Source organism: Chiloscyllium plagiosum, unplaced genomic scaffold (genome assembly GCF_037043375.1).
Source record: "Chiloscyllium plagiosum isolate Xiang-an unplaced genomic scaffold, Cpla_swu_hap1 HiC_scaffold_6, whole genome shotgun sequence".
In the NCBI taxonomy this organism is placed as follows: domain Eukaryota; kingdom Metazoa; phylum Chordata; class Chondrichthyes; order Orectolobiformes; family Hemiscylliidae; genus Chiloscyllium; species Chiloscyllium plagiosum.
In genome coordinates, this window is record NW_028270144.1 from 129,952,267 (window position 1) to 130,096,445 (window position 144,179).

The 144,179-nt window shown below is 46.9% G+C and overlaps 2 protein-coding genes across 12 annotated transcripts in view; one reads left to right on the forward strand and one right to left on the reverse strand.

Annotated features, from left to right (window-relative positions):
* Positions 1–5,706: 5,706 nt before the first annotated feature.
* On the reverse strand, positions 5,707–90,508 carry nup98 (nucleoporin 98 and 96 precursor). Of its 3 annotated transcripts, none has more exons than XM_043692564.2 (34): positions 90,384–90,508; positions 83,634–83,737; positions 81,775–81,879; positions 79,727–79,903; positions 77,872–78,014; positions 77,401–77,508; positions 74,368–74,551; positions 71,912–71,977; positions 69,554–69,723; positions 61,521–61,658; positions 60,543–60,678; positions 55,964–56,056; positions 54,542–54,682; positions 52,385–52,518; positions 50,068–50,258; positions 47,256–47,375; positions 44,227–44,510; positions 42,147–42,260; positions 41,299–41,437; positions 37,740–37,917; positions 36,762–36,914; positions 35,798–35,974; positions 34,035–34,182; positions 33,174–33,600; positions 30,361–30,590; positions 29,680–29,949; positions 24,555–24,712; positions 23,784–23,924; positions 20,933–21,084; positions 20,396–20,617; positions 16,535–16,776; positions 15,632–15,786; positions 13,815–13,926; positions 5,707–9,087 (listed from the first exon to the last, which is right to left on the reverse strand). In XM_043692564.2, exons 2-34 carry the CDS (start codon positions 83,707–83,709, stop codon positions 8,873–8,875), a joined length of 5,499 nt encoding a protein of 1,832 aa, XP_043548499.2. In that variant the 5' UTR covers positions 83,710–83,737; positions 90,384–90,508; the 3' UTR covers positions 5,707–8,872. The 3 variants fall into 3 exon arrangements, with proteins under 3 accessions (XP_043548499.2, XP_043548498.2, XP_087844605.1); XM_043692563.2 differs by having other exon boundaries at positions 90,365–90,482; XM_087988479.1 differs by lacking the exon at positions 71,912–71,977.
* Positions 90,509–101,972: 11,464 nt separating this feature from the next.
* Positions 101,973–144,179, forward strand: part of pgap2 (post-GPI attachment to proteins 2) — a 78,267-nt gene continuing 36,060 nt past the window's right edge. For 4 of the 9 annotated variants that reach the window (XR_015757507.1, XM_087988486.1, XM_087988482.1 and 1 more), the window contains exons 1-4: positions 101,988–102,149; positions 114,473–114,638; positions 134,056–134,308; positions 134,492–134,598. Coding sequence is in view for 7 of the 9 variants with exons in the window: in XM_087988486.1 (XP_087844612.1) it covers positions 102,139–102,149; positions 114,473–114,638; positions 134,056–134,308; positions 134,492–134,598 (537 nt within the window). In the remaining 2 variants the exon portion in view is untranslated. Of the gene's footprint in view, positions 102,150–114,472; positions 114,639–134,055; positions 134,309–134,491; positions 134,599–144,179 lie in introns of all 9 variants that reach the window. The other 5 variants (XR_015757508.1, XM_087988484.1, XM_087988485.1 and 2 more) reach the window with 4 other exon arrangements.

Here is a 144,179-nt window from a genome sequence, read left to right on the forward strand (position 1 = left end):
CTACCAGTTACTCTTCCAGCCAACGCTCTACTGCCGGTAAACTGGGATATGTGCCGTATAGGCCTCCTGCTGGTTTCCCACTGCATTATGGGTGGAGATATCTATGGAGCCTCTTCTCCCATCAGTGTTCGTTGTTAATTGTCCACAACTGGATGTGGCAGGGATGGGAGTGCCGCTGGCTAAGCTGGCATTTATTGCCCATCCTTAATTGCCCCAGAAGGCAGTTAAGAGTCAACTACATTGCTGTGGGTCTGGAGTCACGTGTAGGCCAGACCAGGTAAGGTGGCAGCTCCCTTCCCTAAAGGACATTATTGAACCAGGTGGGTTTTGCCAACAATGGACACCTGATCATCATCATTAGACTCAATTCCTGATTGTTATTGGATTCAAATTCCCACCGTTTGAAGCCAGGTGCCCAGAACATTGTTTGGGTCTCTGCGTGAACAGTCCAGTGATAGATCCCAGAGGTCATTACTACTGCATTCACACCTCAGAGCTTTGACCTGATCCAGTGATCACAGAATCACTTAGCTGTCATTTGCTGCTTGACTCACAGGTTACCCAGGTTGGTGTCGTCCACTAGGTTGACACCTCACCTTCGGGTACACCAGATGCTGCTCCTAGCAAGCCCTCCTGTACTCTCCACTGAACCAGGGTTGAACCCTTGGCTTGATGGTAATGGTTGAGTGGAGGATATGCCTGGCCATGAGATTACAGATTATGCTGGAGTACAGTTCTGCTGCTGGTGATGGTGCACAACGCCTCATGAATGCCCAGTATTCAGTTGCCAGACCTATTTGAAGTCTGTCCCCCCATTTAGCATACAGTTACCAATACAGTCACAGTGAGCAGGAGGTCTCCTTGCGAGACTGCACCAGGTCTCGAGTCAACATTCAGCACCCCAGGGCAACTCTCTCTGGACTGTACCTCATTGCATTGCCACAGCTGCGAGGGCCGCAGAGGATGGGTGAAAGCAGTGCTTCTGAGAGTCTGACCGTCGCCTTGTGAATCAGAAAATAGGAGGTGGTGGCCATTCGCCCCTTTGAGCCAGCTTTGCCATTCCTGGTGATTACAGCTGCTCATGGAAACACACACAGTCAGAGAAGGTAGCTCTTTTGACTGTGGATGCTGTGCTCTTCCCAAAGCGAGAGACTACATTGTCCCAAACCTTACCCTGAGAAGCTGCTGCAAATGCTGAGCAGTTCTGACAACAAGCAACATCTTTCAGGTCAATATTATTTAGTCACTGGGGCTGGATAATGCAGCTCAAAGTTTGGGAGAAGGTTTGTAGCTCGGGTGCTCGTTGTTGTGGTTCTGTTTGTTGGAACTGACAACCGGAAGCGGCAGATTCAAACCACTACAAATGCCGGAGGAAACATCACAGAAGCGCTTCACAGGAGGCTCCCACGCACTGAGGATGTCACCTAGACAGGGGACGAAACGTCTGCAACACAAATTCCCAGCTCGGATAATGCAGCATTAAGTGACAGCTGTTCTTACCTTCGGGCAATTCAACCTTAATCAGGTCAGGGCTGTTACCAAGGCAACATGGCAACAGTTGTCCATCAGGAGGCTAATCAATAAAATTACAGCACTGCATTGAGAATTGGGGAATAGGCAGTGTTGGAACAGATCATTCTCAGGACTGCAGGCTGGTATTAGCAGCAAACACATAGACCAGTGCTACACTGTGCACAAGCCATATCGAGATGGGGTGGGTGGGTAAGTATTGAACACTTCCATGTTTGAAGACACCAAACTGGCTACACAAAGACTTGGTCAGGCTGAGTGAACCCTGGAATGTAGTGTGAATAAATAAAGAGTTGTTTCGTTTGGCAGGAGAAAACAGAATTCTTAACTGGAGAGGGGTTGGAAAAGGTGAGTGATCAAAGGGACCTGGGTGTCTGTGTCTACAAATGACTAAAAGCAAGCATTCAGTACAGTATACTGATGGTTACTGAATGGTCTGGAGCATGGGGCTGGGGGGAGGATGTCTTACTGCAGATACAGAGAACATTGGAGGGATCTCACCTGGAGTATTGAGGAGTCTGATCTAAAGAGGGATATCCGAGGGGGGGGGCAGGGGGCTGGGTAATGGAGGTTCATCAGATTAACTGATGGCTGGGATAGCACAGGACTGGGTTATCAGGGGAGATTGGGTCCATATTCCTTACAGAGAATGACAGCTTAAAGTCTTACAGGATGGATGTAACTGGGATGCTTCAGGATAATGGATAGGCCATTCAACACGGGGGTGCGGGGGAGTAAATGAGGAGCAACACCTTCACTCAGATGCTGATGAATCACTGCAATTCTCCCACCTGGAGAGCTGTCACAGCTCAATCATTGAGCAGCTTCAGGACAGCGAGATCCTGAGATTTTTGGAGAAAGTACAGGAAAGTCCTTTTGAGGTAATGGATCAGACTTGATCCAATTGAATTGGAGTGATGGGCTGAATGGTCTACTTTTCCAAATCCCTCAAGTTGGAGAGATTTAATAGCACTAAACAAAAAAGCACTTTGGCCCATTGTTCTTGACTGGGGCAAACTCAGTGACCTAACCGAAACCAGAGCCACTGGGTTCCCAATCTCACAAAGCCAGTGCTGAGAGAGAATTGCACATCCGGGGTCAGACATGAAAACATAATCCCAACCCAACATGCTCGGGAGAGATTTCCGATAGGGTCATGTCCTTATGGGAAGCAGCAAGGTAATATCTGGGAAAAACCCTCTGAACCAAACATCTGGGATAGACAGGGCAGCATAACTGCACCTCAGCACATGTCCCAATTCTCCAGGCAGCTGCCTGCACAGCCAATCACAGAGGGATCTTGTGATGATGATCATTAAGGAGGAACTCCCCAACTACAGGAAGTCACCAACAAACCCCATCTGTCAAATAGAGTTAGAGATATCAGCACAGAAACAGACCCTTCAGTCCAACTTGTCCACGCTAACCGGATATCCTAAACTAATCCAGTCCCATTTGCCAGCACTTGGCCCATATCCCTCTAAACCCTTCCTATTTGTATACTTGTCCAAATGCCTCTTAAATGTTGCAATTGTACCAGCCTCCACCACTTCCTCTGGCAGCTCATTCTATACACGTACCACCCTCTGTGTGAAAAAATTGCCCCTTAGGTCCCTTTTGTATCTTTCCCCTCTCACCCTAAACCTATACCCTCTAGTTCTGGATTCCCCCATCCCAGAAAAAAGACTGCCTATTTACCCTATCCATGCCCTTCATCATTTTATAAACCTCTATAAGGTCACCCCTCAGCCTCCGATGCTCCAGGGAAAACAGCCCCAGCCTGTTCAGCCTCTCCCTGTCGCTCAATCCTCCAACCTGGCAACATCCTTGTAAATCTTTTCTGAATCCTTTCAAGTTTCACAACATCTTTCCGATAGGAAGGAGACCAGAATTGCACGCAATATTCCAACAGTGGCCTAACCAATGTCCTGTACAGTCACAACATGACCTCCCAACTCCTGTACTCAACACTCTGACCAATAAAGGAAAGCATACCAAATGCCTTCTTCACTATCCTATCTACCTGTGACTCCACTTTCAAGGAGCTATGAACCTAAACTCCAAGGTCTCTTTGTTCAGCAACACCCCCCAGGACCTTACCATTAAGTGTATACGTCCTGCTAAGATTTGCTTTCCCAAAATGCAGCACCTCGCATTTATCTAAATTAAACTCCATCTGCTGCTACTCACCCCACTGGTCTATCTGATCAAGATCCTGTTGTAATCTGAGGTAACCTTCTTCGCTGTCCACTACACCCCCCGATTTTGGAGTCACCTGCAAACTTACTAATTATACCTCATGTTCTCATCCAAATCGTTTATGTAAATGACAAAAAGTAGAGGGCCCAGCACCGATCCTTGTGGCACTCCACTGGTCACAGGCCTCCAGTCTGAAAAACAACCCTCCACCACCACCCTCTGTCTTCCATCTTTGAGCCAGTTCTGTATCCAAATGGCTAGTTCTCCCTGTATTCCATGAGATCTAACCTTGCTAATCAGTCTCCTATGGGGAACCTTGTTGAATGCCTTACTGAAGTCCGTATAGATCACATCCACAGCTCTGCCCTCATCAATCCTCTTTGTTACTTTAAAAAAAAAACTTTAAAAAGTTAGCGAGATATGATTTCCCACGCACAAAGCCATGGTGACAATCCCTAATCAGTCCTTCATGAGGGGTCTTTGTTGAACAGTGTCCTGGACAATCCAGCCCTTCTGTAGTCTATTCCACCTCCGGGGCTCAGTATAAACCTGGTATTTACTTGTGGACAGAGACAGACAATGCAGCTCATTCTTGAAAGGTGTCCTGTCTAAAGACAGAGACTAATCACAAACTCAGCAAATGGCCAGTCCCCGGCTTGATTTTGGGATGTGTATTTATTAAATAATGCACTCAACTCTTCCTCAAAACCACTGGACTCCATTATCAAACATCGATCAATGCTCTCTGTGTGAAAGTTTACAATTGCAGCCCAATTTACCACGCTTTCAAAGACTAAGGGCCCATTATAAAAACCAATCTTTATTTCACTCAATAGGTATTAACCTGGGTCAAACCAGGTCAATCAGGATAGCAGAGGTTACGTTTCCTGACTGACAAAGGGACAGCTCAGTTAAATTACAAGCTCGAATTCCTTTCACCTTGAAGATTAAAAGGGTGATAATACACAGGCTTTTTTTTTTAAAAGGACTTGCTGGAGACAGAAAGCCATGGGAGGACCAAGGGGCAACACCTTTGAAACACAGTCAGGCCAATCACTATGTGAACTAGAGAGAGATTTTGTAGATTGTTAATCAAAGGCAAAGAATTGTGGGCAAATGAATAATTTGACAGCAGAAGGGAGAAGCATTGGTACCATGGTAATGCCATGAGCCTAGCCCAGTACCACAGCCTAATGTTTGGATAAACATTTCCCCTTGTGGAGGCATGATGGCCTTAGTGGCATTATTCCCGAGTAGCTCTATTCCTGATGAAAGGCTTTTGCCTGAAACGTCGATACTCCTGCTCCTCAGATGCTGCCTGACCTACAGTGCTTTTCCAGCACCACTCTAATCTAGACTCTTAGTGGCATTATCACTGGACTGTTAACCCAAAGACACAAATAACACTGAGGACCCAGATCGAATCCTGCTACAGCAGATGGTGGAATTTGAATTCAATAAATATCTGAAATTAAGAATGTAATGATAAACATGAATCCATTGCTGATTGGTGAAAAACCCACCTGGGTCACAGATGCCCTTTAGGGAAGCCTACATGTGACTCCAGCAATGTGCTCAATTCTTAACTGCCCTCTGGGCAATTAGGGATGGGCAGTAAATGCTGCTGAACCAGTGACACCCACATCCCATGAATGAATGAAGAAAATGGGTTCAATGGTAGATGCTGAATTTGACAATAAAAAGGGTCTAAGAGCGTCAATGTAACAACTGTAGACAGAAGCCCATCTGGTTTGCTAATGCCCTTTAATGAAGGGTTTACCTGATCTGCCCTACCCGGGACTCCAAACCCACAGCAACGTGGGTAACACCTCACTGCCCTCTCTCAGTAATAAATGCTGACCTGCTCAGTGACAGCCAAATCCCAATCATATTGTTCAGTTTTTGGCAGATGAATGCTGATCACACCAGCAATGCTGGCCATACTCCATACAAAGAAACAGGGACACAATTCCAACCTTCACTCAAATTTGCACATTTATTAAAAAATACTGCGTTTCCCCCACTCCTACAGAAAATGTTTAAAAAGAATACTCAATCTATGAGAATTTACTTTATTTTCAATTTGTTTTAATATTAAAAAAATTTCAATGCAAATTATATCACATGACACACACACACACTCCCACCAACAGACCAAAACCGAAAACAGATGCAGCAAGAGCGATGACCCCCCTTTTAGAATAGGATAACAAAAGGCTGAGCCCAGAAATCGCTGTAATGAGAGAAACTACCTGGGGACACTGTGATTTCTTGCACTCTGCCAGCTGAAGAATATACATTCACACATACACACAGACCTCACGTGAGATCAAAGGAAACAACATTCGATTGCTTACACACTGCCGCTGTATCACCAGTCTGAAGCTGCCCTTGCCTCAAGTATAGTTATATCTGTGGTGTAAAATATCCCAACAGTTACACTAGAGATTACTGGAGACCTGATCTCTTACTCTCACTCCCTTTCCCTCTTCCTCAAACCAAGTTGGTCTTGGGGAGCCGGACAGTAATAGGGGAATAGGGGTAGTGGAAAAACCCTTTGGGTTATCAGCAACCACCCCCCCCCCGCCCAGTGTCACACCGGCCAAATCTCAACAAGGAGAAACCTCAGTTCACAGCGCGGGGTGGGGAAGAATGTTTCTGAAGGATATCAGGAGTAAATAACATTGCAACCCCCCCCAATGATAATCTTCTCAAATAAAGTCAAGTAGTAAACTTCCACGATTTTGCCTATTTATCCCATGGCTTTGCCAGTTAATGCAGTGCTGCTGTTACTGAGCCCATGCTGTCTCTCTCAGATTCATTTATGGAGTCATTCTGTTTTCAGGTGACATCTTCCTCGAAAACACAAAAGCACACGTCCCTGGAAGTCAGTGTCACTGTTGGTCTGGGTGGGGCTGGTTGCGTTGGTGTTTACAATCAGGTCTCAGGACTTAGGAACAGGAAGAAAAGCAGAGAAATTCATTCCCGCTGGAAACCTTCCGAAGTTCCTCAAGGCTCGCTCGACACATGTTTGAGGGGAATGTTCCAACAATTGTTGCAGCAACCAGAGTATCAGGAATACTGCAAAGCACAGCTGAAATCAATCCAGGCTTTTCCAAGGAATGGGGAAAACAACGTGGGGGAAAGTGTGTTGAAAGCTGTAACTCAAAACAAGCAAATCCAAGCTGTTTCTCGGATGCTTTGCCACTAAACAGAATCTCAAAAGCACCAGTTTCCCAGCCCATTGGGGACCAGCTACCACTAGAGGGGTACAGTTACTGAACTGCTGGACAGCTCAGAGACTCACCTAGGGTCGAGATGCTACGAACCACAGAGGGACCACCCTCCAACATATGCCTGATATCCTTCTAACTTTTAGATTTGTATTTAATACACTTTCTTCATTTAATATCGAGATGTTTGGGCAATGTTGATGGTTATAGTATGTAATGAGCAGACTGCTACCCCCACGCCACTACTCCATCCCAGGCCCACGTGAGCTGAACTTGCCCAGTGAAGAGGAAGGCACAGTGGGGACCTAACTGAACTCACCAGGCAGCATCAGGTGCTGAAACTCAGCTGTTTCCCAACTCCACATCCCTGCTCAGGGTTACTAGGGGCCCACTCCATTGTCACCGTTGTGCTTTATGATAGTGACCCCCCGGGCTGCAACGTCATTAGAACGTAGCAGGAGAGAGATAAATGGGTACAGGAAAAAAAACACTGGACTCTCCTCGGTGACTCTTTAGTTACCTACAATTCCACTTGTATAAAAGATTTAATTAGTTGCAGTTGTAAACAGAGTCCATGGTTATACTTTGACAGTCTCACTGTGGTTATGGACAGCTGTGGGTTCGAGAGAGAGAGAGCCTCTCGTTCTGACCTGTTACACCGATATCACAGGTGATTTCGCAAACATTATTCAAGTTTGATGTATTTAACACACTAAACAACAGGATCATTCAAACCCAAAGACCTTCCTCAGAAAACGGTGTGTGCTTTAGCTGGGCCAAGCCCTCCAACTCTGTATGAACGTTCCTACCACCTGAGGTTTTATGATGGACCAATGGGGGCAGGGGGTTGAACACCTACAGCTCAGACTGGATCTGGGATAAAGCTGAGCTCCAACCTGCATTCTACCCCTGCAGGGGAGCGCGCAGAGGAACATAAACACCGATCCCTTACAGACTCGCTTCGACACTAACTAGATGATTAATTTCTCTCTCTGGATGGTGGGCAAGGTGGGACGATGATCAGAAAATCAGAGCCCAAAGACATAACAGAAATTTAAAGCCCACAGACCTTCGTATCCCACTGCAGAGAGACTCGTTGCAGCAACCAGAGTATGAGGGATACCACAAAGCAATCAGGCCTTTCTGAGGGATGAGGAAAACAATGTGGGGGAAAGAGTGTTGAAAGTTGTAACTCAAAATAAGCAAATCCAAGCAGTTTCTCGGATGCTTTGCCTCTAAACAGAATCTCAAAAGCACCAGTTTCCCGGTCCATTGGGGACCAGCTACCACTAGAGGGGTACAGTTACTGAACTGCTGGACAGCTCAGAGACTCACCTAGGGTCGAGATGCTACGTACCACAGAGGGACCACCCTCCAACATATGCCCAATATCATTCTAACTTTTAGATTGTGCAGCAGGGCAAAATGCAACTCACAAAGAACAATGGTTATTGTGTTCGATCCCTCAAAACGGCTGCATATTTAACTAGATGGCTTTAAGCAAAATCAGTGCCCAATATCGACAAGTGTTTCTGTTATTGGGGTGGGGTGGGGTGGGGCGGGGGAGAGAGAGAGAAAGGGAGTCACTGCTGATCTTTTATCAACATTGCATGTCCACTTAATTACTTAACAGAGAAGTATCAAAATAGAAAGAAAAGCCATAACATCCCACCAACATGCGAGTCTCGTGGCCCCTTGTAACTTTGTTATATGGGACACAATCCATGTTTGGGAAACTGCCTCTCCAGGTTTTCGCAAAGGTCTTGAAACGATTCCTCTGTATAACAGTGGCTAGTGAAGAATCCGGGTCTCACGGCAGCATTTGTCGGAGGAACTTGAGCTCAAAGGGACAGGTGCACTGGCGCCAAACGCATTGAACGGTTCCCTCACCCTGTCTACAGGGTAGGAGGTTAAGGGCCAATAACCAGCTCCCGCAGGTAGCTCTGAGTCAGGCTGCGCAGTTCCTCCAGGGCATAGTCTTCAGGCATAGGCAGCTTGCGGATGTAAGGAGCGAGCAGGCGGAGGGGAACGTGCTGGAGACTCGGGGCTCTGTCCCCAGGTGACTCTGCACTGTGCTGGAGCCCAAGCACAGTGCGCAGCATGTTAGCTATCTGTTTAGCCATGTCTGGGAGAGATTGGGGAGGGGGAAAAAAAAAAGAGAGAAATCAGTCAGAAACAACTTTTAAAAGCAGCTTCACCCCATTCAAAACGACCTCCTCCCTCAGCCTCACTCGGGCCAGGCAATTCTCATTTTAATTTGAAAATTGATATTCAGAAAAGATGTAACAGGCTGGAATTCTTACCCCAGAGAAAGCAGAGGGAGTGGGGCAGACTGAAATCCTTAAGCTAATACAAAGCTTTATGAGAGTAGACAATAGAAGAGATGTCTCCATTTGAGAGGTGGTGACAGAACACAATGAAGGACATATGATATAAGCGAATCAGAAATAAATCCAATTCAGGAGAAATCTCTTCACTCAGTGATCTGAACCTGAAACTGGTGGGAGGGTGAGCTGTGAGGAGGATGCAGAGATGTTGCAGCATGGTTTGGATTAGTTCAGTGAGTGGCAGATGAAGTATAATGTGGATAAATGCGAAGTTTGGGAACAAAAATAGGAAGGCTGATTATTTGAATGGCAACAGATTGTGAAAAGGGGAAGGTGTAATGAGATGTGCGTCTTTGTACATTAGTTGCTGAGGGTAAGTGTGCAGGTACAGCAGACTGTGAATGATGCAAAAAGGTATGCTGTCTATCATAGTCAGAGCTGAAAATGTGTTGCTGGAAAAGCGCAGCAGGTCAGGCAGCATCCAAGGAACAGGAGAATCGACGTTTCGGGCATAAGCCCTTCTTCAGGAATTAGCGCTTAATTACGTAGCGAGGCCGGGCTCCCAGCGAGGCCAATCACTGCTTGTCTTCACTCCCTATCCCATTTACTCCAGTCAAAGTGTCTCACTCGTACATCAGGAAAAATACTTGATAAACTAGATGATTCGGCAGGTTAATCAGATACATTAAGATGTCACGGCTGCACAGACCTGGTTTGTGCTTCCTCAGGTAAAGGTGGAAAAGCGCAGCAGGTCAGGCAGCATCCAGGGAACAGGAGAATCGACGTTTCGGGCATAAGCCCTTCTTCAGGAATCCTGAAGGGCTTATGCCCGAAACGTCGATTCTCCTGTTCCCTGGATGCTGCCTGACCTGCTGCGCTTTTCCAGCAACACATTTCCAACTCTGATCTCCAGCATCTGCAGACCTCACTTTCTCCTTCCTCAGGTAAAGACAGAGGAAGGGGACTCCTGTGCGAGAGGCTCAAATTGTTTATTGGTTAAGTAGAGAGACTGTTTCCTCTGGAGCTGGGAGTAGGGTGTGCTCAGGATGATGTCAGGAAGCGTTTCACATAGGGAATGGATATTTGGAAAATTTTCACACTGACATCAAAAAAGGCTGTGGACTCTGGATTAATTAATACACACATGTAGATTAATTTAACGTATAAATGACTAGACAAACAAACTAAATGTAGACTTTCACAGGATAAGGCATTACTGTGACGTGGTTTGTTTAGACTTTGACAAAGGTTTACAAGAGGAGAAAGTGAGGTCTGCAGATGCTGGAGATCAGAGATGGAAATGTGTTGCTGGAAAAGCGCAGGTCAGGCAGCATCTATTAGATTAGATTAGATTACTTTACAGTGTGGAAACAGGCCCTTCGGCCCAACAAGTCCACACCGACCCTCCGAAGCGCACCCACCCAGACCCATTCCCTACATTTACCCCTGCACCGAACACTACAGGCAATTTAGCATGGCCAATTCACCTAACCTACACATCTTTGGACTGTGGGAGGAAACCGGAGCACCCGGAGGAAACCCACGCAGACACGGGGAGAACGTGCAAACTCCACACAGTCAGTCGCCTGAGTCGGGAATTGAACCCGGGTCTCAGGCGCTGTGAGGCAGCAGTGCTAACCACTGTGCCACCGTGCCGCCCACTCATCTAGGGAACAGGAGATTCGAATGAAGGGCCTGTGAAATGAGGAGCAGTTGAGGACGCTGGGTCTGTCCTCGATGGAGTTCAGAGGGAGGAGAGGCGAGGCGATCTAATTGAAACTTACAGAATACAGACAGCCCTGGATAAACTGGACGTGGAGAAGGTGCTTCCATTAGGAGGAGACTAGGACCAGAAGGGGCAGCCTCAGACTGAAGGACAACCTTTTAGAACTGAAATGAGGAGGAATTTCTTCAGCCAAAGGGTGGGGAAAAACTGGAAATAATTGCCACAAGAGCGCTGTGGGGGCCAAGCCATTGAGTGTATTTAAGACAGAGATAGAGAGGTTCCTGATTAGTAAATGGATCAAGGGTTTCAGGAACAAGATAGGAGAATATGGTGGAGAAACATATCAGCCATGATTGAATGACAGAGCAGACTCAATGGGCTGAATGGCCTAATTCTGCTCTTGTATTTTATTGTCTTATGATCCACATAAGAGACTGATGTGTCAAAGTGAAGTGCAAGGAGTTGTGGTGGGGCTAGAGTATTCAGATGGATAGAAGACTGGTTGTCAGACAGGAAGCAAAGGATAGGAATAAACAGGTTTTTCTCTGAATGGCAGGCAGTGACTAGAGGGGCTCTACCTCAGCTAGTCTCAAAATGTTAGTGATTTAGAGGAGGGAATTAAATGTAATGTCTCAAAATCTGTAGATAACACTAACAAGGGTGAGCTATGAGGAGGATGCAGAGATGTTGCAATGTGATCTGGACAGCCTTACTGAATGGGCAAATACATGGCAGATGCAGCACGTGGATATAATTGAGGTTATTCATTTTGGTAACAAAACAGGAAGGCAGATGATCTAAGTGGCTACAAATGAAGGTGGGAGGGGGATGGGCAGTGAGCAGAGTGCCCTTGCACACCAGCTGCTGAAGGTAAGTGCACACGTGTAGCAGGCAGTAAGCTGTATGTTGGCTCTCACAGGGAGAGGATCAGAGTACAGGAGCAGGGATGGCTTACAAGGGCCTTGATGAGACCCTACCTGGAATACTGTGCGCAATGTTGGTCTCCCTATTGGAGGGTGGATGTTCTTGCTAAACATGTGCAGAACTGGTTTACCAAATTGATTCCTGGGATGGCAGGACTGATGTATGAGGAGAGAGAGTTGGTTAGGATTTTATTCACTGGAGTTTAGAGGGATGGGGGCAAGGGGAGGGTGGAGGAATCTCACAGTAACCTATCAAATTGTAATAGGACTCAGCAGGGTAAGTGCAGGAAGGGTGTTCCTGAAGGTGGAGGAGTCCAGAAGCAGGGGTCATAAAGATAAGGGCAATCCTTTTAGGACTGAGGGGAAGAGAGTAGAATTCACTAGCACCAAGTGGCTGAAGACAAAAAGTTGTATTTTCAGGGTGGCCACAGATACAAGTCTTCTGGCTAAAGGAACCAAGGGACATGGGGGCAGAGTAGGATTAGAGTCGTGAATTTGATAACCAGCCATGACCATAATGAATGGGGCAGCAGGCATGACTGGTCGAATGGCCTGCTCCTCTCTATGTTTGTATATTTAAATTCCCATCATTTAACTGAATTTGACCATTCCAGATTATGGGAGTCAAGAGTACAAGGGGTCATTACTGAACTTCTGGGAGTAGGCTGCAGAGTGGATTAACATTCTCCCTTGTTAGACAGCGAGGAGTATAACTGACACCTCCGTGCACTACTGAAGCAGTGCCACCTTGCTGCAGATGCTGCTTTCAAATGAGGCACTGACTACATGCCCTTTGAGTACACTCCACCATTCAATGCATTTGTGGCTTATCTCAGGTTTCAACAGCACTGTGATACCTGCTCCCCCCCCATTCAGGGGCCAAGGCTCTGACTGACCCAGCATCAAATCTATTCGATGATTGAGCAGCCACAGCCCTCTGCGTTAAGGAAGGCAAAAGATTCACAAGCCTCTGAATGGAATCATTCTCTTCATCGCAGTCTGGAAATGATCAGCCTCATAGTCCAAGACCCAGCCAATGCTCTAGATACCAGACCAGTGTCTAACCAATCAAGCTCCTTCAGAAGCACCAAGTTCACCTCTCATTCTGTGACACAACAGATATTAGACCCATTTCACCCAGCGTCTCACTGACAGTAGACCGGTGTCCCTGCACATCAATGTAAAAGATCCTATGGCACTATTGAGGAAGAGCAGGACAAATCCCCATGGCACCCTGAGCCAATGTGAATCCTTAACCATACAGCCAAACAGAACAGAAACAGACCCTTCCGCCCAACCAGTCCATGCCGACCATAATCCCAAACTAACTGAGTCCAACCTGCCTGCTCCTGGCCCATATTCCTCCAGACCTTTCCTATTCCTGTATCCGCCCAAATGTCTTTTAGACATTGTAATTGTACCCACACCCCCACTTCCTGAGGCAGTTCATTCCCCACACATTTAAGATATGGGGAGGGGGGGGGCAGTTTATTCACATTTTCTCTGCCTCACCCTAATATGCCCGTTATCTTGAACTCCCCCACCCTAGGAAAAACACACCTGTTATTCGCCTCATCTATACCCCTCGTGATTTTATAAACCTCTAAGGTCACCTCTCAACCTCTTACCCTCTAGTGAAAAACGTCCCAGCCTATCCCGCTTCTCTTTATAACTCAATTCAATAATTCATTATTGTATAAAAATATTCACTATTTGCAGCAGCTTACTGTGCACCTTGCATTAAAACAGTGATTACAGTCCAAAAGAGTTTAACTGGTTATAAGTTTGGGAGAGCTCAAGATTGTGAAAAGCAACACGTTATTGCAGGTCTTTCTGATCACCAAGAATGGAAATGATAAAGCTGTTGATGTTATACCAGACTGAGCCAGTCGATCTTTGGCTGAGAAACATTCGATCAGTTCTATCCGGCTGCACAGGGACATCACCTCGTTGTGAATTTTCTCCAGCTCGTAAGTTGGATTCTCCACCTGCAAAACACAGGCATTTAGCTGTCTGACAGAGCTTTTGTGCTGTGGGTTAGAAACAGCAGCGACACATTCCTCCCAGGCACCACCAAACGACGCGCGATCAAACCGGGAAACGTAGTGGAGCATCAATGAAAATCTGATCAGGTTCGGCTGTACAGTGGAGAAGGTAGCAGAGTTGGAAACCAGACAACACTGACCCACAATCTGAGTGACTGCTTCAGTGAAGCAGTGACTTGTCTCCCCCACTCTCCTGTGCCCTTCTCTGACAAACTTTCAGCCCCTCTATGTACACAGTAAGACCATCTTGCTTTTATATCAGAAGGGGACTAGACAGAGGAGATAGGAAGGGAGCCCTCATTGGTAAAGGACTGAGAAGGAGAGGAGATGGCATGGGCGGTTAAGGTGTGGAATGCACTGCCTGAGAGAGAGTGCAGGCGAGACACTCAGGGTCAGGAGAGGCATTGAATTAGGAGACGTTTGTCTGAAAATGATGAATGAGAGAAGGCAGGAGTGTAACAAGGTAAATTGCTCGTTTGGAAAGCCAGCAGATACTTCACAGGTTAAAAACCCTCTGTGTCATAACCATTCTGTGATGTGGTAGCGATCATAAGGCTGGAGTTATGGCCAACGTGAGGAAGACTGCTGTTCTTGAGACAATGTGATCTTTGAAAACGCTGCTGTGTCACATCTAATGCTGGAGTGAACTCCAGTTTTTATAGCTGTTTTTATAAGTCATTCACAGGCCACTCCAGCATTGTACTGTTAGACTGGATGATATTTCTCATATTAAAAGCAGACTATTCAGCAACAAGTAACATCAAAAGCAAGCCTCACCCTGCCCTGCTGCAATTTGAGGTGCAGATCATTTGTGCATCACTAGACAGTAACCAGGTCATAAGACGTGGAGATGCTGGTGTTGGACTGGGATGAACAAGGTCAGAAGTCAGATGACACCAAGTTAGAGTCCAATAGGTTTATTTGAAATCACAAGCTTTTGAAGTGCTGCTCCTTTATCAGGTGAACGACGAAGGGGCAGCGCTTCAAAAGCTTGAGATTTTGGACTATAACCTGACTTCATCTGACTCCTTCACCATTCCTGATGAAGGGCTTATGGGCGAAACATCGATTCTCCTGCTCCTTGGATGCTGCCTGACCTGTTGGGCTATTCCAGTACCACCCTCTACTCTGATCCCTGGCATCTGCAGGCCTCACTAACTGACTTCAGACCAAGTCAGAAAAGTCACAGCATGGAAACAGACCCTTCAGTCCAATGAATCCACACTGATCACATTCCCAAATTAAACTAGTCCCCATTTATCAGCGTTTGGCCCATATTCCTCCAGTAAACCAACTCCATTGTACTTACTTTCTTAAATAAGATGACCAAAGTGATAGACAATATTCAAGATGCTCCCACAAGAACACCCTGTATAACTGATGCATAACATCCTTAATATTCAATTCCTCTCTAATATGGGATGGCATTGAATGAGTGTTCTTGGTTACAAGGTGTACCTGCACACTGAGCTTTTGAGACTCCTGCAATAGAACACTCAAATCCTTCTGCAACTTGGAACTCTGCAGTCGCTATCTCTTTAAGGAGCACTCTGCTCCTCCATTCTCCCTGCCTTTTATATGCACTACACTGTTCACACAGAAGGTATCCAACCACAGTGCACCACCCCATTTCACAGCTGGGCAATACCTCGCCAATTCCTCGCACTGTTTCCATGATGCAGATGTAGTCGTAGAAGACAGCTCCGGCAGTCTCCCAGTCCTGGATCTGTAAGCTGCACTCTGGTATGGCCAGCCTCTCCAGGAAATATTTCAGGTAGCTGTAGTTTTCATTAATAATGGCATCTGGGGAGGAGGGGTTTAAAAATTCAATACAGTATGGATTCGTACTAATGCATCAAAACATACAGAAAAGATGGACTGTCAGATCTGTAGACAAAGTTCGATTTCTTTGTTTCGCTCCTTCTCAGGATGTGACCACCCCACGCTCCTTGGCCACAGCTTAAACCAAGTGGCATGGGACTGTGGTCTCACACAGATTGCAGACTGCATCCCTCTCAGTAAAGGAAGGTGCCAGTCTCACATAGCACAGGTACAGATCTGCAAGCTCCCCTCTGAGCCACTCATTGCCCTCAATTGGAAATGTTCATTATGTCCCTAAGCATCCTCACAACGAGCACGGTGGGTGTGGAGACATCACAAGGGCTGGAGCAGTTCAGGGATGGAGCTCACTAGCACCTTTTCAAGGGCAGCTTGGGCTGGGCAAGAAACAGGCCCAGGCCAACAATGCTACATCCTGTGAATGAATTACAAATAACAACCTGCTGGATTACAGGCCGCCATACCGCAGCAGTGACGGAGTGCACTGGCTACAAGATACACTTCAGCTACCTGGGGCCCGAAGCTTTGGAAAAATCCTCTTGAAACCCCTCTGCCTCTCTCCCCACCAGCTCTGCAAACCCAGTTATTTGACCAAATGTTGGTCACGGGTCCCTAAAATGTTGATAATACCTCCTGTGAAGTCCCTTGGAATGCTTTCCTCAGGGTGCTTTCTGAATGGGGCTTTGAGACCTGGGCGCCAGGCGCCGTTTACCTGATGCAAGGTACCGGACCACCAGCTGGTGACACTTGTTCCATTGGCCTGCTTCGATCAGGTGCAGTGCCTCCTTGTGGATGTCACCGTCTCTGTGAGCCCTCAGGCTTTTGGCACTGTGGATCCACTCTGCTGGGATACCGAGCTTCTCCTGCAGAAACAACTCTTTCACCTTCTGCTCCTGTGTCTCATCCAAAGAGCAATGTCGGTTTAGCTGCTCCTGCACTGCATTCCCTCGCTGCCTGACAGAAGAAAGCAGTTCATTCAAAATACCCCAGTGCCATCGGGCAAAACTTGCCATATTCCCCATCCCATTCTGGCTTATACATTAAACTATAGGGTGTGATGTGCAATATGGAAACACTGACATTCCTATCCCACACACTGATATTAAAGACCTTCTCAGTGAGCTTCTGCGGTGCCGGAGCTTTTAAAGTGGGTTTGTTATTCCACTTCATAAATGGGGGGAAAACAAAAGGGTAGTTAACATCCTAAAATGGAGCTGTGCACTCAGCACTTTCAGCAGGTTATTACAGGACTGCAATTCCACAGCAGCACAAATGTTTGCAGCAAAGAACTTCGAGCTTATTTCAGCTTGTTAACTCTGCGAGACATTCTTTGCAAATACTAATCCCATGGTCCCCCTCTCTCCCCATAGCCCTGTATTAATCCCACGGTCCCCCTCTCTCCCCATAGCCCCGTATCAATCCTATGGTCCCCCTCTCTCCCCATAGCCCCGTATCAATCCCACGGTCCCCCTCTCTCCCCATAGCCCCGTATCAATCCCACGGTCCCCCTCTCTCCCCATAGCCCCGTATCAATCCCACGGTTCCCCCCCCTCTCCCCATAACCCCGTATCAATCCCACGGTCACCCCCCTCTACCCAAAGCCCCGTATCAACCCCATGGTCACCCCCCCCCCCCCTCCCCATAGCCCCGTATCAATCTCACGGTCCCCCTCTCTCCCCATAGCCCCGTATCAATCCCACGGTCCCCCTCTCCCCCCGTATCAATCCCACGGTCCCCCTCTCCCCCCATAGCCCCGTATCAATCCCATGGTCACCCCCCCCCGTCCCATAGCCCGTATCAATCCCACAGTCACCCCCCCCACCCAAAGCCCCGTATCTACCCCACGTTCCCCCCCTCCTCCCCATAGCCCGGTATCAATCCCACGGTCCCCCTCTCCCCCCAAAGCCCCGTACCAACCCCACGGTCCCCCCTCTCTCCCATAGCCCTGTATCAGTCCCACGGTCCCCCTCGCTCCCGATGGCTCTGTGTGGAGGTGATGGCTGAGTGGTATTATTGCTGGACTGTTAATCCAGAGACGCAGGTGACAATCTGGGGATAGAACATAGAACATAGAACATAGAAGAATACAGCGCAGTACAGGCCCTTGGGCCCTCGATGTTGCGCCGATCCAAGCCCACCTAACCTATACTAACCCACTATCCTCCATATACCTATCCAATGCCCTCTTAAATGCCCATAAAGAGGGAGAGTCCACCACTGTTACTGGCAGGGCATTCCATGAACTAACGACTCGCTGAGTGAAGAACCTACCCCTAACATCAGTCCTATATCTACCCCCCCTTAATTTAAAGCTATGCCCCCTTGTAATACCCGACTCAATACGCGGGAAAAGGTTCATACTGTCGACCCTATCTAACCCCCTAATCATCTTGTACACCTCAATCAAGTCACCCCTAAACCTTCTTTTCTCTAGTGAAAACAGCCCCAAGTGCCTCAGTCTTTCCTCATACGATTTTCCTTCCATACCAGGCAACATCCTGGTAAACCTCCTCTGCACCCGTTCCAATGCCTCCACATCCTTCCTATAGTATGGCGACCAAAACTGCACACAATATTCCAGATGCGGCCGTACCAGAGTCTTATACAACTGCATCATGACCTCAGGACTCCGGAACTCAATTCCTCTACCAATAAAAGCCAGTACGCCATATGCCTTCCTCACCGCACTATTTACCTGGGTGGCAACTTTCAGAGATCTGTGTACATGGACACCAAGATCCCTCTGCTCATCCACACTACCAAGTATCCGACCATTAGCCCAGTACCCCATCTTTTTGTTATTCTTCCCAAACTGAATCACCTCGCACTTAGCTACATTAAATTCCATCTGCCACCTTTCTGCCCAGCTCTGCAGCTTCTCTATATCCTGCTGTAACCTGCCACATGCTTCCTCACTGTCAACAACTCCTCCGACTTTCGTATCATCCGCAAACTTGCTCACCCAACCTTCTAACCCCTCTTCCAGGTCATTTATAAAAATGACAAACAGCAATGGTCCCAAAACAGATCCTTGCGGAACACCGCTAGTGACGGCACTCCATGAAGAAACTTTGCCATCAACTACTACCCTCTGTCTTCTTCCATCCAGCCAATTCCTAATCCAAACCTCCAACTCACCCTCAATGCCATATCTCCGTATTTTCTGCAGTAGCCTACCATGGGGATGCCAGTTAAAATCTTGCAATGGCAGATGGTGAAATGTGAATTCAATAAAAATCTGGAATTAAGAGTTTAAAGATGACCATGAATCCACTGTCAATTGTCAGGACAAACCCACCTGGGTCACTAACGTCCTTTAGGGAAGGAAACTGCCATCCTAAACTGGTCTGGCCTACAGATGGATCCAGACCCACAGCAATGTGGTTGACTCTTATGGGTAATAAATGCAGCCTAGCCAGCAAAGCCATTATTAGATTTTTAGATTAGATTACTTTAGATTAGATTACTTTACAGTGTGGAAACAGGCCCTTTGGCCCAACAAGTCCACACCGACCCGCCGAAGCGCAACCCACCCATACCCCTACATTTACCACTTACCTAACACTACGGGCAATTTCCCATGGCCAATTCACCTGACCTGCACATCTTTGGACTGTGGGAGGAAACCAGAGCACCCGGAGGAAACCCACGCAGACACGGGGAGAACGTGCAAACTCCACACAGTCTGAGGCGGGAATTGAACCCGGGTCTCTGGCGCTGTGAGGCAGCAGTGCTAACCACTGTGCCACCGTGCCGATTATCTCGTGAATAAATTAAAAACAAACTAGTCCTGCTCTCCCCCTATAGCCCCCTCATCAATCCCCAAACAATCCCTACCGGCCCATTCTATTCCATATTGCATTGTCTTTATTTTAGATATCTAATGAAGATTAGATTGGTTAGATTCCCTACAGTGCGGAAACAGGCCCTTTGGCCCAACAAGTCCACACCGACCCTCTGAAGAGTAACCCACCCAGACCCATTCCCCTACTCCCTACTGATGCACCTATCACTCTGGGAAATTGCCCAAAGGCCAATTCACCTAACCTGTATATCTTTGGACTGTGGGAGGAAACCAGAGCACCCAAAGCAAACACACAGACATGGGGAGAATGTTCAAACTCCACACAAAGTCACCTGAGTCTGGAATCGAACCTGGGACCCTGGCACTGGGAGGCAGTGGCGCTAACCACTGAGCCACCGTGCCACTCCTCGATCTTTTCCTAAAATGGTTCTTTTTCAAACACTTGATGAAAATCCCCATACTCCAGCAGCTTGCATTTTCTACAACAATCCAGCGTCACCAACTTCCATAACTTGTCGAAGTTTGATCTACCCCCCACTCCCCCGCCCACCCATCTTCCTGCTGGAATCACCTCAAGTCTCTCCTCATAACTACAGAACTCCCATCCAAGTACAGTTTTTCTGAGTGGCTGCTGTAGATTAATGTCAGAACCAAACCATAGCCACATTTCCAAATGTGAACACAGTTCTTTAATATGTGGCTAAGATTCTGCACACAGAATGACTCAAGGAATTAGGGCTGGATCCCAAAGCCAAAGGGTGAACTTACTGAGCATCGGGAATGTGCAGGAGTACAAAGATAGCCCATTCCCAGAGGCCGACTGCCTCGAGCTGAGCAGCGAAGCTGGTGTGCACCATGGTCTGATGTTTCTCCGATAGGTGAGTGTAGTTCATTGCCTGCAGCACCATCCATAGGTGCCAGCTCAATCTGTAATCCAAGTAGTCAGCTGTCACAGTCCTGGGATTGAGCAGTGGGTGCAGCTCATAGTGCCTGGGAGGAGGAAACAAGGATACAGGCTAGTAAAAATGTGAACTAGGAATCAAAATCAGTACACAGTCTAGAGACTGGGCACATCAGTCAAAATCTGCAGGAGCGGCAGCAGCTCAGGGGCTGACAGCAGCAAAACGGAGTACTGCCGCTCTGTGCGTGGAGGGAGGATCCTAATTAAATTGTCACCAAATGAATAATATACCCAATACTGAGTTGGTGACAAATCCAAGGCTGTAGCCAGAGAAAAATAAGACTTCACTTGCTGAAGGAGCTCTGTTTAGAACCAAATATTCTTGACTCTGGAGGGCCACCTACCTGTCGCTGTACAACTTCAGTAAATGGTAACAGATGTCCTGATGGGGGGCTTCGTCCTCTTCGTTCTCAGAAGCTTCTAGGAGGTCAATGTTTGTATCTTCCAGGTAGGGAGGCAGTGGATACTGTGCATACTTCTGGACGGCCTCACTGCCCTGTCAACAGAGAGAGACTGCTTTAGTCCACGAAAAGCACTCATTGCACTTCTCCCCTTCCCTGAAGGTCTCAGGGAGGGAAATTGGTCAGTAACCTGGCAGATCTTCACCCCCTCAGCCAACATGAACGTTTTTGTGCCCTGATAAATGCTCACAAGCCTGCAGCTTGAAAGGAGGCTTAAATCCTGCTGGAGGCCAGACTGCATCACTCCAATAGACACTGCACTGCTCACTAGGGAATGTTGCCTTTCAGTTAAGAACTGGATCGACATATCGTTTTTGAAAATGTTGATTGTGGACAAGATTAACTACCCTTCCCTCCCAGCGCTTAGGGGCGTGACCTGATGGAGGTGTATAAAACAATGAGGAGCATGGAGAGGGTGGATAGAAAACAGCTGCTACCCTTAGTTGAAGGGTTAATAATAAAGCAGCCCAGTTTTAAAGTGAAAGGTTTAAAGGGGATTCGAGGAAAATAATTTCCACCTGGGGGGCTGGTGGGAATCTGGAACACAGTGCCTGGGGGGCTGGTGGGAATCTGGAACACAGTGCCTGGGGGGCTGGTGGGAATCTGGAACACAGTGCCTGGGGGGCTGGTGGGAATCTGGAACACAGTGCCTGGGGGGCTGGTGGGAATCTGGAACACAGTGCCTGGGGGGCTGGTGGGAATCTGGAACACAGTGCCTGGGGGGCTGGTGGGAATCTGGAACACAGTGCCTGGGGGGCTGGTGGGAATCTGGAACACAGTGCCTGGGGGGCTGGTGGGAATCTGGAACACAGTGCCTGGGGGGCTGGTGGGAATCTGGAATACAGTGCCTGAGGGAGTAGTAGAGGCAGGAAATGGCAACCTTTAAAAAGTACTTGGATGGGAAATCGGAATGTTTTGGCATTCAAGGCTATGGACTGGAAAGTGCAGAGAGATTGCTGCAGACGTGATGAGCTGAAGGACCTCCCTCTGTGCTATATGACTACGTGGTGCTCTCTGGTACATGGGTTGGAATCCTGCCATGGTAGACAGTGAAAATCTGAATTCATTAGAATGTGCAATTAAAATCTGACCATAAAGCCACAGTCAATGGCATAAGAACCCCCCCTGGCTCACTCACACCTGCCACCCTTTGGTCTGGCTGGAAAAGTACTCCTGACACACAGTTGTTATTTAACTGCCCTCGGAGCAATAGTGCTGGCCCAGTTGGTGACAGCCAAATCCCATGAACAATTTAAAACAAAAATCATGTGCAGTCTGAAGTTTTGTGCAGCTACAACACTTCCATCCTGTTGTATTCCATTCCCCTTGCAATAGATACCCAAACTACATTTGCCTTCTGTTTATTACCATCCCTATTAACTAACCTTCTGAAACATGGACCAGGACAGCTTCGCAAGCTGCTGGAGCTGCACTAACATCCTGAGCTTGGGATGTGGCAGCTCATTCAATGGTGTTTGAGATCCAACTACACCACATTGACACCCACTTCCTCACCCGGTTTGTTACTCCCTCAAAGAACTCATGTAGCTTGTCAAATAGGACTTTCATTTGAAATCCATGTTGAGTATTACCTCCTTAATCGAGGTAGATGGATTTCCCCAATGACAGACGTAGGTTAGATTAACTGGTTTATATAAGCACAATTGTTACAGTGCAGGAGACCATTCGGCCCATCTTGTGTGTACTGCCAATCTCCTGCCTTTTTCCATTACTTGCACACCATTCCCATCAAAATAATCACCCCATGGCCCTATTGAATGCTGTAATTGAAGTTGCCCCCAGGTAGTGTATTCCAGACCTGAACTACTTGCTGTGTGAAAAGATTTGTCCCTCATACCACCCTGGCTTCATTTGCATTATCATTTTAAATCACTGCCCTCTTGTTCTTACGAGTGGAAACAACCTCTGTCTCTAGCTACTCCCTCTCTCTATCCTCTCAAAATCACCTCTCCAGGAGGACAGTCCTCACCTTAAGTTATTCTCAAAACAGAAATTCACAATCCTGGGTTCATTCTTAAATTGCTTTGAATCATTGAATTATGTTGGAAATACATTAAAACAATTGGTTAGGCCACAATGAGAGCATTGTGTGCATTTTGGAATCCACATTAAAGGAGGGACATGTGTGCACGAGAGAAGCTGCAGAGGAGATTTACCAGGATGTTGCCTGGGCTGGAGAGTTTCAGTTATGAAAAGAGATTGAACAGACAGAGGCTGTTCTCCTTAGAGCAGTGGAGACTGACAGAGAACTTGATTGAAATGTACAAAATTGAGGGGCATAGAGAGGGTAGACAGGAGGGTACGTTTCTCAGTGAGGGATCAATGACCGGGGGTGTTGATTTATGGAGGGACGGGGTGGGAAATGTAACGGAATCATTTTTCACTTAGACAGTGGCTAGAATCTGAGACTCTCTGCCTGCAGATTGGGACAGGCAGAAACCCTACTCACATTCAAGTATTTAGATGTACATTGTGATGCCAAGGCAGACAAAGCTAAGGGCCAAGTGCTGAAAAATGGAGTTAGACTAGTCTGGTGCAGACTGGATGGGCTGAAGAGCCTTTTTCCACACTATAGTCCTCTATGGCTCCACTGTCTCCTTAATTTCCTCTATTCACTGCTTGTTTTTTTCAAAATTAAGCACTGGCACCGGAACCCAATTAAACCCCACCCAATTCTGCTTTCGCACTCATCACACAGTGATAACACTGATACCTGAAAGGCTTCACTATACACATTGAGAGCATCAGCAATGGAGGATCTGGGAGGCAGCATATACCAAAGGTGGACAGCCAGACAGCGTTTCCAATCCAACTGCGAGCAGACGTTAATGTAACCCTCTGAAGATACCCACACCTAAACAGAAAACAGAGTGATAATAATCATGCTGGTCACACACGCTGGTGAAACATCCCCATGGGTTCTCAGAGGCCTGTTTGTATCCGGGCTGCAGGAAGGCTACTCTGGAATAAGGCATGGCACTCAAGCTCCATTTTAACTTACCCACATCCAAGGGTTTGCTCTGCATTGGCAAACCCCACCCAATCCTGCTTCACAACTCCACCTCTCCCACCAAGCCCCTGCAGTGCCCATCGAGCCACCCCGCCCATTATCCCTCCTATTTTATCCTGATTCTCCCCCCACCCAGGATGTCATCTGTATCCTTCCTATTCCACTCCGAAATCGCTCCCAACCGACTGTACACTGTTGGAGTCCGACGTTGACCCCCACAAAACACACTCACCACATTTCAGCTCCGATTCTACAATCAGATTTCCCTTTGTGTGAGGAAGCTCCATGGCCCACCATTTCCTGCTTTATCTTGCATTTCCCATTCTTACCCACCCCACAAGAACTGATCTGCAAAGAACTGCCAGCCAGTTTCTGCCACTTTCCTTCAGAATTGGACAGAACCGTTTCGGAAAGCCACAAGCTGACCCAACAGCTCCCACCGAGCCTAGTTTTCCTGACCGAGTGAACACTTACTGCTTGCCCAGCCAGAAGAGCAAAGATCTTCAGCCTCTCCTCCTGGATGAAGGGATCAGCCTTCATCTGGTTCCAGTCAGCAAGTTGCAGGTTGAGCAGCTCTCTGACCTGCTGGCCACCAGCAGCCTGAGCGAGCAGCAGGGCTAGCCTGTGATCCCCTGAAATACACAAACTCTAGGTCAGCTCCCACTAAACATCACACTGCACCCACAAACAATTCTTTACTCATGGGATGGGAGGATGACTGGCCGGGCCAACACTTGTTGTCCATCCATAGGGGCCCTGGGAGAAGGTGCTGGTAAGCTGCCTTCCTGAACCACTGCAGATAGACCCACAATGCCCTTATGGAGAGAATTCCAGGATTCGACCCAACGACACTGAAGGAACAGTGATATATTTCCAAGTCAGGATGGGGAGTGGGTGGGAGGGGAACTTGCAGAGGATGGTGTTCCCATATATCTGCTGCCCTTGTCCTTCTACATGTAAGTGGCCGTGGGTTTGGAAGGTGCTGTCTGAGGGTCTTTGGTGAAGTTCTGCAGTGCATGTTGTAGACAGTACACACTGCAGCTACTACTGAGTGTCAGTGGGGGAGGGAGTGGCTGTTTGAGGATACGGTACCGAACAAGTGGGCTACTTTGCCCTCAGTGTTGTTGGAGCTGCCCCCATCCAGGCAAGTGGGGAGTATTCCATCACACTCCTGACCTGTGCCTTGTAGATGGTGGACAGGCTTTGAGGAGTCAGGAGGTGACTGCAGGACTCCTAGCCTGTGACTTGCTCTTAAAGCTGCAGTACTTAGTAGTTTTGGATTCTGAAATAGTTGTTTCTGATTAATGGTAATTCTCAGGGTGCTGATTTTGGGAGATTCAATGATGACACTGCCACTGAGCTTGAAGAGATGACGGTTGGATTTTTCTTGTTGGAGATGGTCATTCAATACCATGCTCCACCATTTAATAGCTGACCTTCTACCTCAACCATACTTTTCCCACACTAACCCAAAACCCTTCATATCATTAAAATCCAGAAACCAATTGATCAGTGTTGAGTTTGCTAAATGAGCTTCCATAGTTCTGCTGTAGAGAATTTCAAAGATTCACCACATTATGAATGAAGATTCCCTTCATCCCAATCCCTTCAACTCTATAACCAAACCCCCCAAGCTCTCTGCTGCTCCCATCCATTGCTACACAGGTCAGCAGGGAGTTGGGCAAGAAGTGAGGTGGGAGACCCCAAATTATTGGAGCTATCTTGGCCATCTGGTCCATTGGGTTTGTTCTGCCATTCAATCATGGCTAATAGGTTTCTCAACCCCACTGACTGGCCTTCTCCTCATAACCCTTGATACCTTTACTAAAGAACCACCTATCTCGGTCTTAAAGACACAATGTTGCAGAAGGCTTTGGAGGCAAGCCAATGAATTTCTATCCAGGTCTCTCAGTAACTCGAAGTTTCAATGAGACACCCCTCATCCTTCTAAACTCCATAGCCAATGTCCTCAACCACTCCTATGACAAGCTTTTCATCCTCAAAATCATTCTTTTAATCTCCTCTGAACCCCTCCAACACATCTTTGCTTAAATAGGGGGTCCAAAACTGCTCATAGTATTCCAATGCAGTCTGACTAGAAGCTTATACAGCCTCAGCTCTTGTATTTTAGTCCTCTTGAAATGAATGCTAACGTTGCATTTGCCTTTCTAACTGCCACCTGAATCGGCATGTTAATCTTGAGAATCCTGAACTAAGACACTGAAGTCTTTTGGTGTTTCAAGTTTCTGAAGTCTTTCCCCTTTAAGATAAATAGTCTATGCCTCTAACCTTCCTTCCAAAGTGTTTGACCTCACACGTTCCCACACTGTATTCCATATCATTTCTTTGCCCGCTTTCAAAGTCTGTCCAAGTCCCTTTGCAGCCTTCCCGCTTCCTCAACACTATCTGTCCCTGTACCTATCCAAGTCATCACAAATTTAGCAAAAATGCCCACAGTTCCTCTGTCCAGATCATTAATGTATAACGTGAATAGCTGTGGTCCCAAGAGACACCCCTGTGGAACTCCACTGGTCACTGGCTGCCATCCTGAAAGAGATCCTTTATCCCCATTCTCTGCTTTTTGCCAGTCAGCCAATCCACTATCCACGCCTTGTACCTTACCCCTAACACCATCCTATCTTATCTTAGCAGCCTCCTGTGCAGCACCTTGTCAAAGGCCTTCTGGAAATCCAAACAGACCATGTTCACTGGCTGTTGGTCAAACGTGCTCATTACCTCTTCAAAGAATTCTAAGATTAGTCAGTAGTGGACAGCGAAGAGGGTTACCTCAGATTACAACAGGATCTGGACCAGATAGGCCAATGGGCTGAGAAGTGGCAGATGGAGTTTAATTCAGATAAATGCGAGGTGCTGCATTTTGGGAAAGCAAATCTTAGCAGGACTTATACACTTAATGGTAAGGTCCTAGGGAGTGTTGCTGAACAAAGAGACCTTGGAGTGCAGGTTCATAGCTCCTTGAAAGTGGAGTCGCAGGTAGATAGGACAGTGAAGGCGGCATTTGGTATGCTTTCCTTTATTGGTCAGAGTGTTGAGTACAGGAGTTGGGAGGTCATGTTGCGGCTGTACAGGACATTGGTTAAGCCACTGTTGGAATATTGCGTGCAATTCTGGTCTCCTTCCTATCGGAAAGATGTTGTGAAACTTGAAAGGGTTCAGAAAAGATTGACAAGGATGTTGCCAGGGTTGGAGGATTTGAGCTACAGGGAGAGGCTGAACAGGCTGGGGCTGTTTTCCCTGGAGCGGAGATTGAGGTTTACAAAATTATGAGGGACATGGATAGGATAAATCTTTGCCCTGGGGTTGGAGAGTCCAGAGCTAGAGGGCATAGGTTTAGGGTGAGAGGGGAAAGATATAAAAGGAGACCTAAGGGGCAACTTTTTCATGCAGAGGGTGGTACATGTATGGAATGAGCTGCCAGAGGAAGTGGTGGAGGCTGGTATAATTACAACTTTAAGAGGCATTTGGATGGGTATATGAATAAGAAGAGTTTGGAGGGATATGGGCCAGGTGCTGGCAGGTGGGACTAGGTTGGGTTGGTATATCTGGTCGGCATGGACCGGTTGGACTAAAGGGTCCGTTTCCGTGCTGTACATCTCTGACTCTATGACCTCCTTGACCATAGATGAGGTATCAAGGCCTCTTTTAGAGTGAGGCTCTGGTTCAGTTTCCTAATTCATTTCAGAGCCACCTCTTGCATGGATGCTTTTACATCATTCCTGTATCTCCCTTGTGGAGCTCAGTATACAGGCCCAGTCTCCTCATGGGACAATCCAACATCTCAGCGATCAGTCTGCTGAATGTTTACTGTAGTCCCTCAATGATAAAAGGGTCCTCCCTGATGCAAGGAGACCAGAACTGTTCACAACATCCCAAGTACACTCTTCCCATAACTCTACACAATTGTAACAAGACGTTTTCAAACTCAATAAGAGGTTAACAACTACGCCGGATATACTGAAACAGGCTAAGAGACTTTACAATGCAAAAAACAGGTTTCAGCTCACCAGCTCCTTCTAGTCTCCCTCCCTCATATGGTTATTGACCTTTATAAAAGGTTTCCATGTTTTTCACCTCAACCACTCCATTTTCACCACTTGATTGCCAGCAAACTCCACGTGTGCAAATATTATAAAATGCCCAGGAAGGCAAATGCAGTGTTGGTGCAAAAGGAAGAAGTAGAGAAGGTACACTGACCCTTGGTGAGACCACACCTCGAGTACTGCTCACAGTTTTGACCCCCTTATTTGACAGAAGAGATTATTGTGTTACAATGTTCCCTTAATTTTTTTCCTTTGCCAATCATAACATCTGATTTTTTTCATCTTTCATTTGCATGCAAGGGTTTAAGAAGGGGCAGAGTTAAACTTCAAATTCTTTAAGTTGTAATTCACATGTTTATTTGCCAATGATTAAAATTGATTTCTTGATAATAAACAAAAACCAGGAGTTGCTAAGAAACGCTGGTTTGGCAGCATCTGTGGAGAGAAAGCAGGAGTTAACTTTGACCCCTTTTGCTTTCTCTCCACAGATCCTTCCAGACATGGAGTTCCTCAAGTAATTTCTGTTTCAGATTTCTAGCAACTGTAGTGCTGTGCTGTTATTAGAACAGCCTTTTTGTGTTAAGTTCAGAAACGTGGTCAGTGTTTTCCGTTAACCGGACTGCATCAGACAGCAGAATTAGGGACCTGGCATAATCCCAAGAGCAACGGAGCTGAAATATCACTGCTTTCCCAAATGGATGGTGACAATAACGGAGGCCCAGGCACCAATGATTCTTGCAGTCACAGTCTGCCAATCTGAGAATAAGCTAATTATTCTTACTATTTTCTGTCCAATAACCAATCCATGCCTGCATATTACCCCCTGTACAATGATGTCAAGTTTTATTTACTAATCACATTTGTGGGATATTATCCACAGCTTTCTGGAGTTCCAAATACACCACTTCCACTGGGTTTCCCTTATCTCTTCTGTTTGCTCCAATACACCTTCAAACAGGAACTCCAGCAGCTTGTCAAACATGACTGAGGCACAGTGAGAGAATTAGGGCCAGGCTGTAAAGGAGAGGGTGGGAGGGGTTCGGACCCCTCTTCCACAAACGGCCATGCATCAGTTAATGTCAAATCGGCTTAACAAAAAATCTCTCTCAAAGTTATTAACGGACATGAGCCATAGACAGGTAAATAGAGTTTGGTCACAGATCAGCCATCGTCTTATTGAACAGTGGAACAGTCTTAAGGAGCCTGCTCCTGCCACCCTACCATTATTTTCTATGCACATTTATCCTATCATTGATAAAGATTCCTGCACCTTCCCGATGACTGATATCAGATTATCACCTCCGTAAATGTAACCAAACTTCTGAAGGGATCTGGGGAAAACGGGGTTGTATATGTGGAGTTAGACTGCAGAAACAGGCTTGTGGGAGCGGAATTGCCTCTCCTCCTGTTCTGACAAATTGTGACTTTCTGCTCCTCCTTGGAGCTGGAAATCAGCTAGCCAGGGCTCAAAAACCCAGAGCCTGTTAATGTCACCACACCAAGTGAAACCAGCCAGTCAATACTAGAGGTGCTGTTACCTGACTGCTGTGCAAGTTTGCACGCCTCACTGATTCTCTTCCCAGTTAGATAGCTGAAGACAGCATCCACATGACTCATGTGATGAGACACAGCCACCTCCTCCTCGATCCTCTCCTCTGCAGTCCGAGAGAGCCAATGGGAGAACGCTTTCCTGCGCTCCAGCTGCTGGATGTATGGACTCGGCTCGGAAAAGGCAGCTTCCAGCTCCTTCAGGTTACCCCAGAGAGCCTCACACAGTGTCCATGCTAACGACCAGCCTCTCACAATACCTGCAACACAGTGTCTCATTTCATTTAACACATTCAACAGGGGTGTGCAGACCATCCACCAACAGAATTAAACATCACTACCAGGAGGGAAGTTCTTCTATCAAAACTTCCCCAGGGAGCTTTAACGAAGGATTAGGCTCAGCTTCACCCCCAAGTACCTCCTTGCCTTCCATTTCCTGATTTTCAGCTATTTCAGGGATGTTGGTTACATCCTCTATAGTGGAGACATCTAATGAATAACTAAAACTGGGATATGTATCAGATCGGAATCAGAGAAATCAGAGACCTCAGAGTTGGGGGAAAGCGAGAAGGTGGGGGAGCGGCCCTGAATAAATTTACAACTAAAGAGCTAAGCTGAAAAATGGGGTGAGATTCGATGGTGGTTGCAAAGAGCTGCACCCCCTCATTTACCTTCTGTGTATTCACTCTTGTCTTCAGCCTCCTGGATCCAAGCTGCATACTCGTGCAGAGCATCCACCCCCTGCTGGGGTTCAACAAACGGGCAGCTGCCCTCCGTGCCCACATGGCTGTAGCGCAGAGCAATCTCCAGCTGCTCTGTGTACAATGACAAATCCTGTCTCGCTCGCTCTTCCTTCAACATCACCTTCTCCACATGCACCTTGAAAGGAAGCTCTGAAACACTGTCAAATCAAAACACAGTCACAATTCACATCTTGGCTGGAAGGCTTCCTCACTATAATGCTACAAGGCATTTACTACAACACTGCAGTGTTGGAGAACACAGGGCTCAAGCCACATCTGACAGCAGCTTCTGAGCTGATGCAAGTTACTTTACAACAAGCTGATTATCTAATCGACATAAACAAAGGAGGGGAGGGGAATGCCAGCTGACAGCAGAGGTCTGCTCCCATGCTGCAAATTCTACCCAATATGGAATGTGGATGTTAAGTGATTCATCAGGCACAGCTCTGCCAGGTACAAGACAGTACAGTAACGACTCAATCAAATTGCAATTAATTGCCTTATGGCATTTCAGTTTGTATGTGCAGCCAACTGCAAACACATTGGAGGAAGTGTTAAGAGATCATGAAAAGGTTTCCCCCTCAACTCAACTCATTCTGTTCTTAGGATTTGGGTGATGTTGCTACACAGTGACTTGTAATCTCTCTGAAGACATCAAGGGTCGGTCACGCTGTGGGACTGACGTCACCTGCTGGTCAAACTGGGTAGAACTGCAACTTCAAATTCCCTGACTGGGGAATCAACTTCCCAGAGTTTTCAACCTCAAACACTGGTGATGTCAACTGCTAGTGACCAGATTCAATGAAATTCCATAATTTAAGATAATGGGATTTGAACTGTTTCCTTGTAGCTAGTTCATGTTTTTTGGGGAAAAAACAACACTGTGGAAGAACAAAGATGTTCTTGGCAGTAACAGAGGGGGAATGAGTTTGATAATTTACAAAGAACAGAGACAGAAGGTTGGGCTGGGGAGGGGGAGAAGAGAGCATGGAGGGGAGAGAAACAAAGACAGAATGCACGAGAAGTCGTTCAGGAGGGGAAGGCAGGGTCTTTATCAAGCCTCCTGCCTGTGCTCCCTCTGTGTGGTGTGGGCATGTTGGCCCGGATGCTGTGCAAGAGTTTGTGATGAGGCCCTGTAGCCTTCTGCTTCAGCTAGTGACAGTAAGATTAAACAAGCCAGAGCTAACAGCAGGCAGGGCCAGACTCTCTCAACAGTGTCTCGTACTCCAGCGACAGGAACCAAGTTCAGATTGTCTTTGGCGCGATAAGGCAGCCTATACACTACCTTCTCAAATGACCAATTGGTGGCCCACGTGGAGAGATATTATGTGCTTTCCAACTTTTGAGGCTGTGTTAAAGTACCCAATATCACCGCGCACAGTTCGTGCTCAACATAAGTAACCATAAACAAAAATGACCTGGACAGGGTACAGAGGCAGCAAATGGCCGCAGTGATACAGGGGATGGGGAGCCTTATTATTTGGACCGACTGGGTAATGTGGAGTTGTGCCCCAAGCATGAACAAAGATTGAACCTTGGTTAAACTGGGCAGGGCACTTGTCAGACCACAGTTGAAATGTTGATGAAGAGCTCATGTTCGAAATGTCGATTCTCCTGCCCCTCTGATGCTGCCTGACCTGCTGTGCTTTTCCAGCACACTTTTTGACACTGATTTCCAGCATCTGCAGTCTTTACCTTCTCCCAGTTGAAATGATGTTTAGGTTCCTTACATAAGGAAAGATAAGGCATTGGGGCAGTCCAGAGAAGATTCACTCAGCTGATACCAGGTAGGGGGGGGGGGGGGGGGGGGGGGGGAGCGGTAAAGGCTAAAACCTGTACAACATTGAAGCAGTATTTAGATGGTCACTTTTGATGCTGTTATACAAGGCGATGATTAGGAGATGCCGGTGTTGGACTGGGGTGAACAAGGTTAAAAATCACCCAACACCAGGTTATAATCCAACAGGTTTATTTGGAAGCACTAGCTTTTGGAGTGACGCTCCTTCATCAGGTGGTTGCAGCTGTGGCAGGAACCAGCACACCCAGATGAAGGAGGAACAGTGCTCCGAAACCTAGAGCTTCCAAATAAACCTGTTGGATTATAACCTGGTGCTGGGTGATTTTTGACTCTGAACAAGGCTATGAGCAAGTGTTGGAAAATGGAATTCGAACAGTTCGGTGCTTGTTTTTGACCAGTGTGACTGGCCTTCTATACAACAGACCCTGACAACTCTTGACTTAGCAAGTGTTGGAAAGGTTCATCTTGACTTTTACCTGATCCTGCCTCCTATGCAAAAGGTCACACCAAGTTTTGCCTTTCCTCCTCTGCTTCCACCTCCATTGTAGACCCATGATAAATCTGACCAGATAGCACAAAAGCTATAACATCCCAAACACAGTAATAGCCAGCTATCAGCGCAAGGTGTTCCGCTTGAAAAGGAGGTGGGGGGGGGGGGGGGGGGGGGGAAGAGAGGATGACAACGACAAGGATAACATTAAAAAGAGAGAAAATTCCAGAGTCCAAAACCTAGGAAACTGAAAGCACAGGTGCATTTGGCAAAACAAAAATATTTAGTGGGCAGACAAGCAAAAAAGACAGAATTGAACAAATGCAAAGCTGTAGGAGGGTTTTCGGTAAGGGGTCACTGCTGATTATACTGCTGGCTAGCACAGTTCAAACAAATATTGACACTTCACACATTGAGAATCGCACCCCAATCTCAGCAATGTACATTACTCACTGTTTGATCTTTGCTGGCTTTGGAAAGAAGTTATACTCCACACTGCATGGGTCAGTGTCGTATTCTGTCACATGACTCAGTAGCTGGCCACTGTGACAGAGTGTGCAGTTGGGTGCCCAGCCCACCCGGAACGAGCGTCCTGCAAACAGGGCCATGTCCATCAGAAGCTTCCCTTTGCCGTTAGTAACTGACTGCTCCATTGGCACCAGCCTCTGGTGTTGTCTAATCCCCACTGTCTTCAGCTGCAACTCTGGCAGCTGGCTGGGCACACTGAATGTGGAGGGCAGCTGGCCTGCCACTGGCCAGGGGTGAAGGGGCGGTGAGCGAAGGATCTCCACAGCAGTCGGAGAGTGCTGCTGTCTCTGCTCCTGGTGGACAGTGAAAGGCAGGAACTTCTTTGGAAAGGAGCAATAAAACATGCCTCCACCTGGAACAAAGTCAACGAAAGAATGAGAGTAATATTCCGCCTCGGTTATCTTCTGGAGAGAATGATACATTACAACAGGGCAATAATTACAGGGTGGTCCTAACAATCTCAAAGATACAACTTAATTATAATTAGACATGAAATTCAATCACAACATGAAGTGTGCGGATTGTAATGAAACACTAACTGCTTTACTGTTTTCTATCATTGCCATAGTTACAGCCTGGGTTCAGATACAAAGTAAAGCTCTTTCTACAAAAGTAAAGCTCTTTCTACAAAAGTAAAGCTCTTTCTCCACTGCCCCATCATTGAAAGAACATTTCTGGTGAACCGTACCACAACATCAGGCACCCCGATCAGCAGTGGGGAAGTCTGTGCTGTTAGCTTTGCGTCATTGTTAGTTATACCAATTCCATCAAGAGTGCAGCACTTACCCAGACCTTTTGATCTTTCCCCTTGCTTTAGCAAGATCTGCCGTGGTAACATCCGCTGGCAATGGTCATCAGCTGTCAAATGTGCAAAGTGCTGATTTTGCATTTTATCTACATCCTCATCCTCACTCAACAGCGAGGCCTTCATTACCTGGAGACACACAGAAGGAAATCAAAGAATCCATCGTGTCGACACAGGCCATTCAGCCCATTGAGTCCACACCAACCCTCTGAAGAGCATCCCCCACCCACACCCACCCCCTACGCTATCCTTGTAACTCTGCATTTCCCTTGGTTAACCCACCTAGCCTGCAAACTATAGACAATTTAGCATGGCCAATTCACCCAAACCTGCACGTCTTTAGACTGTGGGAGGAAACTCATGCAGGCACAAGGAGAACATGCAAACTCCACAGAGAGTCACCCGAGGCTGGAATCGAACCCAGGTCCCTGGCGCTGAGAGGCAGCAGTGCTAACCACTGAGCCACCGCACCGCCCCAGCTTGGGTTTCTGATTGTGATCACCAGTTGAAAACCTTCAGAAGTTCCCATTATTAGTGGCACATTGGACTTGTAATCAGGGGAATGGGTCTTCAAAGTCTAGCTGGGCAGCCTGTCAATTTATTTATTTTAAAAAAAGTTGATCAAAAAGTTGGATCATTAAAAGTGACAATGAAAGAAAAGGTATTTTGGGGAGGGGAGGGGTGTTTCTTTTGAGAGATGGACAACTGGGTGACTGGCATCGAGTTATTGCCATGTGGCAGAAATACCAAAGCCAGATCCTGATTCAACCATGACATGGAATTTGAAAAAGTGTCAGGTCTACAGTATAGAAATATGCCCTTCAGCCCATCAAGCCTATTCCAGTCAAATACAAGGACTTTACCATTTGAAGCCAGTATTAGGTTCATAAGGCTTGAATGCTTTAGCTCTGCAAGTGCACATCTAAATTCTTCTTCAATGTTGGAGGGTTTCTGCTTCTCCCACCCTTACAGACACTGACCTCCAGATTCCCATCACCCTCTGGTAAAGGAAACTTTTTCACCTCTCCTGTAAACCTCTTGACCCTAACCTTAAATCTATGCCCTTTCCAAAGGGAAAAGTTTCTTCCTGTCTACATACCCAACTTTATACATCACAAATGTGACCCTTTTGTCTCCTCTGCACCCTGTCACTGCTATCACACCCCTCGTAGAAATGCGGCTTCCAAAACCACACAATGCTCAAGCTGTGGCCTAACCAACATTTTATACAATTTGAGCATAACCTCCTGGCTTTTACAACTCCATGCATTAGCTAAAGGTATAGTGCCTGCCTTCTTGTCCTCCTGTCCTGAGACCTGAAGGAATCGGTGTACATACACACCAAGGTCTCTGTGATCTCGGAGCGCTTCCCATTCATCACTATTCCCCTGCTTCTTCTCCAAGCAATATTATTAGAATCGGAGGAGGAACAAGCTCCTTCTGACCCCCCTCATTTCCACAAGGATTTCAGAAGGTCAGGAAGTATCATCCTGCAATCCTGTCTCAGTAGACAAATTAGTAATAGAGCAGGAAACCAGTCAGGTCAGGTACCAACCCATTCTACCTTGATGCAGCGTTCTGCTACGTGGTCAATGAGTGGGATTTGTGGTTCAGCTGTTATCTGCTTCTGCCTGCATAGCTGCACTCTCTAGGCATATAGCAGCACCTTACCTCACTCCCCAGGGTCACCACAGTGAAGAATGCCGGCTCCAGCACTATGTGCCATTCACAGAGCTCTCATTACCTGAAGAGAGTGGGGGTTGATGCCCAAGCTGGATGCAATGTTGCTGGAAGCGGACACAAGCTCCTGGTCCTCACTGATGTCCTCATCCAGTAAACTGTCCGGCATGGGCTCCTGGGTGATGTCAGCCATATCGCTGTCAAACTCGGTCACACGCCCCAGCTGCTGCATCAGTGGGCTCTATGGGAAAGTGGAGCGCTGTTAGATCACAGAGCAGTACTGGTTCACAGTGCAGGCCCAAATGAGCAGATATATAAACAGCGCAAAGATGCATGCTATTCTATATTCAAAAATTGAGGAAGCTAACAACTCTAGGTTTCATCATCTTTAAAATAAAGAGAAAAGCATTTCCGGTAACTTGCTGGCCACTCCATGTTTGGATGAGGTCCCTTCACAGCCTTTCAAAGTGCTTAGGTATCAAAATGCTTGCGAATGTGACCAAAAAATGAAAGATTCCCACACTGCGAAATGTGAAAGTGATTAACTGCTTTGTCAAGAACACTGGTTATTGGATAAACACGGGTCCCACACATTAGGGAGGGTTCCCCAGGTCTCATACACTCTACGACACGTACAGGAAGATGCAATACGCAAATAAAGCTTTCGCCTGAACTCCCTCAAGCAGTGCATTGCACTGAAAGGTCAGCGCTGCAGGCTAAAGTCTCGACAGTGGGATTTGACCCCATAGCCATACGACTTGACAGGCCAGTGCACTAACCACCAAGCAATGGTTGCTGGTTGAACCACTGTTTTTCATTGATTGGACTGTATTGTTGAAGTCACATCCCTCAGGTTGCTGCAAGTCTTTTTGGTTGGGGTATCCCTGGACATGGAACAAAGGCAGGTCTGTGTAGTTGAGAAAATGATCAGGTATGGGCTAGTTGAATGGGACAGCCTGGCAGACCAACAATGCCATGCTGGGAAGGAGATGCATTACGACAGGCAGAGGGGCTTGGTGGGAAGTTACCTCCAGCTGCAGGTTCTTGACAGGCTTGCAGATTTGGGCTGCCTGCTGATCAGGAAGAGCTGCTGTCTTCATCTTCTTGGTTTCAGCTTTTGAAGTCTGTTCACTATCCTCCTCATCCGAATCCTGAAGCCCATACTTGGAAAAATGTGTTACCTGGAATAGGAAAATGCAGGGATCAAACAGTGAGCTCCAAGGGGTATAACCCCAAGATCGCCTTGGTCATTATAGAGCAGCAGTCATTGGGAGATTCCAATGACCAAAGCACGATAATTCCCAAAGCACACTTCACAGCCAGAGCACTTCTGACAAACCAATCACTTTTTCTAAGTGCAGTCACCATTCCAATGTAGGAGATAGTGCAGCACTGGAGGCCCTTTACCAGAGGGTCAGTTGTGTAAACATCCAATTGCAGAGATGAAACACTTCCCCTTACACCGTGGATGCTGGGTAGAGTGCTCTGCATTCGGCCAAGCCCAATGCTGCCTCAAACAATTGGGGATGTTTGAGAGGAGGCAATGCAAAGTGGGCTGTGTCAGTGAAGTGTCAGCGATCTAAACCATGTGAAATTCCAGATTAAACAGCAGCACAACAGGCTATGTCCATACTGAGTTATAAAAACTGCATTGGTGCACTGAAGACTGCTGTTAATCAGAGAATGCCTACAGTTTCAGAGTACCACTTGTACATTTTACCTTCCAGCTACTTGGGTGTCTCTGCCATGTTTGTGCCACAAACCATCCTACTCCACAACGGCAAGTGAGGCAAGAGAAAGGGACCAAGGGCAATAGCAAAAGGAAAGCTGGCCCAGGGGTGAGGAATAGTCAGTCAGCTGAAATCTAAAATACTCACAGTTTATGGCCTTAGTGAGATTCAAACCTGCTCCTGATTCAGTGCACCCTGTGAACATGCTGGCATGAGACTCCCTGGTAGAGACAGGGGAAGGGACTGAAGATGAAATGCAACAAGGTCAACACTTGCCTCGAAGACCCAGGAGCCAGTCTCAGACCTGTACTCCAGGAAGCGAGCGCCCTGCTTCCGCGATGAGCTCTCCAGTCTCTCCTCAAAACCCATCTCCATCAGGCGCTCAGGCGACTTGATCAGGCAGCGAGTGGTCTTGTCAGTTGGCCAGACTCCATCCAACGTTACCTCAGCTCGTCTTTGCAGAGATGAAGGCAGTTAAAGAGAGAGGATGGAAGAAAAAGCGAGAATTTATGGGTGTTATTATAGTGTTTTCAAGAAGCTCCTTTAGAACCAATACAGTACATTTAAAGTGTAATATTCTAAGATGAAACAGTTCAAATAGAAAGAATGGCTTTTGGCTAATGGAACCCATACAACTGCACCCCAACAGAAGGCATCATTTGTAGAGAAACTTTACTAAAGTGGTACTGAGGATATTTGGAAAAATGGAAAGAACTGGGGTTGTTCTCCTTACAGCAGGAGTGGGTGGGACAGCTTTAATAGGTGTGCAGAATTAAGAAGGATTGCTCCCTTGCTATCGATTTTGCTGGGATATTGGGTGGCAACCAGATGACAATTTAAGATAGAGATAAAACAGCCAAGGAAAATAACTTACTTTAAAAATAAGTTTTAGGATCTGGAGCACACTGCCCGAGAGCAGATTCAACAAGAATTTCAAAAAGGGACCTGGAGAATTAACCATCATGGGTTTTTCAGGATATTTGGAACAGGCTTCGGAATAGGAATATTTGGAAAGCTCTTTCAAAGAGTCAGCACAGGTACCATGGGCCAAGTGGCCTCTTTCTGTTGTGTCACTGAATTTTCACGTGAGGGCAGAAAATTTATCAAACAAGGAAAGAAATCGAAGGTTCAGGTGGTGGGGTTGGATAAAGTGAACATATTGCAGAAAACACGAACACAAAACGGTGAACACAATTTATACACAAGGGCATTGATAATAAAAAGGGAAGTAAATGTTAAGGTCAGGTCACAGCGAGAGCATCACATGCCACAGGCCATCCCATAGTGGAAAGAGGACTAAAAGACACAAAGGTAACAGAGATCATTCAACAGCATCAGACCAGCAAGAATGGATTAGGATTACAAAGAAAGGTTCAATGAATAAGAAAGAAAAGTCAAAGATTAGCAGAGAGGTTACTCTCACTGCATGGCAAGTCAGTAACTAGGGTCATATTGAAACAATATTTCTATTTATACAATGCCTTTAACATATAACATTAAACTACATTACGAGGTCAGATAATCAACAATTTGGTTAAAGTGTTCAGATTTAAGGAGTACCTTAAAAAGACATAAAGGCCAAAGTGGGAGGGAAGAAGCTGAAGATATTGTTGCTAATCGTAGAGTGATTAAGATTGTGAATTTACAGAACACTGGAATTACAACAGCACAGATTTCATGGAGAAGTGTATGGCTGAAAGAGATATAGCATGGGTTGGGTCATGAAGAACTTTGAAAACAAGGTTGACAATTGAACGAAGATGGTGTTAAAATGCTGTTTCTGCAGCATTCTGGTCTCGTTCCAAATTTCCAACATACATATGTATATAGAGGGGGCGGGAGAGCCCACAGTTACTGCTTTTACTGTTGAATTCATGAATTACTGGGACATCAGAGTGTGCCTGGGAAAATTAACAAACAGATCCTGACTGGGAGAGGTCACAGCACAGAAACAGATAAGTGAATAAATTTAAGTATAGTCTTGCTGTTAATCTACGATAGTGAATAGAGTGGGTTCTTTCTTGATTATATGTTTTATTGAGATAAGTTTCTCGATTAAACTTAAAAATACTTCAATGCAAGAGGCTTAACAGGGAAGGTAGATGAACTCGGAGCATGGTTAGGAACATGGGACTGGGATATCGTAGCAATTACAGAAACATGGCTCAGGGATGGGCAAGACTGGCAGCTTAATGTTCCAGGATACAAATGCTACAGGAAGGATAGAAAGGGAGGCAAGAGAGAAGGGGGGGGGGGGGGGGGAGTGGCATTTTTGATAAGGGATAGCATTACAGCTGTGCTGAGGGAGGATATTCCCAGAAATACATCCAGGGAAGTTATTTGGGTGGAACTGAGAAATAAGAAAGGGATGATCACCTTATTGGGATTATATTGTAGACCCCTAATCGTCAGCAGGAAATTGAGAAACAAATTTGAAAGGAAATCTTAGCTATCTGTAAGAATAATAGAGTGGTTATAGTAGGGGATTTTAACTTCCCAAATATAGACTGGGACTGCCATAGTGTTAAGGGTTTAAATGGAGAGGAATTTGATAAGTGTGTACAAGAAAATTTTCTGATTCACTATGTGAATGTACAACGTGCCAAACTTGACCTACTCTTGGGAAATAAGGCAGGGCAGGTGACTGAGGTGTCAGTGGGGGAGCACTTTGGGGCCAGCGACCATAATTCTATTAGTTTTAAAGTAGTGATAGAAAAGGATAGACCAGATCTAAAAGGTGAAGTTCTAAATTGGAGAAAGGCCAATTTTGACGGTATTAGGCAAGAACTTTCAAAAACTGATTGGAGGCAGATGTTCGCAGATAAAGGGACAGCTAGAAAATGGGAAGCCTTCAGAAATGAGCTAACAAGATTCCAGAGAAAGTATATTCCTGTCAGGGTGAAAGGGAAGGCTGGTAGGTATAGGGAATGCTGGATGACTAAAGAAATTGAGGTTCTGTGGGAGACTGGTCAGCAAGGTTAGATTTCATGGAATACAGGGAGAAAAAGTCATTTGGATACAGAACTGGCTCAAATGGTAAGTGAATATAATCCCCATTCACCTGGACAAGTGCTGCGATTTCGGAAAAGGATTGAGTGATCCCTGTGTCAAAAGATGCCGAGGAGTTTGGAAGTACAATAAAGGAACATTGATCTTTGTCACACTCAAAAGAGCTGCTTTGGTAGCTAACTTAAAAAATGTATTCACGTGTACAGGGCACCACTGGTTTTATTAGCCATCCCTAATTGCCACAGAGGGCAGTGAAGAGTCAACCACATTGCTGAGAGTTGGGAGTCACTTGGGGTCAGACTAAGTAAGGGTGAGTTTCCTTCCCTAAAGGACATGAGTGAAACAGAAGGGGTTTTCCAACAATCAGCAAAGGTTCTTATTTACATACACCTATTGAATTCAAATTACACCACCCACTGTGGCAGGATATGAACTTGGGTACCCAGAACACTACCTGGATCTCTGGATTAACAGTCCATTGATTATATCATTAGAAAGTTACATCTTCACTAACAGTGAGGTGGTAACCTGATTACAAGGAATTCAAATATGTGAGTTCTGGGAAGGGGGATCAGACAGTGGAATGCTTTGGGTGAACCTATGCCATGGTTCACTCCGAGGCCAATCCATCCTGGGAGCACTGTGCAACTGCAATGCAGACAGTGGAGTCTGATATTGCTGCTGGGATCTCATTTAAGCTTCAGGCAATTTCTGTTCTTGTGAATTCCAAACACCTACATGGCCCAAGATTTGGATAACCTTAAAATGCCATGTGTATTTCACAGGCCCATCCCGATGCCATAGCATCGCTCAATCTGATTGTTACCTGTTCAGGCCCTCACCCACCGGGGGCTTTTTCTCATCGTCGAGATAAACAATCACCTCCTTCCTGCGGACATGCACAATCTCATCCAAGTTCATGTTGGTTAAGTTCACAACGCCAGGGAAATATATAGACCCGTAACCTGGGTTTTAAAATAAGCAGGTTAACAGCAAATACCTGGGCAGTCACCAGCCTCAGACCATGCTCCCCTACTCCCCCAGCAGATAACCCCCTCTCACCCTGCCCTAATCCTGGGCCTTGCCTTCCTCTTTAACCTCTCTCACCTCCCAGTCAGATTACATTTTTAAACTCCTAACGAACAAGCTTGGGCAGATTTCTCAGACTGGAAAAGAAAGTGAACCAGTTTGCAAGGAAAGGGAAAGTGACTGAACAATAGCTCGTTACAATCAGATTTGTATTTTGGAGCGTGTCACTAGCAAAACACGCATTTACTGTTCATCTCTAGCTGCCCTTGACAGGAGTTGGTGAGTCATCAGCACCATAAGATCCAGAATTAGGCCATTCAGCCCCATCATGTCTGTCCTAAAATTCAACTGTTGCTGATGTTTCTCAACTGCATTCTCCTGTCTTTCCCGATAACTTGTGATTCCCTTACTAATCAAAAACCTCTCCCAAATACAGCGACTTAGCCTCCATAGCTACCTGCAGTAGTGAGTTCCACAGGTTAACCACCCTCTGGATGAAGAAAGTCCCCCATTCTAAAAGAGTGTCCCTTCACTGACGTTGAGCCCTTGGGTCCTCATGCATCCCTACTAGTGGAAACACCGTCCCCATACACACTCTATCCAGGCTTCTCGGCATTCTGGAAGTTTCGCTTGTTAAGCACTCACCTTTGCGGCCAATGGTGAAGTTCTCCACGATACATTCTCCATTCTCGTTCAGTTGTTGGGCCAGTTCATCCATGGAGGGGATGGTATAGTAACCGACTCGAGTCAGCACTATGCCTAAAATAGATTGCACACCATCAGTACCATTTGGATAAACGACAAAAAGGCAAGTATGGTATCACATCATGACTAGAGGGAAAAAATCTCCTGGACTAGCTTTAGTCACAAGCAGGTTCACAGTTTCCCAATTGAGGTGTGATTCGTGTGGCCATGGAGACCGTATTCCATGTTTATTTAGGTTCTGTGAGCCCATGTCTTACTAGTTGAAGGGCTGTACTTTGTTCTATTTCTGCCCCATGCTGAACTTTGGCCATGTCAGGGAAGGGAGGACTGCAGATGCTAGAGATCAGAGTCGAACAGTGTGGGTGCTGCCAAAGCACAGCGGTCAGGCCGCATCCAAGGAGCGGGAGAGTTGACATTTCAAGCATAAGCCCTTCATCAGGAAGGGTCATGATTTGGAGGTGTCTGTGTTGGACTGGGGTGTACTAAGTTAAAAATCACATTTCACCAGGCTGTAGTCCAACAGGTTTAATTGGAAGCACTAGCTTACGGAGCACCATTCCATCAGGTGGTGACAGTATATTAGCGGTCTTCCTCATTATGCTGCTGCTGGCCCTGCCTAAGGCTGTATCATTAAAACATCCAGGCAGCAGGCTGTTCAGATGGTTACATTAACCAACTCCTTGCCCCTTTTCTGTGGTTATGAAACCATAGAAATGGCCCAATCAGTTCACTCACTGTCTCTTCTCCAGCTGAGTAAACAAGCCACCCATTCTCATCCCATCTTGCAGCACATGGGCCGTACCTTGCAAGTTAAAATCCTTCAGGTGTGAGCGAGCTGAAAGCTTCTGCTTCAACCTCCAAACTCAGCAATGGCTTCCAGGGTTTTCTCAAGTCACCTTTAATCCTTCTATCAACCAGCATAAACTGGTGCCCCTGGCTCCTGGTCTCTCTGTCAGAACTAACTCAGCTTTGCTGGGCATCCATCCAAGCTCCTCATTATTTTACCAAGTCATCTCTCAGCTTCTTCCATACTAAGGAAAGGAAAGCAAACCAATCCGATCTTTCTTCACAGCCGCCATCTCTCAGGCCTGGTCATATTGTGAAAAGCCTCCCCCTGCCCCATGCAGTGGTTACTGGTGGGCTTGAGCTCTGAAACATCCAGTGGGTGTCCCAGGCCTGGAGCACATCAGCAGGCCCCAAACCAACGGTCGTTTAATTTTGATAAATGTCCTTTTAGTTTTGTTTTGTTACGGTACCCCTTAAGGAGTTAATAATTTGATGATTGCTGCAACCAGTACAAAGCCCCTTATTGAAGCAGTACCTGTTTTCCAATTCCAATACAATCCTTCACCAGGCAACTTGTTGGAGATGGACTGGAGTTAGCAGCCAGTTCACAGCTCGGTTAAACATCAGCCAATACTGCACACCGGGCAGATCGAGCAAGAACAAGAGGATTCCATCCAAAACATAATTAATGAGTCAGTTTGTTTTTATTGCAATGGTCTAATACTCCCATTACTAATGCCAGATCTCTCTCATTATATGAACTCCATTTACAAACTGCCATGTTGGAATTTCAAATTCCACCTTTCAATTATTAGACCATGGCTCTGTAATACTAGTTTAGTAACAACCACTGCTCTAGCTATCCCAACACCACCTGTTTTTGGGCAGGGGAGGGGGGTCTGGGTGGAATGCTATGATAGTTGTTGCGCACACAATGCTGTAGGGATTCTATGATTCTTCTATAGAAAACTCACTACCTTTAGAAGAAATAAGAACAAAGAGCAGCTTGAGATAGCTTCCTCATCTCTCTTAACAGGGCAACTCCTTACCATGAGATTACGCCTCTGATCTCAGGCTCCCTCCAGAAGTAGTGACTCATCTACATTTACCCTGCCACGCTCCTTAAGAATCTTACATACTTAATACCAATTGTCACAAGTGAATGCCCAGTTCCAATTGTAAACACCAGGTAAGAAATCTACAATGGATAACTCTAACCTACGGTGGGGCTCACCTGCTGGATGAGGTGGTAAACTGTCATCTATCTCAGACTCCCTCTCCACACTCAGGGACCCATCGATGTAGCATGGATCTTCACTGCTGCCTTCCAATATGCCATTTCGCAGCTTGTTCCTCAAGTTCATCTCAGTGATGGTATCGTCCATAGCGGAGTTCTGGTGTCTGTTGCTGTTTACACCCTCGGGTGTCTGTGGGATCGGTTTGACTATGGTGTTGGTGTAGCATTTATTCACCTCCTGCTGGTCATTATCCTCTCTCTCCAACCGACATTCTTGCTCACTGTGAGGAGGAACCAAGACGGTAAATCATTGCAGCATTCATTTGTGACAAAGGTGGAGATTGCAGGCAGCACCAAAGGGTTCTTGCTATCAGGAATGGCTCCAGACTATTTTCTGAATGAAATTTGAGATTTAGACTGAAAAATCAACACCAACAAAATTTCTCAACTTACTGGATGTCTCTATTCCAATTACCCAGCACAGGTACGATGGGTCACAAAGCCTCCTTCTGGGCTACGTAATTCCATGGTGAAGCTAGCATGGGGAATTTTGCTCTCCATGTAAGGTTCAATTCCCAAAGTACAAGCTAGGCGTCAGAAGATGGGATGGTGGAAGGTAGGGCGCAGGGCTGGGGAAAGAGGGAGGGAAGGAGGGAAGGAGGGAAGGAGGGAAGGAGGGGAAGGGGGGGGAAGGGGGGGGGGGAAGGGGGGGGGAGGGGGGGGGAAGGGGGGGGGGAAGGGGGGGGAAGGGGGGGGGGGAAGGGGGGGGAAGGGGGGGAAGGGGGGGGGAAGGGGGGGGGAAGGGGGGGAGAAGGGGGGGGGGGAAGGGGGGGGGGGAAGGGGGGGGGAAGGGGGGGAAGGGGGGGAAGGGAAAGGAAAGGGAAAGGGAAAGGGAAAGGGAAAGGGAAAGGGAAAGGGAAAGGGAAAGGGAAAGGGAAAGGGAAAGGGAAAGGGAAAGGGAAAGGGAAAGGGAAAGGGAAAGGGAAAGGAAAGGAAGGAAGATACAAACAAACATTCACAAGAGCAACTGAGAAAGGGAGTGAAAGGGAATGCTTGAGAAATGAAAAATTTGCAGGGTTATGGGGAGGGAGCAGCAAAGTGGCACTGACTGGAGAAGTATTTCTAAACATCTGGAAAAGCATGATCACTATTCTGCCCTTCTCATTAGGCAAATATAAATTGAAACCTACTTTGCAGGACCAGTTAGTAGCTTGGACAATTTTAACCTTCACATAGATTGAGAAAATCAAATTGAAGGATAGCCATGAGGAGAAATCCAGAGTATATTTTTTGCTCCTTATTTATAGGAAGTGCATGTTGTTGGCTGGGTCGGAATTTGTTCCTGTCCCTAATTGCCCAAGAAGGTGGTGGTGGTGGTAAGCTGCTTTCTTGAACCATTACAATCCATTTGCTATATCTAGACCCACAATACTGTAATGGAAGGTGCTCCAGGATTTTCTAGGACTGCTTACCTAATGGAAGACAAAAATCGAGATAAGGGAAGAATTTTCAAAACTGCAACCTGTAACGCGTGGAGTACCACAGGGACCAGTGTTAGGGTCACAATTATTTACAATATATATTCAGGTCGTGGATGAGGGATGTAAGTGTATTATAGCTACGTTTGCAGATGAAATAAACAAAAAAGTGAGGAGGAAGTCAAATGGAGCCTTCAAAGGGACAGAGACAGATTAAGTGACAGGGGCAATAATTGGCAGATGAAATATAAAGTGGGAAAATGTGAGATCATGTACTCTAGCAGGAAGAATGGAAGAGCCAGTGCTATTTTAAACCAAGACAGACTGTAGAAAGCTACATCATAGATGGTTTGAGGGCCTATTGTATAAACGACAAAATACTAATATCCAAGTGCAGCAGATGAGAGGGAAGCCAAATGGAAGACTGGCCTTGATTTCAAAAGGAATACAGGATAAAACTAGGCAAATCTTGCTACAACTATAAAGACAGGAGTTAGATCACACTGAGATTGCGGTGTCTAGTTTCGGTCTCCTGATCTAGGAGAAGATACACTGGCATTGGGAGCAGTCCAGAGATGATTCACTAGAGGGATACCTGGCACAAAAGCACTGCCTTACAAGGAGAGGTTACACACCCATGAACAGAGAAGAGTAGGCCACTCAGCCCTTTGAGTCGGCTCTGCCATTCTACATCATCATGGCAGACCTGATCTTTACCCCAACCCTACATTCTTGCACACTCCTGATAATCTTTCATTCCTTTGGTAATTCCTTTGTGGGCGGGACGGTGGCTAGTACTGCTGCCTCACAGCACCAGAGACCCGGGTTCAATTCCCGCCTCAGGCGACTGACTGTGTGGAGTTTGCACGTTCTCCCCGTGTCTGCGTGGGTTTCCTCCGGGTGCTCCGGTTTCCTCCCACAGTCCAAAGATGTGCAGGTCAGGTGAATTGGCCATAGTGTTAGGTAAGGGGTAAATGTAGGGGTCTGGGTGGGTTGCGCTTCAGCGGGGCGGTGCGAACTTGTTGGGCCTAAGGGCCTGTTTCCACACTGTAAGTAATCTAATCTAAAGAATCTATTAAAAATATTTAAAAACTCTGCATTCATTACCTTTCGAGGAGGGGATTTCTGAAGAGTGTCAATCCTCAGAAAGAGAGATTGAAAAGGTTGAATCTGTACTTGGAATTTAGAAGAAGTGACCTTATAAAAACATACAAGATATTTAGGGGCCTGACAGAGTAGATAGAGAAAGACAGACACTATCCCACAAGGGGGAACTCGGGCCAGAGGGCAGCATCTCAGAACAGAAACCTTGTCTCAGAGGGTAGCGTATCTGTGGAATTCTTTACTGCAGAGGGCTGTCAAGGCTGGGTCATTAAGCATGGTCAAGGCTGATGCAGAGATTTTTAATCAGGAAGGGAATAGAGGGTTATGGGGAAAAGGCAGGAAAGTGGAGTTGAGATTATCTGATTTTTCATGACCTCATTAATAGTAAAGCAGACTGGATGGGCTGAATGGCCTACTTCTGCTTCTATGTCTTATTGTACTCACTTCTCTCCATTCTCTGGATAGTCTGATGGTGAGGCCAAATCATTTGGTTCCTTGCAGAGTACAGGCGAGCACAGAGTAGAGTTATTCATGCTCTTCAGTACCAGCTTCTTGATGCTCTTCCTGCACAATGGAAAGTTTGCTCAAATAGTTAGTAGGTATGGCAATATAGTTAAATTATTAATAATGCAGAGACAACCGTTCAAATCCCTAATTTAAATGCAACTAAAATCTCGTCTCAATTATTCCAAAACTAATCCCATTGCCCCAACATGTTCCCCCCATAGCCCTGCACCAATCCCAATTCATCCCTCTGCCCTGGACTGTCTGGAAATCTCCGCCTTCTAATGATTATTTATTCAAATTTGCTTGATATTTCAGACCTCTACTTCATACATCCACACAAAACATTATGCCAAGATATATCCCCATATTTTGCAAGGATTTAAAATAGATCAACCTGATTACCCACTAACCAAATACAGAAAAATCCTTCAAACTCCTGCAGTTTTAAACTTTGTTCAGCCTTTACTGCTCCAGAGGCAATTGTGCCAGTAGCTCAACGCGCTCGACCTAGAACTGGAAATTCCCTTCAAACTATCATGACAAACCTCAGTTATTTGCACTTTGCAATTTTAGTGTACATTCTACACCAGGGTGGTCAAAAACTGCACAGTCTGGTCTATCTGGTTTTTCATATATTACCATTTGTTAATGTTCTCATATCTTCATTTATAAAACTGACAAGGTTCTTGGTTTTCTTTTAAAAAAAACTTCACCCAATTACACCTCTTTAGGTAAACCCCATTTCTTGCACATCCTTCAGTATCTTCCCACCAAGTCTATATGGATAGCTTTCTCTTCCTGAATTCCATGGGCCCACCTCAAGCATACCCATATTCAACTGTCGGCACCACCTTTGTTAACTTGTCTGGTTTTTGGAAGCATTTAAACTTTCATAAAAAGAAAATACCTTAAATATTTTTGGGAACATAAATATACTTTGGATTATGAAAACTGAAAATTAGCACTATGCCAGGATTGTAAAGGATTTACAATGAGACTTTATGGAATAAGTCTGCTGTCTGCACTTGAAGAAAATGTTCAAAAGAGAGATAAAAATTGTTTTATAATCTTAATTCCCAGACAAACAGACTGTTTCAGAAAGGGCCGAGTGATGAAGACAGCCTAGCAACAGCCTCTGGACTTTTGGTTTATTTTGCCACAGACTGGAGAGTTGTTCAGTTTTGGATGTAGGCTTGCTCACTGAACTGGAAGGTACATTTCCAGATGTTTCGTTACCCTACTAGGTAACATCTTCAGTGGGCCTCAGGTGAAACAATACTGAAAATTCCTGCTTTCTATTTATATGTATGGGTTTCTTTGGGTTGGTGATGTCATTTCCTGTGGTAAAGTCACTTCCTGTTCCTTTTCTCAGCGGGTAGTAAATGGTGTCTAACTTGATGTGTTTGTTGATAGAAACCCAAACATATAAAGTAGGAATTTTCAGCATTGCTTCACCTGAGGCCCACTGAAGAGGTTACCTAGTAGGGTAACAAAACGTCAGGAAATGAAACTTGCAGCTCAGCGAGCAAACGTACATCCAAAACCTCAACCTGAGCTACAAATCTTAAACCTTGCTAAGTTGTTCAGTCATAACTGGCTTGCAAGAAAGTAGTGCTTACTGAAAACTGAAAGAACTGCAGATACTATAAATCAGAAACAAAAAACAGAAGTTACTGGATTAGCTCATTAGTTCCAGCATTGTTCTGAAGAGAAAGCAGAGTTATCGTTTTGGGTTGAGTGACCCTTCCTCAGACCTGAAACGTTAACTCTGATTTCTCTTCACAGATGCTGCCACATCTGCTTTTCTATTAACTTCTGTTTTTGAAGCACTGCTCTGAGTAACAATGTACATTTAAAACCCCCAAAGAGATATTTCCTGAGAATCATAGAAAGTTCTAGAAATCAGTAATTCTGATCTCCTCAAACTGAATATTGAACTACTGACTTGATTGTTAAGTCATTTCTAACTGACATGTTACCCAAACCAAGGGTCTGTTGTTGATCTGTGACAGACAGCAATGCGATCCCATTGACAAGAAACTAAAGGAATTGACAAAGTCACCTCATTTCACCTTCTTAGCTTGGAATTCTAATCAACAGGGTTTACTCTATTTTCCAAACAATTGCTCTGTCTCATCCTGTCTGTGTATTAGTGTGTACGTTAGAGGGATATGGTTTAATCCTGATTAATGCTTTAGCTGGTAACCAGTTTAGCCACATGTTTAAAGTAAACATTTACTTCTAGTAAACAAGGTTACTGAAAAGTGTACTGAAGAAACTTGATAGAAGTCTCTTATTTAAATTAACAGTAATAAACACCTTGACCATTTTAGTGATTAAATAAGACTTTTATACTGCCTCATGATAACCATTCGTTAGTTCATTTCTCAGAGCAATGTCCTGACCAAGCAGAGTCATTTAGTTTAAAATTTAAACAAAGCTTGGCAGTTAAGGGTTAAATCAGCATTAATGGATGCATTCTCCATTGTAATGCCTCTACTACAGTCCACTTGTCAAGTAATGTTGTGGAGTTTAAAGCTGGCTTTCCCCTTAAATTTGTATAATTACCAAATGCCCTGGGCAAGGGGAAGTCAAAACACTTTAGTATTGCTAAAGAAAAGACACATTCTGCTAAGTGATAAGATTTGTTATGAAAAGTTAAGAGATCGATAGCGGCGGTGGAGGGGGCAGGGAAGGGAAGAGAGTGCGAGAGAGAGCACGAGATGTCACAAGGGTTAAAAGCGTTTACCTGGGCAGGAAGGTGCCATTCGATAGAGATGTAGGTTCATCATCATCCAGTCCATCAAAGAGCTGGGACTTGGAGGAGCCAGTGGCCTGCAGGGCTTTTGGCCGTACTCTGGTGGCAGGGCGGGGAGTCAGCTTATAGTGGGTGGGGGTAGTCAGTGCCTTCTGGGCTGCTGGATTTGTGGGTTTCAATCGCTGCAAAAAGGAAAGCAATTCATGTTAAAACACTGGAGCAGGTGGTTTCCATTTGGCCCCTCTGGCTTCTTCTGCCTTGCAGTTTGCTCAGGCCAAAGCAGTGCCTCAGCATCTTTTAGTTGTCATGATTACACATCCACTGATTTCTTCATAAGAAATCAATCTCAGCCTTTACTGTTCTCTGTTTGGTAATGCTGAATTGTTATGCCTCGCAGGGATGGGGCGCTAGAAATCAAGCCCTGCTCTCCGTTGCAAAAATTTAATTTTTTTTTAATGCAGAATTTCTCAATTTACCCAATTTTCAGACTGTTTTTGTACTGAAGCAGATTATTACCAGTAAACATGCTCAAACTACAGAAACAACTGAACCATTTCAAATTCTAAAATCCTTATAAACCCTATTCAGACAGACACCACATACACGGATTTCCTGAAGAAGGGCTCATGCCCAAAACATCGACTCTCCTGCTCCTTGGATGCTGCCTGACCTGCTGCGCTTTTCCAGCAACACATTTTCAGCTCTGATCTCCAGCGTCTGCAGTCCTCACTTTCTCCCAGACACCCACACACAGGTAAGGAAAAAAATACAGGTGTTGAGGGCAGGGGGAAGATCTGGATAGGAGTTCAGTTGACCTTGTTCAAAGGATCTGCTGAACTGGTTCTTGTGCTGATCAGAACATTGCTTCTCCATCTTCCTTTTCAAAATGCTTTCTCCTGGGGGCATAGCGCGATGTAAACAGTCTCTGATTTATTAAGGATTAGTGGTGCTGGAAGAGCACAGCAATTCAGGCAGCATCCGAGGACAGGCAAAAATCGACGTTTCGGGCAAAAGCCGATTTTACCTCGTTTTTACCTCTGATTTATTAAGTCAGAGCTTACTGGTTAAATTGGTTTCTTCTGGCTTAAAGTGCATTTTGTAGCAGAGAACCTCGAGCTGGTGGTGTTTTGGATGCTGCCTGACCTGCTGTGCTTTTCAGCACCACTATAATCTAGACTTTTGAGGCTTCTGTATCTTGTTCACAGCCTCAGCCTCTTCAGCTACCTGCTGTCACAGTGGTTGATAAGCACAAGACCTTTGATATGAATAACTAATCACTAAGTCCACAGACCAATCAGCTACTTATTGCTGGCTGAATGTCCATTTGCACACAGTCCCCCCTTGGCTCCAACTCACCCAGAAACCAACCAGTTCGAAAACAGATCTTTTCTCATTTCAGTCCACAATTAAAAACACAAGAGAAATAAAAATACACTGCCTTTCTAATCCAATGACCCACAGTAATGTGGTATAATCTTCACTCACTCTTAAAAGGCCCAAAGAGCCTCTCCACTGAATCAAAACATTTTTACAACAAACTGGGACTGACCTGGACTGCAGCGGCTCGTTCTCAGGTCAAACTGGGACTGACCTGGACTGCAGCAGCTCGTTCTCACATCAAACTGGGACTGACCTGGACTGCAGCGGCTCGTTCTCACATCAAACTGGGACTGACCTGGACTGCAGCGGCTCGTTCTCACATCAAACTGGGACTGACCTGGACTGCAGCGGCTCGTTCTCACATCAAACTGGAACTGACCTGGACTGCAGCGGCTCGTTCTCACATCAAATGCACATTTCCAAGACTTAATACACATTTTTTTTCTCTCATTTTAAAAACTGAAAGATCTACCAAGTTCAAAGCATTTTTGCAGTGTTCCATGAGCAAAATGAATGCTGTATTTCTCAATGGAACAATCAACATTTAGAAATGAATTATGAAAAGCCTAATAAGTATCATGCTTTGAACGGGAAATAGAGTCATCTTTGTATCCTAACTTCGGTACCTCGGTTGATGAAGATAGGCAAGCATTCTTGATAATAAAAACGTACAAAGAAACTGAAAGGACAAACCAATTCTATACAATTTTGAGAAGCAGCCTTTTTTGAACAAAAGCAATGTATTGAGGCTACATCAATGTTACACATTACTGAGACATCAATGCAATCCCCTAGCACAACTATAACTGCACTGAATGGCTGGGGATTTGCCCAGTATCTCAGTGAAACACTATGAATTGATCCAGATTAAGGATCAAAGGCCTGGATCATGGACACACGCATGAGCAACAGCAGACTAGGACCGTACCTCCTCTTTCTTCTTTGGATCAACCATGGGATTTCTGAAGAGTGGAGAATCTCCGAAAGGGGTGTAGGCCAGAGCATTGAGCTGCTGCTGTAAAACAGCCTGCTGCGTGGCTGAGGCATTCGGGTCAGTCAGGCCTGTAACAGAGATTTGGACAGGTAAACAAGCTGAGAATACTTTTATTTTATTCCTCCTTGGGTTGTAGGTGAGACTATTTCCAATTAATAAACCGAATACATTTGGATTTTCAAAAGGCTTTCCCTCAACATCCTTATAAAAGGCTGTTCACAAGATACCAGCTGAAGGTCTTTGGGGTGATATTGGAGCATGGAGAGAGGATTGTCTAGTCAGGAGGAATGGGTAAAGGTGGGATAAATGGGTTATTTTCTGGATATTAAACTAAGTAGCGTCATAGGGAGTACTGCTGGGACCTCAACCATTCATGATCAATATGTTTGACTTGGATGAAAGGATTGAATGCAGTATAGCCAAATTTGTTGTTGATACATAAAAGAAAAGCTGTGAAGAGGATACAAACAGCCTGAAATGGGATAACAATGGGTAAAGTGAGGGGACAATAACTGGGCAGATGTACTATGTGGAAAAATGGAGGAAAGTTAACAGGGTCTGATTGGACAGAGTCTGCACATGTTACAGCTCAGAGGGAACTCTGTCCTCATGAGTCCCAAGTAGTCAAACTACAGGTTAAGCAAGTCCTACCAAAGATAAATGCCGTAAAGACCAACATTCCAATGTGGATGTTCATAAAACATTTCTTTACATTGGTATAGACCACACCCAAAGCATGAGAGTCACTCTGGTCACATTAGAGGAAATTATACTTTACGAGATTATTTTGGACAGGGCGTGTCCTTTGAGGAAAGGCTGATCCAACTGGCCGGAAATGAGTACATTCTCATCGAATGGCAGAGCAGACTCGACGGGCTGAATGGTCTACGTCTGCGTATGTCTTACAATGATTACAAAAACGAGGCGTAATCTTGGTGAAACACAAGATCCTGAGGGGGCTGTGACAGGTAGATGTGGAGAAGGAATTTAGAACTAGGGGAAAAGGTTCAAAATAAGGGGTTACCCCATTTAACACAGAAGCAGGATTTTCTTTTAAAAGGGTCATAGTCTTTGGCATTCTTGTCCAGAGGCACCAGTAGAGTCTGGATCATCGAATGCATTCAAGAGTTAGATAGAGTTTTGATTGATAAGTGAGTCAAGGGTTACAAGGACAGGAAGAAAGTTAATGTCACTATTAGATAGCCCGAGTGAATCAAATGGAGGAGCCTGTTGAATGGCCTCATCCTGTTCATAATCTCTTTCCACTGAGCACGGAGGTGGGATTTGAGCTCTGACCGGCCATTACCTAAAAATGGCCCTCAAATCACTGACCTCCACTTGGAAAGGAATGTGACGCTGGCATGACGGACCAAATAGCAACCTTCTCTCCCAAAGTACGCACTGCTGCCCAGTCACAGGGAGCATTAACTGACTTATTTAACAATGCCCACTCTCCAGCAATAAAGGATGGGGTGACAGGGGATACTGGCACTGTGCTCAAGATGAACTGCACTACCCCATTCACTCCTGAAAATGGACACTCGCATATAGGGCTTCCCAGTCAGGACGACTGAGTCACACAGCAGGAAGGTCATGCCTCACTGAACCAGATCCCAATCTCCCTTTTAGATTCAGATTGGAGACCACTTTAACGCCACATCAATGGACAAAGTCACCATCTTGAAAGCAATTCAGGCAGATTTACACTTAACAGGTCCACAGTTAACTCACTCATCAATAACAAAAAAAAATGACTGAATGCTAGGCGAAAGAGATAAATTTAAAGATGGGCCTTAAGGAAGCTTAAAGCCCAGGCAGCTGGACACACATTCACCAACAGTGATTACAGTCAGGGTGTTAGAGACTAGAGATCTCAGAGCTGAGAGACTGCAGTCTAGTAGCAATAGGGAGGGACAACGACACGGAATAATTTGAAATAGTCAAATTTGCTTTTACATGAAGCAAGGGGCTGCTTAACAAGCCAACACTGGTCAGTGAGCAGAGGGAGAGTGAGAGAGTTGGGATGGGGACAGTAAGAGTTTCAGGTGAGGAGACAGAGGGTCACACATGCCTGCTCTGATGGTTACTTACAGACAGGGGCCTGAGGTGTTCCAAATCCCACTCCGGCATTGGGTGCATTGAAGGCTCCTGTTCCAAATGTTCCGGCTCCCAGAGTGGTGCCCAACTTGGGCTGAGTGCTTCCAAACAAGGAGGTCTGCCCAGCACCCAGAGCTAGGAAGAGAAAACAAAGGCATTGCCAATCAGGAGTTGCAATTCTCAGTGGATGTGGGGCAACAGTGCAGATCTTTCACCCTTTTCTGTTGGTAATTGGACAGGAGACTGTGTGAACAGGTCTGTCTAAACATGACTTCCTCATTATGATGATGTGCAGATATCTTGGTTCTAAACAGCAGCTGGGATAAACCACCTTTCTGCTGTTTGGTGTTAAATAAATGCCCTTTGGTCCAGAGAGGCAAAGACACGTGTGTCCTTGTTCACCCCATCTCTCTTTCAATTCTCACGAGGAAACCGGTACATGGGTTTTAGGGTAGATTCAGGTCCAGCGGTCTGTGTTCAGACTCTGTACAAGACTACTCCCAGCGTAGCTTTCAAGCCCTGCTATCTTAACCAATACCACGCAGCTTCAGCAGTCTACATGGAAGTGAACTCCACATTTAACTGGGCCCCACTTTCTGATCAGACCACAGCACAGCCCCAGCCTATTTACTCTAACAAAGTAGCACACATCATGCAGGTTCTCACCCTACACATATAGCAAAGGTCATCGAATAATAATCCAGACAAAAAGTTCTGGCTAATTACAGTGCCTCAGGAAGTGCTTCATCCTCCCCTATCACCCAGACCATCTCCTGAACAAGGATACTGGCAGAAGGTTACGTAAACCTGGCTTGGACTTGAAAAGGGGGGGGGGGGTGATCTAATCAAGGGACTTAACATGATAAATAATTCGATAGGCTGAAGTGGTTTCCTTTTCGGGGTGGAGAGGGAGAGGAGATGTCATCTAGACAAAGGAACTCGATCTTAAAATTCGAGCCAGGCCATTTAGGGGTGATGTCAGGAGACACTTCACACACAGGACTGGAAGTCAGGATCTCTCTCCAGCACAACACCTGGAACCCTGGTTAAAGTTCCGCGGATAGACTAATAGGTTGGACGGGCTGAATGGCCTCTTTCTGCTCCTACGGAGCCCCTCCAGTAGCTCAGTAGCTTCCAAACAAGGAGGTCTGCCCAGCACCTAGAGCTAGGAAGAGAAAACAAAGGCATTGCCAATCAGGAGTTGCAATTCTCAGTGGATGTGGAGCAACAGTGCAGATCTTTCACCCTTTTCTGTTGGTAATTGGATCAGTAATGGTCAGCTCAGAGCTGCTAACCCTGAGGCTGACTGCACTGCACTGCCCAGCCATTTCCTCTGTTTGGGGTGAATTCCAGACATCTGCCTCCACGATCTTAATCCTGTATATTTCCACTCCCCAACCAGGTGGAACAGCTCACCTGATCCAAATCCACCTCCTAGCGTTGTTCCGAGTGCTCCAGTTGCAGGTTTATTCCCAAACAGACCACCGGTTGCTGCGGTTGCGCCAAATCCTAAAGAAGCAGATTGAGAGCAGCCAGTGATTTAGTTTTCTATTAACTCGCTGCATCAGATTCTGATGTGCCATCACCCTGAACCTACAAAACCCATGGCACCAAGGCACATCACTGCATTCTCAGTATCATAGCAATAAGAATACTTGTAACAGCACAAACACATACTGATGGGATCAAAGATATAAAGTATGCAACTGACTCCCCAGACTCTACAGTGAGCATTACAGTGACCCAAGCAGGCAGGATGCCTGAATGCTCCACAAAATAATGGTTTTGGGGTGGATAACCTGGTAGGGTAACAGTGGAATGCTTTCAGATTGCAGAAAGATTCTCTCTCTCTGTAGAGAAGTAACCAAAGCCTGAAAGATAGCTAGATATTCTCCCATAGGTTACTGTAAACTGTTGCCAGAAACCAGTGGAAGACTGAACGAGTGTATGCTATCTCTGCGGGACTAATTACATCTTTAACTTGCATGATGGACCCAGAAGTACTGGGGCTGGAACAAACGCAGTTTTCCAAGTGGTCATAAGGGAAGACAGAGCCAAACTTGGGGCCTCGGCTGCCAATGGTGGTTGACCAATAGAACTAGAGGGGGATACAGATATAGGAAGTCACAAGGCCGTGGAGGGGTTTAAAACTAGGTTGACCATTTTAAAATCATGATATAATTAAATGGAAGTCAGTGTGGATCCACAGCATGGGGTGATAGGGGAACAGGAATGGTGCAAGACACATTACAGATACTTTTGATCAAGCTCTTCATGCAGGTTACAATCCAATCCTGGAATGTTTGGCCCAAAGATAGGGGCATGACCATTATGTTGCAACAATTATGCTGTGACAGCAATAAGGTCACATATTGAGGCACCTTATGGGTTGTCTCTCCTCCATCAGAAAGGTGAAGGGTGTTCAGATCCAGGTGTTAAGAAAAAAACACAACTTCCAATTGTGCTTCTCACTACATTCTCCAACCAAACCACCGAGGAACTGGATCAGCTCTCACTACCATCTCCCATTAGATCAATGAACTGATTAACCACACACCCAGAGACAAATCAACTGTGGGAGACTATCAGCATCATGGCCTTAGCAGTGACATTCCCCTAGAAGGAGTTCTCCCTGCCTGGATTTACCTTACACCACTTGACCACCAAGTGCATCTCAGGGGCAGTGTAACTCTACATCACCAAAACGAAACTTAACCCTTTGGCATGTTATCCTCCTTAAATCTTTTCACCATTTATGGCTGTAAACTTCCATTAAGAGTCCACCCAAGTGCAGAGTCTGGATGCTTTCCTTTCTCATCCTCGGCCACAGCAATATTAAAATCCTAACAATCCCCATCTGCAACCACAGGCCCTTTCCACTCCCAAGTAATTCCAATGAGGTCCAGTTAGTAAGTTTGCAAATGAGACCAAAATTGGAGGTGTAGTGGACAGCAAAGACCAGTTGGGCCAATGGGCTGAGAAGTGGCAGATGGAGTTTAATTCAGATAAATGCGAGGTTCTGCATTTTGGGAAGCAAATCTTAGCAGGATTTATACACCTTAATGGTAAGGTCCTTGGGAATGTTGCTGAACAAAGAGACCTTGGAGTGCAGGTTCATAGCTCCTTGAAAGTGGAGTCGCAGGTAGATACGATAGTGAAGGAGGCATTTGGTATGCTTTCCTTTATTGGTCAGAGTATTGAGTTCAGGAGTTGGGAGGTCATGTTGCGGCTGAACAGGACATTGGTTAGGCCACTGTTGGAATATTGCGTGCAATTCTGGTCTCCTTCCTATTGGAAGGATGTTGTGAAACTTGAAAGGGTTCAGAAAAGATTTACAAGGATGTTGCCAGGGTTGGAGGATCTGAGCTACAGGGAGAGGCTGAACAGGCTGGGGCTGTTTTCCCTAGAGCATCAGAGGCTGAGGGGTGACCTTATTGAGGTTAACAAAATTATGAGGGGCATGGATAGGATAAATAGACAAAGTCTTTTCCCTGGGGTTGGGGAGTCCAGAACCAGACGGCATAGGTTTAGGGTGAGAGGGGAAAGATATAAAAGAGACCTAAGGGGCAACCTTTTCACACAGAGGGTGATACGTGTATGGAATGAGCTGCCAGAGAAAGTGGTGGAGGCTGTACAATTGCAACATTTAAGAGGCATTTGGACGGGTATATGAATAGGAAGGGTTTGGAGGGATATGGGCTGGGTGCTGGCAGGTGGGACTAGATTGGGTTGGGATATCTGGTCAGCATGGACGTGTTGGACCGAAAGGTCTGTTTCCATGCAGTACATCTCTATGACTCCCGTGGCTTTCCTTGAAAACTATCACCAAGTGGAATTTTAATTCAAGTAATATACCTGAAAGTTCAAAGTTTGGGAGAAGATTTGTAGCTCGGATGCTCGTTGTTGTGGTTCTGTTCGCCGAGCTGGGAATTTGTGTTGCAGATGTTTTGTCCCCTGTCTAGGTGACATCCTCAGTGCTTGGGAGCCTCCTGTGAAGCGCTTCTGTGTTGCTTCCTCCGACGGTTGTCAGTTCCAGCTGTCCGCTGCAGTGGCCGGTATATTGGGTCCAGGTCGATGTGCTTATTGATTGAATCTGTGGATGAGTGCCATGCCTCTAGGAATTCCCTGGCTGTTCTTTGTTTGGCTTGTCCTATAATAGTAGTGTTGTCCCAGTCAAACTCATGTTGCTTGTCATCCGCGTGTGGGGCTACTAAGGATAGCTGGTCATGTCGTTTCGTGGCTAGTTGGTGTTCATGGATATGGATCGTTAGCTGTCTTCCTGTTTGTCCAATATACCGGTCACTGCAGCGGACAGCTGGAACTGACAACCGGAAGCAGCAGATTCAAACCACTATAAATGCCAGAGGAAAGATCACAGAAGCGCTTCACAGGAGGCTCCCACGCACTGAGGATGTCACCTAGACAGGGGATGAAACGTCTGCAACACAAATTCCCAGCTCGGCGAACAGAACCAGAAAGTAAAATAGTTAATCCTAATAATGCATCCTGTGAAACAAATCAGTTGTCATAAAACTTAAACAAGAATACAAGTTGCTGGAAAAGCTCAGCAGGTCTGGCAGCATCAATGGAGAGAAATCAGAGTTAATGTTTCAGGTCCTGTGACCCTTCTCCGGTTCTGAGGCAGGGTCACAGGACCTGAAACATTAGCTCAATTTCTCTCCATAGATGCTGCCTGACCTGCTGAGCTTTTCCTGAAAATTCTGTTTTTACAACATCCTCATTTCTTTTGGTTTTTATTTAGTTATAAAACAGCTCTGGCTTATTGGCAGGCCTGAGGGAAAGAAATCTGCCATCTTTAGCTCTGCTGGCCGACAGGGGACTTCAGACCCACAGCAATGGGGTTGACTCAGCGGCCCCTGAAATAATTGAGTAAGCCACTCAGTTCAAGGCAATTAGCGATGGGTAATGAATGCTGCCTAGCCAACGACAGTCATCTCCCTTGAATGAACTGGAAAAAAAATCCTATCAGCTGCTCCTGCCATTTCCTTTTGTCCACTGGACTAAACCACACCCAAGGTTCTATAAACAAACAAAAATGTGGATGCTGGAGATTTGAAACAAAAACTCAGGTCTGGCAGTGGGGAGAAAGTAGAATTAACATTGAGTCCACCGACTTTTCAAATCTGCCAGTTTCACTAGCAAATTCGGTTTGTCTCTCTTCCAAGGTTCCCCCATCTTAACCTTAAATCTCTCTCACCTGTCTTGCTTCAAGTCTTTTGGATAAGATGGGCTCAGAACACAAAAGACCCTCCTCCTGCACCCTCAAACTGATTCCAACTTCCCACCTGGCCCCCATTAAACTGTTCTCTCTCCAGGAATTATTCTCTCTCATTCGAATCTATCACCACCTCACTCCTCCTTCCTCTCCACAATCACCAGCGATCACCAACCTCTGTCAGTTCACTCAAGGAAACAAAACAAACCTGATTTACAAATCCATCCACAGCTTTCCTCTTTCCTATCTCCATAACCTTCCCCTCTCCCACAAATCTCCCAAGAACTTTGCACTTCCCCAAATTTGATGTCGATCATCTTGGGAGTTTTGTTACGTCACCATTTTTAGTTGTGAAATTATTTGTCCGAGCCTGAAGACTGCCACCTCGACCACGCTCCCTGGAAGTGGAGATTGCAGGCTGCTTCACTAGAAACCATGTGTTGGAAACAGATAACCTACCTCAACTTGAGCCAATTAACTTGATAATCAGCAGAGGGAACAGACTTAGACAGGTTTATGATCAAGAGTCTAGTAATTGTGGGGTTCAGGCAGAAAAGGGGAATGGAGGTCATATCAAATGAGCAGTGATCTTACAAACTGGCAGAGAACTCAAAAGGACTACTCATGCTACATTTTTGTATTCCGTCTTTTCCTCATCCTGAAAAGCCTTTAAGATGATGAAAGTGAGCTGCTGCAGCCCTTGTGGTGTAGGGATGCCCATGATGCCATTAGAGAGGGAGTGGCAACATTCTCACATACCAAAGTTGGACGTATTGGCGTTGGCTCCAATAGTCAGGTTCGGCTTGTTACCAAACAGGCCAGCACCAGCTGTGCCGAAGGCAGAAGCACTCGTTGTAGCAGTTCCAAATCCAGCAGGTTTGTTAGCAAACAGGGTCTGTGGAAGATAAGAGAGTGGGAAAATATGGTCAGTTCTTCTCCCAGCCTGGAACACCACTCCATTTTAACGCGGGAAATGCACATTAATTTCAGCTCCACCACACATGAACCCCTAGGTTCCAGATACAGCAACACTCGCTCATCTCCATTCCTGCAGATGGGATTGATGCCACTTCATAATCCTCCAACCCGTGCCCAACCGGTATATCAGTGTTTATCAAACCCTCAAAGCCCTGCCCCACATTTATCTAACTTAACCACTCCCTCTAGTGACGGTGCTGCATTCCCATCACCCTGATGATGTTTCTCTCATACTCCCTATTGGATTTATTGCAAACACCTTACATTGATGGCCCTGGGTTCAGGTCTCCATGATAATTGGAAATATCTCTACATCTATACAACTGAAGCCCTCACATAATTTCAAAGAGCTATATCAGTTTTCTTCCCTAAAATCAACATCTTGTTTCTGAAATAACAATAAAGGAACCACAACCTGTTCAATTATTTAATAGTTTAACCTCAGTTCTGATATTATCCATATGAATCCTGAACTCACCTTCATCAGCGACTCTTTATTAAGATACAAACATTGTCTGGTATTCCAAGTATGCTTGGCCCATGCTTCATATAATTTAACATAACATTGTTGCTTTTCAGTTCGATACTTTATGGTCTTTTGACTTTAATGTTTGTGAATTTTAATGATCCCTGTGGGACTCAAGGAAGACTGAACCCATCACTCCTTCCTCTTGGACAGCCATGAGTCAAACTCAGCTGCCGAACATCACAAAAGGTCTGTGGTCCACAACATCCTGGCACTTGGAACTTAGAACTTACATTGTTGACGTTGGTGAAAGCAGCATTGGTATTGCCAAAGAGACCACCCCCTGCGCCAAACGCATTCCCGGTGCTGGTGTTGGTGCTGGTTCCAAAAATCCCTCCTGACTGCGAGACCGGGGCAGTCCCGAATAAACTCTGTGGTGAGCAGAGGGTCAGGTTAGAGTTCAGAAAGAACTTGCACGTGCACAAAGCTTTTCATCAATCTACACTTGCCGAATGCACTTTACAGAATGGTTATGGCACATGAGGAGATCATTTAGCCTGCTGTATCTGTCCCAGCAGCTCAACAAGAGGTAGGGTCTTAGATTCTTGGAATATCAGTCCTGGTTCTGAGGGAGCTAGACCATAAGAAATAGGAACAGGACTAAACCATTCGATCCCTCGAGACTGCTCACCATTCAAGACGATCCTGGCTGATCTGTCACTCATGTCCACTTTCCTGCCCTTATCCCTGTCACCCTTGATTCTCCAACTGGTCAAGAACATATTTCAGCCTTAAACACAAGGATTCTGCCCCACAGCTTTCTGTGGTGAGGTGTTCTAAAGATTCCCAACCATCAGGAGAAATTCCTCCCCACCTCAGTCCGAAATTGCTGCCCCTTTATTCTGAGACTGTGCCCTCTGGCCCGAGACTCTCCCACGAGGGAAACATCCTCTCAGCACTGACCCTGTTAAGTCTCCTTAGAATTCTAATGTTTCAATGAAATCACCTCATCCTTCTAAACTCCACTGAGTTGGGTCCAAACCTGTTTAGCCTTTGCTCGTAAGAATCCCTCCCCATCCCAGGGATCACCCTAGTGAACCTTCTCTGGGCCTTCTTGTGGCTCCACTCCTGGGCCTGGCCAAGATGGCCATCAAAAGATCCAGGCCGTGGGCCAGAGGGGCTCTCAGTTTCTGACTGTCTGGCCCTGTTTAGTGGTAGTGTCTACGCTCGGGTGTTCCTGGAGAGGGAGCAGGCAGTGCTCACTGGCACAGTCAAAGCCATTTGAGACCACTGGGCACTGCAGCAGCTGGGCTGCATCATTGGCCCAGATTACATCATTTTAATTTAAGTTAATTTCTGTTTTGCTCTGCCGTTTCCATTCAACTTAATTTGTTTGATTTCAATCAAGTGCCTCAGCAGGGGTTGCTTCACAATTAGTATTTCAGACTTCCTGAAAGAGTTGAGGGAGCTTGATTTTGTATTTTAACCTCCTGCTGCCCCTGCTTTGGGAATGTTTGATGGGGATGGTATTGAGGGGACTTTGCTTCTGGTACAAGCGAGTAGAAAAAAAAACTTATGTATTTTACCTCCTGTTATCCCTATCCCAGGAGGGTTTGATGGGGACAGTGTTGAGGGAACATTACTTTCAGTTTAAAGGGAAAGCCAGCTTCACTCCATGTTTGACTCTGTGCTGTTCCTAACCCAGGAGTGTTAGATGGGAACGGTGTCAAGGGGCCTTTACTTTGTTGACTTTGAAAGGCAGCTGGTGAGCTGTAGGCACAGGCAGCTGCTGCACTGTGTCAATAAGCAGCGGATTACATTTAATATAGAGAAGTTGTAGTGAAATGCTTTGGTAGGAAAAAACAACTGTGAGACAGAGAGAGCAGAGGGACCTGGCAGTGTCAGGACTGAGTGATCAAATGGTAAAACATAGCTGAGCTTTAGAAATAGAAACAGAGTACAAAAGCAAGGAAATGATGAAGAATCCTTTTCAACACAGGTTTGACTTCACCTGGAGTACTGCTCACTGTTCTGGGCACCACTCTTTAGGGAAGATATGAAGTCATGAGGGAGGGTGCAGATAAAATTCACAAGATTGGTTCCAGCGTGTGTACATTGGAATTTAGAAGAATTGAGTGTTAATTTTATTGAAGCGTACAAGATTCAGAATGGACTTGACAGGGTAAATGCTGAGGAGAAGTAGGAATGATCACGTCTTCTTTCAATGGCAGGCAGTGACTCGTGGGGTACTGCAGGGATCTGTACCAGTGCCGCAGCTATTCACAATAATATATTACCAATTTGGATAAGGGAACGAAATGTCACATCTCAAAATTTGCAGATGACACAAAGCTAGGAGGGGGAAGTTATGATGAGGATGCTTCAGTGCAGTTTGACAAGCTAACCAAGTGGGAAAATACACAGCAGATGCAATGATGATGAGATTAAGGAGGTTATCAACTTTGTGGTAAAAAGAAGAAAGCAGATTATCTGAGTGGCTATAAATTGAGAGAGGAATGTACAATGAGATCTGGGTGTCTTTGTACATCAGTCACCGAAGCTAAGCATTGCAGGTGCAGCAGGCAGTGAAGAACGCATATAGTACATTGGCTTTTATAGTGAGATGATTAGAGTGCAGGAGCACGGATATCTTGCTGCAATTATACAGGGCCTTGGTGAGATCACAGGTGGAATTCTGGATGCAGTTGTCGTCTCCTTATCTGAGGAAGGCAATAGAGGGAGTGCAGTGAAGACTAACCAGACTGATTTCTCAGCTGGTAGGACTGACATATGAGAAGTTGAATCAGTTTGGATTATGTTCACTGGAGTTCTGTAGAATGAGGGGAATCTTAGAAACCTCTAAAATTCTAACAGGGGTAAATGCAGGAAGGACATTCCTGTTGGTGGGAAAGTCCAGAATCAGGGACCACAGTCTAAGGACCGAGAAATATCTCCAACCGAGTGATGGACCTGTGGAATTTCCTGCCACAGAATGCAGTAAGGTCAAAACATTGTTTAACTTCCAAGAGGTGGAGATCACATTTGGGCTCAAGGGATCAAAGGATATGGAAAGAAAGCAGGAATAGGCCGGGTTGGATGACCAACCGTAATCATAGTGAGTTGAAGGAGGTTCAAAGGGACAGTCTGAAGAAGGGTCACTGGACTTGAAACTTTAATGCTGTTTTTTTCCTGCATTGATGCTGCACAAACACAGAAGATCCGTCAGCAATTTCGTTTTTTAAAAATTCTTTCACGGGATGAGGGAGTCGCTGGCTAGGCAGCATTTATTGCCCATCCGTAACTGCCCAGAGGACAGTTAACAGTCAACCACATTCCTTGTGGATTATTTTGACAAAAGTTGCAGTGGGAGGAGGAACAGCGAGTACCTTCCCGTCAGGCCCTTGTTCAATTTAAAGTATAACAATTTACCTCATCTACAGGCGGAGGGCACACTGAGCAGAAGCGGGCACGGGATTGCTTAGTAAGTGAAGGTAGATATTTGGGTGGTTGTATTACCTGAAACATTTCTCAGGTAGTGTCTCCCACCCATCCTCCTCCTTTAACCAAAAAACAAGGTTGTGTGTGCTGGATTGGTATGGTCACTAATTTTTATGTTCTTTTAAAAGTTTTCAGTAGTCTCGTTGGGAATTTAGAACAGTGGGAATGGAGGTTAGGGCAGCTAAATGTTCCTCCTGCAGAATATGGGAGGTAAGGGTCACCACTAGTGTCCATGCTGACTGCATCTGCAGGAATCCAACTCCAGCTCCTCTGTGTTAGGGAACTAGAGCTGGAGCTGGATCACTTTGGATCGTTGGGGAGGCGGAGGAGGTTATTGAGAGGAGTTACAGAGAGGTAGTCACACTTCAGGTAAAAAAAAAGGCAAATGGGTTACTGTCAGGGGACAGAAAGGGAACCGACAGGCAGTGCAGGGACCCCTGTGGCCGTTCCCCTCAGCAATAAGTATACCACTTTGGATGCTGTTGGTAGTGGTGGGGGGCTACAGATAACCAGGGGTAAGCAATGGGGAATAGGTCTCTGGCACAGAGTCTGTGCCTGTTATTCAGAGGGGAAGGGGGAAGAGGAGCAGAGCATTAGTCATTGGGAACTCCACATTTAGGGGCAGACAGGAGGTTCTGTGGGAACAGGAGAGAGTCACGGTTGGTGTGTTGCCTCCCAGGTGCCAGGGATTCATGATGGTATCTGATCATGTTTTTGGGATCCTTGAGGGGAAGGGGGAGCAGCCCCATGTTATGGTCCATATAGGCACCAATGACATAGGTAGGAAAAAGGATGAGGACTGAAGGGAGAAATGCAGGGAGCTAGGGTGGAAGCTTAGAGCTAGAGCAAACAGTTATCATCTCTGGTTTGCTGTCCATGGAGGGAGGGGCAGGGGCAGGGGGAGGGGGCTACAGGAAGGAGGGTTTTGGATTCATGGATAATTGGGCTCTTTCTGGCGTGGGTGGGTCCTCTACAAACAGGATGGTCTTCACCTGAACCAGAGGGGTAATATCATCTTTGGGAGGGTTTAAATCAATTCACCATGGGGATGGGAATCTAAATTGTAGTTCAAGTGTCCAGGAGCTGTAGAGTAGGAGGTCTGAAATAAGGTTTCAAGGCTATAAACAGGCATTGGCAAACAAGACGTTGGTTTGAAGTGGGTCTACTTCAACGCCAGGAGCATCTGGAATAAGGTGGGTGAACTTGCAGCAAGGGTTGGTACCTGGGACTTCAACGTTGTAGCCATTTCAGAGACATGGATAGAGCAGGGACAGGAATGGTTGTTGCAGGTTCCGGGATTTAGATGTTGCAATAAGAACAGCGAAGATGGTTTTGGGGTGGGGGTGGGGGGGTGACAGCGTTATTAGTCAAGGACAGTATTACAATGACAGAAAGAATGTTTGAGGACTTGTCTACTGAGGTAGTATGGGCTGAGGTTAGAAACAGGAAAGGAGAGGTCACCCTGCTGGGAGTTTTCTATAGGCCTCCAAATAGTTCCAGAGATAGAGGATAGGATAGCAAAGATGATTCTCGACATGAGCAAGAGTGACAGGGTAGTTTTTAACGAGGGGACTTCAATTTCCCAGATATTGACTGGGAATACAATAATTCACATACTCTAGATGGGTCTGTTTTTGTCCAATGTGTGCAGGAGGTTTCCTAACACAGTATGTAGATAAGCCATCAAAGGGAAAGGCCACATTGGATTTGGTACTGGGTAACGAACCCAGCCAGGTTATTAGATTTGGAGGTAGGCAAGCACTTTGGTGATAGCAATCACAATTCATTATTGTTTACTTCAGATATGGAAAGGGGTGGGTATATGCTGCAGGATAAGAGTTACGATTAGGCAAGAGGATGTACATGTATTTCAAAAGGCAAGGACTGATTAGGGATAGTCAACACAGCTGTGCGCGTGGGAAATCAGGTCTCACAAACTTGATTGCATGTTTTGAAGAAGTAACAAAGAGGATTGATGATGGCAGAGCGGTAGATGTGATCTATATGGACTTCAGTAAAGCATTCAACAAGGTTTCCCATGGGAGACTGATTAGCAAGGTTAGATCTCATGGAATACAGGGAGAACTAGCCATTTGGATACAGAACTGGCTCAAAGGTAGAAGACAGAGGGTGGTGGTGGAGGGTTGTTTTTCAGATTGGAGGTCTGTGACCAGTGGAGTGCCATAAGGATCGGTGCTGGATGCACTGCTTTTCATCATTTATATAAATGATTTGGATGTGAGCATTCGAGGTACAGTTAGTAAATTTGCAGATGACACCAAAATAGGAGGTGTAGTGGACAGTGAAGAAGATTACCTCAGATTACAACAGGATCTGGACCAGATGGGCCAATGTGCTGAGAAGTGGCAGATGGAGTTTAATTCAGATAAATGAGAGGTGCTGCATTTTGGGAAAGCAAATCTTAGCAGGACTTATACACTTAATGGGAAGGTCCTAGGGAACAAAGAGACCTTGGAGTGCAGGTTCATAGCTCCTTGAAAGTGGAGTCACAGGTAGATAGGATAGTCAAGACGATGCTTGGTATACTTTCTTTTATTGGTCAGAGTATTGAGTAGGAGTTGAGAGGTCATGTTGCAGCTGTACAGGACATTGGTTAGGCCACTGTTGGAATATTGCGTGCAATTCTGGACTCCTTCCTATCAGAAGGATGTTGAAAAACTTGAAAGGGTTCAGAAAAGATTTACAAGGATGTTGGATGGGTCACAGGATTTGAGCTATAGGGAGAGGCTGAACAGGCTGGGGCTGTTTTCCCTGGAGCATCAGAGACTGAGGGGTTACTTTATACAGGTTTATAAAATCATGAGGCGCATGGGATAGGGTAAATAGACAAAGTCTTTTCCCTGGGGTGGGGGTGTCCAGAATTTGAGGGCATAGGTTTAGGGTGAGAGGGGAAAGATATAAAAGAGACCCAAGGAGCAACGTTTTCACACCAAGGATGGTACGTGTATGGAATGAGCTGCCAGAGGAAGTGGTGGAGGCTGGTACAATTGCAATATTTAAAATGTATCTGGATGGGTATATGAACAGGAAGAGTTTGGAGAGATATGGGACAGGTGCTGGCAGGTGGGACTAGATTAGGTTGGGGTGTCTGGTTGGCATGAATGAGTTGGACCGAAGGGTCTGTTTCCATGCTATACATCTCTGACTCTTTAGATTGCATAGGATGGGGAAGGAAACTGCAGGGGATGGGCAGAATTGAAATGTGGAGCTTGATAAGTATGTACCAGCCAGGCAGTGAGGAAGTTATTGAGCAAGGGAGCTGTGGTTTACTAACGAAGTTGAATGTCTTGTCAAGAGGAAGGCAGCGGCTTATGTTAAGATGAGATGTGAAGGCTCAGTTTAGGGCGCTTGAGAGTTACAGTTAGCCAGGAAAGACCTAAAGAGAGAGCCAAGAGCAGCCAGTAGGGGACACGAGAAGTCGTTGGTGGATAGGAGCAAGGAAAACCCCCAAAGCTTTCTATATGAATATCAGGAATAAAAGAATGACTAGAGTAAGCTTAGGGCCAATCAAGGATAGTGGGAAGTAATGCGTGGAGTCAGATTAGATAAGGGAAGCGCTAAATGAATTTTTAAAAAATAAGTATTCACACTGGAAAAAGACAAGGTTGTCAAGGAGAATACTGAGATACAGGCTACTAGACTAGATGGGATAGAGGTTCACAAGGAGGTGTTAGCAATTCTGGAAAGTGTGAAAATAAGTAAGTCCTCTGGATCAGATGGAATTTAACCTCGGATTCTCTGGGAAGCCAGGGATAAAGACTGCAGAGCCTTTGGCTTTGATCTTTATGTCGTCATTGTCGACAGGAATAGTGCCAGAAGATTAGAGGATAGCAAATGTTGTCCCCTTGTTCAAGCAGGCAAGTGGAGACCACCCTGGTAATTACAGACCAGTGAGCTTTACTTCAGTTGTGGGTAAAGTGCTGGAAAGGGTTATACAAGTTAGGATTTATCATCATCGGGAGAGGAACACGTTGATTAGAAATGGTCAACACTGTTTTGAGAGGTCGTGCCTCTCAAACTTTATTGAGTTCTTTGACCAAACAGATGTATGAGGGTCACGGGGTTGATGTGGTGTATATGGGTTTCAGTCGGGTGTTTGATAAGGTTCCACACGGTAGGCTATTGCACAAAATACAGAGGCATGGGATTGAGGGTGTCATCAGTATACACTTAATTCCAGATTTTTAAAAAAAATTGAATTCAAATTCCACCATCTGCCGGGACAGTATTCAAACCTAGGTCCCCAGAACATTACCTGGGTCTCTGAATTCATAGTCCAGCGATAATACCACGAGGCCATTGCCGCCCATTTAACACTCTTCTTGTTTGTTTCAAATCTACCCACCTTGGTAGTTGAACCCATTAACAGTCTGAAATAACTTACTGTTCCTTTTCCCCAGTCTGTGAGTGCCTCGCTGAGGCCCTGTTTTTCCTCACAGTTCTATTCTACTGCAGGATTATTGACTTGAAACAAACCTGTTGAGCATTCTGAGCATTTCCTACTCAGATTTCCACTAATTCCAGTACTGGGCTCAATTTCTACTCTCTTCAGTGTGAGGAAGTGTTTCCTCAGATTGAAGGCCCTGCCACTTGTTTGGGGCACACTCCACCACAGGAAATAGTTTGATCTCAAATTTTTAAATTTTCTTAATTAGATACCACAATTTTGTTTCAAGGGAATGTAAGACTGGTGTATGCAACTTCTCTTATTTTCCCTCTTTCATCTTGTGTAGGGGAAAGGGCTGGAGTGAATGTACATATGCCCCAAAGTAGCATCTCAGGTCACTTGGCATTCTGGATGTCTTACCATGCTGCTGGTGTTGGGCTGACCCAGGGTGTTGGTTGTGCCGAAACCAAAGCCAGTGCTCTGTGTGGTGGTGGCCAGTCCAAAAGGTTTGCTCCCAAAGAGGCCTGTGCTAGCCTGCTGCTGCGGCTGACCAAACAGGCCACCGGTGGCTGTGCCGAAAGCACCAGTACCTAAAACACAAACATCCCAACATCAGTGGGAAGGACCGACTGCACCTCAGCGAGAGGGAAACAGCCAAACATGGCAGGACCTTCTTCCCCATTGAGTTTCACCTTGTTCCCACTGCCCATTTCCTTGTAACTCTTTATATACAACCCCACAAACCCCAACACAAACACTTAAATTTGTTCCCACAGTTGCATAGACTTGCCTCTCCGCTTGCAGCTTGACTGGAGCTGTTGCGTTTTCTGTAAAATAAGCAAAACACCGAACATCCAAACCCCCTACAAACATTTACAGGGTTAGCCATATTTAGAGAGGCTGGAAGGAGAAATTTCTTTGAGGGCTGAAAATCGTTGGAATGTATAACTAAGCTCATAATGCTCAGTCAGTCAGCGTATCTAAGACTGGGATCAAGAGATCCTTGGTTATTGAGGGAACTAAAGAGTATGGGCCAGCACAGGAAGGTGCCGTCGAGGTTGTATGTCAGCCACAATTTCATTGAACGGTGAAGCAGGTCAAGGGATGGGATGGTCTACTTGAAGCAATGCTCATCAGTTCTCTCACTCACATTCATGATTGTATTGGATTGAAACAGGATTTCAGAATTTCAATTTCGGCCAAATACTGAGAGCGCTCAACTCATCAACAGCTGTTCGGAGTACCTGTTATTGGCAGCAGCAATGTAAAATAAGGCTTCAATCTTTACGTAAAGTGGCAACAGCAGCATGGAAGTGACACGGGTAAATGGGAACACAGGAACAGTCTCCCGAGCCTGAATAGTCAGCCAAGATTAGTTTTAGTGTGGAGGTATCTCCCACCCTGCAACCCACAGGGCAGGAAGCAACGATAAAGAGTAGACAATAGTAAACATACCGACCTGCGGTCAGCACTGATCTGGAAAGAGTCAAGCAGGGCACACTGCTGTTTTGATTCCCATATATGCATTTCCCCTTTCTTAGTTGTGTTGTTGGCAGAGGGTTATGTTAAACCCGTTCTGAAGTCTGTAGTGCATATAATACAAACCATCCTGCTGCTTTCCACACTGTCCTCCCATGTAGTGCCTTACTGAGAGAGAATACTTCACCTTGACAAGTGTGGAAATGCCATATAGACCGACAGTCATGGCGACAGAACATTCAAAGCTTCATGCCCATTCAGACTACAAATTCTCTGTTCTGTTGAAATACTTGCTGTCTTTACCTAGTCTGAGACCATAAGTGGCAGCAGTCCCCAGCATCAACGGGACCAACCATTAACAGCCTTCTGAACTGAACTAGCAAAACCAAGAAAGGCCCACCTTAATTGTAAAAGTGGGGGGGGAAGGGAAGATAGACAATGGATTAACAACTTGGAAGAATCCATTTGTAGTGAAATGATTGTTTGATGAAGTGGTGAGATTTCCTATAACACACATACATGTCCTCTTTTGGAATAATTTCTTTTCAGTGCCTGGGTCAGACTCTCTCCCTGCCACAAAGCAGCTCCTTCAAGCCTATGTTCTGCTTAAGCCTGCTCTGTAAACCCAAATTGGTTTAGGTAGTGGACAGTCCTATAGGGCAGAACTGTTGGGTAGGAAAGATTCCTCCTCATTGCCATCTCTGACAGCCTTTTAACTCTCAAAACTGTGTAGCATCTTCAACTCCACAGGAGAAATGTCTCTGAACAGAATGCATGTGCACTGTCATGCATGCTCACCCCACAGAATACTTGCCCAAAGCCACAGCACGCATATTGTAATAGGGAGGCAGGATACAGATGCAAAAGAGTTGGTGCTAACAAAACATGCGTTCCCCAGAGGTACTGAATTGATTAAACCATGGTATATGCTTGCCAGTGGCTTGGCACAGGGTGGCCCAGCACTAAACTGTGATACTGGGCAGAGATAGGAGCTGCTGAAATAGCCATTGTACAATTGGTGACTCTCCCCTGAAGGATGCTGCGTAGGGAGCGGTGGTGGGGGGGGGGTGGGGTCCTGTGCCCATGGGACTCTACTTGCAAAAGAAAAAAGATATCTGTAAGAGGCAGATGTAAATGGGGAAGTAGGAACTAGACCTAAAATAAGTTCCAGTTTTCACCAGTTGGTAAATCATTCCAGCACGATTGAGCAACATAGTTTATACTTCCTGCAAAAAGACCAAACCACGACCTGGTCTCAGCTCTCATCAAAGCTTTAAACCTCACGATGAAAGTCCCTACCTGTTTTTTGAAGACTGGACCCACAGACTGTCCCCAGCACACCCACTTGGGAAAGGAGACCAGTGTCTGAGGAGAGGAAGTCACTCGTTCAATATTTGATTTTACGTTAAAATTAAAAATTTACAACATATCTAAAGTGCCAAAGGAGATAATCCATATTTGCAGAGCCCATGGGCACAGATGGCTCTCTTAGTTGCTGCTCCAAGGTATCCTGATCACAGGGCTCCTCCTTCCCCCCCAAAACACATCACAGCCTTCAGTTAAAAAAAAAAAGGGGGTTGGGGAGAAGCGTTTGTAAAAGGTACCATACATATCTTAAACAAGAATTGGAAGTGGATTTCACTCCAGTCCAACTCATTTTTCAAGAAGAGTTAACAACACTGGTGGTAACGTTCCTGTTCTGATAATCCAGAAGCTCAGGCTGTTCTAATCCAGAGCCCAGGAGACAGTGAGGTCTGCAGATGCTGGAGATCAGAGTTGAGCGTGTGTTACTGGAAAAGCACAGCAGGTCAGGCAGCATCTGAGGAGCAGGAGAATTAACGTTTCAGGCCGGAGGCCTTTGTCAGGAATCCTGATGAAGGGCTCCATCCCGAAATGTCAATATTCCTGCTCCCTGGATGCTGCCTGATCTGCAGTAATCCAGTGCCAGATATTTCAAATCTCATTGTGAATGTTTTGTGCATTTGATCAGATTTTTAGGAAAATCCAGAAATAAAAAGCAACCATGAATCTGCTGCCAAAACCCAACTGGCTCACCACCATCCTTTAGGGAAGGGAATGGAAGGGTGCTGAGTTCACTTGGCCTGGGTGTTAATGTGACATCAGGTCGAGAGCAACATGGCTAACTTGATACCCTCAAAAATGTATGATGGATAGTAACTGCCAGCATCTTTCATAGAGCAAACCAGTAGCGAGGGAGGCAAATTATGACTCCAGAGTGTAAAAAGGGCATGCTGTCTTACTGTGGGCTTTCTGCTCTAGAAAGCTGAGGAAATAAACATAAAAGGAAAATTGTCACAAAATATAATATGTGAAACAGCGAGTGTTTGTCCCCATGTTTTGTTGAAAGACAGACCTGATCTGGGACAAATCTGTCTCATTTACCTTAGTGTTGCCCTATCTGAGCAAAGTGGCATTAACACAGCTGTGCAGTGGTAAATCAGATTAACATGTGGCAGTGATGCACAGATGGCCAGGGCCCTTGTAATGCAGTGACATTGTCCCCATCTCTGAACCAGAAGACCCAGGGACAGATCTTTCCTGCTCTAAAGGTGAATGAGAACACCTCAGAGGGTTGATTGACAACAATCTGTATGAAGGTCTGGGGATACCAACCGGAAAACCCAGTGACTGATGTGAAACTGGCATCAGCAATGCTGCAACATTCCCAATGAACTGTCGTGTTCCACACTAACAAGGGGAAGTCACTGCCCAATGTGCAGCCTCTGGGGGGTTGGCACAGAACAGGGCTCACGGAAAATCAGATGTGCTGCTTGAACATCTCCAAAGAGCCAGGCTCAAGCATCACACCTGATCCTCAAAGAATATATGTTGAGAGTGGAGATGACACAGGTGGCAAAGGGGTTGCATGCAACAGCAATTACGGATTTATTTTATTTTAATGAAGAAAACCCAAAATACAAATCCCCCAATGATTCCAGCTGCTCAAGAGAGCGAGTGGTTGAGAACAAGAGCCTTGGAAACAGCGGTTCAATTCCCAGTGGAGTAAGCCAACCTGCAGTGTGAACCATACTCAGTACATGGACAGCTTCCAACACCATTTGGGCTCAGGAAAACAAGGGGAGAGGAGAAAACACGACTCCGGACTGAAAACAGGGTGTACCTAACGATGGAAAACGCCCCGGATAGTATCACAGGAGGGTTAGCTAAACAAATAGAACAGAGACATGGAGGGGGAAGAGAGAGTTTGAGGGGCCGAGAAGTATTGAGAGGGAATTCCAAAGCTTAAGGCTCAGGCAACTGAAGACACAGCCAGCCATCAACAGGCAGTAAAACTGGGAGTACATTGGAACTGTAGCACTGCAGGCATCACAGACTGGAGTTTGCAGAATGGGAATAGCAAGAATACAAGGAATTTAAAATTTTGATGGGGGTGCTAAGGTGGTGCTGGATGAATGAGTCTTGGAGAGTATGATAGGGAGAGCAGAGGTTTGGATAAGCTGAAGTTGCAAGGCCACTAGAAAGGACCTTATCCATTCTAGTGCCCTTGCAACAGACAGATATTCTTCCAATACTCTAACCAAAGTTGGACAAATGGGATTAAGTATTGGTACAGGGCAGTCAGCTTCAAGAGGTAGGCACTTATGCTGCACATAACCATCACCTTGACCCTTAATACATAGATTTAGCAGCCCCAGCCTACCCCAAATGAAAATTCTTGCCTAAAACAATAGCCCAATTGTTCAGAATAGACTGCAGCCAGTCAACGAACTCACTTGCTCCGAAGCCAGTTTTATTCTGTCCAAAATTGAAGCCTCCGGTTGGGTTGGCTGGAGTGGCTCCAAACAGCCCAGTGCCGGCACTGGATGTAGCCGTCGAAGTGCCAAACAGACCACCACCGCCCCCTAGGGGTGCCTGAGGCCCTTTGCGGCCAGCTGTGTAATCCTCCAAACGCAGCTCCTGGAAGATGCAGGATCACAGAGAGACAGCTTGTCAATGGTGGAAGCATCCCAACAAACCAGTTCACAGGGTCCAGAATCCTGAGAGATTTACTCCCTGAACTTTCTCCTGGAGGTGCTGAGTTCAGCTAATTCAGTAAGATGGAGGGGACAGCAGTATTGAGAATATTAGTCAACTGGCAACCCAGATTCCAGGACGTTATCTGGAGAATGCCAGTTAAATACCCAGAACAGCCGGTTTGTGGATACAAACTCATTCAGTTTTGTCTTATATCAGTCAAAGGGTGGTGCCAGTTCTAATGGATTGTTGCTAAGTTCCACTTGCCTAATGCATGGGCTTCTTGCTGAGATATGTGTATCATCGATAGTCACAGGTGAGGTGCCGGAAGACTGGAGGTTGGCTGATGTGGTGCCAAGGGTGGTATGGACAAGCCAGGGAACTATAGACCAGTGAGCCTGATGTGGGTGGTGGGCATGTTGTTGGAGGGAATCCTGAGGGACAGGACACATGTATTTGGAAAGACAAGGACTGATTAGGGATAGTCAACATGGCTTGATTGAGTTTTTTGAAGTAACAAAAAGGATTGATGAGGGCAGAGCGGTAGAAGCGATCTATATGGACTTCAGTAAGGCGTTCGACAAGGTTCCCCATGGGAGACTGGTTAGCATGGTTAGATCTCATGGGATACAGGGAGAACTAGCCATTTTGATACTGAACTGGCTCAAAGGTAGAAGACAGAGGGTGGTGGTGGAGGGTTGTTTTTCAGACTGGAGGCCTGTGACCAGTGGAGTGCCACAAGGATCGGTGCTGGGTCCTCTACTTTTTGTCATTTACATAAATGATTTGGATGCGATCGTAAGAGGTACAGTTAGTAAGTTTGCAGATGACACCAAAATTGGAGGTCTAGTGGACAAAGAGGGTTACCTCAGATTACAACAGGATCTGGACCAGATGGGCCAATGGGCAGAAAAGTGGCAGATGGAATTTAATTCAGATAAATGCGAGGTGCTGCATTTTGGGAAAGGAAATTTCAGCAGGATTTATACACTTAATGGGAAGGTCCTAGGGAGTGTTGCTGAGGAAAGAGACCTTGGAGTGCAGGTTCATAGCTCCTTGAAAGTGGAGTCGCAGGTAGATAGGATAGTGAAGGCGGCGTTTGGTATGCTTTCCTTTATTGGTCAGAGTATTGAGTACAGGAGTTGGGAGGTCATGTTGCGGCTGTACAGGACATTGGTTAGGCCACTGTTGGAATATTGTGTGCAATTCTGGTCTCCTTCCTATCAGAAAGATGTTGTGAAACTTGAAAGGGTTCAGAAAAGATTTACAAGGATGTTGCCAGGGTTGGAGGATTTGAGCTATAGGGAGAGGCTGAACAGGCTGGGGCTGTTTTCCCTGGAGCGTCGGAGGCTGAGGGGTGGCCTTATAGAGGTTTATAAAATTATGAGAGGCATGATTACGATAAATAGGCAAAGTCTTTTTCCTGGGGTCGGGGAATCCAGAATTTGAGGGCATAAGTTTAGGGTGAGAGGGGAAAGATATAAAAGAGACCTAAGGGGCAACTTTTTCACACAGAGGGTGGTACGGGTATGGAATGAGCTGAGAGAGGAAGTAGTGGAGGCTGGTACAATTGCAACATTTAAAAGGCATCTGGATGGGTATATGAATAGGAAGGGTTTGGAGGGATATGGGCTGGGTGCTGACAGATGGGACTAGATTTGGTTGGGATATCTGGTCAGCATGGATGGGTTGGACTGAAGGGTCTATTTCCATGCTGTACATCGCTATGACTCTATGATATCCTTTCCTGAAGGACACCTAAACGTATCCCACCTGATTCTAAATGCAACTCCAGTCTACAAATTCTATTGATATTTAACTGCTCTCTGTACTGGCCTAGCAAGCCTTTTAATAGTATTAAACTGAATATCAAATTACACCGAGGGCTCGTGCTTTAGGTACAAGTCTATATTTTCTTTCTGGAAGATTCAAAATTTGAAATTAGGCCAATTTCGTAAAGGAGATAATTAGTTCACTGTGACATGGGGTCATTATATCTTAGGAAAAGTATCCTTGTGACTCGAAGGTACCAGAGCAGGTAAGAGTTACAAGGCATAGGGTAAACAAACAGTTAAATGGAGATCAACTGGAAATGGCCTCAGCCTGCAATTCAGAACAGATCTTGCTGAAAAAGCAGTAAACCTTATTCTGAACAGAACAGAGACCACGGTGCTGTGTTACACTATTGCAAACAGTTGAGAGCTGAAGCCTGGGAGAGCAGCGCAGTAGGTGGATGAGATACTCTAGCCATTTCAGTTTTACCAGAGTCAGATTGTTTAAAGGGTCTAAACAGGAAATCTTTGGGGTTTGTGACTCATCAATACATAGTGAACCTGGATAGAAAAGCTCTATACAGGCAATCTGTTTGAGCATCACATCTATCTGAGGTCTTCAGATGGAACATACCTGCTTGGGAAAGTGCCTCAAGGGCCAAATGTATCACTTGGGAAACAGGAAAACCTGTGCACCCAAGATTGAATCGGAAACTCGTGGGCTCTGTATGGTAGTACATTTCTATGGAATGTAACACAAGCGCTTGTAACTATGAAAAGCACATCTTTGCTACACTGACTATTTAAAGACTACTGCCTTTTTGCAATTCTTTTAGTTGGTTCATTATGATAAAACTTAGACAACTGATGGGCAGGGTGTCACTTTTTCATTCAGTTGGTACCCCAGGATTCCTTTCTTTTAAAACACCACTGGTCTCTGCAGTAATTATAACACTAGGCACAGGTAACACACGCTCATCTTACCAAGGAAGGAGAACCCACCCACACAACAGTTCTCACCTCCAGTGACTTGGTTTCGTATTCCTTCATGGCTGTGATACACTGGTGCTTGGTGCTAATGTTGGTGCTGACTCCAGACTTCACCATTGTATCTGTGCCTGTTGGAGGCTACAGGAATACAAAAGATAACCACACAGTGGTGTTAATACGGCACAGCACTTGCATGAGAAGAGGGGCTGAATTCCAAACCCTCCACCAACTACTATCAGGTTGTAAACAGCTCACTTAGAAACCAGTTTTGCTGACTGAAGTTGCCAGCTCAAATCTCTATCTCCATGGCTGGCTGGCAGAGCTGCCTAATGGCTGACATTGGTCACTCTTTCCCACTCTCAATCCAATACCATTTGAGGCACAATGATTATTCAAATAGGCAGACAATACAGAAATTCCCAAATTCTCAGAGTGATGTGGCTGTTAGCTTCCTACTCTGCCTTGGTGTAAGCTCAACACTGCCATCCCCATCATACTCACATTGAATTTAACCGTGGTTCCAGTAGGAGCAGCAGTGCTAAAGGTGGTTCCCCCGAACAAGGTCCCAGAGGTCCCACCGAAAGGATTAGAGGCGGTGCTGGTGGTCCCAAACAGGCCACCGCCCGTCGTGCTGGCTCCAAAACCTGAAAGCAAGAATGTAGAGTCACTGTAGTTCCTGGAGTACACAAAAATAAAACACAATCAGAGTCCTACAGCACACAGTCAGGCCCTTTGGCCCAAACCCACCAAAAACATTCGGTGGTGCTTCTATACGGCATAGCAAGTGTTCTTCTCACACTCGCTCCTCTGACCCACCCTACACGAACCATCAAAACATGCAAATCTTGGACCAGGATGTTTTTTGTTCCTTAAACCCGTGTTATTCAATAGATTGTAGCGGAGCTGACTGAACTCAATTCCACATTTTCAACTAACCCCAATAACCATGACTCCCTTTTTTGTCAAGGACCCATCCTATTTTAAAAATACTGATTAGATTCCCCACAGTCTGGAAACAGGCTTTCAGCCCAACAAATCCACATTGACCCTCCGAAGAGTAACCCACCCAGACCCATTGCCCTACCCTATATTTAACCTGACTAATGCACCTCCACTACTCTCTATGGAGGACAGTTTCAGACTAACAATGTTCAGAATCAAATTCTTCCTCCTCTCCAACCTAAAGGGAGACTCCTTTTTAAACTGCATCCTTTTATTCCAGTCTCTCCCATGAGGGGCTCCATCTTCTCAGCATCCACCCTGTTAAGTCCCGTCCTGAATAAGATCCAGCTGCTCTTTGGTGATCTCAGCTCCTTAGACAAAAGGCCAATGGAAGATGAGCAGACAGTGCTATTGCAGTGGGCAGTACCCAGGAACTTCCAGCTCCTGGAACCACTTAAACAACAAAGGGGACTTCAAATGCCTGTTGGTTCATTCATGACATCTCAGGAGCACTTTCCAAGATCTCATTAACAACAATGAAATAAATGAACAAATATTAGCCGAGACACTGGTGAGCACATCAATGCTCTTCTTCAAAATAGTGACCGTGGGATCTTTTATATCCAGCCGAGGGGGCATACAGAGCCTCAGTTTAACATCTCCTTGGAGAGACAGCGAGGTGCTCCCTCAGTTTTGCATAGACAGTGTTAGCTTGGGACCAGTGACAAGCACCTGGATTGGGATTGAAACTTGAACTCATGGCAGACAGTGTTGAGACAGTGTCTTGGTATTCATTTGCATTCCCATAATTGTGCTGCATTTTTGTTTTTATTGTGAACACGGTGGCTCAGTAGTTAGCACTGCTCCCTCTCAGTGCCAGGGACGTGGGTTCAATTCCAGCCATGGGCAACTCAATGTGGTGTGTGCACATTCTCCCCATATCTGTGTGGGTTTCCTCTGGGTGCACCAATTTCCTCCCACAGTCCAAAGATGTGCAGGTTTAGGTGGATTGTCCATGCTAAATTACCCATAGTGTCCAGGGATGTGTAGGTTAGGTGCATTAGTCAAGGGTAAATATAAGATAGAGAGAATGGGTCTGGGTGGGTTACTCTTCTGAGGGTCAGTGTGGACTGGTTGGGCTAAAAGGACCTGTTTCCACACTGTGGGGATTCGATATTGTATCTGACACTTAAATGGTGACGACCCAGTCTCCCTAAGGTAAGGTTGCTGTACTGATACAGTGAAAACACATCAGGGTTGGCATGCAACTTGTAATGCTCAAAGGAAGATCTAACCCAATGCTAATTGGAGAGATTGTGCAGCTGAAAATGCAGCACCAGGCGACATGAAGAGGTCAAGCCTGACATTAAACCTGCCTCCTCTGCTGCTGAAATCTGACAAATGCAGTGCTTACTTCCAAAGCCTCCAGCAGGTTTGCTCTGAGTGAAGGCATTGCTCTGCTGATTGGAGAACAGGCCCCCGGTGCTCGTGCCCCCAAACAGGCTGTTGGACGTCGACGTGCCAAAACCAAAGCCAGCGTTGGTGGATGAAGTTGCTGGTTGTCCAAAACTACTGGAGCCGAACAGACCTCCTGCAGGGAGACAGATGGTAGTTTAACAAATGAAACAAAATGATGGGCCTCTCTATTCACTACTTTCAATGTAATGACATTTCAAACGCTCAGCCAAGTGCTTTTTAAAAGATTGGAGGTTTCCCCACCTCAACTACCCTCCCAGGCAGTGCCCTCCCGATTCCCACCAGCCTCAAATACCCTCTAAACCACTCTCCTTTCACTTCAAAATTATGCCCCTTTGTTATTGACACTTAGACTTTGGGGAACAGCTGCTTCCTATTCACCCTATCCCCTCAGAACCTTATATTCCCTTATCTGGTTGCCCCTCAATCTTTCCCACTCCAAAGGAAACAACCTGAGCCTATCCAGCCTCTCTCGGTCGCTAACCTGCTCCATCCCAGGCAACGTCCTGGTGAACCCCCCTCTGCACACCCTCCCAAGCAAACCCCATCCTTCCTATAGTGTGGAGACCCAAACCGCGCACAGTCCTCCAGCCGTGGCCTAAGCAAAGTCCTGTACAGCTCCAACACAATCTCCCTGCTCTTCTAATCCAAGTTGCGAGAGATAAAGGCAAGTATCCCACCTGCCTGAATTACCCTATTCGTCTATTCTGGAATCTGTGGATAAATACCCCAAGATCCCTCTATTCCTTGGAGCTCCCTTGTGTCCTGCCATTCATCGAGTACTCTTTTGTCTTGTTCTTGCCTCCAAAGTGCACCACTTCTTACTTACCTTAGTTAAGCTCCACGTGCAACTGATCTGCCCACTGACCAATCTGTTATAGCCTCCTGTAGCCCAAGAATGTCCCCCTTATGGTTAACCACCCACCCATCTTATCATTCCGTTACGTTCACACCTACATTGTTTGTACATATCACAAACAATAATATACCCAACCCTAACCTTCAGTACACATCGCACACTGGGCTTACAAGCAGAGGAAATGGTTCATACAGCAAATGGTTAGGATCTGCAATGCACTTGCCCGAGGGTGTAATGGAGGCAGATTCAAATCAAGGTTTCCAGAAGGGAATTGGATGACAAACTATTTGCAGGGCTCCAGGGATAAAGTAGGGAGTGGCACTAGATGAACTGCTCCTTCAGAGGGCCAACTGCAATACAGTACAGGATGCCCTCCCTCCGTGCTGTATTCAGGCTGCCCCTTTTGTGTCACCAACATTACAACAGTGACTCACTTCAAAAGTCCTTCATTGGCTGTTGGAGACATTAGTGAGTTAGGAAGGGATATTTTACTGCAGTTATGTTGGGCCTTGGTGAGACTCCTGGAGTATTGCGTCCAGGTTAGACCTCACTACCCAAGGAAAGATATACTTGTTGTGGAGGGAGCACAGCTAAGGTTCACAGGGGATGACAGGACTGTCCTTTGGAGAGATTGATCTGAATTGGTCTGTACTCACTGGGGTTGAGGAGGATAGAGGGGATCTGATTGAAACACACATTTCTAAAAGAGCTGGACAGACTAGAGGCAGGGAGGGGGTTTCCATTGGTTGGGGAATCTACAGACAGGGAGCACAGTCTCACAACGCAGTGTAGGACTGGGAGGAAAGATTTCTTCAGGGAGCAAGGGGAGTGAACTTGTGCCACTTTCTATCACAGAAGATTGTAGAGGCCAGGTTGCTCAATATTTTCGCAAGAAGACCATTTTTAAAGATTTTAAAGGCATCAAGGGGTCTGGAAAGAAAGCAGCAATATGATTTTGAGATAGAGGATCAGCCTGGATAATACTGAACGGTGGAGGCGGCTTGAAGGGCCAAATAGTCTACTCCTGCTCCTATATCCTACGTTATTGAAAGGTTATTTTATTCACAATTAAATATACCCCAACTGAAGGTTAGCAGAGAACAATCAAATGAGAATTTACTCTGTACCTGGCTTGTTTTGAGTGTTACCAAAGAGTCCACCACCAGTATTGGTGGCTGTACCAAATCCAGCTGTGGCCGCACCAAATCCACCAAACCCTGGAGTTGCAGTATCTGAAAAGCAGGAAATCACAAGGATTTAGGTTACTGGTGAGAGGGACTCAGTGATGGATAAGAGATGGGAAGTGGGTGCCATACATTTCCTCCAGCCTCCTCCATCATCCAAAAGGCCGTGGCTGAAAAATGACTGCAGCTCCACTTTGCTCCCAAGCCTCTTGGCTCACGTCCGTCAACCAATCCTCAAAAGGAGTCAAACTCTCAAACCCTCTGCCATCAGGAATACAGAAAAAAAAAGGCTGACGTTGTTTCTCCTCAAACAAAGAGGTTTAAGGGGAATTTGAATAGAGGCCTTTAATAGTAAGCTTTGACAGATGAGTAGAAACGGTCGCCAGATTTACACTAATAGACAGAAGAATCAGAAGGATTAGGAGCATTCTTACTTTCATATCACCCCTAAAGAGGGAGGGTGAAAAAATACTGTCGACTTTCCGCCCTACTCCATGGTACAGGCTGTGGCCTCTCTCTCCTTTTTACCTGGACAGCCTCCAGAACTGAAATGGTCAACTGAATCAGACTTGTGCTGCTGAAGCGATAATGAGCTTAGTGTAACAGGAGTCATGTAGTCTAGTGCATACTTTCTGAACTAATTCAGAAACTCCAGTTAGGTCATTTGAGAACTTATAATTCTATTTTCAATACATTTGAGCAGAAATTCTGCTAACAATAAAAATGCGTTCAGGTTGGAATGTTCGAAGACTGCAACATTTGAATAGTATTCAATGCAGAGCGTTAATGATCCCTGGCCCAGGGAAGGATAAATCTGTCTGAGAGACAGGGTGCAGGGAAGTTTAATAACCAAGAGAGCTGCTCTTATTACACACCGAAATTCAGAAAAATGAAAAAAATCTCGATATGTTCAAAATTCTGAAAGGGTTTCTGACAAGAGGCCATTTCCTCCTGGCTACAGGGTCAAGAATAAGGGCACAATATCAAGATTTAGGACACAGATTATGAGAATTTTTTTGACTCAGTGGTAAACCTTTGAAACATTTCACTGTTCAGTTTGAGAATATTCAAGATGGAACGTAATAGATTTTGGCACTAAGAGAATGAAAACATATGGACGGGAGAGTTGAGGAAAGCTGAAGATCACCATGATTTTACAGAATAGTAGAGCAGTTTTGATGTTTGGGATAATTTAAATGACGGATCAAGACAGCAGCTGGTGGGAGTAGTATTGGGTCCTTACTCAAATATGTAAATAGCTAGCAACATGTGTAATCACATCTCAGACCTTCTGGAAAGAGCTCCTGTGGAGATCTCATGCCAAGTTAGAGCACACGAGTCAAAACACATGGAATCTTGTTTGCAGATTACTTCTAGGGACCTAGGCCACTGAGGACTAACACTGTCATTGGAGGTGTAGTGAGCTATTGTTCCTCTTGCTGTAATATGCCTGTTCAGTCCAGAGAGCAGAGATAACATGCCAAATAGCAGCACATGCACACAGTATCTCGGGAGGAATAGCCCAAGACATCTGTCCAGTGGCTTCCATGTTGCTGCATAGCCGTGTGGGAGTACAGCTGACAAGGAACACTGCTATCAGTCTCATTGATTCATGGTCAGTGGGGTCTCTCAGGGTGGGGAGCCTGCTGCCCCTTACTCAGCATGCTCTAAATCATCACTTCAATCTCACACCAGCTGGCATACGAATGCTTTTGGGGCTTGTCTTGGTGATGAGTCACTGTCCAAGCGACACTCAACTTCCCCGCCTCCCAAAATACAAAATGCAGAAAGAGCCAACTTACTCTGCCCGAACGCTGAAGTAGTGAATCCACTGGTGTTGCCGAAGGTGGGAGTGCCAAACTGCGACTTATTAAACATCTTGCCAGATTACCAAGACTGCAGGCAACTGTAAAGGAAAACAGACCAAGAGAAATCAGTCCCCTCAAACTGCGAGGGAGAGATATCAGAAACTCAAAGCATCAACAGAATGCCAGTGCACAGGGGCATGAGAAATATTGACCAACTCTCCCTTTGCCTCATGGAAAAGCCCAGCCAGCAGGATTCATCCTCTCCAAACACTGGCTCTGCTTGTTAAGCTCAAACCTGGAGGATGCGTAAGAAGGGGGCAGATTAAACTACTATACCTCTTTGAATATTGAAGTGCCAGATGAGCAGCTTTATCAATAAGGATTCACGAAGGGTTTTGGGTGGGGAGTACATGTGACCAACACTGGCATGGATACAGGATTGGTTAATGGACAGGCAACATAAGTGAGTATGTTCAGGTTGTGACCAGTGGGATGCTGCAAAGATCAATGCTGTTGTCACAGCTATTTACAATCAATATGATCAATTGTTGGCAATACTGGATAGACTTACTTGATAGACCAGTGGGGTCTTTTTGCCTGCAAATTAGTTAGACAGTGATGAGTTACTGAACAAACACAAAAAACTGCCAATGTATTTTTAACAAAAGAACGTGTAAAGAAAAGAAAACCAATGCTTGAGAAACAATTTGGGAAGAGGTGACCATAAACAGCAAAACATCCTTTCCATAAACCCGACCCAGGTGAACGATCACTTCTCACTTCACCGGAAGGTATCTGCACATTCCCAAGATGCAAATCTCTCAGTCTCTCCCTGAGACGACACACTAACTCACCAAATACGGACTACTACCTGGGGCTATTCCCAACCTGTCTACCCAGACGGTTTGGTTGACTTGGCAAACTAAGCTGCCCTCCTGCTGGTAAAAATATTTACTCTGAATGGGATCTGCTTCTGGCTCCTTTCCACCGGTCTCTCTCTGGGATACAAACCTTAAGTCAGTAAAGATTTCAATAATTATCTCACCAGGAAGTTTGCTAGGGCACAACTTTAGTTGTATGATTACTTGGAAGGGCTGTTTTGACCAAATGCTGCAAAAACGAATAAGAGGCACCTACGGAGAACTGAAAACAAATACATTTAACCTCCCCTGAAGAATCTAAGCTCCAAAATAAAAATATATTACAAACCTTTACACCGTACAAATGACTTACGACAGAAAGTAACACACCCAAGTTAGTAAACAATATGAAGCTAGATGGAAATGTAGGCTGGAAGAGGACAGAGGCTGCAAATAAATATCGACAGTTAAACGGGTAGGGAACCAAGTGGCATACTGCGAGATAATACATATTACTCACATTAGTTGCAAGAATACAAAACAGATTTTTTTAAAATAAAGGCATGAAAATTGTAAACTTCATATTCAGAGAGATTTAGAGCCATAGAGATGTACAGCATGGAAACAGACCCTTCAGTCCAACCTGTCCATGCTGACCAGATACCCCAACCCAATCTAGTCCCACCTGCCAGCACCCAGCCCATATCCCTCCAAACGCTTCCTATTCATATACCCATCCAAATGCCTCTTAAATGTTGCAATTGTACCAGCCTCCACCACTTCCTCTGGCAGCTCATTCCATACACGTACCACCCTCTGTGTGAAAAAGTTGCCTTTTAGGTCTCTTTTATATCTTTCCCCTCTCACCCTAAACCTGTACCCTTGAGTTCCGGGATCCCCCAGACTAGGGAAAAGACTTCGCCTATTTACCATAGCCATTCCCCTCATGATTTTATAAACCTCTATAAGGTCACCCCTCAGTCTCTGATGCTCCAGGGAAAACAGCCCCAGCCTGTTCCTATAGCTCAAACCCTCCAACCCTGGCAACGTCTTTGTAAATCTTTTCTGAACCCTTCTGCATATTCTCACAAGCATTACAGAATTTAGAACGCAGAAAGCAATTAAGGCAGCCTTCACCACAAGGGGATTGGAACACAGGAATAAAGAAATAGTTTTACAATTGCACAGTAGTTTGCTGAGACTATACCTCTAATAGAGGTAGAGAGGGATAGAGGTTGAGGGAAAGACTTGCAGAACTCAGACACAGACACGAGTGGTGGAGAAATGAAAATGAGGAGGATGCACATTGCCCTCGAAATGGTATCGCCATGGTTAGATTACTGGGCGACTAATGCAGAGGTCCAGACTAATTCTCCAAGGACGAGTTCAAACCCCATCATGGTGGATGGTGGAATTTAAAGTCAATCAATAAAGCCAACCAATAAAGTTGGTTTTCATCTGGTTTACTAATGTTCTTATCAGATCTGGCCTACCTGTGATTCCAGACCTATAGCAGTATGGTTCACCCTTCACTGAACAATCAGGGATGGGCAATAAATGATGACCTAGTCATTCCCATGAATGACTAAAACAAAAGACCATATCCCAGACACCTCCATCACCAACCCTGGGTATTGTCTGACTCATCAAAGGTGATAGCACCGTGATATATAGAAGCGAGTAGCCCCAGCCCTCCTTAACATTAGCTCCAGACTCCACAAAGTCTTACGGCATTGCTGCTGACTACCCCCATTAGCTGATGAACCAGTAACAAACCATGTTGAACACCACTTGGAGGACACACTGAAGGTGGAGATGTACTCGGGATGTGGAATTCTAACACCCAAAGGCTTTCAGTACCACTACTAACCAAGCCGGTTAAGTCCTGAAGGCATATCTTTCAGACTGTGTGGTAAGTGGTGACAGAAAGCCAACATGAGGGGAAAACGTGTTCAAACTCAAGCTCACTCAATACCATCCAGCACAAAGCAGCTAGTGCTTCCACCATCAACATGCAGCAGGTGTTTGCCCCACCTACAAGATACACTTCATTAAGATCACCAAGACTTCTCACGTGTTCCCTCGATACACCGGGGCTCTCATGGTATGTAGTAGTGACCCTACCTCTGACCCCAGCAGCCCCATTTCAAGTGCCACCTACTCAGTACCGTGTAGTAATATCACTGCACACGTTGACAAAATAAAATCTCCAAACCCAGACCCCTACAACTGAGAAGGGCATCACCAGGGAATTCTTCTCCAAGCCATCACCATCCTGACTTGGAAATATTCCTACACCATCACAATTAAAATCTTGGCATCCTCTAACAGCACAAACACCACATGGATTGCAGCAGTCTCAAGGGTAATTAGAGATGGACAATAAATGCTGAACTAGGTGATGCCAACAAAAGTAATTCAAAACTGGGTAAACGTAGAGGTCCTAGAGAGCAGTAGGGCTGGAGGTGGTTACAGATTAGAGGGACGAAGCCGTGAAGTGTTTAAATACAGGTAAAAAATACTGTTAAAAAAATCAAGCCACTGCTGGAGAAGGAGCCAATGTAGGTGATCAAGAACAAAAGATAGGGCTGAACTGGACAGGAGTCAAACTAGAAACAGCAGAGTCATGTGGAGGATAGAAGATGGAACTGCATTAACAGTCAGGTCTAGAGGTCAAAGAGTCACAAATGAAGGTTGCAGCAGGAAACAAGCTGTGGATGGGATGATAAGTGATGCTACAGGATGGAAACAGGCAGCGTTCAGGTTAACGACAACAGGGTCTTCGGAGTTGAAGAGTGTGGTGCTGGAAAAGCACAGTCAGTCAGGGAGCATCATGAAGAGCTTAAGCTCGAAACGTCGACTCTCTTGCCCCTCGGTTGCTGCCTGACTGACTGTGCTTTTCCAGCACCACACTCTTCAACTCCGATCTCCAGCATCTGCAGTGCTCACTTTCTCCCGAATGGGGCTTTGAGGCAAACACGACATCAGAGCTGTGAACAGACTGTTTCAGCATCAACAGAGACCAGGAGTGAAACAGTCACAACATGTAAATGGAATTTGTAGCAGGGACTGAAGGCAATCATTTCAATCTTAATGTTGGTTAACTGGAGGTATTCATCATAAAACTTTAGAGGACAGAAAGATCACAGCCAACAGCTCAAAAAATCAAATGGCAAGGGCATATTTACAAACGGTCATGGGCAGTACAATTCTAATGTGCACATCTCCCCTTAACTCATTTCAGAAGTGAGGCAGTCAGGTACAGGTTACCTGGTAATCTCACTTCAACTGAGCAATGTTTTCACAGGACAAATACTTCAGGTGAACACAACTGTTCCTACCCAAGGAGGGATACTGTGGGGCCATTCAGTCCTTCAAGTTGGCATTGTGTGTAAACAGGTGTTCTGTATATATCAGAGAATTCTGCTCTGCTACAAGAGCCCCTTTTGGAGCAGAGTGGAAGTGTCCCTAATCCTGGGCCAAGAGGCCTGTTTCAGAGGTAATAACATCTCTGTATAAGGTTGATTAGAAAAACAGATTATATTTAAAAAACTCTGCTCCAAATTCCATTAACCACTGAGGCACTTTCTCTGGACTGCCTCCAATGTCAGTATATCTTTCTCCAGATAAGGGGACCAAACCTGTTCACAGTATTCAGCTGTCGGGGTCTGACTAGCACCCTGGCCAGTTTCAGCAAAATTTATAAGTTTATATGCTATTCTGTTTGAAATAAAGTCAACGTTCCGTTTGCCTTCCCTACTACCCACTGAACTTCAATGGGATTCAACTTCATGTGAATCATGTACAAGAACCCCACCCTCAGCCCATCCCTTGGGGCTGCAGTTTGTTCAGTCTTCCTCTATTTAAATAATATTCATCTCTTTCGTTCTTCCTGCCAAAGTGCAGAACCTCAAATGTTCCTACATTATAACCATTGAGTTTTTCTGCATACATCCCCCTGCAAACTCTCTCACCCTTGCTATCCCACTTGTTTTTGTGCCATCCACAAAGTTGGCTAAAGTGCATTCAGCATCATCGTTAATATACCTAACTGTGGCTCCAGCACTAATCCCTGTACACTCCACCAGTTACAGACAGTCCTCCTGAAAACACACCCTGTACTTAAACTCTGGTCACTCACAAGACAATCCTCTATCCATGCCAATACCATGGGTTCTCACCTTATTAAGTAGTCTAAAGTCTGATTTTATATGGAGTGCCTTTTGGAAGTACAAATATTATGTCCACTATTGATTACCATATCAAAAACTGAAGTCAGTCTGTTTGGCATGATTTCTCCTTCATGACCGTCTGATCATATCAGTTTTTTATATAAAAGTTACATTCTCAGGTTATCTGTAACAATTGGTGTCAGGGCAGATAAGATGTTGAAGGTGTTAGCCCCCTGTGATTTTTTAGATTAGAATCAGTCTAAACATTATGGCACAGACAGGGGGCTAACACCTTCAACACCTTATCTGCCCTGACACCAATTGTTACAGATAACCTGAGAATGTAACTTTTAAAACAAGTTTTGGGATTTACATATGAAAGTGAAACTATAATGGTCACTAACAGATGACAGACTTAACAAACAAACAATCAACGTATTTTTCAATGTATAATTCCAGTTACATCACACTGTAAACTTTTGCTATAAATTCAGTGTCTTACAATTTCCCCTTCACAACCACCTGGAGCAGCATCGCTTCAAAAGCTAGTGCTTCCAATTAAACCTGTTGGACTATAACCTGGTGTTGTGTGATTTTTAACTTTGCACACTCCGGTCCAACACCGGCATCTCCAAATCATGATCATATCAGCATTTCTAAATACTCTACATCCAAGACTCCAACGCTGTTGCAATCCCAGACTGAAATGCTAGCTCAATTTCTGTGGAGAGAGAAACAGTCAAAGCTGCTGAGTTTGTTTGGTTAAAAGTCACACAACACCAGGTTATAGTCCAACAGGTTTAATTGGAAGCACTAGCTTTCGGAGCGACGCTCCTTCATCAGGTGGTTATGGCTAACACCGGCATCTCCAAACCATGGGCTTGTTTGTTTCTCTCTCTAAGTGCACCCTGTCAAGGTCGGTCCCAACCAGCTTGCTGTGTAAGAGGCGGCCAGCCTGGCTAACTCTCCCTGACTGTCAGCACACACCAACAGACAAATAAACACAATTACCGCGGTGCCAGGAGGCCACTCGGCCCATCCCCTTCATGGATGACCCGGATACCTGGGAGGATACAGTCCAACCAGACACGCACATGTTTGTGAGAGTCCGCCGGGGAGGCCCACACCCCCCCCCCCCCCACGGGAGGCCCACACACCCCCCCCCCCACACGGGAGGCCCACACACCCCCCCCCCCACACGGGAGGCCCACACACCCCCCCCCCCCACACGGGAGGCCCACACCCCCCCCCCCCACGGGAGGCCCACACACCCCCCCCCCCACACGGGAGGCCCACACACCCCCCCCCCCACGGGAGGCCCACACCCCCCCCACGGGAGACCCACACCCCCCCCCCCCACGGGAGGCCCACACACCCCCCCCCCCCCCCACGGGAGGCCCACACACCCCCCCCCCCCCCACGGGAGGCCCACACACCCCCCCCCCCCCCCCACGGGAGGCCCACACCCCCCCCCCCCCCACGGGAGGCCCACACCCCCCCCCACGGGAGGCCCACACCCCCCCCCCACGGGAGGCCCACACACACCCCCCCCCACACGGGAGGCCCATCCCCCCATCCCCCGGTAACTACAATCCCTGGCTGCCCATCCCCTGAAACCCGCCCAGGCCCAGGCCCAGGCCCAGGCCCAGGCTGAGCCGTCCCCACCCCCGGGGACAGCGGCCTCCAGGCCTACCTGCTCAGGCCTCACTCACCGCCCGCTGCCAACTCTGATAATCCTTCCCCCTGCTCAGTCGGCCAGCCAGCCCGCTCCGTCCTGGATACGCACTTCAAGCAGCCCCCTGGACGCCAGAGCTTCGACCGTACGACTAGGCCAGGCCCCGCCCACGTAACCGCAACACGACACGCGCCCACTATGCACACTGATTGGTCGCCGGCACATCAATCAGGAGCGGTGCTTGTCGATTGGGCAACTCAGCTGTCGGTCAGACGGGTTCCTTGGAAGCATTGGCTGAAGCCCCGGCTACGCCGGAAATGGACAGTGTACTCACGTTCCATTGGCTTGTTTCCGAACGGAAGCCACGCCCTCCCGTAATATCCACAATCCCATTGGTCACCTTACATGTCAGTCAGGCCCAGGCGCTGAACGGCAGGTTAGGTGCAGAGCGCATGCGCCGTCCGCAGCTCAATGAGGGCGAAAGCAGCGAATTGTCCGGACCGAGCCCTTTCTTGCTTCTCGCGCCGGCAACAATTTCAGGCGACCGGTTATCATCTCGATTTAGCCTGATCCCCATGCGCACATAATCTGTGATCAACTGTCATTCTAGGCGGGGGTCAGTAATGAAACATCGCAGCGTCGGTCCCCACCTGTTCATCTATCCCGGTCAACGTTTCCCTCCCCACCGGGTCCCTCACGTCAATCAGCCGTTGTCTGCCATTCTGATTGGCTTTGGGACTTGGGCCCGCCCCTATAATGACGCATGTCAAACAATCCGGCCTATGATGGTGTTGCTGCGTTGGTCCCGCCCGTCGAGACCACGCCCCTTAAAAGGGCAATTTCCACAAGTGGTCCAAAAGAGGTCTACACTGAGAGGAGGCTATTCAGCCCCACAAGTTACTTTTGCGCCTGACTTGGAAATATATGTCTGTTTTTTCACTGCCACTGGGTCAAAATCCTGGGATTCCTTCCTTAAGGGCATTGTGGGTCAATCCACAGGACATGGACTGCAGCGGTTCCAGAAGGCAGCGCAATCCCACCTTGTCAATGGAAACTAGGAAATGGACAAGAAATGGGTGATACCCATGTCCCACAATTGATTTAAAAAGTGTACCATCACGGTTCCATAGTCCATTTCCCTCCTGGAGTGACCCACCTTTTTCCACGTTTTACCTGGAGGAAGTTTTATCTCAAGTCATTCAACTAGACTGGTCACCCAGAGAACAAGGCAACTGTTTCTGGAGACGTGGGTCAAAATCGTACCATGGTGGCTGGCGGCATTTAAATTTGAATAATAAAATGTAGGAATTTAAAACAAATCTCCTTGATAATTGGTTGTTGTCGGCCCCCGCCCATACCCCACGTGGAAACACGAGAGAAACAGGCCTGGCAGCCTCTGTAGAGAGCATAATACTCATCGAATTGAAAAGAGAATTGGGATTTGAAATATTCATTCTATTACCAAAGGAGGAGGTAATTGCCTTGTAATCCACAGATCTCAGTAATGATTTCAGGATCCAGATTTGAATGGAATGTGCACGGCTGATGGTGGGACTTAAATTCAATAAAAGATTTGGGATGAAACCATTGTGGATTGTTGGGAAAATCTATCTGGTTCATGAATGTCCTTTAGGGAAAGGGACTGTCATCCTTACCTGGTTTGGTCTCGATGTGACTCCAAACCCACAGCAAGTGGTTGACCGTTAACTGTCCTGTGAAATGGCTGAGCGAGCCACTCAGTTCAAAGGGTAGTGACATCCTCATCCCACAAAAGAATCAAGAAAAAAAAAGTGATATCATATAAATGTTGAATGGCCTCATTCTATGCTGTAAATGTTCTGTTTCCCTTGCTCACTGTCGGCAAAGCAGATAAAAGAATAACACATAGAAGCAGAAGTAGGCTACTGATCAGATTAGATTTTGTATGCTACAACATCTTGATTTTCTCAAGATTATGTTTTCAAATAGCTCCATGAATTCATAGCTCCCCGTGTCTGAAGTCTCCTGTTGGCCCACAATCATGCCGTCCAAATTCTGGCCTCTTGTGATATCCCAATTCCCCACACTCTGGAATTCACTCCCGGGTTTTCTCCATCCCACCCTCTCTCAAGCCTCCAATAAATTTTTGTGAATCAGTTTGTACCTATTTAGACTTTGGAGAATGTGCCAACAATCTTCATTGGGGTTTTGTTAAATGAGATGTGATGCGAAGGTACAGTAGGACACACGGAAACATCAGGGAAAGAGAGTGAGCGATGCAGAGGGTCCAAGCGGATGAAGGCATGATTACCAGTGCCAGTGGTGGACCGCTTAAAATCAGGGACGTTCAAGAAGCCAGAATGAAACAATCAGATTCTGGACTGTTGTGAGATTAAAGGAGATAACAGAGATAGGGAGGAGGCAAAACCACAGAGGAAGTTAAACACCAGTAAAGGAATCCTGTAATCGAAGCAACTAATGTGGTCAGGGAACACAGGAGCAGTGGGAGAATAGGGCTCGATTCATACTTGTTCTTTTTTAATCTGTAAAATTACTGAGGAATCCTGCAAGGAGAGCGTTGGAGCAGTCAGAGCTGGAGGTTCCAACAGCAAATCCATGGAGATAAAGATGAACCCAGGTGATGTTATGGATCTGGGTGACATGATGTGGTTGAAAAGTCATCATGGACTTGAATGTGACACTAAGGTTTAGACTGGACTGTTTTAGTCTCAGCAGGTCAGGCAGCATCCGAGGAGCAGGAGAATCGATGTTTCAGGCATAAGCCCTTCATTGGGAATGAAGCTTGTGGGTTGGGGGACAAGTCTAATTCCTGATGAAGGGCTTATGTCCAAAATGTAGATTCTCCTGCTCCTCGGATGGCCTGCTGTGCTTTTCCAGCACCGCCCTCTCAACTCTGATCTCCAGCATCTGCAGTCTTCACTTTGTCCTGTTTTGGTCTCAGTCTGGTATCAGGGCAGGGAATGGATTTGGGAGCCAGGAAGCAGAGTTTGTGACAGGGAGCAAAACCAATGTTTTCACGTTGTTCAGTTGGAGAACCTCTTTCACACAATACTGAATGTCAGACAAACTGTATGAAAACTGAAGGTAATGCAAAGGTGGAGAGAGGTGATGGTGAGGTTGGGCTGGGTGTTATCAGTGTACATTTGGGAAATGAAGTTTTTGCTAAGGGACAGCTTGTAGATGAGAATTAGGAGGGGATCATGGATAAATCTTCAGGAAGCCTTTGAGAAGATGCCACATGAAGGCAGCTAAGACTCCACAGTATTGGGGCAAAGAGGCCATTCAGCTCATTGAGTCCACACTGATCCTCTAAAGAGTATCCCATCTAGACCCAGCTCCCCCACCCTATCCCCATAACCCCTGGCCATTATCAAGGCTAATCCACCTAGCCTACATATCCCTCGACTGTGGGAGAAAATTAGAGCACTTGGCAGAAACCCATGCAGACACGGGGAGAATGTGCAAACTCCACACAGACAGTCACCCGAGGCTAGAATTGGACCCAGGTCCCTGACGCTGTGAAGCAACAGTTCTAGAACTGAACAGTTGGCCCACTGTACCAGCCTGAGAGTCCAGAGAAGATTTGCAAAGATGATCCCAGGAATGAAGGGCTTGTTGTATGAAGAGAGGTTAAGGTCTCTGGGTCCGTACTGAGGACATGGGTGGGGGATCTGATTGAAACTTACAGAATACTGAGCGGGCTGGATTGAGTGAACGTGGAGAAGATGTTTCCACCAGTAGGAGAGACTAGGATCTGAGGGCACAGCTTCAGAGTGAACTGACATGAGGAATTTCTTCAGCCAGAGGGTGGTGACTCTGTGGAACGCATTGCCACAGGGGGCTGTGGAGGCCAAGTTATTCAGTGTATTTAAGACAGAGATAGATAGGTTCCTGATTAGAAAGGGGATCAAATATTACAGGGAGAAGGCAGGAAAACTTCCGCCCCACTGACGTCACTAACCTACACGCCCCCACTGACGTCACTAACCTACACGCCCCCACTGACGTCACTAACCTACACGCCCCCACTGACGTCACTAACCTACACGCCCACAACGCCGCATGTGTCTCCGCCCCCACGCCGATCTCCACGCCTAACCCCGCCCCCCCGGCGAGTTCCGTCACCTCGCCTAACCCCGCCCCTTCGCCGATCTCCGACTGCATGCCTAACCCCGCCCCCACGCCCATTTCCGTCACCACGTCTAACCCCGCCCCTTCGCCTATCGCCATCACCACGCCCAACCCCGCCCCCACGCCGATCCCCGCCCCCAGGCCTAACCCCGCCCCTACACCCACCTCCAGTCCCACACCAGGTCCTAGCTCCCAGCCCTGCCGTGTGTTCACTATCCCTCCAGACCGACCCCTCTCTGAGGATGAAAGATCAGTCCTCAGCAGAGGCCTCACCTTCATTCCCCTACGCTCCCGGATTAACGAGTTCAACACGCGGCGTGACATCGAACAATTCTTCCGCCGCCTTCGCCTCCGTGCCCACTTCTTTAACCAAGACCCTCACCCACCCTCTGACGACCCCTTCTCCCGCCTCCAACACTCCCCGTCCACCTGGACACCCCGTGCTGGCCTCTTACCCGCCCTCGATCTCTTCATAGCCAACTGCCGCCGTGACATTAACCGCCCCCTGAACTCCCCCACCCCTCTCACCCACTCCAACCTCTCACCCTCGGAAAGCGCAGCCCTCCACTCCCTCCGTTGCAACCCCAACCTCACCATCAAACCAGCTGACAAGGGAGGCGCAGTAGTAGTTTGGCGCACCGACCTCTACACCGCTGAGGCCAAACGCCAGCTCGCAGATACCTCCTCCTACTGCCCCCTTGACCATGACCCCAACCCCCACCACCAAACCATCATCTCCCAGACCGTCCATAACCTCATCACCTCAGGGGATCTCCCATCCACCGTCTCCAACCTCATAGTCCCACAACCCCGCACCTCCCGCTTCTACCTCCTGCCCAAAGTCCACAAACCTGACTGCCCCGGCCGACCCATTGTCTCAGCCTGCTCCTGCCCCACCGAACTCATCTCTGCATACCTCGACACGGTCCTGTCCCCCTTCGTCCAAGAACTCCCCACCTACGTTCGTGACACCACCCACGCCCTCCACCTGCTCCATGATTTCCGCTTCCCCGGTCCCCAACGCCTTATTTTCACCATGGACATCCAGTCCCTGTACACCTCCATCCCCCATCACGAAGGACTCAAAGCCCTCCGCTTCCTTCTTTCCCGCCGTACCGACCAGTATCCTTCCACTGACACCCTCCTTCGTCTGACTGAACTGGTCCTCACCCTGAACAACTTCTCTTTCCAATCCTCCCACTTCCTCCAAACCAAAGGAGTAGCCATGGGCACCCGCATGGGCCCCAATTATGCCTGCCTCTTCGTAGGATATGTGGAACAATCCATCTTCCGCAACTACACTGGCCCCACCCCCCACCTTTTCCTCCGCTACATCGATGACTGTATCGGCGCCGCCTCGTGCTCCCACGAGGAGGTTGAACAGTTCATCCACTTCACCAACACCTTCCACCCCGACCTCAAATTCACCTGGACAGTCTCAGATTCCTCCCTCCCCTTCCTCGACCTTTCTATTTCTATCTCAGGCGACAGAATCAACACGGACATCTACTACAAACCGACCGACTCCCACAGCTACCTGGACTACACCTCCTCCCATCCTGCCCCCTGTAAAAACGCCATCCCATTCTCCCAATTCCTTCGACTCCGCCGCATCTGCTCCCAGGAGGACCAGTTCCAAAAACGCACAACCCAGATGGCCTCCTTCTTCAAGGACCGCAATTTCCCCCCCGACGTGGTCGACGATGCCCTCCACCGCATCTCTTCCACTTCCCGCTCCTCCGCCCTTGAGCCCCGCCCCTCCAACCGCCACCAGGACAGAACCCCACTGGTCCTCACCTACCACCCCACCAATCTCCATGTACAGCGCATCATCCGCCGTCATTTCCGCTACCTCCAAACGGACCCCACCACCAAGGATATATTTCCCTCCCCTCCCCTATCAGCATTCCGTAAAGACCACTCCCTCCGTGACTCCCTCGTCAGATCCACACCCCCCACCAACCCAACCTCCACTCCCGGCACCTTCCCCTGCAACCGCAGGAGGTGCAAGACTTGCGCCCACACCTCCCCCCTCACCTCCCTCCAAGGCCCCAAAGGAAACTTCCATATCCGCCACAGATTCACCTGCACCTCCACACATATCATCTATTGCATCCTCTGCACCCGATGTGGCCTCCTCTATATTGGGGAGACAGGCCGGCTACTTGCGGAGCGTTTTAGAGAACACCTCTGGGACACCCGGACCAACCAACCCAACCACCCTGTAGCTCAACATTTCAATTCCCCCTCCCACTCCACCAAGGATATGCAGGTCTTTGGACTCCTCCATCGTCAGACCACAACAAAACGACGGTTGGAGGAAGAACGCCTCATCTTCCGGCTAGGAACCCTCCAACCACAAGGGATGAACTCGGATTTCACCAGTTTCCTCATTTCCCCTCCCCCCACCCTGTCTCAGTCAAATCCATCAAATTCAGCATCGCCTTCCTAACCTGCAATCTTCTTCCCGACCTCTCCGCCCCCACCCCAGTCTGACCTATCACCCTCACCTTGACCTCTTCCCACCTATCACATTTCCAACGCCTCTCCCCCAAGTCCCTCCTCCCTACCTTTTATCTTAGCCTGCTGGACACACTTTCCTCATTCCTGAAGAAGGGCTTATGCCCGAAACGTCGATTCTCCTGTTCCCTGGATGCTGCCTGACCTGCTGCACTTTTCCAGCAACACATTTCCAGTTGAGAAACATATCAGCCATGGTCAAATAATGGAGCAGACCTGATGACCTAATTCTGCTTCTGTATCTGATGGCCTTCTGGGGACACCAGAGGAAAATGTGTGGGAATAGCAAGACAGCACCTTTCAAGCTAGTGCTGTAAGCCACATTTTATTACTTGTGAATCTTGGACACTCTAAGACCTAAAGCTGCCTTGGGAGCAGACTGGAGAGTTCAAAAACAGATTCCTGTAGTCTGGTCACCAGACTATAGGAAGGATGTAGTTGCACAAGAGAGGGTTCAGAAGAGATTCACCATAATGTTGTTTGGGCTGGACAACTCTCAGAAGAGAGATGAGGTAGACTGGGATTGTTTATAGTACCTTAGAGCAGAAAAGGCTGAGGAGGGATCTGATTAAGGTGTGTACAGAGTTCTGATGGGCACCTCTGGCTGAGTGTTAGACCGGCTAAACTGAATTCTGTTTGAAAGAGACTCTCTAAGATGCTGAATCGATATAAAGTTAACCCACATACCTGAGACAGAAACAGAAACCATTCCCTGTGATTCTTGGTAATATCAGTAAGCCAGAACCCCACGCTGATGTTCTGGGGACAGAATTCCATAGCAGGTTGTGAAATGTGAATTCAATAAAAATCTGGAGTGAAGAGCTATTCTCATGGTGACCATGGTGGAGAGCTATTCTCATGGTGACCACGTAACCACGTTGGTTGGCAAAAAAAACCCCATTAGGTTTACTCTAGGCAATGAAATCTGCCATCCTTACCTTGCTATCCAGACCCACAGCAATGTGGTTGACTCTTAACTGCCCTCTGGGCAATTAACGATGAGCAAAAAATGTTAGCCCAGCCATATCCCATGAACAAATAAGAAACAAAACTTCTTGTTCAAAGGCCATTATTTTCACAAGGTGAAAGAATGAGATGTTATGCAACAAAAATCAGAAATTGCTGGATACGCTCAGCAGGTCTTGCAGCTTCTGCGGGGAGAAATCAGAGTTGACATTTTGGGTCCAGTGACCCTTACTTCAGAACTTTGGATGCGATGCATTTAGCTGGTTGAACTTACCAGTGCTCAAACTCAAGACAGTGCTCTTCCAGTTCTCCTGTTCCCTTTGGGACGGAGGCTTGATTGGATACTCAGTTGGTCAGGGAAATGTCACAATACCTGACTTGTTACATGCTAGAATTTTGATTACAGCTCAGAAGGTGACATCACAGGTATCTATTGGATAATGTCATAAAGATGGTTTGTTTACAGCATTTTCGTCTCCTTTGAAAGCTGCAGAACAGATTCATCAGGCATTTGGGGTATCATTTATCCAAACTGTGCTTCTGATAATATCTAATTCGCACACACCATGAGGTGTTAGGACAACACTGTCTGATGTGTAATTACTGTGGGCCCATTCCCATACCTTCAAACACATGGCTTTTAAAAGAGAATTGTCTAAGCGTTAAAGAGAAAATATCCTCAGACTTACAGATAAAGGGCTGGGGTGTGGATCAAGCTAAATTGTCCTCACAGACAGACTACATGGGCTTGATGGGCAGAATGGTCACATTGTGACCTGGAACCATTCTGAAGTTCTATTCTATTTTAAGCAACCCATCTTCAATATGCGACCTCCCTTTCAGCACAGGAGTGTGTATAAACCATCGCAGTGCAATCATACCCTCCCTGCACCAGGGCCATGTAGCCATTGAGTCAAGTTGACATGGAGAGACAGTAAGCACTGGCATGAGAATTTACAACATCACACAAAGAAACAGGAATAAATACATAACTTTAAAATGGAAAGTTGTATATCCAACTTTTTTGTTTATTTGTTCATAGTATATAGGCGTTTATTGCCCATCCCTAGTTACAGTCCCTGACTTCCCTTGTCAGCCATGGTTATTTCATTCCTTAGTATGCTTCCTCTTTGGGATGAGTTTCTGCTGTGCCTCCCAAATTACCCCCCAAAACTCCTGCCATTGCTACTCTTCCAATCACCTCTGGCCAGCTCATCCCTCATGTCTTTGTAGTTACCTTTACTCAATTGTCATACCATTACATCTGATTCCAGCTCCTCCCTCTCAAACTGCAGGGTGAATTTATCATATTATGGTCACTGCTCCCCTGGGGATTCCTTCACCTTGAACTCCTGAATCAAGTCTCATTATACATCACCAAATAAAGAACTGCCTGTTCCGTAGTGCACTGTGATCACAACCTGCTCCAAAAAACCATATCATAGACATTCCACAAATTCCTTTGCTTGAGATGTGTTACCGTCTGATTTCCCCAGTTCACCTGCACATTGAAATGCCCATGATTATCGTAACAGAGCCTTTCTTACATGCCCTTTCTATCTCCTGATTTATTTTCTTCCCTATATCATGACTACCTTGAGGAGGCTATAACAACTCTAATCAGGATCTCTATTCCTTTGCAGATCCTCAACTCTACCCACACAGATTTTACACCTTGCGACTCTATATCACTCCTTGTTACTGGATTAATTTCACTTCTTACTAACAAGGCAACCCTGCCTGCTCTGCCCATCTGCCTGTCCTTTTGAGAGGATGTGCATCCTTGGGTATTTAGTTCCCAACCTTGATCCCCTTGCAGCCACATCTCTGTGAGACCCACATTGTACCCGCCAATTTCAATCTGCACTACCAGCTGATTTAGTACGTCCTCCCCCCTCCCCCTCCATAGCTTGTGCAAGAAATCCCTGTGGACATGGTCCATCTTTGACCTCCAAATGAAATGAACGCTCCATCTCAGGGATCATCCTGGTGTATCCCCTTTGCCCCCCTCCATTGCAATCACATCCTTCCTCAAGTGTCACATCTCCCCAGGCCCTACCCTTTTGTTCAGTCTCCACTTCCTGATGTGGGGGTGCCAGTGTTGGACTGGGGTGGACAAAGTTAGAAATTACACGACACCAACTTGTATTCCAGAGATTTATTTGAAATCACAAGCTTTCAGGGCCTAGCCCCTTCGTCAGGTGAGAGGGAAGCAAACAGAACACAGAATTTACGGGCAGACAGATCAAAGGATCATTCAAATGGTGTGAGTGGAATGTCGAAAAATAAGTCTCTGCAGGTGACCAAGAGTGTTAGACGGTGTGAATAAAGTCAAGATTAGAGTGGTGCTGGAAAAGCACAGCAGGCCAGACAGCATCCGAGAAGTAGGAAAATCAACATTTCGGACAAAAGCCCTTCATCAGGAGTGAGGCTGGGAGCTTCGGGGATTGAGAGTTAAATGGGAGGGGGGTGGGGCTGGGGGGGAAGGTAGCTCAACGTGCAATACGTGGATAGAGGGGAGGGTGGAGCAGATAGGTGGGAAGGAAGATGGACTGGTAGGACAGGTCATGAGGGAGGTGCTGAGCTAGAGGGTTGGATCTGGGGTAAGGTGGGGGAAGGGGAAATGAGGAAACTGGTGAAGTTCATATTGATGCTGTGGGGTTGTAGTGTCCCAAGATGGAAGATGAGGCGTTCTTCCTCCAGGTGTCGGGTGGTAAGGGAGTGGCGACGGAGGTAGCCCAGGACCTGCATGTCCTCAGTGGAGTGGGAGGGGGAGTTGAAGTTTTTTCTGATGGGGCGGTGGGGTTGGTTGGTGCAGATGTCTCGGAGATCTTCTCTGAAGCACTCTGTGAGTACCTCATTAGGTCCACGCACACCCACCCCTCCCAAACCACTCTCTCCTCGCAGCACCTTCCCTGCCACCACAGGAATTGCAAAACCTGTGCCCACACCTCCATCCAAGGCCCTAAAGGAGCCTTCCACATCCATCAAAATTTCACCTGCATTTCCACACGTTATTTATTGTATCCATCGCTCCCGATGTGGTCTCCTCTACATTGGGGAGACTAGACGCCTTCTCGCAGAGCGCTTCAGAGAAATCTCTGGGACACCTGCACCAATCAACCCCACCGCCCTGTGGCTGAACATTTCAACTCCCCCTCCCACTCCGCCAAGGCCATGCAGGTCCTGGGCCTCCTCCACCTCAACACCCGATGCCTGGAGGAATAACGCCTCATCTTCTGCCTTGGACCCTTCAACCCCAGGGCATCAATGTGGACCTCACCAGTTTCCTCATTTCCCCCACCTCACCCCAGATCCAACCTTCCAGCTCAGCACCTCCATCACGACCTATCCCACCTGTCCGTTGCCCTTCCCACCTATCTGCTCCACCCTCCCCTCTGACCTATCACCTTTACCCTCCCCCTTTACCCTCCCCACCATCCACCTATTGCACTCTGAGCTACCCTACCTGCGCCCCCTCCCATTTCTCTCTCCACCTCCAAGGCTCCCAGCCTCATTTCTGACCAAGGGCTTATCCCTGAAACATTGACTCTCCTGCTCCTCAGGTGCTGCCTGACCCGCTGTGCTTTTCCAGCACCGCACTCTGGACCCACCCTCACTCCCAGTCATACCTCCACCCCCCAGTCCTCACCCCCAAAGCAACCCACCGCAGACCCTGCCCCACCCCGGGCCCCGCCCATCCCCGGGCCCCGCCTACACCTGTTCCCTGCCCTGCCCCGCCCGCAGCAGGCCCCGCCCTCAGTCCAGCCCCGCCCACAGCCGACCCCGCCCCGGGCCCCGCCTACACCCGCCCACCGTCCAGCCCCGCCCACAGCAGGCCCCGCCCCCAGTCCAGCCCCGCCCACAGCAGGCCCCGCCCCCAGTCCAGCCCCGTCCACAGCAGGCCCCGCCCCCAGTCCAGCCCCGCCCACAGCCGACCCCGCCCCGGGCCCCCAATGCCCCGTCCACAGCAGGCCCCGCCCACAGCGCCACAATGCCCCGCCCACAGCAGGCCCCGCCCCCTCCTGGCGCCGGTCGCTCCGGGCCTCTCGCGGTTGTCCGTTGCTGCTGAGGTAACTCGAGGCCCGGGCTTTAGAGGGCGGCTAGGCCCGGATTTCCCGGGGACGGTGAGCGGTGTGTTCGGTGAGTCGAAGCGGGCGGGCGGGAGGCCCGCGATGGGGGAAAGGTAAGGAGCGGGAGTGTTGGTCACTGTCGGCTTGTCCGAGTGAGAGAGGCCCGGGCTCCGGAGCGCGGCCTGACCGGGACCTCCCCCCTCCCCCCCGACCGGGACCTCCCCCCTCCCCCTCCCCCCGACCGGGATCACCCCCCTCCCCCTCCCCCCCGACCGGGATCACCCCCCTCCCCCTCCCCCTCCCCCTCCCCCCCGGCCGGGACCTCCCCCCTCCCCCTCCCCCCGACCGGGATCACCCCCCTCCCCCTCCCCCTCCCCCTCCCCCTCCCCCTCCCCCTCCCCCCCGACCGGGATCATCCCCCCTCCCCCTCCCCCTCCCCCCGACCGGGATCACCTCCCTCCCCCTCCCCCTCCCCCCGACCGGGATCACCCCCCTCCCCGACCGACACCCAGTGGATAAGATCTACTGACCAAGACCCAGCAACCAGGATCCACTAATCCCAGGACTCAGTCAAGATCATCTTTCCGAGATACGCTGACCAAAACTGAGTGACTGGGATCCAGTAACCCACTCACTAACAGATATTGTCCTGGATCCACTCACTGGGGTCCACTGACCATGACCCACTCACCAGGATCTAGTGTCCCGGATCAAATCACTGGGATCCATACACCAAGACCCAGTGGCTGCGAACCAGTGACCCACCAACTGGGATCCACTGACCACGTCCTGGTAACATTGATGGGACCATGGACTGTGATCTACTGACCGGGATCCACCAAGCGGGACTCTGTGACCAAAATCCCGTTATCACAGTCTACTGACCAAGATCCACTGACTGGGGCCCATTGGCAGATGCAGTGACTGAGTTCCAGTGATCACAATCCACTGGCTAGGATCAAATGGTTTTGACTCAGTGACCCACTGGCTTGGAAGCAGTGACCATTAACCATGATCCATTGACTGGTAATCAGTAACCCACTGATCAGGATCAAGCGACCAACTGACTAGGCTCCAGTGACTTGGACTCAGCACCTTCTAAACCCATGACTTCTTACATCTAGAAGGACAACAGCAGTAGATACATGGGAACACCACTCCATGCAAGATCCCCTCCAAGCCACTCCCTATCCTGACTTGGAAATATATCACCATTCCTTCAGTATCACTGGGTCAAAATCCTGATATTCCCTCCATAACAGCATTGTGGGTCTACCTGCAGCACATGGACTGCAGCGGTTCAAGAAGGCAGCTCACCACCACCTTGTCAAGGGGCAACTAGGGATGGACAAGTATTGGACTTGAGTAAAGCAGCTTTGGTGAATTTCTGCAGGGCATTTTGTAGATGGTACTCCCTGCATCTACTGAGCATCAGTGGAAGAGTGTGTGGATGTTTTTGAATAGGGGTCAGTAAAATGGCTGGTTTGACCTGGATGGTGTCTAGCGTCTTGAGTATTGTTGGAGCTGCACTCTTCCAGGCATGAGGGGAGTATTCCATCACACTCCTGACTTGTGCCTTGCAGATGGTGGATTGGCTTTAAGAGAGTCAGGAGTTACTTGCTATAAGATTCCTACTTTCTGTGTTTATATGGCTGGTCTAGCTCAGTCTCTGGTCAATGACAATGTAGTTGTGATTAGAATGATGATGGGCCTCATTTCTGATGAAGGGCTCTTGCCTGTAATGTCGATTCTCCTGCTCCTCAGACGCTCCCTGACATGCTTTTCCAGCACCACACTCTCGACTCTGATCTCCAACATCTGCAGTCCTCACTTTCTCTCAATTGGAATGAGGTCAGCCAAATGGATCTCATTGAATATGAATTCCCTGATTGGGGCTGTTAATCTAGTCCAGTAAGGGAGTCCAGGCTGACAGATATAAAAGGAATGTCCGAGGTTCTGGTCACTCTTGGAGCAGGCTCTGAGGAAGCTGGGTCAGTACCTATTCCGCCATTAGCCATGCGGCTGATGCAGCTGCCACCCCCACGCTGATTGATGATGTGACTTCTGCCCCCGTCATGGCCACTCCCACAACCACTTCCACCCCTCACAATTCCTCATGCATCACACGTGACATCACTTCCGCCCCTCACATCATCACTGATGCCACATGCTCAGTGACTTCCGCCACACCTACTGCTGTGGTCATCACCACTTCCGCCCCCACCAGCGCCACTCACCTGCATTCTGCTGACATGCCCCCTACAGACCCCACTGTCACTATCCCCACCCCCCAGAACCCCGAGGGGAACACTACCCCTGCTCATGACTCCACCCCCATTCCCCCCACCATCACACCCACTCCAGTTACAGGTTCGCCCCCCACTCCCAGCTCTACACCCACACCAGATCCCAGCTCCCAGCCCTGCCGAGTTTTCACCGTCCCCCCAGACGTCCCCCTCACTGAGGACGAACTATCAGTCCTCAGCAAAGGACTCACCTTTGTCCCCCTCCGTCCACGCATCAATGAATTTAATACACGCCGTGACGTCAAACAATTCTTCCGTCGCCTCCGCCTCCGAGCTTACTTTCACAATTAACACTCCCGTCCACCTTCCGAGGACCCCTTCGCCCACCTCCAACACACTGCATCCACCTGGACACCCCGCGCTGGCCTATTACCTGCCCTCGACCTCTTCATTTCCAACTGCCGCCGGCACATTAACCGCCTCAACCTGTCTACCTCCCTCCCCCACTCCAACCTCTCACCCTTACAACGCGCAGCCCTCCAATCCCTCTGCTCCAATCCCAACCTCACCATCAAGCCAGCGGATAAAGGGGGCGCAGTGGTAGTCTGGCGCACTGACCTCTACACCGCTGAAGCCAAACGTCAACTCAAGGACACCTCTTCCTACTGCCCCCTCGACCATGACCCCACCCCCCATCACCAAACCTTCATCTCCCAGACCATACAGAACCTCATCACCTCAGGAGATCTCCCACCCACAGCTTCCAACCTCATAGTCCGGGAACCCCGCACTGCCCGGTTCTACCTCCTTCCCAAGATCCACAAGCCTGACCACCCTGGCCGACCCATTGTCTCAGCATGCTTCTGCCCCACTGAACTCATCTCTACCTACCCCGACACTGTCCTAACCCCCCTAGTCCAGGAACTTCCCACATACGTTAGAGACACCACCCACGCCCTCCACCTCCTCCAAGACTTCCGTTTCCCCGACCCCCAACGCCTCATCTTCACCATGGATATCCAATCCTTCTACACCTCCATCCGCCATGACCAGGGCCTCCAAGCCCTCCGTTTTTTCCTCTCCAGACGTCCCCAACAGTACCCTTCCACCGACACTCTCATTCGTTTGGCCGAACTGGTCCTCACCCTTAACAATTTCTCCTTTAAATCCTCCCACTTCCTCCAGACCAAAGGGGTAGCCATGGGCACACGTATGGGCCCCAGCTATGCCTGTCTTTTTGTTGGCTACGTAGAACAGTTGATCTTCCGTAATTACACCGGCACTACTCCCCACCTCTTCCTCCGCTACATTGATGACTGCATTGGCGCCACCTCGTGCTCCCACGAGGAGGTTGAGCAATTCATCAACTTCACCAACACATTCCACCCTGACCTTAAATTTACCTGGACCATCTCTGACACCTCCCTCCCCTTCCTGGACCTCTCCATCTCCATTAATGACGACCGACTTGACACTGACATTTTTTACAAACCCACTGACTCCCACAGCAACCTGGATTACACCTCTTCCCACCCTACCTCTTGCAAAAATGCCATCCCGTATTCCCAATTCCTCCGCCTCCGCCGTATCTGCTCCCAGGAGGACCAGTTCCACCATAGAACACACCAGATGGCCTCCTTCTTTAGAGACCGCAATTTCCCTTCCCACGTGGTTAAAGATGCCCTCCAACGCATCTCGTCCACATCCCGCACCTCTGCCCTCAGACCCCACCCCTCCAACTGTAACAAGGACAGAATGCCCCTGGTGCTCACCTTCCACCCTACAAACCTCCGCATAAACCAAATCATCCGCCGACATTTCCGCCACCTCCAAACAGACCCTACCACCAGGGATATATTTTCCTCCCCACCCCTTTCTGCCTTCCGCAAAGACCGTTCCCTCCGTGACTACCTGGTCAGGTCCACGCCCCCCTACGACCCACCCTCCCATCCTGGCACTTTCCCCTGCCACAGCAGGAACTGTAAAACCTGCGCCCACACCTCCTCCCTCACCTCTATCCAAGGCCCTAAAGGAGCCCTCCACATCCATCAAAGTTTTACCTGCACATCCACTGATATCATTTATTGTGTCCGTTGCTCCCGATGCGATCTCCTCTACATTGGGGAGACTGGGCGCCTCCTAGCAGAGCGCTTTAGGGAACATCTCCGAGACACCTGGACCAATTAACCAAACCGCCCCGTGGCTCAACATTTCAACTCCCCCTCCCACTCTACCGAGGACATGGAGGTCCTGGGCCTCCTTCACCGCTGCTCCCTCACCACCAGACGCCTGGAGGAAGAACGCCTCATCTTCCGCCTCGGAACACTTCAACCCCAGGGCATCAATGTGGATTTTAACAGCTTCCTCATTTCCCCTTCTCCCACCTCATCCTAGTTTCTAACCTCCAGCAACACGATCCCCATGACTTGTCCGGACTTGTCCGACCTGCTCAGCTCCTTTTCCACCTATCCACTCCACCCTCTCCTCCCTGACCTATCACCTTCATCTCCTCCCCCACTGACCTATTGTACTCTATGCTACTCTATCCCCACCCCCACCCTCCTCTAGCTTATCTCTCCACGCTTCAGGCTCTCTGCCTTTATTCCTGATGAAGGGCTTTTGCCCGAAACGTCGATTTCGAAGCTCCTTGGATGCTGCCTGAACTGCTGTGCTCTTCCAGCACCACTGATCCAGAATCTGGTTTCCAGCATCTGCAGTCATTGTTTTTACCTCAGTGTCAGGTACTATGCATGTGTAACTTGGTGACAGGATATCTGCCTTCGTGGAGTTATTTCAGTGACGACCAGGTTGGGATGTGATTTTGATTTAACTCTCAGTGATATGCTGAGAGACAATTTGGTATGTGGGATTAATTATGTGACCATGCAAAACCCCCAATAGCTGAAGTCCAATTACAGTTCAAACAGGCACTACAATGGTTTTTTCATTAGAAAATGTGGCAAGTGCAGCTTATGAATGAAGGGTGTTCAGACAGAAGTGGATACCCTCACCAAGCTGACTGAGCTTCGAGACATAACGCTGTACAGTTTGGAAACAGACCCTTCGATCCAACCTATCCATGCCAATCAGATGTCCTAAATTAATCTAGTCCCATTTGGCCCAATCCCTCTAAACCCTTTCTATTCATGTACCCATGTAGATGACTTTTAAATGTTGTAATTGTACCAGCCACTACCACTTTCTCTGGCAGCTCATTCCATACATGCACCAACCTTTGCATGGAAAAGTTGTCCCTTAGGCCCCTTGTAAATCTTTTCCCTCTCACGTTAAACCCTCTAGTTTTGGACTCCCCTATCCTGGAGAAAAGACCTTGACTATTCACCCTATCCATACCCCTCATGATTTTATAAACCTCTATAAGGTCACCCCTCAGTCTCTGATGCTCCAGGGAAAACAGCCCCAGCCTGTTCAGCCTCTGCCTATAGCTCAAATCCTCCAACCCTGACAACATCCTTGTAAACCTTTTCAAGTTTCACAACATCCTTCCTATATCAAGGAGACCAGAATTGAGTCCAGTTTTCCAAAACTGGCCTAACCAATGTCTTGTACAGCCTCAACGTGACCTCCCAACTCCTATACTCAATGTGCTAACAAATAAGTAAAGGCCTTCTTCACTATCCTATCTATGTGCGACTCTACTTTCAAAGAGCGATGAACCTGCACTCCAAGGTCTCTTTGTTCAGCAACATTCCCCAGGACCTCACCATTAAGTGTATAAGTATTACCCTGATTTGCCTTTCCAAAATGCAGCACCTCACATATATCTAAATTAAACTCAGTCTGCCACTCCTCGACCCATTGGCCCATCTGATCAAGGTCCCATTGTACTCTGAAGTAATCTACGCTGTCCACTACACCATTAATTTTGGTGTCATCTGCAAACTCACTAATCATATTCGCTATGTTCACATGCAAATTATTTATATAAATGACAAAGAGCAGTGGACCCAGCACTGATCCTTGTGGCACGTTGCTGATCACAGGCCTCCAGTCTTCTTCGTTAGTTCCTCAAAAAACTCAGTTAAGTTAGTGAGACACAATTTCCCACACACAAAACCATGTTGACTATCCTGAAATAGAGCTTTCCTTTTCAAATACATGTAAATCCTTTCCCTCAGGTTTCAATCCAACAACTCATCCTCTACCAATGTCAGACTCACCGGTCTATAATTCCCAGGCTTTTCCTTACCACCTTTCTTAAATAGTGGCACCACGTTAGCCAACCTCCAGTCTTCCGGCGCCTCACCTGTGACTATTGATGATAAAAATATCACAGCAAGAGGCCCAGCAATCACTTCACTAGCTTCCCACGAAATTCTGGAAAACACCTGATTGGATCCTGGGGATTTATCCACCTTTATGTATTTTAAGATGTTCAGCACTTCCTCCTCTGTAATATGGAGAGTTTCTGGATGTCACCATCTATTTCCTCACATTCTATATCTTCCATGTCCTTCTGAACAGAGGGACACTCAGGCAGCCCACAGCAAAAACCCCAAAACAAAGCCAAGCCTCAGCCAAATGGGTCACCTTGTCTCGCGGATCCGTGCCGTCCAGCCATTGTATTAGCTATTGATTTGTGGACTCGAGACAGCAAAAGAGTCCCACAATGCCTGAATTGAGGAAGAGAACTCGAGGGCTAGTATCCAAGAGAGTGCACACCCTGGAAAATGCACCACCAACTGGTTTGAAACAGTTAATTTGATTAGCAACAACCAAATCAAAACCAATCAAAATAACCGTTTGGTTAAATGGCGACCAGGTTCTAATGGAGGTCAATGCTGGTGGGGCTATATCAGTGATTGCGGAACCAGTCTTTAACCAAATTCACTCTGGACCCCAACTATTAAACTTGCATAAGACCTCAGCTAGGCTGAGAACCTACACTGGGGAACCTTTACAAATTAAGGGTACAATTTCAGTTCTGGTCTCTTATGAGAACCCGCTAGTTCAGTTCCCACTGGTTATAGTTAAAGGTTTGGGCCCAGGCTCAATGAGGTGAAAGTGGTTGAGAAAGATTCACCTCGATTGGCTCAACATGTTTTGGTTAGAATCCAGCTGCCTGAGTGAAGTCCTAATTAAAGACCTGGAAGTTTTTCAGGGAGGTCTAGGGATTATCAAGAGGCCAAGGCCACCTGCATGTTGACCAGGAAGCAATTCCAGGGTTCCGCAAGGCCCACCCAGTGCCATTTGCCTTATGGGCAAAGATAGAGGCAGGAATCAGGAGGCTGGGAAGGGAAGGAATGATCAAACCAGGCCAGTTTTTGAAATGAGCGGCACCAGTCGTACTGAATGTGAAGCCTGGAGGGTTGGTTTGCCTTTCTGGGGATTTCAGCCAAAATTGGTAAACTGCTTCTTACAGCTGGATAAAAACCCAATCCCTCGCATAGAGGGCTTGTATGCAAATCTGGCAGCGGCTGGGAGGGGGAGGGTGGTGGAGGTGGGGGGAGCTGAACTTCATGAAGCTGGACATGCGTACCTGCAGTTGTGATTAGATGAGGATTCCCAGCGTACATGACAATTAATACCCATAAGGGTTTGTAACAATACCTTTGTAACAATACACAAAACTGCCATTTGGGGTATCATCAGCCTGTGCCATTTTTTAGTGGACGGTGGAGAACATTTTACAACATCTAACCCAGGTTGCTATTTATCTGGATAGGTGGCGTGGTGGCTCAGTGGTTAGCACTGCTGCCTCACAGCACCAGTGACCCAGGTTCGGTTCCAGCCTCGGGTGACTGTCTGTGTGGAGTTTGCACATTATCCCCGTGTCTGGGTGGGTTTCCCTCAGGTGCTCCAATTCCCTCCCATCCGTAAAGATGTGCTAAATTGCTCCTGGTGTGCAGGCTAGGTGGGATACCCACGGGAAATGCAAGGTGATAGGAAAGGGGGTGGATCTAAATGGGGCACTCTTCAGAGGGTCGGTGTAGGCTCGATGTGCTGAATGGCCTGCTTCCACATTGTAGGGATTCTGTGATTCTATGACATGCTAACAACCGAGAAGATGAATAAAGAACACTGAGAAAACTTGGACATGATCCTTATACATTTCTCCCAGGAGGGAAAACTGTCTTTTGCAGGCACCCCAAGTGACTTGCTTGGGCTACAGAGTTGACAAGACATGGTTACACCCCTTGGAATATAAACTGAGAATGATCAAAGGTGCCCCAGCTCCCACATCTGTACCGGAGCTTAGGTCTTTGCTTGGGTTGGTGAGTTATTACGGAAAATTCATGTGTAACCTGGCCTCCATCCTAGGTAGACTAGCAGGAGGCTGGGAGAACATAGCAAGCCAGGCAGCATCAGAAGATGGAGAAGTCCACATTTCAGGCGTAACCCTTCTTCAGGACTGGGGGTGGGTGTAGGGGTGAGCTGCCTTTGTCTCTGGCAGCCTTACATCTGCTATTGAAAAAGAGTCAGCCTTGGAAATAGTCTCAAAGCCAAGATGTAGCGGATGCATTGAGCCATCTCCTACTGTCAGATACCCCACCGGTGGTACCACCACTAGAAGAGTTTGATCTGGTTTAAGACTTTCTGGTCACTGCTGACATGATCAGATTGGACACAAAAAGATCCCCACCTGGTGTTGATGTGGGAACGAAAGGGCCTTCGCAACCAGAATTGAAACCTTAGTGGGCAGCATGGTGGCACAGCAGTTAGCACTGCTGCCTCACAGTGCCAGAGACCCGGGTTCAATTCCCGCCTCAGGTGACTGACTGTGTGGAGTTTGCACATTCTCCCCGTGTCTGCGTGGGTTTCCTCCGGGTGCTCCGGTTTCCTCCCACAGTCTGAAGATGTGCAGGTCAGGTGAATTGGCCATGCTAAATTGCCCGTAGTGTTAGGTAAGGGGTAAATGTAGGGGTATGGGTGGTTTGCGCTTTGGTGGGGCGGTGTGGACTTGTTGGGCCGAAGGGCCTGTTTCCACACTGTAAAGTAATCTAATCTAATCTTTCTGAACTCGGCAAGACCAGATCACCATAGAGGACGGCATATTATTGTGGGTAGCAAGAGCGATTGTCCCAAGCAAAGGTTACCACCAGATACTGGCTGAACTGCAGCAGGGTCATCCACGGCTTTTCAAAATGAAGATGTTGATTAGAAGTTATGTCAAGTGGCCAGGATTAGAAGCTGACATAGCCGTGTTGGTGGAGCAGTGCCCAGAGTGCCATCAAGAATTAAAATTACCGTCAGTAGCTCCCTCACATTCATGGCAATGACTGGCAAACTCTGAACCTGGTTACATGTCAACTATGTGAGTCCTTTCAAGGGCTGAATGTTTTAGTAGTTGTGGATGCTCACTCAAAGTGGTTGGACATGCACAGAGTTCATTGGTCAAACACAGGGATGGTGATTGAAAAGTTATGAGCATCTTTTGCAATACACGGATTCCCAGAGAGGTTGGCCACAGACCAGGGGCCATCATTTACCACCAGGGACATTGAGTATTTCCTAAAAGGCGTTCAGCATGTAAGGATAGCCCCATACCATCCATCGTCCAATGGTCCGGCAGAAAGCACAGTCCAAACTGTGACCGTAGGCTTAAGGAAGCAGCCTTCAGCTTCACTAGATGGCAAACTGTTCTAGTTTCTGTTTGATTATAGGAACACCCCTCAAGCAATTACAGGTGCAATTCCAGCAGAGTTGCTAATGGTTTAAATCTGATTTTCCTGAACCTTGGGGCAGGCTGAAATGGCAACAGGAACTCCAAAACGAGACACAGAGTGAAAGAGGCAGATTACTTCAGAGGGCGACGTTTGGTGTTGAAATTCCCGCCTCAGGCAACTGACTGTGTGGAGTTGCACAGGTAGGAGGTATGGTCGAAGCAAGGTCAGGTCCTGTGACGTTCAAAATTCAAATCGGAATTGTGGTTCATGGCCCACATGAAAGCTGCAACCTCACAAACTGGGCAGGAGTGAAACATCCCCAGCCCCTCCAAGCACCTGGCAAGTCTGCAGAACCTATGGGTTTTCCCCTCTGCCTAGTGTCAATGACATGTCTGAGGATGGGATGGGCACGGCGGCGGTCACAGCCTTGACTCTGTTACTGCTTGAAGAAGATGATGATGAATTTTGGCTGAGACGCTCCAGGTGCAAAAGGTGAGCCACTGTCTGGTACACGCCACCAGAGTCCTGAGGCAGAGTCCGAGGAACCACACCCGGTGTGAACATATCCCAGGAGGAGCCACAGGAAATGGAATGGACCTGTGTCCTGTTAGAGTGGGAGGGGGCGTACTGATTGGAATGGGGTCATCCAGGTGGACCACATAGAATCTGAGTTCCTTGATTGGGGCTGTAAACCTGGCCCAATCAAGGAGCCCTGGCTGACAGATACAAATAGGAGAGTCAGAGGCTCTGTGCACTCTAGAAACCGGCTCTGAACTAGCTGGGTCAGTGTTGTGAACTGTGCATGTGTATATAAAGGATGACTTGGTGATGGGATACCCCTCTCTGTGGGGGTTATTTTACCCTGGATTCATATCAAATTGATATTAGAGTACAAGAAGCTGAGCTTTGATGGGTAAGTTACAGAAAAAAGATCAGTTTCCTGATTTTTGAATTCTGTTTAAATTAAAGAAAGAAATCAAAATCTGTACTTAACAGAAAATTGAGAGGAGCTATGACATAGGTGCTCCAAACATGAGGGGTCTGGATAGGGAGAAATTGTTTGAACTAGTGCAAGCATTGAGTATTGGAGGACACTGCTGTAAGGTATTGGTTGAAGGAGCAATAATGGAGGAAAACCTTTTACTTGAGGAAATGGTTCGCCTGAGAGTGTTGCAATGGGCAGGTTCAAACGAGGCTTTAAAGAGGGAGTTGGAGAATTATCTGAACAGAAATACTGTGCAGGGCTACTGGGAAAGAGCATGGGTATGGGATTGGCTGTGCTGCTCTTGCAAAGAGTTAGCATAGACACCTAGGGCCAAATAGTCTCCCTCTTGCTGCACCCATTCTAAGATGCTATGAATTTCTCACTCCCATGCTCCTAACTTTCTAATTTTGAATTGGAGCCCTATGATTTGAGAACTATATCCCCTTTGAATGTCTTCCTTCTTAGTCTCCTCCTGTTTTGAAATACAATACAATAATTTTGTATTTATTTTATATCTCCAGGGTAGAGACTTCTCAAGGATGTAATCAAATGAACAGGGTAGAGGTGAAGTGCTACTGTACCAATCACAAGCTGTTCCTCTCCTGTGCTTACTGCTGATAGGTGCACTTGGAAGCCTATCAGCAATTTGCTCTGGTCGGTCTGCTGCAAGGATGCAGCAATGAAGTGCTAAGTGTTGGGGTGGGAGCAAAAGGAGGCTCGAACAGAATGGCGAAGGTGAGAGTGAAGGAAGCTGCAGTTTGGCAGAGACGGAGGTGGTGTAGGCAGAAGCAAGACAAGTTTTAATTCTGTGTGTGAGGGAATACTTCGTTCACTGTGAGCGAATGAAATCACTGAAGTAATAAATTCTTTGAAATCTATAGTTCAAAGTTGCATATGTTCAGAAGCTGTCATATGTAAAATCTGGATGCTATTGTAATGAGCATTCCATTGATGGTTACATTTGAATCTGAGCTTGAGTTCTGAGATGCAGTCAGTTGGATTGTAACTGCCTGATTAACATATTACAGCTTTATGAATATGCTGTGAAAGTACGTTGGCTGTGACTTCCTCAGTCTGTAGAAGGTGGATTTCACAGGATCACTTTTTGTATGTGGAGTTGCATCTCATGTTTTTTTTGAAACAAAAAAAATGTTGATGCTAATTTATGTCTATTTCATCAATTTGAATCCTGCAGTGTCTAAGAAATTAATTTTTTCCTAGTGTGATGTGGTTTTCAATGTAATTAGTGTTGATAATTATTGAGGAAATCGAGGAATTCCAGTTCTGCTTCTGGAAGGCTGAATCCCTAACATGTCAATACATACAGAAGGTATTGTTACTGTAGCACTGCATTACATAATCCATGAGTTATTGAGAATTTGAAAAGAGCCCCTGGAAAGCAAAAGGAAACTGGCAAAAAATTAAAATGTTGCCCTTATGAAAGTCTTAAGATGATCCGCCATGGACTCTGTCTTCCTGGTTTATGAGTCCATGTGCTATTTGCCACATATAATGGAGCTGATTTTCTCTTGCTGGTTACTGGTCTCTGGAATGTTTGTTTCTGTTTGAATTTCTAGGTTGTTGCCCACGTTCCTGCCCCTGGATAAAGAGCCAGTGCTGCTGCGTCTCCGGTTCACCGTCTTGGCAGTTGCCACCGTGATGTGCCCGCTCTTTGGCTTCCTTTTCTGCATTGTTTGGTCGATTGTTTTTAACTTTGAGGAGACAACAGCGACACACTGCCGGGTGAGGCTCGATAGGTTGGGGCTGTAGCTGATGTGTTTATTTACAGTGGAGAAAGAGTGAAAAACTTATATTACATAGAATTACACTATCAATTATAGCACAGAAACAGACTATTCAATCTGTCTGCTCAAATCCGTCTCCTCCTAATCCCCAATGTTTCATTTCACCCTTTCCACATATCCTTCTATTCCTTTCTCCCTCTTGTTTATCCAGCTTCCTCTTAAATGTGGCAGTGAGCTCCACATGCCCACCACCCTCCAGTGAATTTCCTTTTTCTGTTTAGGGCAGGTCCCGTTTTAATTCATTCATGGGATGAGAGCATCACTGGCTGGGCCCAGCATTTATTGCCCATCCCTAGTTGCCCCTTGAGAAGGTGGGGGTGAGCTGCCTTCCTGAAACGCTGCAGTCCATGTGCTGTGGGTTCACCCACAATGCCCTTAGGGGGGGAATTCCAAGACTTTGACCCAGTGACAGTGAAGGAACAGCGATATATTTCCAAGTCAGGATGGGGATTGGCTTGGAGGGGAACTTGCAGGGGGTAGTATTCCCATGTATCTGCTGCCTGTCTCCTTCTGGATGGAAGTAGCTGTGGATTTGGAAGGCGCTGCCTGAGGATCTTTGGTGAATTTCTGCAGTGCATCTTGTGGATAGTACACACTGCTGCTACTGAGTGTCAGTGCTGGAGGGTGTGGATATTTGTGGATGTGGTGTCGATCAAGTGGACTGCTTTATCTTGAATCGTGTCAAGCTTCTTGACTGTTATTGGAATTGCATCCAGGCAAGTGGGGAGTATTCCATGTGCCTTGTAGATGGTGGGACAGGTTTTGGGGAATTAGGAGGTGAGTTACTCGCTGCAGTGTTCCTAGACTCTGACCTGATCTTGTAGCCACTGTGTTTATGTGGTGAGTTCAGTTGAGTTTCTGGTCAAAGGTAAACCCCAGGATATTGATAATGCAGGATTCAGTGATGTAACACAATTGAATGTGAAGGGGGGGTAGGGGTTAGACTGTCTGTTATTACTGATGTTCATTGCCTGGCATTTGTGTGGTGTGAATGTAATTTGCCACTTGTCAGCCCAAGCCTGGATATTGTCCAGATCTTTTTGCATTTGAACATTAACCTGCTTCAGTACCTGAGGGGTGATGAATGGTGCTGAACATTGTGTGTAATCATCGGTGACCATCCCCACTCCTGACCTTCTGATGGAGGGAAGGTCATTGATGAAGCAGCTGAAGATGGTTGGGCCCAGGACACTATCCTGAGGAACTCCTGCAGAAATGTCCTGGAGCTGAGATGACTGACCTCCAACAACCACAGCCATCTTCCTATGTGTCAGCTATGACCCCAACCAGCGGGGAGTTTGCCCCCGATACCCACTGATTCCAGTTTAGCCAGGGCTCCTTGATGCCACACTCGGTTGAATGCAGCCTTGATGTCAAGGGCTGTCACTCTCCCCTCATATGATCATGGCTGATTGAACACTTAATCCTTTTACCCTCCCCATCCCCATAATACTGTAAACCACTAGAGATCAGAAAGGTATCAACCTGTAGTTTAAGTATACAGAAAGGTTCAGCTTGCACAGCCCTCCATAGCAGAGAATTCTAAAGATTCACAACCCTTCTGAGTAAAAACATAATTCTCCTGTCTTGGTTCTAAATGTCATTCTCCTTATTTTTAAATTGTGCTTCCAGTTTGGCCTCACTAGCTAGGGGAAACCTGTTACCCACATCTATCCTGTTTATCTTTTAGACCAATTCTCTCATTTTTCAAATCTCTGGAGAATACCTGCCCAGTTTGCCCAATTTCTCTTTCCAGGACAGTCCTGCCTTTTGAGGAACCAGTCTGGTGAACCTTCATTGCTTTTCCTCTCTGGCAGTAATATCTTCCCTGAGGTGGTAGAGTCGCCGTAGTCCCAGAGGACTGTATAGCTGCTGTCTCATTAGGGAGAGAGAGACAACTGGTGGTGCTTTAACCTGAGAGTCACCATGCCTCAGGAAAGAGGAGAGATTGAGAAGACGAGACCTGCATCGTGACCTTGCAATTAAAATTGCTGTTGGATTGCTAGCCAACTGAGCTAACTGATCCCTTTCTGAGTTAAGAAGACCAAAATTGCACACAGTTCTTCAGGTGTGGTCTAACCATCTTCTTAAACAATTGAAGCAAGACTTTGCTACTCCTGCGCTCAAATTCTCTTACGATAAATCCCATTAGCCTTCTGAATAGCTTGCTGCAGCTGTATTTTATCCTTCAGTGACTGATTGACAAGGACATTTGGGGAGGTAATGGCCTAGTGGGATTATCACGAGACGATTAATCCAAACACCGAGTTAATGTTCTGGGGAGCCAGGGTCAAAACACAGCCATGGCAGATAGTATAATTTGAATTCAATAAAAATCATAGAATCCTCCAGCATGGAAACAGGCCATTCAGCCTATCAGATCCACACTGACCCCCCGAAAAGCATCCCACCCGGACTCACCCCCATCCCACCCTGTCCCAATTAACCTGCATTTCCCATGGCCAATTCACCCTAACCTGCACATCTTTGGACTGTAGAAGGAAACCCACACAGACATAGAACATAGACACGGGGAGAAAGTGCAAACACCACACAGACAGTCGCTCAAGGCTGGAATCGAACCTGGATCCCTGGCACTGTGAGCCAACAGTGCTAACCACTGAGCCACTGTGCTGCTCTGGAATAATCTGCAATTAAGAATCTAATGATGACCATGTTTTGAATTTTGGAAAAAAAATCTGGTTCACTAATGTCCTTTAGGGAAGCTGTCCTTACCTGGGTCTAGACAGGCAGGAGGCTGGAAGAACACAGCAAGTCAAGAGGTGGACAACAAAGAACAAAGAAAATTACAGCTCAGGAACAGGCCCTTTGGCCCTCCAAGCCTGCACCGATCCAGATCCTCTATCTAAACCTGTTGCCTATTTTCTAAGGATCTGTAACCCTCTGCTCCCTGCCCATTCATGTATCTGTCTAGACACATCTTAAATGATACTATTGTTCCTGACCCTACCGTTGCTGCTGACAACGCGTTCCAGACATCCAGCACCCTCTGCGTGATGAACTTTCACGCATTGGTTGTTTTCCCTGGAGCTTCAGAAGCTGAGAGCTGACCTTATAGAGGTTTATAAAATCATGAGGGGCATGGATAGGATAAATAGACAAAGTATTTTCCCTGGGACAGGGGTACTAGAGCGCATAGGTTTAGGGTGAGAGGGGAAAGATATAAAAGGGACCTAAGGGGCAACTCTGTCATGCAGAGGGTGGTGTGTGTATGGAATGAGCTGCCAGAGGAAGTACATAGAACATAGAACAATACAGCGCAGTACAGGCCCTTTGGCCCTCGATGTTGCGCCGATCCAAGCCCACCTAACCTATACTAACCCACTATCCTCCATATACCTATCCAATGCCCGTTTAAATGCCCATAAAGAGGGAGAGTCCACCACTGCTACTGGCAGGGCATTCCATGAACTTACGACTCGCTGAGTGAAGAACCTACCCCTAACTTCAGTCCTATATCTACCCCCCCTTAATTTAAAGCTATGCCCCCTTGTAATACCCGACTCCATACGCGGGAAAAGGTTCACACTGTCAACCCTATCTAACCCCCTAATCATCTTGTACACCTCAATCAAGTCACCCCTAAACCTTCTTTTCTCTAATGAAAACAGCCCCAAGTGTCTCAGTCTTTCCTCATACGATCTTCCTTCCATACCAGGCAACATCCTGGTAAACCTCCTCTGCACCCGTTCCAGTGCCTCCACGTCCTTCCTATAGTATGGCGACCAAAACTGCACACAATATTCCAGATGCGGCCGCACCAGAATCTTATACAACTGCATCATGACCTCAGGACTCCGGAACTCAATTCCTCTACCAATAAAAGCCAGTACGCCATATGCCTTCCTCACCGCACTATTTACCTGGGTGGCAACTTTCAGAGATCTGTGTACATGGACACCAAGATCCCTCTGCTCATCCACACTACCAAGTATCCGACCATTAGCCCAGTACCCCATCTTTTTGTTATTCTTCCCAAAGTGAATCACCTCACACTTAGCTACATTGAATTCCATTTGCCACCTTTCTGCCCAGCTCTGCAGCTTCTCTATATCCTGCTGTAACCTGCCACATCCTTCCTCACTGTCAACAACTCCTCCGACTTTCGTATCATCCGCAAACTTGCTCACCCAACCTTCTAACCCCTCTTCCAGGTCATTTATAAAAATGACAAACAGCAATGGTCCCAAAACAGATCCTTGCGGAACACCGCTAGTGACGGCACTCCATGAAGAAACTTTGCCATCAACTACTATCCTCTGTCTTCTTCCATCCAGCCAATTCCTAATCCAAACCTCCAACTCACCCTCAATGCCATATCTCCGTATTTTCTGCAGTAGCCTACCATGGGGAACCTTATCAAACGCCTTACTAAAATCCATATATACCACATCTACCGCTTTCCCCTCATCAACCTCCTTCGTCACCTTTTCAAAGAATTCAATAAGGTTTGTGAGGCATGACCTGCCCTTCACAAAACCATGCTGACTATCCTTGATCACATTATTCCTATCCAGATGTTCATAAATCCTATCCCTTACAATTCTCTCTAAGACTTTGCCCACAACAGAAGTGAGACTCACCGGCCTATAGTTACTAGGGTTATCCCTACTCCCCTTTTTGAACAAGGGAACCACATTTGCTATCCTCCAGTCTTCTGGCACTACTCCTGTAGACAAAGAGGACATAAAAATCAAGGCCAATGGCTCTGCAATCTCCTCCCTTGCTTCCCAGAGAATCCTAGGATAAATGCCATCAGGCCCAGGGGACTTATCTATTTTCACCTTTTCCAGGATTTCCAACACCTCTTCTCTACATACCTCAAAGCCATCCATTCTACTTATTTGTGACTCAGTATTCACATCGACGACAATGCCCTGTTCCTGAGTAAATACTGAAGAAAAGTATTCATTCAGTGTCTCCCCAATCTCTTCCGCCTCCACACGCAACTTCCCACTACTATCCTTGACTGGACCTATTCCTACCCTAGTCATTCTTTTATTCCTAACATACCTATAGAAAGCCTTAGGGTTTTCCCTAATCCTACCGACTAAGGACCTTTCATGTCCCCTCCTTGCTGCTCTTAGCTCTCTCTTCAGGTCCTTCCTGGCTACCCTATAACTCTCAATCGCCCCAATTGAACCTTCACGTCTCATCTTGAGATAGGCCGCCCTCTTCCATTTAACAAGGGATTCCAATTCCTTATTAAACCACAGCTCCCTCGCACGACCCTTTCCTCCCTGCCTGACAGGTACATAATTATCAAGGACACTCAATAGTTGCTCCTTGAACAAGCTCCACATATCATTTACACTCTTGCCTTGGAGTCTACTTTTCCAAGCCACACATCCTAAGTCATGCCTCACCGCATCATAATTTCCCTGCCCCCAGCTATAACTCTTGCCCTGTAGTACACACTTATCCCTCTCCAACACGAGACTAAAAATCACCGAATTATGGTCACTATCCCCAAAGTGCTCACCTACCTCTAATTCTAACACCTGGCCTGGTTCGTTACCCAGAACCAAATCCAGTATGGCCTCACCTCTTGTTGGCCTGACTACATATTGTGTCAGGAAACTCTCCTGCACACATTGAACAAACACTGACCCATCTAACGAACTTGAGCTGTAGCTTTCCCAATCAATATCAGGAAAGTTAAAGTCCCCCATAACAACCACCCTATTACTGTCACTCATCTCCTGAATCACCTTCCCTATCCTTTCTTCAATGATTCTAGGACTATTAGGAGGCCTATAAAAGACTCCTAACAGGGTGACCTCACCTTTCCTATTCCTAACCTCAGCCCAAACTACCTCAGATGGCAAGTCCTCATCCATCGTCCTTTCCACCACTGTAATACTATCTTTGACAAGCAATGCCACACCTCCCCCTCTTTTACCCCCACCTCTGACCCCACTAAAACATTTAAATCCTGGAACCTGCAACAGCCAATCCTGTCCCTGTTCTAGCCATGTCTCCGTAATAGCCACAACATCGAAGTCCCAGGTACCAACCCACGCTGCAAGTTCACCTACCTTATTTCGTATACTTCTTGCATTGAAGTATACACACTTCAAGCCACTTTCCTGTTTACAGGCACCCTCCTTGGAAATTGATGCCATGTTCCTAACCTCCCTACACTCCAGGCCCTGCACCCTGAAGCTACAATCTGGGTTCCCATGCCCCTGCAGAGTTAGTTTAAACCCCCCCCAAGAGCACTAGCAAACCTCCCCCCAAGGATACTGGTGCCCCTCAGGTTCAGGTGAAGACCATCCTGTTTATAGAGGTCCCACCGTCCCCAGAAAGAACCCCAGTTATCCAAAAACCGGAATCCCTCCCTCCTGCACCATCCCTGGTGGAGGAGGCTGGTACAACTGCAACATTTAAGAGGCATTTGGATGGGTACATGAATAGGAAGGGTTTGGAGGGATATGGGCTGGGTGCTGGCAGGTGGGACTAGATTGGGTTGGAATATCTGGTCAGTATGGATGAGTTGGACCGAAGGGTCTGTTTCCGTGCTGTACATCTCTATAACTCTCTGACTCTAAATCCCTCCTAAACCTTTCCCCTCTCACTTCGAACTCGTGACCCCTAGTAATTGAGTCCCCCGCTCTGGGAAAAAGTTTCTTGCTATCCACCTTGTCCACACCTCTCATGAATTTGTAGGCCTCAATCAGGTCCCTCCTCAACCTCCATCTCTCTAAAGAAAATAATCCTAATATATTGAATCTCTCTTCATAGCTAGCACCCTCCATACCAGACAACATCTTGGCGAACCTCCTCTGCACCCTTCCCAAAGCATCCACATCCTTTTGGTAATGTGGCGACCAGAACCGTATGCAGTATTCCAAATGTGGCCGAACCAAAGTCCTATATAACTGTAACATGACCTGCCAACTCTTGTACCCAATACCCAGTCTGATGAAGGAAAGCATGCCGTGTGCCACCTTGACCACTCTATCGACCTGCGTTGCCACCTTCAGGGAATAATGGACCTGAACACCCAGATCAATTTTCCCCAGGACTTTTCCATTTACTGTATAGTTCGCTCTTGAATTGGATCTTCCAAAATGCATCACCTCGCATTTGCCCAGATTGAAATCCATCTGCCATTTCTCTGGCTAACTCTCCAATCTATCCATTTCCACTGTATTCTCTGATAGTCCCAATCACTATCTGCTACTCTACCAATCTTGGTGTCATCTGTAAACTTGCTAATGAGACAACCAACACCTTCCTCCAGATCATTTATGTATACCACGAACAACAGTGGTCCCAGCACAGATCCCTGTGGAACACCACTAGCCATAGGTCTCCATTTTGACAAACTCCCATCCATATGCAACTCTGTGTCTCCTGCTGCCCATCCAGTTCTCTATCCACCCAGCTAGAACACCCTGGACCCCATGCGACTTCACCTTCTCCATCAGCCAAGCATGGGGAACCTTATCAAACGCCTTACTGAAGTCCATGTATGTGACATCTACAGCCCCTCCCTCATCAATCAACTTTGTCACCTCTTCAAAGAATTCTATTAAGTTTGTAAAACAAAAACTTCCCTGCATAAAACCATGCTTCCCATTACTGATAAGCCCATTTTCTTCCAAACGGGAATAGATCCTATCCCTCAGTGTCTTCTCCAGCAGCTTCCCTACCACAGACATTAGGCTTACCGGTTTATAATTACCTGGATTATTCCTGCTACTCTCCTTAAACAAGGGGACAACATTAGCAATTCTCCAGTCCTCTGGGACGACACCAGTGTTCAAGGATGCTGCAAAGATATCTGTTAAAGCTCTAGCTATTTTCTCTCTCGTTTCCCTCAGTATCCTGGGGTAGTTCCCATCCGGGCCTGGGGACTTGTCCACCTTAATGCCTTTTAGAATACCCAACACTTCCTCCCTCCTTATGCTGACTTGACCGAGAGTAATCAAAGATATATCCCCAAGCTGAACATTCGTCATGTCCCTCTCCTCAGTGAACACCGATGCAAAGTAGTCGATAAGAATCTCACCCATTTTCTCTGACTCCATGCATAACTTTCCTCCTTTGTCCTTGAGTGGGCCAACCCTTTCCCTAGTTACCCTCTTGCTCCTTATATATGGAACAAAGGCTTTGGGATTTTCCTTAACCCTGTTTGCTAAAGATATTTCATGACTCCTTTTAGCCCTCTTAATTCTTCATTTCAGGTTGGTCCTACATCCCCGATATTCTTTCAAAGCTTTGTCTGTCTTCAGTCACCTACACCTTATGTAGGCATCCTTTTTCCTCTTAGCTAGTCTCTCAGTTTTACTGTCATCCATGGTTCCCTAACCTTGCCATTTCTATCCCTCATTTTCACAGGAACATACCTCTCCTGAACTCTAATCAGCCTCACTTTAAAAGCCTCCCACATATCGAATGTGGATTTCCCTTCAAACAGCTGCTCCCATTTTACATTCCCCAGCTCTTGCTGAATTTTGGTAGAGTTGGCCTTCCCCCAATTTAGCACTCTTTCTTTAGGACCACTCTCGCCTTTGTTCATGAGTATTCTAAAGCTTACGGAATTGTGATCACTGTTCCCAAAGTAATCTCCTACTGAAACTTCAACCACCTGTCCGGGCTCATTCCCCAACACCAGGTCCAGTATGGCCCCTTCCCAAGTATTTACATACTGCTCTAGAAAACCATCCTGGATGCTCCTTACAAATTCTGCTCCATCCAATCCTCTAATACTAAGTGAATCCCAGTCAATGTTGGGAAAATTAAAAATCTCCTATCACCACCACCCTGTTGCTCCTACATTTTTCTTTGAATTCTCTACATATTTGTACCTCTATCTCACGTTCGCTGTTACCACTGCCTTCCTATTTCTGAGCCCTGCTCATATTGCCTCGCTGCTCGAGTCCTCCATAGTGCCCTCCTTCAGCACAGCTGTGATATCCTCTCTGACCAGTAATGCAACTCCTCCACCCTCTATCCCGCCTGGAGCATCTATATCCTGGGATATTTAGTTGCCAATCGTGGCTTTCCCTCAAACAAGTCTCAGTAATAACAATAACATCATGCTCCTAGGTGCTAATCCAAGCCTTAAGTTCATCTGCCTTACCTACTCTCCTTCTTGCATTAAAACAAATACACCTCAGACCACCAGAGAAGTCGACATTTTGGGTGGGAAAGGGGGTGGGGGGGCTGCAGATAAAGGGAGAGTCAGGGCAGTGTGGTGTAGTGGGGATGGGTGGAGACCAGTAGACGGTACGACATGTTTGGTCAAATGGAAGGAATGAATCCAGTTGATGGTGGGATGGAGTGGAGAGGAGAGGGAGGGGCTGGGAAGGGACTCGGGGATGTGAAGGGAGGTTATTTGAAATTGGAGAACTCAGTGCAGAGTCCTCTGGGCTGTAGGGTGGCCACGCGGAAAGTGAGCTGTTGTACCTCCAATTTGGTTCATTGTGGCAATGGAGGAGGCCAAGGATGGTCATGTTGGAAAGGGACTGGAGAAGGGGAATTAAAAATGGGCATTGACTGGGAGGTCTAGTCGGCCCCTGCAGACCTGGCTGAGGTGCTTGGTGAACTGTCCCTAAGTTTACATTCATTCATCCCTATGTAGACAAGACCCCACCCACCTTCGCAGGGACTGCATTCCAAATTCCTACCACCCTCAGAGTGAGAATATTTTTCCTAAAATTCCAACTAAACCTCCTGCCTCTCACCTTAAAATTATGCCCTCTTGTTGTCGACCCTTTAACTAAGAGGAACAGCTGCTTACTATTCACCTTCTCCGTGCCCCTCATAATCTTATACACCTCTATCAAGTCCCTCCTCAGCCTTTTCTGCTCTAAAGAAAACAACCCAAGCTTATCCAGCCTCTCTTCATTGCTGAAATGGTCCATACCAGGCAGCATCCTGGTGAAACCCCCTCCAGTACAATCACATCCTTCTGATAGTGAGGTGCCCAGAACTGCACACAGTACTTCAGTTGTGGCCGAACTAAAGTTTTATCCAGCTCCCACATAATCTCCTTGCTTTTAGAATCTATGCCAGTAACCTAAGACCTTCTTCCTCACTCTCAGCCACCTGGTCAGTCTTTGTGTCATCTGCAAATTTATTTATCGTCTCCCCCCATACATTTTGTTCTATATTGTTTTATATAAATCACAAACAATAAGGAGCCCAGCAGTGATTCCTGTGGTATATCACTGGACACTGGGCTTCGGACACACAAACCAACCCCTTACCATCACCCTTAGTCTCCCCGTGTGGGACCTTGTTAAAGGTTTTGCTGTAATCAGTGTAATCTACACTACCCTAATCTACACATCTGGTCACAGTATTTGCCTGATAGCCACCCACTCCCCTTCTGCCTGTACCTTTTTTAAGATTAGATATGAATGCTAGATACTCTGTAATCATCGTGTTCAGAGGTGTGTACACATCGAGCCTGCGGTGTGACTGCCTCCTTATCCCTGATCTCCACATGGTCCCCTGCCTGGCGGAGGCACACCGGTGACTCCAGCTGCTGCTCACGGTCTGAAAGCCCCGAGCTGAAGCTTGTGCATCTGGAGACACTTCCTGTCGATGTGTTTGTCTGGGACACAGGGTATGGCCATGACTTCACACATACCACAGGAGGTACACTCCACTTGGCCCCACTGTCCTGCCATACCTTAACTCTAAACTCTGTTTGTTTGCCTTAGAATTAATTAATACTTACTGTTGTTATTGATCAGGCCAGACTCCCGCAAAACGTTTTAAGAAGGTAACCCAGACCATAACTTTTTACTTTTTTTTAGGCAGATGTAAAATGGATATTCCAGGAGTGATGCAGCTGGTCAAACCTCTCAGCTTTAAACAAACACAAACAGAAGAAAACAGAATTTAGAATAACTTAACTTATTTGATAACCCAACCAACACGATATCACAACTTAACGAAGCTGTTCCAATCCCCACAACATCCCATAACCACACCCTCAGCAAAAAGTAAATTCAAACACAGGTTCTTACAGACAGGAGAGATTTCAGGGAGAAAGTCCAGGCAAGACCTCTGTTGAAGCATGGAACCTCTTTTCACTGTCACTGTCTCTCTCAGGCCCCAGTAGTTTATTGAATGCCTGTTAAAACTGAACCAAACTAGAAAAAAAACCTGAACGGGGAAAATTAACCATTCCCCTGCCATTGTTTTCAGGTAGCCATTTCCAGACATATTGGAACCTCTAGGTGAAAGTGAGGACTGCGGATGCTGGAGATCAGAGTCAAAGAGTGTGGTGCTGGAAAAGCACAGCCGGTCAGGCAGCACCTGAGGGGGGAGGAGAGTCGATGTTTTCAGCATAAGCTGATTCCTGATGCAGGGCTTATGCCCGAAATGTCAATTCTCCTGCTCCTCAGATGATATCAGAACCTCTGCCTTTATGACCCCTCTAGAAATAAACCAAGGACAACCTAACCTTGTTAAAGGGACAGCATTGTCACATGATGAAGTCTTAGTGGCAGTCTAACCCTTCCACTTTCAATGACTTGAGTTTTCATCAGTTTACACATTTATTTTGACTTGATTTAAATTGTAACCCCCTCTTGCTCATGCTCCTTCCTGAAATGCAATTAGCTGCTATTTCTTTACAAATGATACTTTTTCTAATTTTATACTTATTCCAACTCACTCCCTCACAACAGTCTCCCCGATTATTAAGTGTATAGATTTCCTGTGATATCCCGCTTGGATGCTCTGAACAAGCCTGTCTCCTGCTGATCCAACTGTGTCTGCTCTTTTGTGAAGAGTGAAGGCTCTGAGCTCCACCCTCTCTTTATCTTGTTAGGGAGGGAGGATGCTGTAGAGGAAGGAGTTCACATCACCAATCTGAATGTGTCAGCTATCTGTTTCATTTTTTCTCCATATGCGTCATTGACACAGTGTCGTTCAATCCCAGCCGCGGTTGTTGTGTTGGTTTTGGCCTTCAGCTTGTTGTTGAGGTTGCCATCAGTGTGACAGCTCACCACCACACCTGGGGGAGCCTATCATGGGAAGCTGTACCATTACTACAACATAGCTCAGCTCATACTCAACATAGGGCAGCATGGTGGCTCAGTGATTAGCACTGCTGCCTCACTGCGCCAGAGACCCAGGTTCGATTCCAGCCACGGGCGACTGTCTGTGTGGAGTTTGCACATTCTCCCTGTGTCTGCGTGTATTTCCTCCAGGTGCTCCGGTTTCCTCCCACAATCCAAAGATGTGCAGGTTAGGTGGATTGGCCACACTAAATTGCCCATGGTGTTAGTGTATTAGTCAGAGGGAAATGGGTCTGGTGGGTTACTCTTTGGAGGGTTGGAGTGGACTTGTTGCTACCAACCTTCGCATAAACCAAATCATCCGCCGACATTTCCGCCACCTCCAAACAGACCCCACCACCAGGAATATATTTCCCTCCCCACCCCTTTCCACCTTCCGCAAAGACCGTTCCCTCCGTGACTACCTGGTCAGGTCCACGCCCCCCTACAACCCACTGTCCCATTCTGGCACTTTCCCTTGCCATAGCAGGAACTGTAAAACCTGCGCCCACACCTTCTCCCTCACCTCTATCCAAGGCCCTAAAGGAGCCTTCCACAACCATCAAAGGTTTACTTGCACATCCACTAAAATCATTTATTGTATCCGTTGCTCCCGATGTGGTCTCCTGTACACTGGGGAGACTGGGTGCCTCCTAGCAGAGCGCTTTAGGGAACATCTCCGAGACACCTGGACCAATCAACCAAACCGCCCCGTGGCCCAACATTTCAACTCCCCCTCCCACTCTGCCGAGGACATGGAGGTCCTGGGCCTCCTTCACCGCCGCTTCCTCACCACCAGACGCCTGGAGGAAGAACGCCTCATCTTCCGCCTTGGAACACTTCAACCCCAGGGCATCAATGTGGACTTCAACAGTTTCCTCATTTCCCCTTCCCCCACCTCACCCTAGTTCCAAACTTCCAGCTCAGCACTGTCCCCATGACTTGTCCGGACTTGTCCTACCTGCCTATCTCCTTTTCCACCTATCCACTCCATCCTCTCCTCCCTGACCTATCACCTTCATCTCCTCCCCCACTGACCTATTGTACTCTATGCTACTTTCTCCCCACCCCCACCCTCCTCTAGCTTATCTCTCCACGCTTCAGGCTCTCTGCCTTTATTCCTGATGAAGGGCTTTTGCCCGAAACGTCGATTTCGAAGCTCCTCGGATGCTGCCTGAACTGCTGTGCTCTTCCAGCACCACTAATCCAGAATCTGGTTTCCAGCATCTGCAGTCATTGTTTTTACCTTGTTGGGCCAATTTACCTGTTTCCACACTCTAGGTAATCTAATCTAATCTAATCTGCTAGAAACAGGAGTAGAGCATTTGGTCTTTGTCTCCCCTGGAATTCGAAACGATCAGGGCTGGACTGATTTGGCCTTAACTCCCTTTCTCTGTTTGTTCGCTATAGCCCTCAACCCCTTGTTCATCAAAACTATCTAACTCAGCTCTGATTATATTCAATGACTCAGTCTCCCCTGCTCACCTCAGAAGAGAAATCTCAGTGTAAATAATCCTCAAGGATTGCCTTGCATCTATCTTTGATAAGAGGCCCCTTATTCTGAAACTGCCCTGTGGTTCTGGATTACTCCAGGAGAGGAGGCATCCTCTCCATCAACCCTGTAAAGCCCCTTCGGAATGTTGTGTGTATTGAGGCCATGAAACACCTTCTGTCTGAAGGGGGGGGGTATCTGGACTGGTATGTTTGGATCATTCTGCCATTTGCACACTGTCACGTGGGAAACACCAGGTTATAATCCAGCAGGTTTAATTGGAAGCACTAGCTTTCAGAGCGCTCTCCTTCATCAGGTGGTTGTGGGAAATAGTTAAAAATCACACAACAGCAGTTTATAGTCCAACAAGTTTATTTGCAAGTTACAAACTTTCCAAGCGCTGTTCCTTTGTCAGGTAGCTAGTACGGGTAGGCTGACAAAGCTAGGTACCTGATTTTTAACTCTGCCTTCACACACACTCAACTCCCCCACCCACCCCAGTCAACACCCCGCCTCCACATGTGGGAAACAGTTGTTGTAACATTAAGTGGGCATTCATCTTGCTTTTCCACCTTTTCAAAGGGCAGTTCCATTTACAGAGCTTGTCTATCAGAAGTTTTTTAAATACTTCCTGAAGCTCATATCTCTAAAGATCATTTCAGTTGTATCTGAGGCAGCTCAGAAACTACATTGGGACTAGGACTCTGCAAGGTCCTCTACTGCATATAGTGAGGGGTGATTGAGAAGTAATCAAACAAGAACAAATGCAGCAATGTTTCAGTTTTGGGGTGATAAGTGGCAAATAACATTTGCTTCACACAAGTGGCAGGCAATGATAATCCCCAACAAAACAGAATCTAACTGTCACCCCTTGACATTCAATGATGTTACCATCACTGAATCTCCCGCAAACAGCATCCTGGGGATAACCATTGACCAGAAATTGAACTGGACTAATTAATGCAAAGGCAAAACGAGCAGGTCAAAGGCTACGTATACAGCAGTGAGTAACTCACGTCCTGACTCCCCAAAGCCTGTACGAGCATCACATAGTGATACAGCATGGAAACAGACCCTTTGACCCAACTTGTCCATGCTGACCAGGTTTCCTGAACTGAATTAGTTTCATAGGCCTGTATTTGGCTCATATCCCTCTAACCCTTTCCTATTCATGCACCTGTCCAAATGTCTTCTAAATGTTGTAATTGTACTCACTTCTCCCACTTCCTCTGGCAGCTCGTTCCATACATGCATCACCCTCTGTGTGGAAAACTTCCCCTTTAGGTCCCTTTTATATCTTTTCTCTCTCATCCCAAACCTATGCCCACTAGTTCTGGATTCTCCCACCCCGGGGAAAAGACCTTGTCTATTTGCCCAATCCATGTCCCTCGTGATTTTATAAACCTCTATCAGGTCACCTCTCAGCCTCCGACTATCCAGGGACAAAAAGTCGCAGTGTATCCAACCTCTCCTAATAGCTCAAACTCTCCAGTCTCGGTGACATCCTTGTAAATCCCTTTTTTGCACCCTTTCCAGTTTAACAACATCCTTCCTACAGCAGGGTGACCAGAATTGTATGCTGTATTCCAAGTGTAGCCTTACCAATGTCTTCTACATGTTGCAATGTCTGTAACATGATGTCCCAACTCCTGTACCCACTGCTCAAACAGATGAATTCAAGTGTGCCAAATATCTTCTTCACCAGCCTCCTCTCTCTACCTGTTCACCATTTACAAGGCACAAGTCTGGAGTGTGGTGGAATATTCCCCAGTTGCCTGGATGGTGTAACTCCAATAATTAGGCCACTTTTGGAACATTGTGTGCAGTTCTGGTCTCCTTCCTAGCGGAAGGATGTTGTGAAACTTGAAAGGGTTCAGAAAAGATTTACAAGGATGTTGCCATGATTGGAGCATTTGAGCTATAGGGAGAGGCTGAACAGGCTGGGGCTGTTTTCCCTGGAGTGTCAGAGGCTTAGGGGTTACCTTATAGAGGTTTATAAAATCATGAGGGGCATGGATAGGATAAATAGACAAAGTCTTTTTCCCAGGAGTCGGGGAGTCTAGAACTAGAGGGCACAGGTTTAAGGTGAGAGGGGAAAGATATAAAAGGCACTTAAGGAGCAACTCTTATGCAAAGGGTAATGCATGTATGGAATGAGCTGCCAGAGGAAGTGGTGGAGGCTGGTACAATTGCAACATTTAAAAAGCATCTGGATGGGTATATGAATAGGAAGGGTTTAAGAGGGATATGGGCTGGGTGCTGGCAAATGGGGCTAGATTAGGATAGGATATCTAGTCAGCATGGACAAGTTGGACCGAAGGGTCTGTTTCCGTGCTGTACATCTCTATGACTGTGTAACACTTGAGAAGCAGGACAAAGAGCCCTCTTGATTGGCACTGCATCCACAAACATCCACTCCCTGCTGAGTAGCAGCAATGTGTGCTATCTACAAGATCCACTGCATAAATTCACCAAACATATTTAGACAGAATCTTTCAAACCCATGACCACATCCATTTAAAAGGACAAGGACAGCAGGTCATGAGAACACCACCGTCTACAACTCCTTTCCACATCACACACCATTCTGACTTGGAGATATATTGCCAGTCTTTCACTGTCGTTGGGTCTAAATTCTGGAATTCCCTCCCTAAGGATATTGTGGCTGTACCTACAGCACATGGACTGCAGCGATTCAAGAAGGCAGCTCACCCCCACCTTCTCAAGGGGCAACTAGGGACGGGTAATAAATCCTGGTCAGTTAACAATGCCTACATTGCATGAATGATTGTAAAAAGAACATATTTATGCTACAATGCAGTGTATAACAGTGAATTAGTAAAAGCTGCCTTTCTATCAGGATGCAACTAGAAATCCTCAACACACACACGTCACAATCCAAGCCCTGACATCACTATCTGATTGCCAAGGAGTTTGAGGAAACTTGCAGTCTATAGAAGGGCCTGTCCATCATGTCTTTAAGCTGGAGGCTGCTGCCCAACATACTGTCTGGGCAGGCCTTGTCTGGTTACAGTGATCACGCCATTGTGAATAATTGAGGTCAGTATCCTATATTCACAGCCATCAACTCAATAGACAATAGGTGCAGGAGTAGGCCATTCTGCCCTTTGAGCCTGCACCACCATTCAATATGATCATGGCTGATCATCCTTAATCAGTATCCTGTTCCTGCCTTATCTCCATAACCCTTGATTCCACTATCCTTGAGAGCTCGATCCAACTCTTTCTTAAATGAATCCAGAGACTGGGCCTCCACTGCCCTCTGGGGCAGAGCATTCCACACAGCCACCACTCTCTGGGTGAAGAAGTTTCTCCTCATCTCTGTCCTAAATGGTCTACCCCGTATTTTTAAGCTGTGTCCTCTGGTTCGGCACTCACCCATCAGCGGAAACATGTTTCCTGCCTCCAGAGTGTCCAATCCTTTAATAATCTTATATGTCTCAATCAGATCCCCTCCCAGTCTTCTAAACTCAAGGGTATACAAGCCCAGTTGCTCCAGTCTTTCAGTGTAAGGTAATCCCGCCATTCCAGGAATTGACCTCGTGAACCTACGCTGCACTCCCTCAATAGCCAGAATGTCTTTCCTCAAATTTGGAGACCAGAACTGAACACAGTACTCCAGGTGTGGTCTCACCAGGGCCCTGTACAGCTGCAGAAGAACCTCTTTGCTTCTATACTCAATCCCTCTTGTTATGAAGGCCAGCATGCTATTAGCCTTCTTCACTACCTGCTGCACCTGCATGCTTACCTTCATTGACTGGTGTACAAGAACACCCAGATCGCTCTGTACTGCCCCTTTACCTAAATTGATTCCATTTGGGTAGTAATCTACCTTCCTGTTCTTGCCACCAAAGTGGATAACCATACACTTATCCACATTAAACTGCATCTGCCATGCATCTGACCACTCACCTTACCTGTCCCTGGTCACCCTGTAATCTCCTAACATCCTCCTCACATTTCACCCTGCCACCCAGCTTAGTATCATCAGCAAATTTGCTAATGTTATTGCTAATACCATCTTCTATATCATTAATATATATTGTAAAAAGCTGCGGTCCCAGCACTGATCCCTGCGGTACCCTGCTGGTCACTGCCTGGCATTCCGAAATGGAATCGTTTATCACTACTCTTTGTTTCCTATCAGCCAACCAACTTTCAATCCAAGTTAGTACTTTGCCCCCAATACCATGCGCCCTAATTTTGCTCACTAACCTCCTATGTGGGACTTTATCAAAAGCTTTCTGAAAGTCCAGGTACACTACATCTACTGGATCTTCCTCGTCCATCTTCAGAGTTACATCCTCAAAAAATTCCAGAAGATTAATCAAGCTGACTCTGACCAATCTTGTTACTCAGACTGACTGCTAATCAAACCCAGCGTGTCAATGGAGTGAGAATTGCTGGAAAAGCACAGCAGGTCAGGCAGCATCCGAGGAGCAGGAAAATCGATGTTTCGGGCAAAAGCCTTTCATCAGGATCCCTGCTGAAGGGCTTCTGCCCAAAACGTCGACTCTCCTGGTCCTCGGATGCAGCCTGACCTGCTGTGCTTTTCCAGCACCACTGTAATCTAAACTCTGGTTTCCGGTATCTACGGTGCTCACTTTTGCCCAATGGAGTGAGATATGACCAGGGGTGGCCTCTTCCACATTGGTTATACCAAAGATCAGACTGTTCCCAGATCCTGCTCGAGAATGTGAGGCCTTGAATATAAGATTAAATGAAAGAGGAAAGAAATCCTAGAGAAGTACAAAATGCTGGAAATCAGAAACATAAACATAAATTTCTGTATAAACACAGCAGGTCTGACAGCATCTGTGGAGAGAAAGCAGAATTAACGTTTTGGGTCCAGTGACCCTTCTGCAGTTCCACAGATGCTGCCAGATCTGCTGAGTTTATCCATTAGATGGATGAAATTTAGAACAGATAACAGGACAAAGAGAGTTTATTGAATTCACTTCCACGGTTATTCACTCAGGAAAAACTCACCATTCCGGGTGTTACCTTGGAGAACTGGTGAAAGGATGTGGGAAGAGGATGAGTTAATTACCAAGAGATATTCTTGCCCTCTGTTCCAAATTTCTTACAGTAAACCTGACAATAGCCTCTTGATCTCAACTCCCCAACTGTGAAAGGTCGCCTGCCTTCTGTCTCCTGTATCCTGTCCTTTCAGCATTTCAAACACTTTTACTGGGATGACCACTTGAAGTTCACCATTCAAGGTTAGGGTCTAGTGTGTGTGAGTGAAGCTAGTGGAATCTTTGGCAGTTCAGATTTGATAGGTTGAAGGACTTCTTCTGTTCTGGAAGATTCTATAAGCTAGGGATGTAAGTTTGTTCTTTAAATGCAAGAAACTGAAAGCGTTGAGACGGAGGGACTGGGACTAGCTCCACCTGATGACCAGAGGCTGTAATTACACTGTGACAGTTGACAGTGAAATTGAATGGGAAAGGTTGACACCACAATTTGCAGTGTTGAATGCTTTGATTTGATTTATTATTGTCACATGTACCTGAGTAGAATGAAAAGTTTTGTTTTGCGCGCAGTACAGGCAGATCATAACATACAAAGACACAAAGATGATGGGCTGATTGTGCAGAGTGAGGAATATAAAGTTATGGAATTGAGGTTTAAAAGTGCAGCACAATTGTAAGAAATGTGAGAATAAGATCAGCTGTAGAAAGCTCACAGAGAATCACCCTGTGTCAGTGCCATCTTGAATGCTGATTTAAATATAGGAATCCTAAAATGCAAATCCTTGCTCTTGTCACTCTGCATTCCTTTTCATTTTTCAGGTCCCCAACTACCTCCCATCAATCAGTGCTGCTATTGGAGGGGAGACTCCTCAGCGCTATGTCTGGCGTTTCTGTATTGGCTTGCACTCAGCACCACGGCTGCTGGTCGGACTTGCGTATTGGAACCATTACCGCCGTGTTCCTTCACCCAGCCATTGGTATGGCCCCCTCTGCTTCATCAACTTCACCTTCAACATGCTGGAGAACCTGGCGTTGCTGCTCCTGACCTATGTCTCTTCAACAGAGAATCACTGTGAGTCCAAGGACACCAAGCCAGCCATTTGCGACTGCAAGTGTTCCTAGTTTAGGCATGAATATTACTTGGAGTGCAGGGTGCTGTGGGTCTTTCTTGTGGTGTTGAGTTCCTTCTGACCAATGCCTTGGTGTTAATTGGAAGGATGTGTTCCTCTGATCATGCCTGATTGTGTCATTCCAGGGGTTCATGAGAAAGCCTTTGTTACCTTCATGGGATCATCAATGCTTCACATGATCCTCACCTGCATCATCTGGCAGCAGACCAGGAAAAGCACAGTAAGTCCAGAGGTAATTGGCTCTGTTCTTCCATTCTTTCTCTCTCTCTCTCTCTCTCTCTCTCTCTCTCTCTCTCTTGCCCGGAGTCCTTTCCAGTACACGAGGCTATCTGGCTCATCAGGTACATGCCTGCCCTGTGTAGAGCTATCTATTGTGGCCCATTCCCCTGCTCTATCCTTGTATCCCCTGTAAGTTTATCTCCCTCGAGCACCATCCAATTTCACTTTGAAATCATTCACTGTCTCTGCTCCTACCCCTGAAATACAGTGAGCCCAGATTACCAATCACTGTGTGAAATAGCTTGACTTCACATCCACCACAATATTTCTTGCCCAGTATCTTAAATCTGTGTCACCTAGACTTTATACCATCTGCCAACATGAATATCCTGACTTTCTTATCTAAAACTGTCATAACTTCACACAAGCCGACCCCCGAGCTCCACCCTTTCCAGTCTGCCTTGTCCACTCTGTGCTGACTCAGCTTCATTCACTCAAATTTCTCCGGGTGCCTGGCAATCTCCCTCCCACACCCGATTAATGTTTCCAAAACTTCAAACTCATTCCCTGAATTGCTACTTGTCCTGGTTATTATCTCAGACAAGTGATGTAGGGGCAGTACCATGGGGAGAAGGGTCAGTGATGGCAGGCAGGATAGTGAATGGCTGGTGGTCATCCTGAAGGTTTGTAATCACTGTAGGATTTGTTCCTCCAGTGCTGGCATTTGAAAAGTGGGAGCACACTCATATTTAGGTGCAATGAAAAGATTGAGATGCTTGATAAAGAATGAAGATCAGTGTAAAATCCTTTATTTAGCTCAATTAGCCTAACATCAGTTGTGGGGAAAATGCTAGAGTCTATAATAAGACATAATTGGAAAGCATTAATGGGATTGTATAAAGTCAGCATTGGTTTCTGAAAGGCAAAGCATTCTTAACAAATCCACTGGAGTATTTTTGAGGAAGTAACTACAAGAATTAATAAGGGAGAACCAGTGGATGTTGTGTGTTTGGATTTTCAGAAGACTTGTGATAAGGTTCCTCATTAGAGGTTAGTGGACAAAGTTAAAGCGTGTTGGCTGAGGTGGTGATGTATTGGCACTGATTGAGAGTTGGTTCACGAGCAGGAATAAATGGGTCTCTGGTTGGTAAGCAGTATTACTAGGGTATCGCAAGGATCAGTGCTTGGGTCCTGTTTTACTGTATTTCGTTTTGTCTTTAGTATCGAAGTCTTAAATGGATTCAATTTGACTTAAACTCCTCAGCCTTCCAGAAAGGGGTATTCCAAAGATTCACTACACTAGGTTTGTTTTTGTCTTTGTTGGCTGGGCCCAGTATTTATTACCTGTCTGTAGTTGCCCCTTGAGTAGGTAGAGGTGAGCTGCCTTCTTGAACTGCTGCAGTCCATGTGCCTTCCTTCCTGATGAAGGGCTTTTGCCCGAAACGTCGATTTCGAAGCTCCTTGGATGCTGCCTGAACTGCTGTGCTCTTCCAGCACCACTGATCCAGAATCTGGTTTCCAGCATCTGCAGTCATTGTTTTTACCTTGTAACTGTACTGGAACAGCTTGGCTAGGGGTGCAATGTGCTGCTGAGTGCAAGCCAATGCTAGACATAATACTGAGGAGTCTCCCCTCCAATGCCAGCACAGATTGCTGTGGGTAGTCGGGGACCTGAAAATTAAAGAGTGCTGATTGGCTGTGGAGCACAGGCCCTCAGGACTATTACTGGAATGATGTTTCCATTGCCTTCATGTGAAGGAATCAAACTGGCCAGCGACTGGTGCCTGTGATGCTGGGAACCACAGAAGGAGGCCGAGATGGATCATCCACTCGGCATTTCTGGCTGAAGATTGCTGTGAAAGCTTCAGCTTTACCTTTTGCCCTGATGTGCTGGGCTCTTACATCATTGAGGATGGGGATATTTGTGGAGCCTCCTCCTCCCAGGGAGTCATTTAATTGTTCATCACTGTTCATGACTGCATTGACGAGGCGGTCCTAGTGCCAGCACATGGTTGCTGTGGAGGTGAGTTGGGGTTCCCGGTGGTGTCTGTGTCCAGTGCAGATTGATGGAGGCAGTGGGGGAAGTGAGCTTGGGGCCAGTATGAGACCCAGCGACATTGGCAGCAGCTACATCAGTGTGAGGTAGGCCTGAAGCAGACACGTGGCAGCAGTGATGTTGAGTTTAGGCCGGTGTCTGTGTTGGTGAGGTACGGTGAGGGTGACAGTGGAAGGGAGATGAGGCTGAAGAGTGGGTGACTTCCGTTCTAGTGGTGACAACATGGCACAGGGGACTCATGCCCAGACACCAGGCCCAAGGTGGAGCACTTAACAAGAAGGACTGTAAAGTTTCACACCTTTATTTCTTTATTCTTTTGCCTATATATTCCATTTCTGTTTATTTTTATGTGTTTTAAGATCGTGCCAGAGAGTGGTGACACTGCACATTTTTCACTGTGTTTTGTAACAAAATGCACGATAATAATTAAATCAAATCAAAAATCTGGATTTGGCAGGACTGTAGAGCTTAAATCTGATCTGTTAGCCGTGGGATCACTCAGCTCTGTCTATCCCTTGTTGCTTATGCTGTTTGGAATGTAAGTAATCCTGTTTGTTAGCTCATCAGGTTGACACCTCAGCTTCAGGTCTGCCTGGCACTGCTCCTGGCATACCCTCCTGCACTCTCCATTGAACCAGAGTTGATCCCTGGCTTGATGTTAATGGTTGAGTGAGGGATGTGCTGGGCCATGAGGTTACAGATTGTGCTGGAGTACAGTTCTGCTGCTGGTGATTGACCACAGCACCTCCTGGATACCCAACCTTGAGTTGTTAATAGTGTTTAAAGTCAGTCCCATTCAGCACGGTGACAGTGCCAGACAATATGATGAAGGTTATTCCCAATGTGAAGGTGGGACTTAGTCTCTACGAGGACTGGGTGATGGTTGCTCTTACTGATCCTGTCGTGGACAGATGCATCGGCAGATTGGTAAGGATGAGGTCAAGTGTTTTTCCTTTTTGTTGGTTCCCTCACCACCTGCCGCAGACCCAGTCTAGCAGCTATGTCCCTTAGGATGCTGTATATCACTGGGTCACCTCCTTTGCTGGACTCGTCCCCTACCGTCAGGGCAGGACATACTCGGGATGATAATTGTGGAGTCTGGGTGTAGTCATGTCATCCTGTTCCCCTCCTCAGTCGAAGCAAAACGCTCAGAGACACAGTATAGTTTTACCACCATCACCTTTATTCTGGGGCCTGGAGGGAGAGAGAACAATCACCCACGTGCACAGAGACATGACTTCACAGTCTTCTTGGATCAGCAGCTTCTTCATGAACTATATCGTCATTTTACAGGGAGGAGCGTCCAGATAAGGCAACATACATATTAATTGGGTGGCCGTTACAATCAGCGAGTACCAATAGCAGAGACCAAGCTCTTTACTGTTATACAGTGAATGTTCTTAACCTTGTTAACTGGATTCATACAATGGATTCTTTTCCCCTTGTTAGCTGACCTTGCATACTGAATGCTTCCAATATTGTGAAATGGCTCTATATAATGACTGCTTTTCCATCTTGTTAACCCATTCCCCTTGCCTCCAGCACCCCATTGTTAACTGTAAGTTCTTATTTGATCTGAGTCATGCTCAGCTGAACCTCTTGTTTCACAAAACTTAGATATTATCTCTTTCCCAGCCTGCTTATACCCTATACACATTCTCATTCAGGCCCATTGAATCAGGCTTTTTGGTCAGTGTCAGGCTGGAGCTCGGTTTGTCTGTGAGCCAGCTCTCCCAGTTTTGGCAGTAGTCCCCAGATGTTGCTAAGGAGGCCTTTGACAGAGCCTGTTCAGAGCCAGGTTCGCTATTGTCAGTCTTGGCCCAGTTCGTTGTAGGCGATCTGTTTAGTGTCATTTCTTTCAGTGAAAAATCACTCACTTTGCTGTCGGTCTGTCTCGTAGGTCAGTGAACCAGTTGGGTTTTTTATGACATTCAGAACAATTTCATGGTCATCATTAGACTTTTAATGAAATTTGAATTCAAAACCCATCATCTGCAGTTTTGGGATTTGAACCTGGATCCCTGGAATTCTACCTGTGACCCTGGGTTAGTAGGTCAGCAACAATACCCCTGCACCATTGCCTCCTCACATTCCTTCTCCTCTCAGTGTTAAATAGCACACCTATTATTCTGAAACTGTGTCGCAGTGTCTAGGCACCACCCTGCCACTAGCTCCCTGCAGCCAGTGAGAGACATCCTCCCTGTGGGACCCTGTAAGGATTGTGTATGCTTCTGGAATGAAGGTGAGAAGGGACACAGCCACAGCTGATAGATATCCTGACAATATTTTGCCACTCTAGCTTTTCTAAATTGTTTAAGTGATGTGTGGAGAATAGAGTCAGCATGATTTCTGGTGCTCTGTCAACCAAAACTGCAGCAGATGGCTTTTTAATTCGGATAACAGACCCCACCACGTGGAATTGCAGGAGTTTTTGATTGGCATGTAATTCATACATTTGCCATGAGAGGGTGGTATTGAGCCACTTAGAGAAGCAGGTGGTTTTTTTTGAAAGTTCTTGTCTCCCTTTCCTTTTATAACCTGTGGCAGTGAGTTTGGTGGCGGGGGGGGGGGGGTTTGGTGCAGGGGTATATATATCTATGGATCACGTACACATCCCTAATTGCCCCATGTATGGATGTTTGGAGGGTGTGTGGTATGTACAGTGGTGTATGGAGTGTGGGTGTGAATGTGTTTGTGTGTGTGGAGGCTGGATTGTGTGATCATCGTTCCAGTGATGTCCAACTCCCATCATTCTCCAAAATAATTTGCTCAGTAACGGGTTGAGATGGAGCAGGAGCACACATTCCCTGAGTCTATACCTGTCAGCTACCTCTGTCTGTTCAGCAAATTCATTTGGCACACGTACCAAGAGAAAGTGTCACCCACTTGGCCAAGTACAGAGCCTCAGTTCCAGAATTAGGGTCAGTATCAGACTGAGGGATCGGACAGACAAGATGAAAAAGGTGGGATCAATTGGGATGGCTAAAAACATGGAAGAGGGAGAAAATACATGAGAGAGTAAACAAGGAAGAACCATTAAATCTTATAATATTGCTTTTTCACAGGATCATAAAATGTTAGTAAAAGATTAAAGACTCAGCTAAAGGATGGGGTTAAATGTTGAGAAGTCACTTGGACCAGATAACTTACATCCTAAAGTCTCAAAACATGACTGTTTTCAGCAAGTGGTCAATTGGTTTAATCAAGAACAACAACTTACATTTCTAAGGTACCTTTTAATGGAATGAAACCCTGGTTCGACCCCACTGAGAGTACTGTGAGCAGATCTGGGTACCATGTCTCAGGAAGGGTGCGTTGGCCTTGGAGGGAGAACAACGCAGGTTTACAGGGATGACACCTGGACTTCAGGGGGGACCTTATAAGGTGGGATCACCCAAATTAGGTCTGTTTTCTTTAGAATTTAGAAGGTTAAAGGGCGATCTGATCAAAGGCTTCAAAATATCAACAGGGTGTACTTTTAAGGCTGAGCTAGATTCCTGATCAGTTGGGGAATCGAAGGTTACAGGGAAAGGCAGGAAAGTGGACGTGAGGAATGTGGGATCAGCTGTGATCCTACTAACTGGTGAAGCAGATTTGAGGGGCCGAATGACCTGTTCTATTTCTTATGGATGAGTGTTTCAATAGCAGATGAGCTGTGACCAGGATAGTGTGGAGTAATTGACAGAAGTGGAAGCAAGCTGCTTTGAGTGGTGACATGAATATTAAAAAGGAAGCTCATTTTAGGGTCACATGACATCAAGTTTCTGGAAGACTGGTTTAATCCCAGTCTGTTGCCAGGGAGAGGGAGGGTGTCAGGAACTTGGAGGCTGTCTTGGAGCGGGAGCTAAAAATCCTGGATCAAATACCTCTCACCTAGCGCAGGATATTGGAAGAAACTGTCTCTTTATTCTTGTAGAGGGGGGAGCCCGTGGATATGGTGCATTGGGACTTCCAAAAGGCATTCAATAAGCTGCCATCGAAAAGGTTGCTGCACAAGATAAGAGCTCACGCTGTCAGTGGTGAGGTATTAGCTCACAAAGAGAGTTAGCTAACAGACAGGAAACCCTCAGGATAGATTCAGAGTTCCTTATCCGAGGAGTCAGCAACCACTGTATCGTTGAATATTTTGAAGCTGAATTAGACAGACTTTTGATTGACAAGGAAATCAAAGGTTTTTGGGGACCGACAGGAAAGTGAAGTTGAGACGATAATCAGATGAGCCGCTTGTTGACTGGTGGAGCAGGCCCGATGGGTTGAAAGGCCTACTTCTGTTTCTGGTTTGTGCCTATTTTACCTAGACAGCATATCGGCAACCTTTTGTCTGCTGAGAGAAATCCTTCACAAGTGAGTGGGGCTTGAAAGGTTAGATCTTTGGGCATATGATCATCTGATGTACATGGCTAAGCCAGAGTAAATGTTGTAGGTTCAGTAATGAGTGGGTCATGACGGAATTATCACACTGCAGGGCATTTCAGGTAAACACCTTCCAAGCATGGTTTGACTCCCGATGTTTCGCAGATCATTGATGGGAGTATGGAGTTAGCTGGGGGATGGGGGGATTGGTCTTTGCGGTGGTACTCAGTTTCCCCATGTGAGTGTTGGGCTGAGCACTGGTGATGGGGAGGGAATCCCTTGACTTGTTTCTCCCCCCCCCTCACCCCCTCCTTTCCAACACTGGGAGCTCAGTTCTCAGTCAGCCTATCCCTTCCTGCATCAGCTAAACTTGGCTGCAGTTGCTATAAGTGTGTTAGGTCTATCTATACCCTACCAGTAAAGGCTGCGTGACGCTGGACTGCTGTCTGTGCGTATTTTTTGCATCATGTGGCTTTTTTGTCGTCCGTAGTTGTGAAATGAAGCCATAAAGGAGGAACAGTCATCGTGCAGAGTGCTGGGGCATCAGGAACTATAATTTGCAATGACTGCACATGCAGGCTGACACAGCAGAAACCTTAATTCTCTAAACCCCCACAGTGTCGATTCCCCCTTCTCTACCCCTTCACGCCCCTCATCCTGTTCTCACTCAGTCACCAATGTGTCTGTGCTTTTATTTGGTGACTTTGGGACTGTGTGAAGCATGGCCGTGCTGAACAAGACATTTTGCTCACTTTCAGTTTGCATGTGACACTCTGCACAAACCTCATTGACTCTCTGCAGCTATTTATTTCTGATTTGCAGCCTCCAACACTTCCTCTGGTGTTTTTGTTTAAAAAAACCCTCCAGCATAATTTATAGAAGTTGTGTTTCAGATGGGAGTTTGTGGAACAGGCTGTGTGTCTGATTGGCCCAGATACCTCAGGAGCCTTTTTTTAAACCAAATTATAGAGAAGTGTGTCTATTTATTTTGCTGTTGAGGGTTAGATTTTTATTCAGTCTTCAGTCCACACATACATTCTCCATTTGGACTGAAATGAAACCAGAAATTGCAGCAGGTCTGTCAGCATCCATGGAGAGAGAAACAGTTAATGTTTCAGGTATGTGATTCTCAGTTGGAGCTAAATGGTCCTGCAGAGCATTCCAGACCATCATAATTCCCTCTGTCTCACAAAAGAAAAAAGAAAAGCATATACTTCTTAAGTACCTTTCACATCCTCAAAATGTTAAAGTGCTCCACAGACAATGAAGCCCTTTTTGATGTGTAATCATTCGTGTAATATTGCACATAGCAAGATCCAACAAGCAGTAATGGGGAATGATCAGGCAGCTGGTTTCTTGTGATGTTCACTGAGGGGAAACTATTGGCTAGTACCTGTGGAGAAGCCTCATGCAATTCTCCCAATAGCAGCATTTGGTACTTGTACATTCACCCGATAGAGCAGTAATGGATCACTCTAACATCTTATCCTAAAGATGGCACTTCTAACAATGTAGCACTCCCTCAGCACTGACCCTCCAATAGTGCGGCACTCCCTCAGCACTGACCTTCCAACAGTGCAGCACTCCCTCAGCACTGACCCTCCAACAGTGCAACACTCTCTCAGCACTGACCCTCCAACAGTGCGGCACTCCCTCAGCACTGACCTTCCAACAGTGCAGCACTCCCTCAGCACTGAACCTCCAACAGTGCAACACTCCCTCAGCACTGACCCTCCGACAGTGCGGCACTCGCTCAGCACTGACCCTCCGACAGAGTGGCACTCCCTCAGCAGTGACCCTCTGACAGTGCGGCACTCCCTCAGCACTGACCCTCCGACAGTGCAGCGTTCCCTCAGCACTGACCCTCCGACAGTGCGGCACTCCCTCAGCACTGACCCTCTGACAGTGCGGCACTCCCCAGCACTGACCCTCCGACAGTGTAGCACTCCCTCAGCACTGACCCTCTGACAGTGCAGCGCTCCCTCAGCACTGACCCTCCGACAGTGTAGCACTCCCTCAGCACTGACCCTCTGACAGTGCAGCGCTCCCTCAGCACTGACCCTCTGACAGTGCGGCACTCCCTCAGCACTGACCCTCCGACAGTGCGGCACTCCCTCAGCACTGACCCTCCGACAGTGCAGCACTCCCTCAGCAGTGACCCTCCGACAGTGCAGCACTCCCTCAGCAGTGACCCTCCGACAGTGCGGCACTCCCTCAGCACTGACCCTCTGACAGTGCAGCACTCTCTCAGCACTGATCATCTGACAGTGCGGCACTCCCTCAGCATTGACCCTCTGACAGTGCGGCACTCCCTCAGCACTGACCTTCCAACAGTGCAGCACTCCCTCAGCACTGACCCTCCAACAGTTGGCACTCCCTCAGCACTGACCTTCCAACAGTGCAGCACTCCCTCAGCAGTGACCCTCTGACAGTGCGGCACTCCCTCAGCACTGACCCTCTGACAGTGTGGCACTCCCTCAGCACTGACCCTCTGACAGTGCGGCACTCCCTCAGCACTGACCCTCTGACAGTGCGGCACTCCCTCAGCACTGACCCTCCAACAGTGCAACACTGACCCTCCGACAGAGTGGCACTCCCTCAGCAGTGACCCTCTGACAGTGCGGCACTCCCTCAGCACTGACCCTCCGACAGTGCAGCACTCCCTCAGCAGTGACCCTCCGACAGTGCGGCACTCCCTCAGCACTGACCCTCTGACAGTGCAGCACTCTCTCAGCACTGATCATCTGACAGTGCGGCACTCTCTCAGCATTGACCCTCTGACAGTGCGGCACTCCCTCAGCACTGACCTTCCAACAGTGCAGCACTCCCTCAGCACTGACCCTCCAACAGTTGGCACTCCCTCAGCACTGACCTTCCAACAGTGCAGCACTCCCTCAGCAGTGACCCTCTGACAGTGCGGCACTCCCTCAGCACTGACCCTCTGACAGTGTGGCACTCCCTCAGCACTGACCCTCTGACAGTGCGGCACTCCCTCAGCACTGACCCTCTGACAGTGCGGCACTCCCTCAGCACTGACCCTCCAACAGTGCAACACTCTCTCAGCAGTGACCCTCCAACAGTGCGGCACTCCCTCAGCACTGACCTTCCAACAGTGCAGCACACCCTCAGCACTGAACCTCCAACAGTGCAACACTCCCTCAGCACTGACCCTCCGACAGTGCGGC

Bases quoted from the DNA above. Each gene is read 5' to 3' on its own strand.
- nup98 (XM_043692564.2), bottom strand. From the start codon at position 83,709: ATGTTTAATAAGTCGCAGTTTGGCACTCCCACCTTCGGCAACACCAGT. The intron at 56,057-60,542 runs GTATGTGAGAAT...CTGCTTCTTTAG, and splicing joins CGCCAATACGTCCAACTTTG to GATTTGGCGCAACCGCAGCA. The intron at 16,777-20,395 runs GTAAGTTCACCC...TTCTTCTGTCAG, and splicing joins CTGCACATTCCCGATGCTCA to GCAGCGAGGGAATGCAGTGC.